The sequence below is a fragment of the Myodes glareolus genome, chromosome 6, assembly GCF_982192425.1.
Source record: "Myodes glareolus chromosome 6, mMyoGla1.1, whole genome shotgun sequence".
Classification (NCBI taxonomy): Eukaryota; Metazoa; Chordata; class Mammalia; order Rodentia; family Cricetidae; genus Myodes; species Myodes glareolus.
The window spans coordinates 112,769,167-112,906,718 of NC_142031.1; the positions used below are offsets into that span (position 1 = coordinate 112,769,167).

Genomic DNA, 137,552 nt, shown 5'->3' on the forward strand with positions numbered 1-137,552 from the left:
CATATATTCCACAGCATAAATGAATGTAACACAAACTAATATTCTACAACAGCCATTATTTTTGGAGATGATTCTAGACTCTCTTTATTCCTATAGCCTCCGATTACTATGTTCCTCACTAGGAACAGAACCCAGGGCATTGTGCATGGTGGACAAGCACTCTATCACTGACCTGATCTTCAGTTCTTGTAAAATGTGCTTTATGAGACAGGGTTTCACTCACTAAGTTGCCCAGGCTGGCCTTGAACTCACTCTATCCTCAGAGATGGCCCTGGGCTTGTGGTCCTCCTGCCTTAATCTCCCAGATAGCTGGGGTTTTAGGCCTGATTTTGTTGTTGGTATTGTGGTTTGTTCTTTTATTTTTCAATTTAATTTTTCAGACGTTTTGTGTGTATATTTAATTTTATGTATGTGAATGCATGTGTGCCTATGTGCAAGGGCCTGCAGGAGACAGAAGAGGATGTTGGATCCCCTGGAACTGGAGTTAAAGGTGATTGTGCAGCATTTGATGTGGGTGCTGGGAACTGAACCCGGGTCCTCTGTAAGAGTAGCAAGCGCTCTTAACCACTGAGCCATTTATAACCTCCATGTTTTGTCTCATTTTAAAAAGAGAAGTTTTAATTTCTTAGTGAAATTGAGAGGAAGATGCAGCGATATCTCCCTTGCTGTCACAGCCTTCCCTGTTGTCTGTCTGTCCACCAGAGTGGTGTGTGCGCTATCACTTGGCCTGTACAGCAGGGTTAGCCGATGTCTGCAGTTGACATTCCATTCACTCTTGATGTTGCACATCTCCGGGCTTGGACAATACATAATGACACAGATCCACTAATAGAACATCACACAAAATACTTTTCTGCCCTAAAGGTCCTCTCAGCTCAGCTCACGTATGCCATCTCTCCAATCCCTGGAAACTACTGACAATTCTACTGTGTCTATAATTTCAGTTTTTTCAGAACGTTCATCAGAAAATATTTCGACCCCTAAGTTTTGCTTAGTAATACATTCCTAAGCATCTCAAAGATACGTTAATGGTTGCTTCCTGCTACTCCTTGTGTTTGGATGACGTTCCACTGTTTGGACGAACCCAGCTTGCTTCATCTACTGACTGAAGGGCACCTTAGCTGCTCTCAAGTCTTGTCAGTTATCCATAAATCTGATACAAACCTGCACATGTGGGGTTTTATGAGAGCATCATTTTTGATTCTTTTGTATAAATGTCAAGTAATGCAGTTTCTGGACCACATGGAAATAATGTATTTAATTTGGTAAGATGCTGGCAGCCTGTCTTCTGAAATGACTGCCCGCTCGGTAATTCTATCAGTAACCAATGAAGGTTCCCACTGCTCAGCATTTGATACAGTCAGTGTGTCAGATGCGCTATTCTTGGAACTGTGTGAATAGTGGTGTCTTGCTGGTTTATGCTTCCTTGAGGACATGTGATGGTGAGAGTCTTTCCATACAGAACAGTTGCCGTCTTTATAATCTTCCGGTGTGAGGCTGTGCAAGGCCTTTGTCCTGTTTTTATTGGGCTGTTTTTTAATATTGGGACTTAGGAATTATTTATACATGGTTCTGGCACAAACCCAGAAACATAAGTCAACGTTCTTCTGTGTTCTCTGGAACACAGAACCAAGAAATAAGCCCATGCAGTTCTAGTCATCTGATTTTCAACAGAGGAACTAAAGAGTCGCGCTGGAGGACAGACGGCCTCCTCAGCAAATGGTGCTGGGAAAACTGTATATCACATGCACAGGGCTGAGACAAAACTTAGTTAAAAACGGATGAGTGGAGCCGAATGGTGGTGGCGCACGCCTTTAATCCCAGCACTCAGGAGGCAGAGGCAGGCGGATCTCTGTGAGTTTGAGGCCAGCCTGGTCTACAAAGTGAGTTCCAGGATAGTCAGGACTGTTTCACAAAGAAACTCTGTCTCAGAAAATAAAAATAGTAAGGATAGAAATAAAATAATAATAAAAAAGGATGAGAAACTTTTGTGTAAGATCTGAAAGTTTAACATTAGTAGAAGGAACATAAGGAAAATAGTTGAAGATCTAGGCCTCTGCTTATTCACCATCACCCTGGTGTGAACCAAAACATGGATTTGAAGCCTGACGCAGCACCTTATTTTGATTGGTTTTCGTGTCCACTTGCCTGGAATTGGAGCAATCCCGGTAAGGAGCTGCACCTGAAGAACTGTCCTGATTGCCTTGCTGATGGTGGACTGCAGCTTCTGGTGGCAGCCCAGATGGAAAGGGTGTGGCAGAAGGAAGACCACCCCCCATTTCCCCCACCAACACCCCCCACCTCCCCGTTTTGCTCCCCAGGCCCCACTCAGAGAGTTCCTGAAGGTCCTGGCACCGGATAGGGACCACTGAGATACCCTGCCTTGTGCACTGAGTAACTACCAGCTGTTGAACCCCACCCCCAAGTTAGAGATAGCTATTGTGAGATGCTCCAACTGTGGAGGAACCCAGCCTCAAGAACCTAGAAACCGCCAGGTTCTCAGCTTTGAAGTCAAGGTCACTGTTAGTATTTAGGTGTCTGTGCTGGCCTGCCCTTGTGGTCCTGACAGGATACGTCCTCAGCTGCAGCCACTAAGAGCACCTCCTGTGTGCATTTGCTACCTTGCCTTTTAAAAGGTAGATCTTGCCCCCCATCTCTCTCTTTCTCTGTCTGCTCCTCTCTCTTTCTCTTCCATGACTCTTGTCCCCAGAAACTGGTTCCTGCTCCTTCTCTATCCCTTCTCTCTCCTCTTCCAATAAACCTCCTATATGAGCCCTGTTGCATGATGTGATTCTCTTCTCGCTGTTTTTTTTTTTTTGTTTTTTTTTTAATAAATTGCACTATTGGTTCCCTGACCAGGACAGGCTCTGTTGGCACTTCCTCTTGCCCACAGGCAGTTTGAGGCACTCCAGGACCCTGGAACCAGGTACACATATGACAACTTTGCTTTTCCAGATCACTGGGTCCCTTCATCCAACACTGGCACAATTGGGGAGCCCCTCCCCATTCCCCACCTCTGGATATTTCCCACCAGTGAGAATTTGTCTCTTGGGCGTGGTTTCTCACCTTTTGATCTCCTTAAGCCCCAGTACCAGGAAACCAGGAAACCAAAACCACAGCTCTCTCAGGCTCAGAGCCCTCAGCCTCTACTCTTTGCCTGATGACTCACTAGGTGGCCTGTAGCTTTCTCCTTTCCCTGGGTCTTCCGACTTTGTCCTTCAGTCCCTGCCCCTTGAGTGACGACTCTTCTGGGGTAGTTTGTGCCTTTCTCGCTTGAACCTTACTTGATAAAAGCCATTGGATCTTGTTCTGCTTCACTCGTGGAGAATAAGCCTAGCAAAAATCTACTTCCCAGCACCTCTATATCCTGATATTTTATGGGACCTTTGCAACATTCTGCCAGCGATCCCAATAGATGGAAGGAGGTATCACCCTTTCACCCTCCTGCCCCAATAAACCTCTTAGGCTAAGTCTGCTGCTGTGACATGTTTGCTCAGTGACACAGCTCACAGAAAGGTAATCACACTGGGACCCTACCCACCTGCTCCACCCTCAACAGATCCGCTCTCTTCCACCTGCAACCAATCTGCTTGCTCATCCACTGGTGGCTTCGCCTTCCATTCAATATTGGCAACTGGGTCTCTGGTGGAGGCTACTCTGACCATTCCCCTGAGTGTGAGGCTTCATTTCTCAAGCACAGCCCCTCCTCGCCTTCTGGCTTTTCTCAAAGTCCTGGTACCAGACACCTGTGTCTCTCTCAGGCTCAGAGCCCTTGACTCCTGTTCTGTATTTGATGAATCAATAAGCTGCCTGTGCTGTCTCGAATTCAATCCTCTCTGAATTCCTGGGATGCTAGGAACTGCAGAGCTCGGGTCTTCTCTGCCTCACTCATGGGAACTGTGTCACCATGCATACCTCCTCGCTCCCATTGGGATGTTCTTTGGAGACCCACTGGCCATTCCTAATTAGCTAGTGTTGCAGCAGCACCCCAGAGGTCCTAACTCTACAGTGACTGCCCTCAGTAGCCACCCACCTGTGCTTCCTGGTAGCCAGGACAGGAGGAGAGTGTCTCTGTGGTGCTGTGGTGATGGGAAAGGATCAGATGCTTTAAGCCCTAGGGGACTGGCTTGGATCCAGCTCAAACAGCATTTTGCTAGGTCCAAGCGGCACCTGATGGTTCCACAGAGCCAGGACAGTGAAGTGAAACAGCCAGTTGCTCCAGGACATGGTCATCACCCCCCAGTTTTCTCAGGTCCCCCAAAGCTAGTGATGCCCCCAGGTCAACAGGAAGCAGAGTCTCAGGAACACAGCATCCTCGTTCCCACCTCTCCTGCTACCCCTTTCTAACTCCTCACCTTTCTATGATGAGTAAGAGGGAGGGTTGTTAGTATTCAGGCCCCTGGACTGGCCTGCCCTTGGGGTGCTGGCAGGGTATGTCCTCAGCTGCGGCCACAAGAGCGCCTCCTGTGCACATTCACTACGTTCCCTTTCAACAGGTGGGCCTAATCCACCTCCTATCTCCCTCCCTCCCTCCCACTATTCTTGTCCCCCAGGACCTGTCTCTGCCCCTTCTCTGCCCCCTTCTCTGCCCCTTCTCTCTCCTCTTCCACTAAATCTCTTATGTGAGCCCCTTTGCATGGTGTGACTCTCTTCTCGCTGTTTTTAAATAAATCACACCAGTCATCCTCAATACATAGTGAACTCAAGACTAGCCTGAGACTGTGTCTCAAAAAACAGAAACCAATCCAAAACATTTTTTAAAACAGATTTTGAAATTCTTGGCATTATAGCAGACACGCAGACAGAAGGCTTAACCTCGACAAAGCAGAAGCACCCGTAAGTTAGAGGACAATATTTCTGCTTCTTTAAAGGCAAACGGTCTCTTCATTGACTCCGCCCATAGAACTTCCTGCCTGGCGGCTGGGAATGCAGCGGTTTTGCTTCACAGTTAAGCACAAGCACAGGCTCAAACAGGCCCTCACAGAAACCTTGAACCCTCACCAATTCCCGAAGAAGGTGAGTCTGGTTGGACAGGGTGAGGGAAGTGTGAGAGGCAGTGGGGGATGGGGCATCTGTTAGGGTGCACGTTTTGTGTCTGCAGCTTCACAGGGAGGGCGCTGCTGGTGGGAGTGGTGGGGGCTCAGGGGTACAAGGAGCCCAGTTAACAAGCTGCCGCCTTCATCAGCCCGTAGGTAGCTGTGGCGCAGGACACAGAGTGTAGCCGACACTCTTCTCAGAAAGTTCTGCCCTCAAGGCAGGCTCTTCAGAGCCCCGAGACAGCTCAGATCATTTGTCTAAGTCACTTCTTTCCTCAGAAAGTATGATGACTTTTAGACCCCCGTCATCCTGGGCAGAGGAGAGTTAGAATCCAGGGTGCTGACTCCTCCCACTGGACAACAGATCCTGGGGTGATGTGGAGTAGGACCATGAAAGCCACATTAGCTGCTCTGAAGGCACAGCGCAGGACGAACCTGCAGTTGCCTGCGGCCCAGGCTTCCTGTCTGCCGTGTTCCTTCCTTACTGCATTTCTGTAGCCTCACCGCCTCAGTTTCAAGGCGGTGACAGCCCTAATGATTCTCTCATTATTTAGGGTTGTTCTAACTGTCCTGTTGTTATTGTTGTTTGTTTGTTTTGCTTTTGTTTTTGTGTATGTTGTGTTTCTTTTGTATTAACATATGATAAGTGAACATATTTCTGGTGTCATTGTGATATTTAAAGACACACATTAAGCTGTGCACTGGTCACGTCAGGGGAGTGAGCCCTTCGGCTCTCCTACTGTTTCTTTATGTTTGCAGTCTTAGAATGCTCCTCCTAGTTCCTCATAAAATATGTAGTAAGTTGTTGGACATTGTGGTCATCCCGGTCCATGCTCCTGGCTGGGCTCAGCAGAGATTTGGGTGCACTCTCTCAGACCTGGCATTGGGGATGGCGTGTCTGCTGGTAGCAGGAGTAGAAAAGTCTTTTCTGTGTTGTCAGAAACAGTTTACTCTGGATGGCATCCAGATCATCAGGGTTTTAAGAGGATTCTGGGGAGGATTGTTGCTACTGAGATGGCTCAGCACGTAAAGGCTCTTCCTGCACAAGCCCGGCAACCGCTGTTCAGTGCCCAGAACCCACGGAAAGGTGGAAAGAGAGAGCCAACCCCACAAAGTCATCCTCCGACCTCTACAGGAACACTGGGATTTCCCTGCAGAATCCCACGGAGGGACATTCTTCTATGGAGGAACCGTTTGATTTCTCTATTCCTTCCCTTGTAGGGTTTCATCTTTCTGTCTCTATAGGGATGCATGAAGACAACAGAACATTGCGAAATTTTAGGAAAGGAAAAAAAAAAAAGAAAGGATTGGGGCTGTTCCAATTTATCTAATAGGCCTTTTTGCTCTCTTTCCCTGTCTTCAGAATCTGCTTGCCTCAACATGGCCGCCCACAGAAACACTGAGGTGAGGATCATTCTGGTAGGAAAAACTGGGAGCGGAAAGAGCGCCACAGCGAACACCATCCTTGGGAGACGTGAATTCGAGTCTAAGGCTTCTGCCCATGCTGTTACCAAGACCTGCCAGAAGGCATCCAGGGAATGGAAGGGAAAAAACCTTGTTGTGGTTGACACCCCTGGGCTCTTTGACACCAAGGAGACCATGAAAACCACATGTACAGAAATCAGCAAGTGTGTCCTCTACTCCTGCCCTGGGCCTCACGCCATCATCCTGGTTCTGCAGCTGGGCCGCTTCACGGAGGAAGAGCAGAATACGGTTTCCCTGATCAAGAGTCTTTTTGGGGAGGCGGCCATGAAGTACATGATAGTCTTGTTTACTCGCAAAGATGACCTTGAGGACAAGAGCCTGGATGACTTTTTAGGCGAGTCAAATGACAAGCTAAATAATGTCATCGCACAGTGTGGGAAACGCTACCTGGCCTTTAATAACAAAGCGAGAGAGGCAGAGCGAGGAGAGCAAGTAGAACAGCTGGTAGGGCTGATAGAGCAAATGGTGGACAGGAACGGGGGCTCTTACTTCTCTGAAAAGATCTACGGGGACATAGACAGAAGGCTGAGACACTGTCTAAGGGAACTGGAGGAAACTTACGCTCGGGAACTCAATGATGAAATCGAAAGAATAGAAAGGGAATGTGCTCATAAATCAGAAAAAGAAAAGAAGGCACGTATTGATTCTGCAAAGAGAAATTATGATGAGAAAATGAAAAATCTAAAGGAAAAGGCTGAAGAGAACACATTTGAGTATATCTTCAAGAAGATATGTGGACTGCTCTCAAAATTTTGGGACAAGTTGAGATGGTGATGTAAATGTCATTCTTTTATATTAATGACATTTGTTCTTTGACAATTTCATACATACATGCATATAATGTGTTTGAATTGAATTCATGTCTTTTTGTTTTGGTATGTTTTTTGCTTTGTGATCCACTGAGTTTAACTAGTTTCGTGTGGGTGACAACAGGGTTCAAACAATCTATCAGAGCCTGGTGGGCTGATGAGGAGGACACAGTGGAAGACAAGGACTCTTTCTCCTCCAGAATCCCTCAGCAGTTACCAGCTCAGCAGGGTGGGCAGGTTCTTAGGAGCTCCTCCCCTGCCCAGGTCCATATCTGCTGTGAGCTCCTGAGGGCAGTGTCTGCTTCCTGAACAAACACGCACACGCGCACACGTGCACACGCTCACACGCTCAAGATTAAGTCACTAGGAAAGCTGTCTGGAAGCTCTGCAGAGGCCTCAGAGTTTTGCTACAGGTGGCAGAGCAGGCACAGATGGCTGCGGAATGAACCCTTAAGTGCTGGGATGTCCTAGGCTTCTGTGAGATGTTCTCATCTTTTGAAAACCTTCTCACCATCTTCCTGGGAGATGAAGTGCAGTTCTCTGGATTAGGGGGAAGGAGGAGACGATAGGTCCCACTGTTTCCACACACCCCAACTTCATCCTCTAGTAGCCTGGTTCTTTATAGCTGGCGTTTCTGAACTTTAGCTGAGTTTTGTGCTTCAGTCTGTCGCCACCACCTCTAGGCTTTCTGGGCTTGTGCGGGATGTCCGTGCTCTGCCCAGTGAACTCACACCTTCCCCTCTTCCGGGTATTTGTCAAGTATCTCATCACTGCTAGCGCTCTTACTTTTATACCCTTGATAGCCCTGCGATCCCTTTAGTAAGCGTGTTAGATGTGAGGCTGCCCGTGATGTATACAACACTGCCATGGTCTAGGTGCTAGACCACAGTGTTATGGTGTGATTGACTTTCCGTAAGCCAACCTATCTTGACTTTGAAATCTCTGATGCGTTGTTAAATGGAAATAGAACAGAGCAGAACAAAATGCACAACAGACTTTCATGTAGTTACACAGACCCACTCGAGGCCATTCTGTATTCTCAGGGGTATTTTAAATAACTATGGGTTCAACATAACTAATAATAAAAATTATTTTGATTTTTTTGTTTTTATTAATGAATTCTGTTTCTCTGGTTCCCCTCCCTCTTCTTCCCTACAAATTTTCCCCCTCACATTTACGACACTTTGTTTTGCTTTATGTCTCACAGAATTGAACTTGGACTGTTCATGTGACATGAAGTTGAGACAATACATTAGAGGCTGGAGCATTCAGCAGTGGGTACAAAAGCTGGAGACTGTGCTCCCCCACCCTCACCAGTTTCAGAATCTGTTAGGGGAGTCATGGCATCAATGGGATGTCCCAGCTGTGAACTTCATGTAGATTATTTTAAAATTTTTATATGGATGGGTGTTTGTCTGTATGTATGTGTGCAAACGGAACCCACAGAGACTGGAAGAGGGGACAGATCCCCTGGAAATGGAGTTACAGATGGTTCTAAGTCATCACATGAGTGCTGGGAATCCAGCCCGGGTCCTCAGGTGGAGCAGTGAGTGCTCCTTCCTACCTACTGTCCAACTCTTCAGGGAAATTTTGATAATGTTTATAATGAATTTGCTAGGTGTTTTATTAGTAGTTTAGACTTTTAAAACTCCTATCACAATGATTCTAAAAGGCAGAGTCACTGTGCACACAACACAGCCACTCAAGACTGAGCTGTGAGTGGCCATAGCTAGGTTCCTTCTTCGGGTGGAAGGCAGAGGAAAGCTCTGTCGTGGTCAATGCCGGTCCAAAGTGACATCCAGGGAGATCCCTGAGCACAGTTTAGTGTGCTGAGGTCTCTCCGCGATGTTTCTCCCTCTCTCAACCTCTCCTCACTGCCTGTTTTCGGTACCATCTCATGTTACTGTCAGGACTCATGGTCCCTCCATCTTCACCTTTCTCCCCCGTGAAATGGCCACAACTCAAGTGATGAGTAAGATGACAGGTGAAGGCGATGGGACAGGAAATGTCTGTGGCTGATGCAGGCAGGAAGCGCTGCAAGGGCACAGATACATTTAACACCAACTCAGAGGGTTCTGGGAAATGGGCTGACATCAGCTGTAGAGTTCACAGATTCTCGAGAATTGCAATGAAAAATCACCCTCTGGTCTCTTTGCCACAAATCTAATGAGGTGGACTGGAGATCTGTGTAGGTAGGAGAAGGGAGTCCACAGATTGGAGAAAATGCCAGTTTCCTATGGGAACTTTTTGGCTCCCAACATCCTGGTTACTGAAGGCTGTGCATTCACAGGCCCTTCAGTGCATAGTGCAGGACATGGAAAGGCGAGAGGGGGGGGGTTTAGAAGGCCTGCGGTGAAGAAGGGACTTGGTCAGGACCTATCTCAGCACCACCTGCTTGCTTGGTGATTCTGTGCCCAGTTACCAGATTTCACAGATGAACTTGGGGAATCAAAGTCACCAAATAAATAGGTTTTCTTGGAGGTGGAAAATTTTGATAATCTGACCCACTACTCCCCGTCCCCAGCGCTCCTGGTTTTTGTCTTAGGATCCTATTAACGAATCAATCCCATATCAGTTATGTTTTAAGGGGTTATTTATTTGGCGGGGGGTAAAACTTACATACACCATAAACCGTCAGGAAGGGAGCCTAGTCGCTGGAGCAGGAGCCGGGAGCAGGAGCCAGGAGCAAGCACCGGAACCAAGAGCCGGAACCAAGAGGGCCTATTTCGGATATGCTTTTCTTTTTAAAAGAGAAATATACCATGCCCCAGTGGGCTGGTATTTCAGCAGCTATTGGCTGACGGAGCGGAAGTCGCTCCCCGCTGCATTGTGGGCTCGTATTTCAGCGACTATTGGTTGAGGCAGCGGAAGTTACTCCCATAACATCTCCCCCTTTTGTTTAAGTAAGAGAGTTTTAAGCCTATTACGAAATTATATACAGCAAGTATAAATCTACATAATTATATATAATAAATATAAATATCCTATTTTAACTAGCTTAAGTCTTGTATAAGAAATAACTTGGCCATGTCATGAAAAGAAAGTAACTATGTTTATATAATCTTTAATCCCATCAAAGATCTGAGAAGGGAAATAATGTTATCTGAGTAATTAGGAAGTGTAATCAAATTTTTAGAACATGTAACAAATCACATAGACAACTGGCTACCTGGGCAAACATCCAAAATCATGTTTGTAGCGTTGAAGCAACCAACTTTGGCCTAACGTAACTGACATATCATTTTTAAAGGCAAGGAACTTTTTAAAACTATCTTATCCTGTCTTGGCAGGATATGACAGTCCTGTTTTATCCATTTATGGATACTCTGTAACTCTGTCAGTAGTTGAGGTATGGGCATTTCTTTACCCAAAGGCCAGTTCTGCCAAGAAGAAAGGTTCCAGGTGGAGTGTCTTTGGTGCTCAACATTCTCTCGGGAATAGATCATTGTTGCCAGGAGCGATTGTGTCTCCCTACCATAGAATTCTGAGTTAGATTAAAGGCCATTTTCTACAGCTCTTTGAAGAGGTTGAAGATTATCTATCTATATTGAATATAATGTCTATGTATCTAAAGAACCTGATTAGTCTAATTATAAATGACAAATTTAGATGACTATTGATCTATATTATTTTCAATATCTATCTAACTTAAAGACTGAAATAGTAAACAACTGTGTAATAAATGGGGACAATATGACCTCCAAGTATAAACAATGTGCAAGTATATATTGCAATTGGTAAATATATATATCAATACATAAACAATATATAAGTATCTTAATCAGAGGTAGAAGTGTACAATGCAATATGGTAAAATATACATATATCAATACAATATATATATGTCAATACATAAAAATGTTTTAAACAGAGGTAGAAGCATGTATGCCTAAAATAGTCAACATAATTTAAGTTTGTATTAATATATAAGAATCAATACCAATATATTTGTCTAAAAACAATAACTCATAAGTACAAAGCTATTATCCCATGTATCCTGGGAGGCCGAGCTGGGGGTGGGGGGGTGGGGCAGTTCTTAAACCAAACGCTGGGCGCCAATTATTAACGAATCAATCCCATATCAGTTATGTTTTAAGGGGTTATTTATTTGGCGGGGGGTAAAACTTACATACACCATAAACCGTCAGAAAGGGAGCCTAGTCGCTGGAGCAGGAGCCGGGAGCAGGAGCCAGGAGCAAGCACCGGAACCAAGAGCCGAAACCAAGAGGGCCTATTTCGGATATGCTTTTCTTTTTAAAAGAAAAATATACCATGCCCCAATGGGCTGGTATTTCAACAGCTATTGGCTGACAGAGCGAAAGTCGCTCCCCGCTACATTGTGGGCTCGTATTTCAGCGACTATTGGTTAAGACAACAAAAGTTACTCCCATAACAGGATCCAAAATCTAAGTTCTCCCTGCTGATCTCGGTCTGAGTAACTACCCAGGGCTGGCAGTCCCTTGGGTAAAAAACATGCAGCTGTCAAGCACATAACAATAGTGTGGAGACGCCAGGCTCTTCTGCTATACATGTGGGAAGGCTGCACAGAATTTGAAAGGAGACTAGTCCAAGTTGAAGAGGTTTGCATGGACCCTGAATCACCCACCAAGCAAGGGCTGTCCTGAATAAGAAGGGATAAAAGCGAAGTCACACAAGAATCAGCCATGAAGTAGGCAGAATATAGAGAAAGGGAGAGAAAGAACAGATTAGACAGAGAGAGGCTGGTAGCAAGATGATCAGTTTTATCGTTACAGAACTTTATAAATTCATGTAATGTGTTTTGATCAATTCCACCGCATTCCCCCCTCTAATTCCTTCTCTAGCCCTCTCCTTTCCCTCCCAGCGTCATGTCCCCTCTCCTCGCAGTGAAATGTCCTTGTCCTATCTAGCAAGTTCTTCATGTCCCCTCTCCCTGCAGTGAAATGGCCTTGTCCTATCGAGCAAGTACTGTTTCCTGCAGATGCCCGCTGCCTCCAATCTTTCCAATCTCTTTTCTGATGCTCCCTGGGCCTGGAGGGGAGAAGGTATGATATAGGGATCCCGTTGAAATCTAGTCACATAGTGAATTATCTGAAGCATAAAATATCTAAACACCCCAAATAAAAGTAGATTCTACTATATACTAGTGACAAGGAGCCCCTCATCCCCGCTAATTTTTAAATAAGCACACAGGAGAGTCAGTGTCACTGCCAACCAAGCCATTGAAATAGTTTATTTCTCATTTGATTTTTCCTATCTCGAGTGTCCAGTAGCTACCAGTGGCCCATGGGTGCCTTGTTAGATGGCACAGAACGCCGGACTGTGGAGCTCTGCAGTGCCACTGGGTAGATGGGTGGGTCCCTGTGTGCTCCCCTCTCCACACTTTCTCCCCCACGCTTTCTCTGCGGCTCTCTCTTCTGGGTTCAGCACTGCTGTAAAATCAGAGAAGGCCACAGGACCTTTCCAGGTAAGAATCGGGGTGCAGTGCGGGAGTGTTGAACTTAGTGAGGAGGGGGCTGCTCTGTTGGCTGTGTCTAGTAAAACCCCCAGCAGACCTGCTCTTGGAAATTGTACTTATTGGTCCCTGTTTCCTGCCTGCTAATTCTAGGCTGTAATTCGTACTGAAGGCTGAATCTACAAATTTATGTATATTTCAGAATCCATTGCTGCAAGGGTACTTTCTTTATGGAGAAAGTGTTCCTTCACTGGTCAAAAAAATATTTTTAACTTGACTCTTCCAGGAAGAGAATGAATGAATCAGCTTGGTGGGAGCAGGAGAAGAAAAGGTAGGGGTGAGGGATCCCTAACAGGCACAGCTTGGCGTGTGTCCTCCTATAAGCTGGCATACAGGTCAGGGTCCTCACTGGCTCTTATCTTTTTCCTTCAAGCTGCTTCCTTGGGGAACCATTCTTTCCTGGGTTTATGGAAGACTTGAGCTCCCTCCAGGGAGGTCTAAGTTGCATCCATTGGGACCACAGTTCCGAAGCCAGTAGAGGATATTTGCTCATAGCCCGAGGGAGGAGAACTTAGTCAATGAAACCAGCACCTACCCAAGCACAGGTCCTGGTTTTATATGAACTGGGTCTAAAGATTCCTCCTCCCCTCCCCCAGAAAGTCTTGAGAAATTTTCCATTGCTGCCTCTCCTTGTTAATCACCAGTACCAGCTCTATTAAGAGCTGAGTGGTTTCCCTTTCTAGTTTATGAGAAGCTGTCTTCTATCCACCTAACCTTCAGACATAAAGAAATGAGCCAGAAGTCCAGTTACACCAAAGCGTTGAAGTGGTTATTTATAGGGTACTAGAATTTGGAATGGTTTGAGCTTCTTTTCTGCTTATTTCCTGTTTCCACAGGAAATGAAAGATGTTAATACTCCATCCAAACAGGACAACATAGTTATGAGGGAGATTGGGGTCTAGACAATGTATCTCTTTGATGCTGAGTGACTGTGGTCCTAATAAAGCAGTTGACACTGTGTTGCGACTGTTCTGCTGTAGTAAATGCGGGGCATGAGACACAATTGCCAGGCTTCAGGAGTGCAGCAGGAGTCTTCTTGCTAGGGCATCTGAGCACCGCCTGTTACCCTGAAGACAAGTGGCAGTAGATTTGATCCGTGTCAAGGTAGAGACAAAGAGACAAATGAGATTTATGAAAAAAGCGTCAATAGGATTTGGAATGGGCTGATGCACGGCAGGAAGCAAAGGCTGTAATGGAGCCCATAGCCCGGCAAGAGCCATTGGCTGTATGGTGACGTCATTCACCAAGGAGTCATTCCAGAGGTGGGGGGTAGGCCAGGGCTTCTATCCTGGCCAACCTTTATAAAAGATGCCCTTGAAAGAGCAAAAGCCACAATGAGAAGCAGAAGCAGCAGTTTGGAACGCTACAGCGCTCAACCGCTTGAGAGAGGACCCGGGCCAGGACAAGCGCAAGGAGGTGCTGCAGGTATTTAAGTTCGTGTAAGAAAAAGAAAAGCCTGAAAACGGAGTGTTGAGGTGAGGTCTGGGGAGTGGAGCAGGAGAAATGAAGGTCTGGAGTTTATGGCTGAAAGTTCAATGCTGGCTACAGGAGGTTGGGTTCCAAGTGTTCTTCAGAAAATGCCACGGCTCTTTCTTTATCTGCAGAGAGTCAAGCGACAATGGCAGCCCAGTACGATGGTGTGGGATTCACAACCGGAAAGCCCAGGACCAGCTACAGTGAGAGGAGGTGGAGTGCTGCGGGGGTGCGGGGAAGTGGGGGTGCAGGGATGTGCGGGTGTGAGAGTGCGGGGGCTGTGGGAGTGTGGGGGCCATGGGGTGGAGGGCGTGGAGAAGGGGGGAGGCAGGCATGGAGGGGTGCAGTCTCTCCTGTCCTGACCGGCAGTTCCCACGTGAGCAGGATAAAGCCATGCCAGCCGCTGCCCTCGTGTTTCTCGGCTCTCCCACTTCTCTGGACTCTCCTCGCGCTCTTGCTCTGTTCACGTGTGTGTGTGTGTGTGTGTGTGTGTGTGTGTGTGTGTGTGTGTGTGTGTATACACATCACCCCTACTTGACTCTCAGCTGTAAGGAGAACAAGTCATTTTTAAATATAAATCAGAAAAGAAGACATTCTTCCCAGCAGATGCCCCAAAGGCATCCTCTGTGTTCTGTGCAGGATTCCATTGGTGGGAGTAGTTGTTGGAAGCAGCTCACAGTTCTCTTCTGAAACTTTTATTTTCTCTTCTGGGGGCTTAGAAGCCACAAAGGGTCAGAATGAAGAGCTCAAAAGAATACTGAAAATAAGCAGTGAAGAAAAGAGATCAAGGGAAGTACCCGTATCTCTTTGTCAAGTCCTTCACGATGGCCTTTTTACCCAGAGGTTGTTTGTAGACCCTGGGAGGGCAGAGATGGCAGCCAGGGGGAAAGCCTGCAAGCAGAGAAGCCAGAGAGCAGGCTCTGGGTGGCAGGACTGCGTGTTTAACTGTTGGGGACTGCGTCTAACACTTGGATTATTTCCTTGATGTTCTAGAGCTTGGAGACCAAGACCAGAAAAATTCCCAACTGAGAATTGTCTTACTGGGAAAAACGGGAGCAGGAAAGAGTGCAACAGGGAACAGCATCCTCGGGGAGAAGGTGTTTTATTCTGGCATTTGTGCCAAATCCATTACCAAGGTCTGTGAGAAAAGGGTGAGCACCTGGGGTGGGAGAAAGCTTGTTGTCGTGGATACGCCTGGTGTTTTGACACTGAGGTAACAAATGCTGACACGCAGAAAGAGACAGAAAGAGATGGCTCACTGTGTTGCCCTGACCGCCCCAGGGCCTCATGCTCTGCTCCTGGTGGTCCCATTGGGACGTTACACCGTGGAAGATCATAAGGCTACACAGAAGATTCTAAGTATGTTTGGAAAGACGGCTTTAAGTTTCATGATTTTCTTGCTCACTGGGAAGGATGACTTGGAAGACACCGATATCCATGAGTACTTAAAGTCAGCTCCTGAAGACATTCAAAAGCTGATCTGTAAGTTCGAGGATTGCTACTGTTTGTTCAACAACAAAGCATCAGGAACTGAACAGGAGGACCAAAGGACACAGCTGTTGACCTTGGTCCAGTGCATGGTGATGGAAAATGGAGGAAGCTGCTTTACCAACAAGATGTACGGAAGTGCTGAGAAAGGGATTCAGAAACAAACCCGGGAGAAGCAAGAGCATTACAGAGAGGAGCTGGAAAGAGAGCGAGCGCGGCTAAGAGGTGAGTATGGAGAGCAGATTAGAGACCTGAAAGGTCAGCTGGAGAGGGGGAGGAGAAAGGCACAGATGGAGAGGGAGTTCTCCAGAACAGAGGCTTACTACACAGAGAGACAGCAAAATGCTAGGAGGGAAGTGGAGAACCAAAACGGGATACTTGATATGATCTTAAAACTATGGGAGGTTGCTTACTTTATCATCGGTCAGTTCATGCAAGATTACTAAGACCTGGTCTGTAAGTCTAGACCTCATCTGCTTTCTGCGTTTCTTCCTGATAACTGTGCCCACCCCTCACTGTCCAAATGCTCTAGTTTCCGTCCTCCAGAACTAAGGAGTAAAAGGCACCTTTGGCAGTTGGCGGATGCTCAATTGACTTAGCAAAAAAGCTGACCAATCCTCTAGTACAACTCAAAAGCATAATTATTAATGCTTGCCACCCTTGTGTTCTTCCTCAGAGAAAGTCACCCAGGAGCCCCTAGACAACGACTGTAAGATGTTCCCATTCATCCTCCTCTGGATTCTCAACAACAATCTTCACCTGCAGCTTCTATACACTGCTGCTCAGTTTCTTGACAACAGTCTTCTATGTTTTATTAGAAGTTCAATTCTTTGCATGAGGTAATGTTTAGGCAGAAATGTATAACTGTACAGTTCTCAGTGAGTGTCAGTTTGTTTAGTTACAAACTCATGAATGGCCTCAAATTGTTCCCTATCCATCCTTTGAGAGCAAAGCAAATCTTAAAAGTCAACTAATTCAAGATGAGCACAAATTAGCAATTTAATAGACAACACTGCAGTGTTCCATGTGCTCAGGTGTGCCTCTAGAAGCTCTCTGTCAACCTTCTAACCAGTTTGATGAAGTCAGTTCTCTCCTTGAGAATTGATCTGATTGCTCCAACCCCACCCTGTACCCTAATACATCCAGCATATATTGCTTCTGCCCAGCCCAGCTAATTTGCTTATTATTTTTATAATAAACTTTTCTATTGCCTCATCCTTGTTCAGAATTGGAGACTGTTTTGTCCTGGAGAACAATGCTGTTGTAATAGTAGTGATGAATTTTGTTTTATTGGCAGAAGTTTTAGGTACCTTTTCAACCATACTTACTCTATCCCTATGGCACCTCCTTGTTTCCTATTTTGTTTTCTTATGCATGTGGGTACATATGCATATATGTGTATGAGTGTGTATGTGTGCATGCATGTTTGTGCATGTGCAGGTACATGTGCATATGTGGAGGGTAGAAGATGATCTCAGGTCTCATCCTCAGTGATGCCATCCACCTCCCTGGAAACGGTACTTCTCACTGGCCTGGAGCTCGCTGGTTAGGCTGTCCTGGCTGTCCTGTGCCCCCTGAGGATGCTGTCACTGCCACCTCCCTAGCAAGTACAGGCCACCACATGCAACTTTTCACACAAGTTCTGGGAGTCAAACTCAGGTTCCCAAGCTTGTGAGACAAGTGCTGTCCTGGCTCAGTCACTCTCCTGGTCCCGTCCTCTTTTTGGCTCTGAAATCTTTGAGCCACGTTCTCAATTCCTCACTGGTCAAACACCACGACCCTTTTCCACCTTTATTGTGTTATGTACCTCAGATTTCTGAAGCCTGTGAGCCTTTTCTGGTACATAAGTGTCCCTCAAATATAGAGGTAGCAAAAATTATTTCCTTAGCTGGGCGGTGGTGGCGCACATCTGTAGTCCCAGCACTCAGAAGGCAGAGGCAAGCAGATCTCTGTGAGTTCGAAGCCAGTCGAGTTATCCTCACTTATTAGTTTCTTGGGAATCCACAGTGGTTGTCCTAACATTTCCAAGTGGTCACCCGTGACAGCTCACAGCTCACTTTGTTCTTTCTGAAAAGTTTTTGCGCCCCAATCAACATCTCTGCCAACACAGTAATTCAAGTCAGACCAAATCAAACTGAGTTAGAAAAAGCCCAACTTTAATGGATACCAATGCTCCTGGGTGGCCTTCCAGCTCCCCAGAAAGGAAACAGGAAAGGAAGACTGGAAAACGACGTGTTTGTCTGGACTGAGGCACCTCCCAGGGGAGGGGGCTTAGGATGGAACTTCCAACCCAACATTCCAGACTCTTTGGATAAATGGATGCCAGGGGCTGGGGTGAAGCCTTAACCTAAACACTTTCATATCTTAAAATTGGTTTCTCTAAGCTGCTTCCAGCAGCAGGTGACCATTTCGGAAGGTCAGTAGTCAAAATGCAGAGAACAACTCGCCGTGGTGTGCCCAGTGCTAACTGATACACACCCACCCACAACTCCTGCGTCCAGGGCTCAGGGAGCATCACGTAAGAGGGGTGGAAAGGGTGTAGAGGACCAGGCAGTTTGCTGTCATAAGCAACATAGCCAAAAGCAACTCGGGTGAGAAAAGGGTTTATTTCATCTTAAAGTGTATAATCCATCACGAAGGGAGCCAGAACAGGGACTCGAGACTGAAAACTGGAGACAGCCTGATGCAGAGGCCATGGGGGATTGCTGCTTACTTTCTTGTTGTCCATGCTTGCTTAGCTTAACATTCTAAATATAACCCGGGGTCACTTGTCCAAGAATGGCTGTAGCAGGCTTTCTTTTGGGCCACCAAGCCGCTCCTAAATCATGGCATGAAGACTTACTATTTGTTAAGAATGCTCAGCCTTATCCTATGCTTGTCCCACTAACTCTTGTATCTTAATTTAACCTGCTTCTCTTCATCTATGGGATGAAGCCTCTGGGATTTTTACCTTTCTCTCATTCTGTATGCCCTACTCTGTGTCTGGCTGGCCCTGAGTGCATCACTCTCTTTCTTCCTTGTTATCTTCTCTCTCAAGCCTAGATTCTTTCTCCTATTTATTCTCTCTGCCCCTAAGGCTGATGTATCATCCCATTGCCTAGCTATTGGCTCTTCATCTTTTTATTAGACCAATCAGGTGCTGTAGGCAGACAAGGTAAAACAAATGCCACGTATCTTTACATACTCAAAAAATGCAGCATAAATAAATGTAACGCATTTTTGTCTATTTAAAGTAATATCCACATTATAAACAAATGTAAAATACCCTTACATAGTTAAAGTATTATTCCACAACAGGCGGCAACTCCCACAGTGGGCTGAACCCTCCTATATCAGTCATTAATCAAGAAAATGCCCCATAGAACTACAGGCCAGTCTGATGGAGAATTTTTTCAGATGAGGTTCCCTCTTCTGAGATGATTCTAGCATATGTAAACTGACAAAGAAATGAAGCATATGCTCCTTAATTTATTTATCATGCGTGGGTGCGTAGTTAATATCACCATCACCATGAGTGGCAGATATTAGTAGTGGTGTAAGGCTCATGCCTCTCCTTTGGGGGATGCCTCCAGAGCTCCCAGCTAAGCAAGAGTCTGGGCTGTAGTAATACCAACTACTCTGATATTTACCCTGTTAGCACAGGGCTGATCTGCATTTTAGAATGCTCATTTTCTTTTAACCTAAAGAGTACAAGGTGATAGAATTTGTTTCTCCACGTTTCTTTTTCCATGTATTGGTTATGTGAAGTAATATGTGAAGTAAATGCTTTCTGACATTTTCTTTTTTATTATTCATTATTTATTTATTTATTATTAAAAATTTCCACCTCCTCCCCTCCCCCCACTTCCCTCCCCTCCCCTCTCCCCACTCCTCCTCCCCCTAATTCTCCCAGACAAAGAGCATTCAGGGTTCCCTACCCTATGGGAAGTCCAAAGTCCTCCCCATTCCCCTCAGGTCCAGGAAGGTGAGCATCCAAACAGAGAAGGCTCCCACAAAGCCCGTCCATGCAGTAGAATCAAAGCCCAGCGCCACCTGGTGAGGGATGGAGATGGAGACAGAGACCCACATTGGAGCACTGGACTGAGCTCCCGAGGTCCTGATGAGGAGCAGAAGGAGGGAGAACATGAGCAGGGCGGTCAGGACCGTGGGGGTGCATCCACCCACTGTGATGGTGGGGTTGATCTAATGGGAGATCACCAAGGCCAGTTGGAGTGGGACTGATGGAGCATGTGATCGAGCCGGATTCTCTGAATGTGACTGACGGTGGAGGCTGACTTTCTGACATTTTCTACACATGCCTTGATCACATTCACACCTACATGCTGCCTTCTCTTCTCTTTGCCCACCTTCTACTCCTCTTCCTTTCCCCAAACATACCCGTTTCTGCTTCATTTTTCTTAAAACATTTTAGCTTCAATATTTGGGAGCAAACTTCCAATATTTGCTTTTCTGAATCTGCTTTCTTTCCCTTGATGTGATAACCTATAATTCCATCCATATTTATGCAAGTGACATAATTTCCCTTTTCTTTTATATAATTCAGTCAAACCTATTTTGTTACATATTGTGGTAGTTGAGCGAGAAATGTCCCTCATAGGCTCAGGTATTTGAACACTTGGTTCCCAGTCGGCGGTGCTGTTTGGAGAGATTATGGGCGTGCATCCTTACTGGAGGAAGGACATCACTGGGGACAGATTTGAGTGTTGTGGGATAATCTTTTTTGCACACTGTGAAGATGTCTTTGTCAAGGTGCCTTCTGATTGGTTTAATAAAAAGCCAAATGGTCAATAGCTAGGCAGGAAGAGGTTAGGCAGAACTTCCAGGAGAGAGAAAAGAAAAGAAGACGAATTTAGGTGCAGGAGAAATGCCGGAGAACACAGGAAACAGGAGGTTCAAGATGGAAGAGAGGTAAAAAGCCACAAGCCAAAACAAAGATAAATATAGAACGGGTTAATTTAAGTTATAAGCGTTAATGGGACAAGGCCAAGGTATAGGCTGAGCTTTCATAATTAATCATAAGTCTCCGCGTCACTTTTTGTGAGCTGGCGACCCAAAGAAAAATCTGACTCCATTTGAGAGTTTCTAGCCTTACCCAGCATGCACGCTCTGGGCTTCATGCTTATGGCTGGAGTGGTCTCTTAGCTTCCTGCTCTGGCTGGCCGCGTTCATGCTTCTTCCCTCACCGTTCTGGACATTCCATCTAGAATCGTAAACCAAAATTAACTCTTTCTTCCATAAGTTACTTTGGCCATTGTATTTTATTACAGCAACAAAGTAAACAATGCACTTATCTTCTTTGTAAAAAATAATATTTATTTTAGGATATGTCCAGCAATGCCTCTGACCTCTTGGCATGCGGCCCGGACAGTTGGAACTCAACCGAACACTTCTAGTCCCAGCCTGCCATAGGGCTCCAGAAGAAGCGCTGCACCCACAGGGCAGTCGGGCACTATAAAGATCTCTTTGTGATGAGGGTGCCCAGCATCATGGAGAACTGAGCGGGACAGTGAGACCCACGTGCAGGTCTGGGGATGTTTGCTTTGGGCTCCAAGGAGAAAACACAGGTACACCCAGCACTTTGTAGCACTAATGCTTTCTGAGGACACCATTAGAGTAAGCCAAGATATGGTGTGTGTGTGTGTGTGTGGAGAGAGAGAGAGAGAGAGAGAGAGAGAGAGAGAGAGAGAGAGAGAGAGGATGGTTCATGTCCTGTGGAACCAAGGCATAACTGAAGAGGTGAGAGAGGAAGGGAGTGGGCAGAGGTGAGGGGCTTGATTGCTACCCAGTGCCAAGCTGATATCTGGGTCTGGGCTGTTGCTGGGACCCATATCTGGTTTCCTGGCTTGACACAGCTGTGGTCTCTGTTGATATCTCTGGCCCCTTATACCACCAAAAGCTGAGAGGACAGGACTGTACAGACCTGGCCCCGTACCCACTGACTGCAGCACTAGGGAGAAATGACCACACCACTCACTGGCTCAAGCCACTCAGGAGAGAGGGTCCTGCACTACCTGGCCAGCACAATAGAGCTGACCCTATGATCAGGGGCACAGCTGAGAGGGCCCTGAGGGCACGGTAGGGGAGAGCCGACACACCCCTCTTGTATCCCATGTGGTGGCTAGGCGAGGAAAAGATGCCCTCCTCCCCTCGCCCTCACCAGCTGCAGCGCTCAGGAGAACAGGCCCTGTGCCTCGCCTGGGTAGCACAGTAGAGCTGACCCTGTAGACAGCACAGTACAAGTGCCCTGAGCATGTGAGAGGGACATAGCTGGTACAGCCTCCCTCGTCTGTGGTGAGGTGGTGAGGACAAGGGAAAGATGCTGGTCACCAAAAGCACAATCCATTAACGGGAAAGGCAATAGTAAGAGACAGTGGAAGCCGAGGTGTAACATGAAGGAATTCTTTCATTGGCATTGTCCAAATGGATCGCGAGAGTAGCTGGCTGAGCAGAGTGATTTGGTTTTCAAAACTGCACAGTGACGAACACACTAGGGTTAGTACAGGGTGCATGGCTGCAGAAGAAACTCCCCCACCCCTTACAAGGGAGCTGATCCCTTCACCAGCTGCAACACCCCGGAGCGTGAACCCTGCGGCTCATCTGGACAGCACCGCAGAGCTGATCTTGTTACAAGTGAGCCAACCCTGAGAACGTGGGTGTGAGAGACCCAGGCCCACTTCTCATCTGCCATAGAGCAACATGGGCTGGGAGAGACGCCCCTTTTTCCCCACCCGCTAACACCTAAGGCAAATGGGGGAGCTGTCCCTGAGGTAAGAAGAGGGGAGAGCTGTCTCTAAGCCACAGCAGCTGCAAAGGTTGGAGGTCAGGCCCCTGCACCTCACTGGAGCAACACAACAGGGCCAACCCTGTTGGTTGAGGGGTGAGTGAGCCAGCCCCAAAGTAGTGAGCGTGGGAGCTCTGTCCCCATTTCTCATCTGTTCTGTGGTAGCATAGACAAGGGAAAGATGCCCTCCCCCTTCTGCCCATCAGCCCTTGAGGAAGGTGGAGGAGCTGGCCCCGGGTCCTAAGAGCCAGAGGGCTGTCCATACTCCTCAGCAGTTGGTGAGAGCAGCCCTGCACTTCTCCTGGGCTGACCCTGATGGTGTAGGTGGGGAGAGCCAACTCGGAGGGCGGAGGGCGGAGGGCTGAGGACGTGAAAGCAGGAGAACTGCCCCACCCCTTGTTCAGTGACGCAGGGGGAGCTGCTGGGGCAATGCTGGGGCAATGCTGGGGCAATGCTGGGGCAATGCTGGAGAGCTCACTCTGGTGGTGAGGCCAGGGAGAAACTGTCAGTGGACCAGCCCTGCAGCAGCCCAGGCCCAGAGCCAGAGTTATGACTTGGTGCCCCAACATCCACCCATCTATGATGCTGGAGCTTGAGAAGGGACCAGACCCTCAGACCCAAAGCTGCAGGATCTCCACAACACAGGGCAACAACAGAATATCCTAGAAGAGTCTCAGTGAGGGCCCAGCATCCATGGTGTAGCAGAAACCAGAGGCCTCGATCCAGCCCAATGACTCTTTGCAGCCTACACTTGCGAGTGGAAACATATGACCGAAGGGGTTTGCAGCGTGACTTACTGTGTCACACGGCAGCTTCCATGACGAGATTTTTAATTTTTCCTTTATTTCTTCTTTTCTCTTAATTTTTTTTGGGGGAGGGGTTGCAGTGGTAGAGAACAGATGCAAAGGGACGGGAAAGTGAATGAGATTAAGGTGCATGATGCAAAAGATGCATTGAATAAATAAAAAGAAAATAAAAGAAAATTATTCATTTTATTACTGTGTGTTAATTATTAAAAATAAGCTCATTGTGACATTTTCATATATTTATAGTATTATAATAATACTATAATATTTTTATAATATTTATAAAAATTATAATATTTTCATATTATAATATATGACATTTCATATATTTATGTTTTGTGATTTGACAACACACATCCCTTCTTAAAAGATTATTTATCCTGAGCTATGGTGGCACAGGCCTTTAATCCCAGCACACAGGGGGCAGAGGCAGACGGATTTCTGTGAGTTCGAGGCCAGCCTACAGAGTGAGTTTCAGGATAGCTAGGGCTGTTACACAGAGAAACCCTGTTTTGAAAAACCAAAGAAAGGTTATTCGTTTATTTGAGTGAGTGTGTGTGTGTGTGTGTGTGTGTGTGTGTGTGTGTGTGTGTGTGTGTGTATAACTCCCTGAAGAAGACAGAAAGCATTGACTCCCCTGGAGATGGAATTACAGGCAGTTGTAATGCACCTGACATGGATGCTGGGAACTGAACTTTGGTCCTCTGGAATAGCAGCGAGCACCCCTAACCACTGAGGCATCTCTCTAGCCCCAGTCAGCTCCCCCTTTCCTCAGCTACTTCCTCTCCCCTCCTGCTAGTCTCCTTCCTTCTCCCAAATCATTTCTCTTTCCTTTCATGCCTTTTAAAAGAAATCTAGATTCTACCTATGAGAGAAAAACGGTGATATTTGTGTTTCTAAGTCTGGCTTATTTTACTTAATATAATAATTATTAACTCCATCCATTCCATTGTGATGTAGGAGGGTCATCTGTCTATGTGTTACTTTCATTGGTTAATAAAGAAACTGCCTTGGCTTTTGATAGGACAGCAGCTTAGGTAGGCAGAGTAGACAGAACAGGATGCTGGGAGAAAGAAGCAGAGTCAGACAGACGCCATGCTTCTCCTACCCAAGACAGGCGGTGGTTAGAATCTTCCCGGTAAGCCACCACTTTGTGGTGGTACACAGATTATTAGAATGGGTTAGTCAAGATGTGAGAAGTAGCCAAAAAGAGGCTAGAACTAATGGTCCAGTCAGTGTTTAAAAGAATACAGTTTCCATGTAATTATTTTGGGAAAAGGTAACCTGGCGGCGGGAAGCAGCCTGCCGCTCCCTTTTGCAACACTATTGCAAATAAAATTGCATTCTTTCCTCAATAGACACATGTGTATATCTCATATTTCCCTTATCCATTCATTTTTTTCACAAGTTCCTAGACTGAGCGGTGTAATAATAACTGTGGTCATGTATTTATCTGTACTTTATGCTTGCTTTGATCCTTTGGGCACATCCTCGATCTTAAGATGTTTTTCCCCCACAAGTATTTTGTATGTGTGTGAGTTAGTACATGTGCATGTGTGTAAGTGTGCATGTGGAAGCCAGCAAAGTCTCCTTCAGTCAATCTCTACCTTTTTAATGTTTTTATTACATTTATTTACGTGTGTGCGTGCACACAGTGCATGTGTGTGTGGAGGTCAGGGGACAGCTTGTGGGAGTTGGTTCCCTCCTTCCACCCTGTGAGCCCCAGGGGCCAACCTAAGTCCTCAGGCTGGGCAGAAATGCCCTTACCCTCAGAGTCTTCTCACAGACCCTCTCTGCTTTGTTTTGGTTGTTGAGACAGAGTCTTTCATTGAAATTTGGACCTTGCAGGTTTCTATACACTGATTGTGAGGGTGCCTCAGATCCTTCTGTTACCCCAACTCTTGACAACACAGAGTAAAATCCATGTGGCCTACAACCTCAGAAGTCTACGCAGTCAAATGCTCACTGAGGAAATGTCACACAGCAGTGCTTCAGTTATGGGGAGTTTGAAGAAATACTAAATGTAATTTTTTAAATTTTTGTTTGTTTTTTTTTTGAGACAGGTTTTCTCTGTATAGCCCTGGCTGTCCTGGAACTCACTCTGTAGACCAGGCTGGCCTCAAGGCCTCAGAGATCCTCCTACCCCCGCCACCTAAGTGCTGGGATTAAAGACGTGCGCCACCACACCTGACTCCTAAATACTTGCATCTTTATAATATAAAACAGTGAAGGACCCAAGCCCTTACCCAGACCTCTGCTTTGACAATTTGGTAGCCATGACAGGCTGCAGAAAAGACCCTCCAAGATGTAGGCCCCTGACCCAGCAGGATGTGCTGTGCCCCCAATCTTGCACTAAGTTACTGAAAAAAAAAAAACCACAAGAAATCACAAGATGTCCCCCATATGGAAAAGAAGCAAACAGAGGTGAGGCTAGCCGGCTCTGGACGTGCTTTACTGAGAAGGTTGGAATGCAGGAACCATAGCAAAGGATGCAGCCATTTTCCCCGCTGCTGTAATTAACCAATCAACCTAGGACAGGTACCCCGAGTCCAGAGTGTGCCGATCCTGAGACTGTGACTGTGCGACTTGCAGACCCTCAGCCCACACTTGTTCTCCTCCCAGTGAATGCCCTGCTCCACCCCTGCATGCGATGGATGAGAGACTCGGATTTGAACTTGTAATTAGGAAGACTCTCTGCCTTTACATCAGATCTGGTCTCCTGGTGGTTTTGGGGGTCCAGACTCTGGAGTCACTAAACAAGACCTTTGGCTGACTGAACACTATAAAATATAAAAGTAATTTTGGTTTGGTGCCAGGTGGGAAGTGTGGTGAGAATCGTGCCAGGTGGGAAGTGTGGTGATAATCGTGCCAGGGGAGAAGAGGCAACTCTGCCATGAGAAATTCTTAGTGTCTCCTTGCTCAGGAAGTTCAGCGCTGACTCTGCTCCTTTCTTGAGAAGTATCAGATGGAAAGCACTGAACCACATTTCCTGCTTATTTTCAAAAGCAGAGACCATTGTTCTCACTTTGGGGCCCTGGTGAGAAGAAAAGACCTACACATTCTTTCTCTTTCTATTTTGTAGACCCGAGTGAAGGTCTCTTCTGGGATCTTTCTTTACAGGTCTCATTATGCTGGTCTTTTATGGGGCACCTTCACATAGGTAAAGGGAATGAGATACGTAAGCACACCATGGCTGTGGGTCCCTGCTATGGACTCTCATTAATGACCGGAGAGTCACATGCTAGGCGGAGCAATAAAGTGAGCAAAAATGACACTCTTCCTTACTTGACCCAGTCCTTAGTGTGTGTCCATTTCTTACAGACTCCCCTAGGAAGCATAGGTGTCCATTTCTTACGGACTCCCCTAGGGAATGTAGGATGTCCTGCTATTTTCTAGGAATATCTGATGCAGGGGAAATGCCTTTTCTTTGGTCCAGCACAGGCTCTCAGTCTCAGGGGAGGCCCTCTAAAATGGCACAGAAATGCCACATCAGTCACACCTGGGGATGTGTTTACAGTGCATTATCAGATATAGGCCCGCGGTCAGTATGGGAGCAGCCCTCATCCCTTAAGGAAAAGACCCAAAGGCTAATGCAACAGAATAAATTAAACAAACATGCTTTTCAAATTTAGTCTTTCTGCATATTGTTCCAGGAAATAAAAAGTTCACAGAGACTTCAGGCCTTCTCGTCCCTTGAACTTTGGTCTGGAGCAAAGCACTCAACGGGGGATGTCTCTGCATGTATTTCCTTATTTCAAGAACCCCAGATGCCTTTGGTTTCTCTAGGTCTGGTTGAAATTTCTTTATCCAGGGTGTCCCTGTAGGAGTCTGGCCAGGTACAAGCTCTGTGTGGTTTGGAACCAGATGCCCACTCTGAGGGTTTATCTCGTGACCCATCTTTGGCCCCTATGTAGAATTAACAAGAGTGCAGTGGGTCCTTGTCATTTTCTGACCTGGGGAATGAGACCACAATGGCTCCGGAGTGAGGAGCAGAGCTGAGCCACGTGCCGGGCACCCACCACTAGTCTCTGTCCTTACCACCTTTGCTCCTTCCTTGTTCACAGACCCACACCATTGCTTAGAAAGGAGTGTCCACCTGAGCACTGCATTCCACAGGGTTTCCTGTGGCTAGAGGCAGCCATAAGACCAAGAAACATAAGCAGAAGTATTGTGGTTCGGGCACTTCCTTTGCCTTGGTAATAAAGGCCTTGTTCTCTTGCTTCTCCTTGGGACTCGGAGGCTGGAAGCTGCTCTCAAAGAATGTTGAGTAGGAAGAGAGGGAAGCAGGACTGAAGGTGCTGATCTGAGCTCCAGGCAGACTCAGGACCTCCCTTTGTCATGTCCAAACCGTCCCTTTGTTTGCCAAGCCACTGTAGCGAATTATCTCCTGCGGTGCCGCCGAACAACATCAATGTGCTGTGCTGGGCTGAAGGGGAGCAATCCCCATGTGCCACAGGGATTTTAGGGCAGTTGTAACAGATGTGGAGAAGTCAAACATGGCAGGGCACAGGATACTTTCTGAGCTGAGAAACTGACATGATTTACCTCAGCTGAGACCTCCATGTTGACTTTACAGAGCCTGGAGATAAGGGGCCTCACTGGAGAGGGGCAAAGTATGGTCTGAAGAAGAGTCCACCCGACTCTAGAACCTACACAGAGACCTGCAGAACAGCTGGCGAGGCCAGAGAAAGCCTGAGACCACCATATAGAGCTGCAGAGACTGCACACTGTGGAGAATGCGCACCAACACCACCATCTAGAGCTGCTCAACAGGTCAGATTGCATTGATTTAAACAGGGCCAGACATTACTAGCAATCTGCTGCCAAATGCAATGGGTGAGCACTACAAAAGAACCTTTCTTTCTTTCTTTCTTTCTTTCTTTCTTTCTTTCTTTCTTTTTTCTTCCTTCCTTCCTTCTTTCTTTCTCTTTTTCATTCTTTCTTTCTTTTTAGAAAAGAAAAATGTTCAGCTTTTTCCTGGTCTCCCAACCTAGCCTGTGTTTAATGCTGCCATTCAGGTTGCTGCCCATGAAATTACGTTCTTTCCAGGCACCCTCTGACTGACAGCTGCTCCTTTTAAGGTCCCTCAAAGCCTTATTTCTAGAGAGGCTATGATTGGCATAGTAGGACTTCAGACATAACTGTAGGGCATCTCTTTCTCCTCCACGTTTCGCAGGTGTGTCCTGCTGTAGTCATTTCCCGACAGAGCGCGTTCATGCCAGTGAGACTGTAGAGCACATTCCCTTTGCTAAGGAGTACCTTCCCTCCCTGCTCAGTAATAGAGTGCCTTACTATAGATGCACACTGCCTACAGATCCCTCGCATCCTTGGAATATTGTTACACAATGGCAGGCTTGTCTTTAATAAAAACCCTTGTTCCGGGCGGATGATTCAGTCTGGGGATATCAAGATGCCTGATCGGTTGTGCCTAGCTTTCAGTGGGGCAGCTACCTCAGGCAGGAGAGGATCAAGGAAGTAAAAGTATTGATCATAGCTGGCTGCTGGGAGCCAGGGTTGAGGAAACAGTCTCTTTTCTGTTTGGAGGAGTCAGAACAATAAAGCAAGGGCAAGCGCTTTGTCAGGTGCTTCCCAGCATCATTCCAAACAGGGTCATTGCTGCCTTTTGCTAAAGAAGTGATTTATGACGTTCTTGCCTGCGTTAGGGAGGTTATGACTTCCTCTTTCCGGGCAAACAGAGGAGACTGGACTCAGGCCTGCAGACAAGCATCTAGCAGGACCCGAGGTTGCATCTTCTGAGTCCTGACAGTCCACCCACACAGTCCCTACCACTCCACTCCCGAACCTTCTGAGTCCTGACAGTCCACCCACACAGTCCCTACCGCCTCACCCCCGAATCTTCTGAGTCCTGACAGTCCACCCACACAGTCCCTACCGCCTCACTCCCGAACCTTCTGAGTCCTGACAGTCCACCCACACAGTCCCTACCACCCCACTCCCGAACCTTCTGAGTCCTGACAGTCCACCCACACAGTCCCTACCACCCCACTCCCGAACCTTCTGAGTCCTGACAGTCCACCCACACAGTCCCTACCGCCTCACTCCAGAACGTTCTGTGAGGAGCTCGCGCCTCTGCTGCACAGCTGATGGGGGAGGCAGAGGGAATCGGCCCCTGGTGCCTCCTTCCTCTTGTTAGCTTCCCGTCAGCCGGCCATACTCCCTTTCCTGACTCTCACGGATGCTCAGAGGCATCTGAAGAACAGAAGCTGGTTAAACTGCTTCTTTGAGGAGGTCTGAATCAGTCAGGCGGTGGTGGCGCACACCTTTAATCCCAGCACTCAGGAGGCAGAGGTAGGCAGAGATCTGTGAGTTCTCCACAGTGAGTCTCAAAACATCCAGGACTACATAATGAGACCCTGTCTTGAAAAATGGAAATAAATAAATTAAAGAGGTCTGAGCCAGTGTCCTGCTTCCTTCTTCTGTTGGTTACACTTCATATGTAGGCGCATCTCTCCAGGAAGACATCCCTGTGTTGTTGAAGCGTTCTTGTGTAAACCAGGTTCCCGCCATGCTGCGGTCTAAGCCCTTAGCCTTCTTTTGCAGGTTCTTCTTTCAAAGACTCCCTTCCTTCCGCTTACCCTTCTGATTGATCTTTCTGCAGAGCTCAGTCACACAGGCAGACCCTCCCTTCAGCCGTCCACACACCTACCACGGTGAAGGAGGTTCATGGAAGTATGGAAATAGATTTTGCTCTCTCATATCCCCAAAGCTAGATCTAAAACTGGGATGGAACCCAAAGACAAAAGGGGAAGTAACAAGAGTGACCTGAGGGAAGATGGCCTTTTCTGCCCAAGTTCATGCAGATGGAGACACCCCCACATCCTGTAGCCTCAGGGTAAGATTCTCCTAGGCCAAGGTTGACATCTGCAGTTCTTAGCCCAACTCCACTCTTTCTGACCATAGGAAGTGCCCATGAGACCTGCTTGTTATGGTTCAAGAGGATCAAGTGCCAGTGTCATTTTTATTATTTATGTATTGATTTAGCCTTTCTCTAGGTACGTCTTCACATTCTTCCATGGCCCAGGATATATCTTGCCATGCATGTCAGAGCCTCTGTGGTTACCAATCATTTCAAAGTTCTTTTCCCAAGTCAGACAAAAATCACAAACAGGCGAGTGGTATCCACGGAACACGACTTTATTGGGAGCCTATGGTGAAGCCCAGGGAGACAGCACACAGGCAAGGTTTCTGGGTTGGCTCCCTCAGATGTCTGACTCCTTGGAGTCTCTGCCATGTCCTCTCTGCCTTCAGATCTGTTACAAGGTTTGCACTTGCACGGTGGTCTGCTTGCATACATTTGGTTCAACTGTTCTTAGCTCGCAAAAGATGGAAGAGGCCCTAGCTGACCCCCTCATCCCAGGAAGGACAGAAATGGTTAGAATTAGTCACTGTGCACAAGTGGTCATTGCAGCAAAGTCTCTTAAAAGCTTAGAAGTACATCCGTGCTTAGGACACGGTTATAGAGCACAGCCTGTGAAAACACCTCGCATGGTGGAAGAAAGCCTAACTGCTGGTCTGGGCCTCTCTAGTCTGTCTGGTTGTCATTTTCTACCCACTACACAGGGCAGGCCTCTTGTAACCATAATGTCTGTCCCCTTTCATGAATAAGGATGAAACTCAAGAAATATATAACCATCTGGTCCATGGCTGTCCCTGGGTTGATTCAACCCTGATGGCCTTGGCTAAGCAGCTGTGCAGCTTACATGAAAGAAAGAGTCAGACAATAGCAAAGAACTTTGGTTGTATCAGAGATTAGACACAGAACATAAAAATGTGATATCAGTGGGACAGAAAGTCCCCTGTCAGGGCGCTGTGCTATGGGCTAAGTGTAAGGAGGACCCATGTGTTCAGAAAGAAATGGCATAGCTGGACACAGAATGTAACTGGGTCCCCTGAACTGAGACCTCACCCCATTGCCACACCTGACAGTCTGACCTAAGGACTGGAAAGTTCTCTTTGGAGACAGAGGGAGCAGATAACAAGGGCTGGACACAGGGTGCAGCTGCTGATGGAATGTCACCGCCTTGTGGGGGTTTGAATGAGAATGTCCACCATAGGCTCGTAGATTTGAGAGCTTGGTCACCAGGGAGTGGCACTGTTTGAAAGGATTAGGAGGTGTGGCCTTGTTGGAGGAAGTATGTCACTGGGAGTGGGTTTTGAGGTTTCAAAAAGCCCATTCCAAACCCAGAGTCTCCCTCAAACTGCTGTCTGAGGATCTGGATGTAAACTCCCAGCTACTTCTCCAGCACGATGTCTGCCTGCCTGCTGCCATGCTCCCAGCCATGATGATAATGGACTAAGCCTCTGAAACTGTAAGCCAGTCCCAATTAAATACTTTCTTTTACAGGAGTTGCTGTCGTCACGGTGTCTCTTCACAGCAAGAGAAGACTAACTAAGACACTCCTGCTTATGGTCATCCTGCACTTGTCAGGATGCCCTCCCTTCAGGTACCTACAGGTCTCTCAGATGCCATCTGGATCTGGGACAGCCTTTCAGCCAGGACACCTCAAGGGATTCCTCCTCAGAGCCTTGATCTGTGGTTAAACTGCTTTGCTGGGACCATTTGGAAGTTTTGTGGTGGAACAGTGGCCCTTGTTTTCCGACAAGACCAATTCGATTTTCTCCTTCAGGTCCTCCAGCTGGACCTTCCGCTCATCCCCTTGTGCCCTGTTGTTGAAGCCACAAAGTTGCCTCTCACATGCAACATGCAGATCATCCAGGCTCTTATTGTTGTTCTCTTGAAGACCCAGCCAGGTCTTCCTTCCGAGTGAACACCAGAATGGTGTAAGACAGGATCCCTTCTCCAAAGATCTCCTGGAGGCGCCTGGCAGCTTGCTGGTCTTCTTCCGTGTACCGGCCCACCTGTATCACCAGGAGTACTGCATGGGGCCCTGGAGAGGCCAAGACTTCACAGATCTTCTCAGCTGCCACCTCAGGTGACAAAATGTCCGGGGTGTCGGTCACCTCCACCTCCTTTCCATCCCACTCTCCCTTTCTGGAAGGTCAAGGTCACTGTTCTGGCGCTGATTTTGGACTCAAATGCTGGCCTGCCAAGGATGCTGTTTCCTGTTGCACTTTTTCCCACTTCCTGTTTTCCCCACCAGAAGGAGCTGCAGTTTCTTTGGGGTGAGCTCTTTCTCCTTTGGACCTATAAGAATTTGACAAAGCAAACCATCAGAGGGAAATGAGACAGAACCTATCCTCTCTGCTTATCAGAGGCCATAGCCCTGCACATCTGAGAAACAGAATTCCAGGGTGAGGAGCTGCAAACACAAAGGCCAGCGTCTGACCCTGGGTCTTCCCTGGGCTCACATTCTCAGCCTGTGTCCTGGAAGGCAGAGGTGAACATTCTACAAAGAGGGACATCAGAGCCACCAGCTGAGAAGGGAGACTCATACGTCAACTAAACACTGGCTAATCCAGTGCTAAATTTTTAAATATGCCTGAGGCTGGGGAGTGGGAAGGAAATGACCTTATTCCAGTCCTGCAGGTCCTAGGACCCAAACCACATACAGTGACAAATGACAGTTTCCAAGTGGTCCCCGTGGAAGACACTGATGGGTCTCAGATCACAGAGCTCCAACCCTACCAAAAACTGTAGGTTCTGCCTTCAAACCTTCTGCATGTCTGCACCCTAGGCTGAACTGCAATCTTCTTGGCTCTCCTGAGCTTTCCAAAGGGAATAGAAAGAACTTGAGTGGATACACGGAAGTTTCGATTAAGCACGGACGTTGGATGTCCATTCCTGCCTGCCTAGCTAAGGCGCAGCTAGGGCCAAAGAGGAACTTTTTTCAGCAGCTGGAGCTCAAACGGAAAAGCTCAACGCGCTGTGAGATGCAAACAGGGCTTCTCAAGTAATGAGCAGCTTTGTTTCCCGTAAGAAGTGGAAAAGGGGGGGCTGGAGAGATGGCTCAGAGGTTAAGAGCATTGCCTGCTCTTCCAAAGGTCCTGAGTTCAATTCCCAGCAACCACATGGTGGCTCACAACCATCTGTAAGGAGATCTGGTGCCCTCTTCTGGTCTGCAGGCATACACACAGAAAGAATATTGTATACATAACAAATAAATAAATAATTAAATAAATAAATAAATTTAAAAAAAAAAAGTGGAAAAGGCTTCGCCTGTGTGGGTGACTTTCCCATGTGGTAGAATAACTGGGCTGTTTTTCCCTGATGGTCCTGGCCCTTCGAATTTATAACAAAAAAAAAAATCACTCATGTTGAAATGCAACAAGTCACAAATAATTTCCTCTGGAAAGAAAACATGGGTAGGTTCCTAGCATCCCCAAATGCCCTCTCCTTAGGTTAGGTGGCGAAAGTGAATCTCTGAGAAGACGGAGCCCTGTCCCTCCCAGTGGCCACTGGTGACCCTCTGCTTGCTTGCATGACACTGTCAACCCGTGTGACACATCAGACACAGCTAATCACACACAAGGACTACTGACTTCCAGAGCTGGGAGCAGTCTTATCATGTCCAGACCAGCACGTCCTCAGGGAGGAGCTTAGATGTGAAGACTCTTTTCCTTGGAACCAGCATTTGTCACCTCCTGAGCCCATCCACCTGGCAGGGGTCCCTTTCCTTAGCTTTCCCTGGTGTAAAGAGGAGCCCTCTTGCTCTATTTTGGCTACAGTGGGTAAATCTATGTAATGAGGTCCTTCAACTGCCCCTCCCAGCACTCAGTGTGTGGGCTCAGGTCCATCTGTACACCAGTGTTCCCATCCACGCCTCCCCAGTTCTCCTCTGCTAAGAAAGCAGTGTACCTTTTGTCAGCCCTTGTTCAGAGTCCAGGGGCAACTGCCTTGTGGGGTCCTTTTGGGGGCCATGTTCACACTCTTCTTCCATCTAAATATACAGAAATATACGTAAATAACATTTGTGTGTGTGTGTGTGTGTGTGTGTGTGCGCACGCGCGCTCGTAAACACTTGCATGCACAGGTGGTTATGTGCCTTGTGCACATGGAGAGGTTAGAGGACACCGCTCTCCTTCCCCGTGGGTTCCAGGAATCAAATTCAGGAGTTAAGTTCTCACAGTAAGCCCTGCTATCCATTGAACCATGTCTCCAGTCTATAAATTTTTAGTGATGTGTTTGAAGGGATGCTTGTCTTTTCCTCGTGAGAGGAAAGTTACTTCACACGTGTGGGGGTGTGGATGTTTGTTAAGGAGTGGGAAAGAGGAGTAGGGGGCACTTTCTGGGGGCTTTAGGAACCCTACCCCCCAAAGGTGTGTTCTCCACCCTGAGTTTAAGAGATTATTTGTCATAGAGAAATTGGTTCGGGCGGACAGTGTCCAGAGCTGTGTACTGAGGGCCCGGGGAGGGGAACGGGATCAGGAGGAGAAGAACGGTAAGGAAGAGGGAGAAAGAGGCAGCATGGTCTTGATTTTGTGTCTCAGACAATGTAAGACCTACATGGGCAGGGTCAGGAAGTTCTGGGGAGGGGGCAACTCTGGGTCTTTAGTCCAGAAAGAAACATCTAGGGTTTAGCACTGAGAATGGCATGGTTGAAAGCTCATGACTGTGATCAGTAGTTACAAGGAAGGTGGCAGTCATGGGGACCTTCACAGTGCAAGACAGAGCCCTGCTGTGAACTGGGCACCTCAGTGTGCAATGGAGACACCATCATTGGCCAGGTGCTCACAGTCCTGGTCCTCAGTATCCTTTCCGGGTGAATTTTAGGGCTGAATCTAAAGAGACCTGCTCCTGCAATGTCACAGTGTAGTCACAGTTACCGATCACCTTTAGTTCTCTTTGCACATTAGAACCGCAGCTTCCCAACCAGGAGCTGCCAACACCGCTCTGATGCGTCCTCGCTTCCTGGCCAGTACCATCTCTGCCTCAAGAGCCTGCAGTGCTGTTATTAGATTGATAGTTAGATTCCCGACAGGGTTGGGAAGAAAACTGCATGATCCATGCCTTTCTCAGGACCCTCATAGCCAGACTACACAATCGTTCTCTGGGGTGGGGAGCCCCAGTGAGGACCTGGACTACACAATCCAGATGAAGACTCTGGGGTGGGGATCCCCAGTGCGGACCTGGACTACACAATCGTCCTCTGGGATGTGGAGCCCCAGTGTGGACCTGGACTACACAATCCAGATGAAGACTCTGGGGTGGGGAGCCCCGGTGCGGACCTGGACTTGCTGTCACCGCACTGTTGGGTGCTCTGCTCTACTCAATCAGCAGATTGCCCTGTCTCCTCTGAATCCTGGGAAAAGCCAGTGGGAGCCACTGAAGACACAGCTTTGCGATGTTCAGCAAATGTCTGGCTTACTGTGGATGGGCTAACATGTGGATGCCTGTAGAAAGTCTGGCAGTTCCCAAGGAAGCAGGCCAGGTCGACAGCCGCATTCAGCTCTGATCAGCTCCTCCTGGCTTGAGCAGCGTTCCCACTGCCTTGGCTGCCTCTGTGTCCCCTGCTCTATGACCCGGAGGTCTACAAGCTACAGACCCTTCAATCTTTGCAGTCTTCACTGATCCTCATTGGTTCTTTGGAGAACAGGTGAGTGGACAGGAAACAGTTCCCAACAAATGAAACTGGAGAGTGCAGAGCCCAGCAATCACCCAGTTATGTACCCAGCCCTGTGCCCACGGACCTGTCTAAGGAAGGAGGCCGTGTCCTCCGAGTCTTCCCGGCCCTCCCCAGACAGTGCCACACACACGCAGGGTTCACTTCGAATTTTTGTCTCCATCCCAGAGGGGAGAGACATTATCACCCTGGTTACATTGCTCAGAAAGAGTGAAATTTAAAAAAGTGCCCCAGGGACCCTTGCCCACTCGGGGTGGCAGACATGGCTCAGAGGTAGAGCACTTGCAGGGAGTGCGCAAGACCCTGGCTTCAGGTCCCCAGCACCGAGAGAAAAGCAAGCATGAAGCATAAAGGCCATCACAGAGCACAAAGCTCTCCTGGCTCCCTGCTCCAGCTCTTTCTGTCATGTCTCTTACATGTATACAAATGTGTAGACACACACACACACAGGTTCGTAAACACACAGACATGTAACACATATGACATACATAGAAATACATGTATCATACAAAACAAACTCCGTGATTTTCTGTGGGCTTCCCCCTTATTTTTCTTTTACTGAAAGTAGATTTTTTTCATACAAAATATTTTGATTATGGTTTCCCCTCCCCCAACCCCCTGAGATCCTCCCCACCTCTTCTCTGATCAGAATCCACACCCTTTCGGTCTCCTCTTAGAAAACAAATAAAGAATAATAATAAAACAAAAAAGATAAACAAACCAGAATAGGACAAAACAAGTGAACAAACAAATGAAACAGAGCTAAAGAAAACAGGAGAAACAGATATAGATGTAGACACACACGGTAACACAGAAATCCCACAAAACCTCAAAACCAGAAGTTGTAAATGCTCCGACAAAACATTATGAGAAGAACCTCCAACCAAAGATGCTGAGTTCATTTCTTATGTACAGAAACATAAGCTTTATGCACATATATAATACAATCACTATACACAGCATGCACACACCACACAGGCATGTGAACACTACACAAACACAAATGTTTATAAACAGTGCATATCCTCAAGCAAGCACACACATACAAGACAACCATATACACAAATGACATATACACACATGTGAAAACATATAAAAATCCAAACAAGGCATATACCACATACACATGTAATCATACACACAGACAGTAGGACTTACATTGGGGCTGGCTGACAGGCAAGAATGGCTCTGTTTCCTGTCTCCTGTGGCAGTGCATGCCCATGAAATTTCTGGCTCTCCTGGTGGGGCCGAGATGCAGTATGTTTTGTAGATGGAACAGAACGGCCAGAAAAAGGTTTCCGCAGTATAGGAGCCAATGGACTCTGCTCCCCTGTGAAGCTGAACCATCGTTCAAGCCATGTTTCATCAGCTCGGTATGCTCTGAGCTCAAGAACGGCCCTTCAAAGAGCAACTCGCCATGAAAGGAGAAACAGGAAGTGATCAGAAACACAAGCTTCTCCTGCTTACAGGCTAGAAAAGGATTGTAAAGGAACATAGTGTTGTTTGCAGTGATTAATTTCATCCGGATCCAGGATAACAAAGTTTGGAGAATTAGGAAGCTATAGATCTCTAGAAAGCTAGTGTCAGGGACCAGAACCCCATCCACTTTTTGACGTGATCCACCATTGGAGCTTAGCTCACTTTCCAGAGTGACCTATAGTTTCAGAACTGGACAAGCATCCTCCGTCCCTCCCCCTCCCCCAGTCCTTCTTCTAAATATCTTTTCTTGGAACTGTTAAGTTTCAAACCTGGGACAAATGACTGAGGTTCCTATTTAACTATCAAAGTGGATCTGGCCTCCAGGTTCTCCCAGCATCCCTCAGTCCCACCCTATTACAGGGTATGGCTGGCACACCCCACCCTCTACCCTGAACTCTCCAGCCCAGGGGCTGCCCTCCCCAGAGGCTCTTCCCTATAGAATCCAGACGTTTCAGCTGCCCTTCCCCAGGGACTCTTCCCTATAGAATTCAGACGTTTTGGCTGCCCTTCTCCAGAGGATATTCCCAATAGAATCCAGATGTTTTGGCTGCCCTTCCCCAGAGGATATTCTCAATAGAATCCAGATGTTTTGGATGCCCTTTTCCTTTTGTTTCTTTGACCTCCTGGCTGCTGCACCTGATTAGCTCTCTCCCCCCTCCTTCCCCTCCCCCTCTCCTCACGTGACCCAGCTCAACCTGGTCATGTCCACTCTAGACTCTCCCAGATGTCCCTGTCCCTGACTCTGGCTGTGCTCTCCCACGTATCCATAATAAACTCTCTTCTCCACCTCACCCGGGAGCAGTCGTGTTCTTTCCTTTCCTCTTTATTTCTTTCTTAACTTCATCAGCGAGCTCCAAGCACTCATTCTTCCCAAGATCTCCACGTTAAGGGAGTCTTTTAAATTTATCAGGGAGGTCCCAAGTTTTTGATCACCACTGCATTATTATAAATAATATAATTATTATAAAAACATAAGTAATACAGCTTTTACAAGTTTGTTGAGACAGGCTCTCACTATGTGAAGTTTGCTAGCCTAGAACTCAGAGAGCTGCCTGCCTTTGTCTCCCAAATGCCGGAATTCACTGATTGAAAAGGAAAAAAATTGTTTTTGTTTTTTAGTTATGTGTGTGTGCATGTGTCTGTGGTGTGTGTTCTCACGTGCTCACATGTGCACACGAGTCTACACATATGAATACAGGTGCCTGTGGAGGCAGAGGTGCTGGATCTCCTGGAGCTGGAGTTACAAACTGGTGTGAGCTGCAAGGTTTGGGTGCTGGGAACCCATCAAGCAGTATATATTTTTTCTTTCTGTTTTTTGTTTTTGAGACGGGGTTTCTCTGTGCAGTCCTGGCTATCTTGGAACTCACTCTATAGACCAGGCTGGCCATGAATCAGAGACCCACCTGCCTATGCCTCCCGAGTCGAGGATTGAAGTTGTGCACCACACTGCCCAGCACAGCATACTCTCTTAGCTGCTGAGCCATCTCTCTAGCGCTCACTGAGTGCTGGGGGACAACTTTATTATAAAAGTAAAAGAAAAGAGAGCGGCATAAAACCAGGGAGTTACTGACCTTGTACTTGAGAAACTGAGGCAGCGACAGCTGCAGTCCTGGGGGCTTTCCGGTGCTTGTCAGTGTTCTGGCCATCATTCTTGAAGACAGGTGCTCACAAATGTAGGGGTGTATTTCTATCAACTGAAAATGGAGGTGCAAATAGACCGAAGCATTTCCCCCAAACCTGTTCTCAGTGTCTCAGTGCATAGAACATTTCCCTGAGCCTGAGCTTTGCGTGGTGTTAACTATTTTAAAGCTTTTATGCACAAAGGGTTTTTTTTTAATGTTTTTTTTTTGTGGCAAATGCATCTTCTATGACTTTGATATGTCTCTCTATTGCTCACCATCCCTAGGGTGGTGTCAGCTACTGTATGAGATAGATTAATGACAGACAAAATAAATCAGTTGAGGGGGCTGGAGCATGGCTCAGTAGTTAAGAGCATGAACTGTTCTTCCAGAGGACCCAGGTTCAATTCCCAGCACATACATGGCAGCTCACAACTGTGTGTAACTCTTGAATCTGACATCCTCACACAGACACACATGCAGGCAAGACACTAAAGCAAATAAAATAAAAGATAAATTATAAAAAGAAAAATGGTTAAAAAAGAAAATCAGCTGAACATTTGCTTTGCAACTGCATATAAATATCTTGTGTGTGTGTCTATGTATACACATACATGTACCTGTATGGCTTTGCAGAAACTGCATAGGTTCCAGGAACTGAACTTAGGTTTCCAGGCCTGGTGTTAAACTCCTTTACCTGCTGAGCCATCTCACAGGATGCAGTCACATGTTTATCTCCTGTGTATACTTGCGCGAGCCTTGGCACAGATATGGGGGTCGGATGGCAACAACGAGAGTTGGTTCTCTCCTTCTACCATGTGGGTTTTGGAGATTAAAATTAATTCATGATGTCAGGCTTGGCAGTAAGAGCCTTTACCTGTTGAGTCTCCTTACCACCTCCCACCCCCCTCCCCGTTGTGTGTTTTAATGGTACTAAAAAAGCCATTTCTTTCGGGATGTTATACTTGTCATCAATATCCCCGATGCAAATGGCAAGTTCAGCTGCATCTTTAGCATCACCGCCCTCACCCACCCCCAAAAGTGTAAAATTTAACATTCATGTCTCCACTCTTCAAACCCTTTCCATAGATTTTCCAGTTTCTTCAGTTAGGCTGGCTATAAGACAAGCTAATTTTAGAACTAATATAGAACAACGACTCTTTGGGCACACTGTGTCTTTCGTATTCTCCATACATGGCTTAGCAAACTCAGCATCCGCAGTTTCGATTTTCTAATAAGGATGCTGACGCATGACAAGCTTTACGGTAGATTCTGAGTTGTGACGTTCAGAGCAGTTGTGGTTGAGAGGAGGCATTTGACTTCCAGCTTCACTATTTTATAATCACAGCACAGCCCCTGACGCACAGGGGATCTGGCAGCGTGCATTTCTGCATACGATGCCGTTCAAACTGTGACACCTCATGCAAAGCCCCCGCAAAATCAGCAGCCCTCCTTTCCATATCCTCTACAGAAAGGCCAGCTGTCAGCTCACCTGTCGTCAGCCTTCCTTCATCTGGAAATTTGGGGGACTGAGGGAGGTTCTGTTTTCTTCTGAGATCTCCACAGACACCAGAACATGTGTATACCCCCACACACACACACAGGAAAAAATAAACGTGAAAAAAAATGAGAACAACACAAAACCTTCTAACTGCAGGAGAAGGTTCAGTGGGAGCTTGTAGGATCCTAGCGACCCGAGTTCAGGCCTTGGAATGCATGGACAGGGGAAGGACAGAGTCACCTGCACAAAGATCACCTCTGACTGTCGCGCGGGTGCTGTGTCAAATGCAGGTGTATGTCCTCTGCCTCAGACATAAGATAAGAAAATACATGTAAAAGAATGTGTTTAAATCAAGAATCGAGGCATACTGAGAAGGAAAAACGTGAAGGGATTCTATATTTCTTCTATGAAAATTAATTGACAGGAAGCTACAGAGCAAGATTTGGACCCTTGCACATCCCAGCTGTGGATGGAGCATTAAGTCACAGCCAATAACAAGTGCTGTGAGCAGTGAAAGCGGCAGGACCAAGGCGTGGATGCACCTTTAAATCTGAAATCAGAACACTCGCCCACCTTTACATAACATCAGATGCTATCCTTGGCATGGAAGGTTACAACAGTATGGCTAACTGCTATGTTCCATGTTTCTGTCACCATGAGCACATGGAATGTCTGGTGGTGCCAGTTTGACCCGCTCTGCTTAAAAGCTGCACACCGTTTATCTGAAGCCACACACACATATAGCCAGAGGGCATGCATGCAGTTATTTTGTTTGTCACAATGTTGTCCTTTACAAAGTTCATGTTTGAGAACCACACAACTGTGTTACTAAAAAGTCCCCTCCACACACAGATGTTTGGCTTTGGAGATGTCATACTCAGTGGGTAAGATCACTGGCTACTCTTGTGGAGGACCTGGGTTCAGTTCTCAGCACCCACATGGCAGCTCATGTCTGTACCTACAGTTCGAGAGGATCTGTGCCCCCTTCTGACCTCTGCAGGCACCAGGCATGCACAGACACACACAGGAAGACACACATGCACAGTAAATAAGTAAATAAATGATCCTCACACGTTGAGTTCACAGTTTTGTCTTGGGCCGCACTTACAGCTCGTGTGGGCTCTGTGTTAGACACCCCCGTGTCAGTCTCCTGGAGTTATAGTTGAATTTACTCAGCAAGTGCCTCGGCGTGGCCGGTTCCCAGGACGCCCATGCTGCTCCCGGTCTTCCCTTCCATCACCTGTGTAAATATTGCTGCTCTTCTCGCAATCAAAATGAGGCGTTTCCTTTCAGTTCTGACAGTTACTGCTTTCTGCAAGACTGCTTTAAGTTGCTCAGATCTACGGCAGATCAGACCAGAGACAAATTTGTTTTTGTAGCATAATTGTGCCCAAGCGGGCACACGCAGGATATAAATGCTGTATTCTAATGCCGTGCTCTTTCCAGCCTTCACTCTCCTGTCCTTGGTGGTTTCATTCTTTCTGGAGGGACTTTCCTTGAGCTTTGGTTTAGAGTGGACATTTGGGAACCCCAGGGACTGAAGTCAGGTGCTTTTATTCCAAAGTTTGTATTTTACCAGGAACTGAGGAACTAGTGCTACTGAGCAGAGAATGCTTTAGTCTCCCTATTGAATCTCTGGACTCAGTCACAACTAAGAGGAAATGTAGTCCCAGGGATTTAGCTGACACCCAGTGATCACCCAGGAAACCGACCTTCCCCTTTGAGATTACAGCTCACAGTTACCATCTCAACATAAAGTCTTTCTGTTTCTTACTCTCTTTTCCTCCTTCCCTTCTCTCTCTCTCTCTCTCTCTCTCTCTCTCTCTCCTCCATCCTGAGGATGTTCAAGCTGGCCTTGAACTTGCCATCTTCCTGCCCTAGCCTCTTGGGATCTGGGACTGCAGACATGAACCACCGTGCCCAGGGTTATACTGGTCTAACTACGGTGTGTTAACCTCCACTTCCTGAAAACTAAAGACTTCTTTGTTCAGTTCTCTTAAACACAGCTTGTCTGTGCAGAAGGCAGTTCAGTCTCTCTCTGTTGTCTTATGAACACAGCTGTGTTTCGGAGCCTAGATGCCTGTTTTCTAACTAACAGCTGGAAGGCAAAAGGAGCAGAAGTTGTCGACGAACAGTGATGGTGTTGAACATTCCATCCAGCTCTGGGGTTTTTGGAGAAAAAGTCACATTTGCAAATAAACGGCTCTTAAGAAGCATTGTGGTTTATCGGAAGAATGGTGACTGTCAGCACAGCCCCCCATTCAATTGCTGTACATCAGGCCGTCTTTAAGGACTTTATTTGGGTTAAGTCATTTCGCCCTCAGCCATCCGTTGTGGAGCAAACTGTTCTGTTCTCAGCCTAACAGGTGAAGACACAGGCGCAGAAGGCTGAGCTTTCTATTAACGACCTTGGGGTTGCTCTGACTGAGAACAAGGCAGAAATAACTAAAGGAGGAAGTAGTTATTTTTGTCCAAATGTAATGTTCGTACCCAGGGCAGACGGCCGTTCAGGTAACCACAGCCGGCCCCACTAACAGAGGCCTTGTCCAGGAATCTCCAGTTAACAGCCTTTCTCACCCGGGGAGGAGAGTCTGCATCAGAGGGGCTTTGATGGCCGCAGGTTCTGCCCTCCACCCCCTTCCCTGCCTGGGACTCAGTCAGATCATAGGGTCCTGACGTGAAATAGCCCCTCATGCTCAGAAAGCTCTAAGAGATTCCACTTCTGCCTCATGGCCCCTGAGTCCTCTCTTCAGTGTCCCTGCAGCCATGCTGTTGTCTGTTTGTCTGTCTGTCTATGTGTCGGTGTCTTAATGACTCTTCCAGTGAACTCTTTAGCACCCAACAACCTATCTCACCATCCATATTGGATTTGAAACCAAGACCTTTCAAGGTTGTTTCGTGGCTTCAGAGGGTTTGGGATGGGATTCTCAGACAGAGACACAGGATCTGGAGACTTCTCTGCTGGGAAGTGGCTTTATTTGTGCTGACTCTTTCTCAGCGGATTCGTGGTTGAAGGCCGAGCCCTGAGCGTAAGGCTACATTTTTAACCCTTTTCCTCATTATAAAGTAATATGCATTCTCACTGGGCATTTATAACAGAAGCTGATAAGATGGTGATGTGCTAGCATCGCCATGGTACTGCAGCACCCAGGCTAGTTCTCTTAGGTGAGTTTGCTTCTTTTTGTTTTAAAGTTTTCAAATGTTCTGTTAATTCACTAGTGTGGGATTTTTCCAGCTTCTTTATGTAGACGTTTAGTGCTATGAACTTTCCTCTTAACACTGCTTTCATTGTGTCCCATAAATTTGGGTATGTTGTGTGGTCATTTTCATTGAATTTTAGGAAGTCTTTAATTTCTCCCTTTATTTCTTCCTTGACCCATTGATGTTTCAGGCGAGCATTGTTTAATTTTCATGTGTTTTTGGGTTTTCTGGAATTAGTATTGCTGTTGACTTCTAGTTTTAAACCATGGTGATCTGATAAGATACATTGGGTTATTCCATTCTCTTTTTTTGTATTTGTTGAGGTTTGTTTTTGTTACCGAGTATGTGGTCAATTTTTGAGAAAGTTCCATGAGGTGCTGAGAAGAAGGTATATTCTTTTCTGTTTGGATGGAATATTCTATAGATGTCTGTTAAGTCCATTTGAATCATAAAATCTGTTGGTTCTCTTATTTCCCTGTTCATTTTTTGTCTGACTGATCTGTCCAGTGGTGAGAGGGGAGTGTTGAAGTCTCCCACTATTAGTATGTGGGGTTTAATGTATGATTTAAGCTTTAGAAGTGTTTCTTTTACATATGAGACTGACCTTGTATTTGGGGCATAGATGTTCAGTATCGAGATTTCCTCTTGATGAATTTTTCCTGTGACGAATATGAAATGATCTTCTTTGTCTCTTTTGACTGATTTTAGCTTGAAGTCTGTTTTGTTTATTATTAATATTTTGTAGATATTAGAAGAGCTGCACCAGCTTGTTTCTTAGGTCCATTTGATTGGTATATTTTTCCCAATCCTTTACTCTGAGATGATGTCTGTCTTTGAGGTTGAGTTGTGTTTCTTGTATGCAGAAGAAGGATGGATTCTGTTTTTGTATCCAGTCTGTTAGCCTGTGCCTTTTTATAGGTTAGTTGAGTCCATTTACATTAAGGGATATTAATGACCAGTGATTGCCATATCCTGGAAATTTTGTTTTCATTGTCGGTGATGTTAATTTGTGTGTTTTACTTTTATTCTTTGGGATTTGCTGCTATGAGACCATCAATTGTCTGTGTTTTTGCTGGAGTAGCCAACTTCCTTGGGTTGGAGTTTTCCTTCTAGTACTTTGTGTAGGGCTGGGTTTGTGGCTAGGTATTGGTGAAATCTAGTTTTGTCATGAAATATCTTGTTTTGTCCTTCTATGGTGATCGAAAGTTTTTCTGGGTATAGAAGTCTAGGCTGGCATCCATGGTCTCTTAATGTATGCATGACGCTTGACCACTACCTTCCAGTTTTCATTGTCTCCAATGAGAAGTCAGGTGTAATTCTGATAGGACTACCTTTATATGTTACTTGGTCTTTTTCCTTTGCAGCTCTTAATATTCTTTCATTACTCTGTATGTTTAGTGTTTTAATTATTATGTGGTGAGAGGACTTTTTTTTTATCCAGTCTACTTGGTGTTATGTAAGCTTCTTGTATCTTCATAGTCATATCTTTAAGTTGGGAAAGTTTTCTTCTATGATTTTGTTAAATATATTTTCTGTACTTTTGAGTTGAACTTCTCCTTCTTCTATACTTATTATTCTTATATTTGGCCTTTTCATGGTGTTCCATATTTTCTGGATATTTTGGGTTAAGCTTTTGTTAGATTTAATATTTTCTTTAATTGATGAGTCTATTTCCTCTATGTATCTTCAGTGCTTGAGATTCTCTCTTCCATCTCTTATATTCTGTTGTTCATGCTTGCATTTATGGTTCCTGATCATTTTTTCATGATTTCTGTTTCTATAATTCCCTTGGCTTGTGTTTTCTTTATTGTCTCTATTTTAGTTTTCAAGTCTTGAATAGTTTCTTTCATATGTTTGATTTCCTTTTCTTGGTTTTCTTTGAGGGATTTGATGATGTCTTCCAATTTTTGGTTTGTCTTTTCCTCCATTTTTTCAAGGGAATTTTTCATTTCCTCTTTAAGAGTTTCAAACATTCTCTTGAAGTTATTTTTTAGGTCATTTTCTTCTGCTTCATCTATAATTGGTTGTTCAGATCTTGCTGTTGTAGGGTCTTTAGGTTTTACTGGTATTGTGTTGCTCTTTGTGGTGTTGCATGTGTTCTTACCTTTTCTACTCATCTTTTCCTCTAATAGGCGTGATTGGGGCTGTCTGAGATTCTTTTGAATAATCTTATAGGTGCCAGTGAACCCAAAGCTCAGATGGTTGTTCCTCATGGTACAGTCAGTGTCACAGTTCTAGTTACCCTGTTGATTACTCTGTGTTCCTGAAGATAGCTCAGCATTCCTGTGCTTTGCTCTGCTCCCTTAGAGTTTGCTGTCTCAGGCCTACTTTGGTCTAGGTTACCGGCTTTGACCTGTTTCTGTAAATACTGGTCTGGAACCCCTCCTGCAGAATTCCCTGGTTTGGAGTTGGTCCTGCAAAGGTTTCTCTGGTCTACTGCCTTGGAGTTCTCAGGCTCAGGTTCACCTAGAACCTCAGAGGACCTGTCTCAGGCTTACTCCCTCAGAGGTCCCAGACTCACACTCAGATCCACAGAGCTCTCTAGTTCCTGCCTAATCCCTAGGAGGACCCAGGTTCACTCATGCCCAGACTGTCAGAGGTCTTGGCTCAGGCCTAGTTCCTGGGAGGTCGTAGACTCATGCCCAGACCCACAGGGGTCCTGGCTTAGGTCTACTCCCTTGAAAGTCCCAGATTCACATGGGGACCCTCAGCTGTCTCTGGCTCTGACTCACTTGCTCAGCTGTTACTCCTTTCTCCTGTACCTATTCTGGTGGAGATCACTCTTTTCTTTTTAACAGTTAGTTTTTCAATACTTGTATTCAACTGGGGTTTCACATAAACTACTGGGGTGTTCTATCACTGATTTATGTTCTTAGCCCCCTACCTCCTTTTGAGACAGACTTTCATTAAGCTTCTTGGGCTAGCCTTGAACTTGTAATACTCATGCTTAGTGTCCCATATTTTTAAGCATCAAATATAATTTCATGAGATCTCTCTTGAAGTAGCATGTGATCCAAGTAGACTGGAAAAAAAACAGAAAAAAAATTATTCTTCCAGCAATTTTATCCCCAAGACTAGAGCATTTTGTTGTTGATTGACAATCAGTGTGTCTTCATATGCTCTCTGTGCACATCAGGAGCACAAAATAGACACCATTTTGTATTTGAGCTGCCATAAAGATCCTGACCCTTAAGCCTTGTGCACTCATGGGCAAAAAGTCTCCTTTTCACAGACTCACAACTCACGTGGAAACATGTCCTGCCTAGTCTGCAGGTCTCAGAAGGAGGGCAGCTGACATGCAGCAGAGCGGCCCTGACCAGTCCTCCTGTTCTGCAGAGGCTAGCACAAACGTCACCTGCCTAGGTGACAGAACCCAGGTGTTAATCCAAGCAATGGATTGATGTTGCTGTGTATTAATTAGCTGAGGCTGATGTCGTTTTTTTCTTTTCAAAGAAAATAAAGTATCTTTATTTTTTGAATATTTTATACATGCACATGATGTGTTTTGATTGTACTTATCCCCACTCCTCCTAGATCCAACCTCTACCCCTTCCCAACTCCATGTCTTACCCTAGTTTTTTAAAAATAAAACTCATCAAGTCCACTTTATGCTGCTCATAAATTCCTGAGTGTGTGGCCTTCTACTGAACGGTTGACTCACTGGGCGTTCCATCCACACAAGTCAGACACCCTCCGTGGTGTGAGCAGGACTTGCCCAATCAGTTGAAGTCCTTAATAGAGCAGACCAAAACTTTCCCCAAAAGAAGTTTGGTTTCAAGATTAGCACAACAAACCTGTGGGAGATGAGCAAAGTACAATGACAGACATGAAATGTCAGAATGAAACCCATTTGTCTGTACACCAACTAAAATTATTAATTAGAAGAGAGAAAGAGGAAACAGAAAACTCCCCTCAGTTCCAACACTGCCTGGCTTGGACAGTGGATTTTGGATGGTGACCAGAAGTACCCTCCCTCCCCTGGCTTAGATCCAGGCTGCTGGCCTGGCTTCTGCATTTTGGCCATTTGAGTTCCTACAGTTGTGTGAAATGGCTCCATAAAAATCTATCTATCTATCTATCTATCTATCTATCTATCTATCTATCTATCTATCTCTATATCTATCTATGTATCTATGTATGTATGTATTTATCTATCATCTATCTCTCTCTCTATCATCTATCTCTCTATCATCTCTGTCTATCTATCTATCTATCTATCTATCTATCTATCTATCTATCTGTTTGTCTATCTATCATCTCCTTCTCTCTCAGCACAGATAAAGATAAACCGCACACACAGTTGTCCTTTGGTTCCTGTGGGGATTGCTGGGGCTATTCAAGGACGTTATACCAACTGGCCCTGAATTTGCATGTAACCTGCAAACAGTCCCCCTGTGCTTCAGATCATCTCCGGGTCACTCACAGTAACAGCACAGTGCACTGGTTGTGTCAATAGCTGCCACACTGTGCTGGCCAGAGAAGAACCACAAGAAACAATGACCGTGAATGCACACAACAGATCAAGCCTTGTAGGCCTGACCACATTTTATCTGCATTTGACTGAGTCCATGGCTGCTGAACCCATGGGCACACTGGATGTTTGGTATAGATCAGATACTAGATCTAGGTCCATAGAAAACGGGGAGTCAGGATATAGAATTATAGATACAGGTATATATGCTATTAATTCTCTTCTTATGCTCCACAGACCCACAGAAGCCTAGAGCTGCTGAGCTGGGCCCAGCTCACTCGATTAAAAACCCAACCAAACCAGACACCAGTGCAATAAACTCAGGATTTAGCCCCGGACTTTGGAAGTAGTTTATGATGGGATACTGTGTGGCCAACAGTACCAAACGCCATCAACACATTTTCTGTGGTTTGTACACGAATGTGTGGTTTTGGCCAGATACGCTCAGCATCAGACGATAATCAGATGGTCCAGTTCTCTACCTATTCTAGATATTAACCCCATCTGATTGTAGCTCAGTCTTATTTCCCATTCTGCCTCTTAACTCTTTTAATTGCTCCTCACACTTGTAGAGACCGCGTTTCATGTAATCCCCTGGCCGGGTCCTGGGGTTGTGTCTGTGCTGTGAGAGTCTTTCCGATGTTCTTTCCTACAAAACCATCTTGAAGCTCAGCTTTTCTCTATAGTGTCCAGGCTTTAGCTCTCTCACTGTCTTTGATCCATTTTCTAAGTTTTTTTTTTTTTTTTTTTTTTTTTTTTGAGACAAGGTTTCTCTGTAGCTTTGGAGCCTGTCCTGGAACTAGCTCTTGTAGACCAGGCTGACCTTGAACTCACAGAGCTCTGCCTGCCTCTGCCTCTCAAGTGCTGGGATTAAATGTGTGCACCACCACTGCCCAGCTCATTTTGTAATTTGTTATGGAGTGAGAGTCAAGCACCCCACGCCATTCTTCTGTGTGTGGATGTGCAGTTTGTCATTACTGTTTGCTGAAGTGGCTTTTTGCTAATTTGTGTTTTTGACACAAAATTTGAGGTGCCTGTAGCTGTGTAGTTTATTTCTAGGTCCTCTACTGTAACTCATAATCTACATGTCTGTTTTTGTGACAGTACCCGCACTGTCTTCATTGCTGTGGCTCTGTTCTATGGTTTGAAATCAGGTGCTGTGGTGTCTTCACCATTGCTCTTTTGACTTCATCATCTTTTCTGCTCCCATAGAAAGTTTTTTCCTTTCTCCCTAGTTCTGTGGTGAACGTCATTAAAATTTGTTGCTGTTTGGTTTTTCGAGACAGGGTTTCCCTGGGTAGTCCTGGCTGTCCTGGAACTCACTCTGTAGACCAAGCTGGCCTTGAACTCAGAGATTCACCTGTTCTGCCTCCGGAGTGCTGGGATTAAAGGTGAGGGACACCTCTGCCCAGGGTCCTTAGAATTTTGATGGGGATTGTATTTTTGTAGATTTCTTTCAACAGTGTTGCAGTTTTTACAGAGTTAACTCTGCCAACCTGTGCGCATGGGAGAGCTTTCCATTGTCAGCGAGCTCTCTAACAGCTGGAGGGACACTGACCCATTGAACACGTGGCTCCGGTAGGCCTTGTCCTTCCTTCTTCCCATTCCCTCTGCTTTGCTAAAAACCATTAGATCACATTCCTGAAGGCAGCCACCAGGTCTATTCCCTTATTTGGCCACTTCCTCTTCCCGAGGCTGACTACTAAGGTCCACTATCAAGTACTAAAGTCCGTCCAGCAACCAAAAGCCCACCTTGGCTCACCCAATTAACATGCCCAATCAAAATTAAACACCTCATTCTAACATGGGGGGGTCTCCCTTTACCTTTATAAATGGCCGTTTTCTATGTGCTGCGTAGTCTCCCTTCTGTCCAGAGGCAGTCCTTTGTCCCTCCAGAACAAATATCCCTACCTCTTCCCCACCCCTTCCCCTTCTCCCTTGTCCCCTCTCCTTTACCACCACATCCTAGTCCATTCTAACACAGACCCCTCTCCTTTTCTCCTCTTAAAAAATGACACCTGCAAGGTCATTTGCTGCTGTTTCCGGCCTGAGTCCGAGAGCAGTCACTGTAACTTTTCTTCCCTGCTTAATAAAGGATCTCTCTGGGAAAACAGGTGTTTGGTGCTATTTGTACCTAATCCAGGATCCTAGAGGAAGCCCCATCTGTGTGTACATGTGCCCTCACACACAGGGCTTGGGGGATCGCCTTCAATATCTTCACTGTCTTAAATGGGTTTTGGCAAGGTCTTTCACCTCTCTGTTCAAGGATCCAGTTTAACTTGGTTGTGTTTATTTCATTTTTGTTTGCTTGTTTGTTTCTGGATGTAGTGAACGGGACTGTTGGCTGACATCTTTCTTACAGGTTTGCGTACAATGCAGAAGACTGGCTGAGATCTCTATGTTGGTTCCGTGTCCTTGCTGGAATTATTTCAGTTTCTTAAGCATTCCATGACTTCTCTTCACTAATGATGGGAAAAACTGCTATCAAATTGCTTATCAAAGAAAGTACCTATTCCTAAAAAGATCTTGATAAACAGTTTATTTTATATTAAGCTGTGATCCCTTTATGCAGGTCAACAGAAGATAAACAATGAAATACACCAACTGCTTTGATTCAGCGATGGCAGGCTCACTCATGGACACACACACTACACATACACACACACACATACACACCACACATACACACACATGCACACCACGCACATATCACATACCACACACATATACACCACACACACACATCACACACATACACCACATATAAACACAACACACATACACACACTACACATACACACTGCACACACATATACCACACATACACACCACACACACACTACACATACACACACCACACACACAACACATACATACCACACACACACACCACACATACACACCACACACACACACACAGCACACATAAACACCACACACACTCCACATACACACACATCACACACACTCACACACACGGATATGATAACTAAATATCAGCACAATTCTTTAACTGAACAGCCCTTCATTGCTAGGTAAGAATGCTAAGGTAATTAAATGTTAGAACATCTACAAATAAGATTCATGGTGGCTAGTCAACCCAAAGAAATACAATCTGAGCATCTATTTAGATACTTCTAAGGCTTGGATTTGGTTTAAATGTCTCCCAGAGGTTTATTCATTGGAAGTTTTGGTCCTTGGAGTGAAGGTGTTAACAGCTAATGGTCCATTTAAGAGATAAAGCCGACCATGGATCCTGCAGCCACAGTAATGACCTGTCAGGCAATGTGTGCCTTCCGCTGTGAAAGCGGTATGACTGTTATCAGGGCTGCAAATGCTTTCTCCTTGGGTTTGAGGCCACTCCATATGAGAGAACCTACGCCAGGTAGTGTTTACCTGGCCAGGAACTGTGGCACACAAGGGCACAGGCCTTGGGGGAAGCTTTCTACTACGGTTTTCCTAAATGGTCCTGTTGCCAAGCTGTCTCTAAATACTCATGCTTGTATCCACCGCTTAGTGTTTATCTCAGCCCCAGTCAGAGAAGTTTCTATTTTCCATAACAACAGTTAATGCGTGCATTCATTGCTGGTCATCAAGAATGAGTAATAATGGAATTTATGGCCCTAAATGGAAGGACAATGCCATCTCTCCCAAGGCTCATGGAATGAGGTGGAAAGAATATAAGTACCAGAGAATGGGAAAAAAAAGACTTTTGGATATTGTATGGCCTTTGTACTCATGAATTCACAGCACAGAACAAGAACAAGGCTGTGCCCATCAACCCATCAACATTTCATCCCCACCTCTCTCTGAAGAACTAATGGCAGTAAGAGATGGCTAGAAAGGAGGGTACCGTTTTCTTCAGTGGTATAGCAATGATACGTTGTCAAAGCTCCTTAAAATAACCCAGGCTCATGCAAGCAACTCTAACCAAACTCTGTATCACACACAGCAAGAAGATGTGAAAGTAGAGGGGACTTGGAGAAAGTAGAAGGCTTCATTGAGAGAGGGAGCAGAATGAGAGGGCCATGAGGGGTAAGAACAGCTAAAAGCTGTGTGTAAACTGTTAATAAAAGAGGGAATAGACTGCCATGGAGGACTTTTAGTCATTGGGAGTGTGTCCCCAGAAAGTACTAAGGTAGCTTTGGGACCTGAGAATGTTCTCCCTAGAGCAAGTTCTTGTATAAGAGTGAGTTCTCCTTTTCCCCTTAGCATGGCTTCTGGGCTTGTCAGAGTTTTTAACCTCTGTGATGTAACAATTTCCTCTGAATTGAAACATTTCCATAAGGAAGGAGGAGAGATGCTCATAAGACTTAGGAAGTAAAACAAACAACTTACAAGACACAGGAAGATCCTGAAACTAACAAGACTTCTGGAGGTCCACTCAAGGTTGTGCTGGCCACAATACTCACTGGGAAGACCAAATTTTTCTGAAGGATCGATGAAAAATTTTTCAGAGAGCCTCAGGAATGCAACTTTCGTGAGTCAAGAAAGCCGCCGCATGATGGGATGGGCTTTTTCAGTGAGGCAGCTGCCTCTGAGTCATCTATGCTCCTGGAGGTCAGTCCTCGCCCATATAAGGAACCCTGATAAACTGACTGCTTCACTAAGAGCTGTGATTGGAATTCTTTCTGTGATCTGTCATTGGTGTCCTATCTGGGGTGAATAAAGCTTTTGTTCCTATCTATCCAGGAATAGCCGCACACACAGCCTATGGCTGCTCTACTTCTAGGTACACACCTACCAGAAATAAACAGGATAGCAAGCTAGTTGTTATGTAGAAATGTAGGTAACCCACAAACAGAATCAGCTTCTCAAAAGACTAAAATAATTACACTGCAAGAGGTAATCACTGACGTCACCCTGGACTGCCTCAAGTACCACAACCTGAGTAAAAGTTAAGCCTGGACCCTCCCCCAAACTGAGCCCTCAGCTCAGATGAGATGGTTAGATAGAACTTTCTGGAGCTCCTAGGATGAGTACACATCCCAACACGTGTAACAGATAGTTACATGGAGATACGTAGATGCCAATGGACTGATGATGGCTTCGAGGGCCAACACTTTAGGCCACTGAAGTAAACAGAAAACACCGGGCTGTGATTAGTGTCAAGAAGACCCAGAGAGTCAGTTCAGCCGGAGCTTGGGTGCAACTCTGGCCCTGTCTCAAACAGGCACTAAAGGAAGTGCCTTTCTATCTCCATGCTGATCAATCATTGATTAGGAGCTACCCGAGCGTGGAGGATGACCTTTCAGGAGGTTACTGCTCAGATCAAAGTGAACGTCAAGTGTGGCTAGGGCTGGCGGGCGCTCATCTGAGCCCTGTCAGTTGTTAGCAGTCCTCTCGGTTTGGACATCAGGGTCACACTTCTGCAAAGAGCAGCATGCAGTCCTACAGCAGATGATAAAGTGCGCTAGGCTGCATGTGGACCCCTGAACGGGGTCTTCAGAGCCAACGTCATCAAACATAATCACTGGTTGTGACTCGGTCTCACAGCAAGTACGAAAGAGTTTCACCTAGCCCTAACCTGAAGGTTCAACCACAGCACAGAGCTGTTTCCTCTGTTCTTCAGACTGAAACCTGTTGCCCTGGCCCCACCCCTCCAGCTTCTATGCTCAGGGCCTGCAGGACGGTAGCAGGAGTGGCCGTACAACTAGCTTCCTTGTGGGAACTCAACGGTCCTGCAGGAGAAGGTGAGCCGGGTGGGACGGAGGACACAGAGCATGTGGGACGGGGACTGGGTATGATGGCCATGGTGCAGCCCAGGCACTCAGGGCATGAGGTTGAGAGGTCCTGGAAGGATACTGAGACTGCCTAGTGTGCGGTCTATCATCTCATGACTAACAAGGAAGACTTGCTTGATAGGTGGTTTCTACCCATGTCATTAGATGTGGTTGCCTGAAAACCCATCACTTTTCCTTAAGATGTCACTGCTGCCTGAGGCAGATCTTCAGAACTAGGAGGCAGGTCACCAAGTGTGAATGTGCCCTAACTCCCTTCAATTGCCCACATCAAATCTCAGTGTACCAATGACTGTCAGAGGGACATCAAAGTGGGCAAGACTGAAATCCTGTTGCTGACTCCACGTCTGGATCCACCTTGTGCTTCTCAGGAAAGAGGCCATGACCCTGAAAGTATGGGGGCTGCAGTGGAGGATGTGAGCTCTAGAACAGGACAGGCTGTGCTGAAGGACCCTGTGCCTGTAGTTCTGACTGAGCCTGGGAGCTGCAGTGTTTGCCATCTGGGTCCTCTTTCATGATGCTGGGAATCCAACAAAGGGCCATGCACACACTGGGCCAATGCCGTGCCATTGAGCTATGGCTTCTGCCCTTTGCAAATTTTCTTCATACAAACAGCCTTATACAGCAAGTGCCTCAATCTTGAGTGGTGGTCACACTCAGCACTGCGTATGATCTTTACAGAACTTGCCCCAGGGAGTCCCAGAGCCAGTCTGATGGGTTGGTTGCACAGTCCGTTTACAAGTGGAGGGAACTGCATCTCAAAGGGTGTAGGGATTCTCCAGAGTGGCCCAGGCCCTGATCTATCTCTGTCGTCTTCTGGGCACTTTCTCTGTTCACTTCTGAGCTTCGGGTTCTCGGGGTCTTCCTAGAAACATTCTAGAAAGTTTTGAAATGAGCGTTTCTGTCTCCCAAGCTTGGCTTGTTAGTATGAAAAACAAACAACTGAGAGATGGGTGGCCCTCACCTGGCATCCCTAGGGTACACTTGTGCACAGCTCCTCTTCCTAGAGGGAGGACTGTTCTCGCCCCTCTTGTTCCTGGTAGCACATCTGGTGTGACGTCCACCAGCCTTTAGAATCATGACCTGAGGATGACCCAGGAAGCAATTGCTTAGTGCTTGGTTATGAGGGAGTTTGGTGGAGTCAGAGGGTCTTGGTCTTCAGTGCCTGCCCTAGACGGTGTGAGTAAGGGGACCTATGGCAGGTGTTGGGCATGTTGGAACAACAGTTTTCTTACCTATAGAACCAGGAAAGAAATCAATTCTCCATCCAGACTCCCATGAAGTGTGCACATGTGTGGAAGCAGTGCACAGTGAAGTGTACTTGGAAAATGCATACACACCCATAACTCTTTACTAGAGAGAATACTACACACACAGAGAGAGAAGGTGAGGTGCCCATTTCCCCACCTCCTGGTCCTGGACAGATGCTCTGTGACGTCCCATGGGACAGAGCACATCCTCTGTGTGCGTGTGAGTTAGTCCACCAGTCTCCTAGTCAGGGCAAATGGGATCATCCTTTGCTTTGCCTTTTACAGTCATCACTCCCACGAGCGAGCACACTTCTCTCTGTATTGTTCTCAGTGTGTCCTTGGGTACATCCTCAGATTTGATATTGTGGTACCCTGAGCAAATCCTTCAGTGATGGCCTTTCACAGAGCTGTGTGGCTTAGCTTCCCCATCTGCTGTCTGACAGTTTCTGCCCTCCCCACACGTTTACCGACAGAATATGCTGCTGTACGTCCAGACTTCCGCTAAATGTATGGATGAGAAATATATGCTGGACTTACCCCTTGTCTAGGGACCTTTCACTAAGTGGTGGAACTTAGATACCAAGATCAGATCTCTTGATGGGCTTGTTTTACTGCTCTGGCTTAGCAGGCAGAATCAGGAAAGACACCCAAGTATCCCGCCAGCCTCTCGCTTTCCCTATCTACACTCTTCGTATGTGCGTGTGTGTTTAGTTCTCTGAGAATTTCATATCTGAGTACTGTATTTATATAATTTCTAGTGCTCAGGGTTGACTTTAACTTTTGCACTTTTAATGATATATTATTCATTATATTTGTAATTTATTTAGGCATTTATTCAATGCTACTTTTTATATGCTGATCCATATGCCTGCAAGGAACAGAATGCTGGATACAGCCTAATATTTGATAGAGTATTTTATCTGCAGTTTTCCAGTGGATAGTGAAACTGTCTCTCTGTTTCTCATTCTCTCTATTTGAGTTGTATAATTCTTCAGATACTTAGAGAAAGTGAGGTGGAAACTTCTGGACTCTAGTAGAAAAGATTTTCCCCACTAAGTTGCTAGCTTGGGGATTCAGTGGATAAGATGGAGACAAAGAGAGAAGGATAAACATATGGGAAACTTGCATCAGCCCACATTTCCTACAATGTCCTACAATGTGAGCTCAGGCTGTGGGTTATGGTAATAACGTCCTCCTCTTGAGCCCAGGCACTCTACGGAAACCCGCTTTGCCATAATGTGCCATGTTTATGAATTCCACGGGAATCTTGCTAATATTCTATTAGGATTTAGCAACGATAATTGTATGTGATATTTACTTGCATTTTTCCTCAATCATTGTCAGCTTTGGCCTGTGAGTTTCCTTTGTCTCCTGGAAGGCATGTGGAAGCTCTTTCCTTCTCTGGGTTTTGGAGAGTAGAATAGCATTGGAATTCTCCAGTCACCTGAGACTCAAAATTACTAATAAAATTGTTCTGAGACACTATGGGAAGCTGAGCATTTTGATGAGGAGCTTAAGAAGTAATTTGCAATGTCTTTCATGGTTCCCTGAACTCTCTCACTGTCTGTATCCACTTGGTTCAAACCTGAAAGGGCATATTTCTGCATAGTTACACTTGTGATTCAAAAGCTAGACATTAGCGTCTCTGTTTTCTCCTTAGAGTGGGATGGTCATCTACAGTCCCGAGCTAGTTGACTCCTAACACTTTGTGCTGCTAAACCCCACAGTTATCTGCGATTGCCCCTGAGTATGAGAACCTTGGCAGAGGGGAAAGACCGAAAGGTTGGAAGGGTCAGAGTGGCTTCCAGTTTATCTACACCACTTTCTTCCCTTTGACATGTGCTCAAGACCCATGGAGTCCAGAACCTTCTGAGAAGATCATAGCTGAGCCCAGTGACAGCTCTCTGAGGATTGTTCTGGTAGGAAAGACAGGGAGTGGTAAAAGTGCCAAGCAAACACTATCCTGGGGCAAAGGAAATTTGATTCTAGAATCTCACCCCATGCTGTCACTAAGACTTGTCAGAAAGCATCCCGCAAGTGGAAGGAGAGAGAACTCCTGCTTGTTGACACCCCAGGGCTCTTTGACACCAAGGTCAAGCTGGAAACCACCTGCAATGAAATCAGCAAGTGTGTCCTCCAGTCCTGCCCTGGGCCTCACACCATCATCCTGGTACTGCAGCTGGGTCGCAACACGGAGCAAGAGCAAGAAACTGCTATTAGGATCAAGGCTACCTTTGGGGAGGCAGCCAGGAAGTACATGGTTGTCTTGTTCACCCGCAAGGACGAGCTGGAGGACCAGAGCCTAAAGGACTTCCTAGAAAGTTCAGACACAAACCTGAAAAGCATCATCAAGGAGTGTGGTGACCGCTGCCTGGCCATCAACAACAGAGCAGGGAAGGCTGAGCAGGAAACGCAGGTGCAGGAGCTGGTGGAGCTGGTCGAAGCCACGGTGCAGAGCAATGGCGGAGTCTACTTCTCTGAAGCCATCTACAAGGATGCCGAGCAAAGGCTGGAGAGCCAAGTAGAGCTCCTGAGGCGACTTTACACTGAGCAAGAACGGACTGAAATTAGAATAGTAGAGGAAGAGTATGCTCTCGGGAAACTTAGTGCTCAGGAAAAAGAGGAAATGGTACAGGCAATTAGGGAAAAATATGACCAAAAGATAAGACAAGAAGCAGAGAATAGCATACTCAGCCAGATTGTTGAAGGAATTAAGAAAATTCTTTTGAAAGTGTGGCATATTTTTCGTAAGTAGTGTATTTTTTTCATCCATTCTAAGCATTTCTTCATCTCCCTCCCTGCTGTCCCATTCCTACAGCCACCAGCAAACTTCAGAGGTAGCAGAACCAGGAATTCACTGAACCAGAGTGAAGACTCAGGGTCAGGCTCCCAGACCGGGTCACACACTCTGCACTTAGCTCCCTGTGCCTGCCCTGCCGTCCCCGCTCTGATGGACTGAAATGCCTCTGTAGCCGTGACCCGAAATACACACTGCTCCTTTAAGCTGCTTCTGTGAGATGTTAATCACACAAATAGAAAAGCCAAAATATAGTCCTTTATCAGTTTGTAATTCTTATGTTATTGTTAAAGGAGAATCTATGGTCTTAGGACAGTACAGACACATTTGTTCTGGATTTCAGAATTAAATTCTTAACCACTATGACCATCACACATTCATGTCTCCCCTGGGAATCATCTCCATGCTTTCTTTTGTAACTCTTCGGACTCCCTCATCCAGGGTTGGTTAATCTTAACTCCACAGAGCTTCTGTCCCCCACAGGAAATGAGTTACTGACACACAGAGCATAGTTTTGGGTTGGTACACAAGGATAGGGAGAGAGGAGAAAGCATCTCCCCACACTTGCTGTGAGAAACTGCCCTGAACCTCATGTCTGAGGGTCAGTGCTCTAATGAATACCACATCCCACTTGACGAGCGGGTGTTAGGTGCCCACGGCTCTGTGAATTCGGGTTTTTGGTCTTCCGGACGGGATGGCACTTTCAATATTTGCTCAGTTTCTGTGTCCTTTGTGAAGATCGATTAGAATATGAGAACAAGGCCATCAGTAATTTTTGATGAAACACAAGAATAGAATTGCACACTTTCCAAAGAAACAATTCTCTCCCAAGCGTTTTTATTTTAGAGTGTTCTATTTGAGCGCTGCATCTTAAGTAGGTGGTATTCAAGCCCAGGCTCTCAGTGTTAGGAGTGCAGATCCCATCTCTTTTCTTGGTGCTGTGTGTCCAGGAGTAACAGGCCCTGGGTCGTCTCAGCAGGACTCCAGCAATGCCCACCATTTAGGGACTTGAGTCCTTGAAGCCTAGGTCAGTTTCGTTTCATTTTACTCAGCTGCTTTGAGTTTTCTCGCAGTCCCTACGCGAGCTTTATTTTTGCTTTGTCTGTCATCGTTCATGGAAAATGTTTACTCAGGAACTTGAGGCCAGTGAGTGGCTGGGATTTTTCGCCCCCTGCTCACACAGAAAAGGACAGTTCTCTGCCATCCGTGAGGACTTTGTAGCCACCATCTTACGGTTTTCTTCACACGTCGAACCGGAAACAGTTACTTTTCACGTGTGGCCAACCACCTAACCATAGAGTTCATCTTACAACAAAGTTGAACTTAGGAAGGATAAGAAGTCAAAATAGAAGGGGGCTTCCACAGCATGTTTGGGGAGGAAGTGGTAGTTGTTGATGTGCTTCTGAATGGAAAAAAGAGCAGGCGGGAAGCCGCTGAGCATCCTCAGAGGTCTCAGCTAAGGCTCCTCTGCTCACTTGGACCACAATCACCTGTTTGCATGCACTGAGGAGGTGGGTGAAGAGGCCGAGAAGTGGAAGAGGGTCCCAGTAAGAGAATCAGAAACCAGTTTCTGTGAAGCACAGTGAGGGGAAGGGACATGACGAACCCTGAGGTGATTTTTTATTTTCCATAAGAAAAATGTCAGGACCTGTCTGACCGAACCCAGCTCCATGTCCTGCCATTCGCTGTAGATCTCGCTGCCCTTTGACTCCTTTGACGACCTGAGAGTGTCTTGCTGCCTCTTATCTTGGGGTATGCTCTGTTTCTTCCAAGAAACACATCTAATCCCTTTCCCTACTCACTTTTAATTTTTCAGCTTCACTGCAAACAATATTATCTCTTCTTAGAAGTGTTTTCACTGCCACCACCATCAGTAGAGCCCCTGTAACTCTCAGCCCACCCCAGAATTCTTCCTAATAACATTCACCATGGTGAAGTCTCTTCAATGCTATGCCTAGCTGAGAAAGTCAGAGGGGGAGGTTGTGATAAGAAAGTCTTACTTTCTGAAAAGATGGCAGCAGAATCCCTCCAGGGTGGAAGAACAGTCAGAAAAGTACTATGGTTGAGATATCTGGACATGAAATGAAATCTGTGCTTTCCTAAAACAGGTTCAGATGCAGCTAAGGTGATCAGAGAGAGAGGAACTGGGGACCGGAGAGATGGCTCAGCTGCTAAACACACTTGATGTTCTTGTGAAGGACCTGGGTTCAATTCCTAGCACCCACATGGCAGCTCACAACCATTTATAACTCGAGTTCTGGGGATCTGATGCCCTTTTCTGGCCTCCATGGGTGCTGTATGCATGTGGAGCACAGACATACAGGAAAAACACCAAACACATAACAATAATCAATTGAATTTTTAAAATGTAGAGAATTGCTCTATACTAGTAGATAAGATCACTTATTAATGTCATTGCCAAAAACTAAATGAACAACCAACAGAGTCTAGCAGAGTCTTAAAAAATTGAGATGTCTTATGGGGGCAAACAAGATTCAATATTTGAAAAGATTTCCATATAACTTAAAGTATTCCAGAGCCGTGAAGTAGTGCAGACTGACCACCTCCTCAGCTGCCAGACAGTAGTTAAAGAGGCTAAAACTCTGATAAACCGTTACCCTCCTACCTGTAGCAAAATTTTCCATCTCAACCACAGTCGCCATCTTGTTTATGAAGAAACATCGATGTCATGCCATGGACACCAGAAAGATGATACCGCTGTCACAGTCACTATTAACGTTCTTCTAGATACTCGTTATAATAAACTAGCAGTGGAAGAACCTAGAAGTTTGTTTTCTAAATTCAAGAGGACAAGACAAGCTGTCCACCATTTGAGCCAACAGTGAACCTCTACAAACCAACATCAAATAACCAACAGCGCAATTGAGACATTGTCAGAAAATGAAAAAGATGGATATCACTAGACATCGTTCTGAGCATATTGAAATGACTCACTACTTCCACGCTGAGCACTGTATGAAAATCACAATGAAAAATTTGACCTATTATATTGTTGAAGATAAAATGTGAGCAGAGATTTGAGAGACGCTCACATCAGCAGAGTGGTGAGATGCACTTTGTTATGTTTATATGGTCAGCAGTGCAGCGGTGCTTCTCACACTTGCCAGTGCCTGCATCGGTTGTTAACTGGTTCTCCCTGAAGAAGTCAACTGAGGCAACTGAGTCGCCTGTTCCTCTATTAAAAGTCACTCTGAAATCTGAGGACATACAATATTTTATTACAGTCATGGTTTTCTGTATCAGGAGTTCTGGCAAAGCCCAGAATATACAACTGAGTTCTGCTGGGGCTCAGCTAGAGTGGTCCAAATGACCACAGATAGTAGAGACAGTTAAATAAGGGGAGATGTTTGAGTCTGTGATTGTCACTGTTGTGCCCAGATCACAACCCTCAGAGAGAGACCACCAGAGAGGCCCAGACTGTAATAAGCAAGGTTTAATCAGCATAATACAAACATGTTTGGAACTCATCTCCATCCCTGTTGCAACAAGGTAGAGAGGAGTTGTATCTCCTCTGTGGGGTAAGCTTTTAAAGGCATAAATACAAAGAGAATGTTTGAAGATGCTTTGGCACAGGTACAAGGACTTTTGCTCCCTCACATTCTGTTAAGTCAGCTTTTTTTCTTGTTTTTAGAGAGGCCACTGTTCTTGAGTTAGGCCATCTTTATCAGCCTGTACCAGGTGGCTGGCTGGGCTGAGCTAAGTGACCTTGTGCTCAGAATATCCTGGGTGGGAGAGGGGAAGGCCACTATCTTCCTGGGAAAACATTCTGCTAGGAAATTTCTTCTTGCCCCTTTGAGAATAAGGGGTGAGGGTCCCATAGTCACCTGTTTCTATGTTCTCTGAGGTCTAGGTGGAGTTTCTGTCTCAGCCTCCAGTTCCCAAATAACGGACAGCTATTTCCCAGATAATTGATTCGGAGAGTTAATATAAATTACAAATGCTTGTCTGATAGCTCAAGCTTGTTACTAGCTAACTCTTACACTTAAATTAAATTAGATATTTCATATCTATGCTTTGTCATGTGACTTATGACTCGTTACCTCATTTTCTACACACCCTGCTTCCTCCATGGCTGGCTGATGTCTCCTCTGACTCCACCCTTCTTCCCATCATTCTCCTAGTTTGGTTGTCTCACCCAGAATTCCTACCTGGCTCTCAGCCAGTCAGTTCTTTATTAACAATGAGAGTAATACATACTCATGTGTACAGAAGGATTATTCCACAGCACTGAGGTGCACTTGTGGAGACACGAGTGACCTCTTTCACACCTTCCCAAGGTGGCAGCACTCCTCCCCTGGTGAGTTTGCTTCCCCAAGACCACCAGAGCATTGTAAAGTCTAAAGGCAGTGTTGGCCAGCTCTGTTCATTACCGGGCTAACAGGGAAGAAGGCAAATTCTGTGTGAGCCCTGAGTTCACAGACACACAGAGACTTCATTTTAGTAGCCCATTGCATCGTCATAGCAGCTCTGCCGTGTCACTCGCTGAAGTAGGGGCTCCGAATGTGCTCAGATGGGATTGTAAGAGGCACCACCTCGCATGTGCCTTTAAAGACTTGTCTGCAAACCCTGCAGACAGAAGCCCTGACCCATTCACAGCTCCCACCAAACCTGCTCCATTCCCACTACACTGTACTTCACACTAGAGGACCCCTTGTTCTGAATAGAACACTTCCAACATAAAGCTACATAGCAGACTGAGAAGACCTACATTGTAGTCTCAAGGAAGGAAGCCATCATTGCATTCCCGAGCCTTTGCAAAGCCCTAATAATTCCATCCAAACCTCTCTAAATTGGTCTCAAGCAACTCTAACGATATAGCAAGGGTTTCTATAAAGTAAAGTGTAAGACAATTAGATGCCAGCCTAACAGTTTACCACTTATCTCGATCGAATGAGCACTAATCTCGTAAGTTTGCCTGCAGAGGGTGATGGCTGAAATGCCTCCATCTTTCTACTACCCCTCTGCAAGCATCCAGAAAATAGAGTCAATATGAGAGTGGGTTCTTATGAAGAATGACATCATATTAACTCACAAATAAAGACTTTTAAAATGTGTTTGAGTGTTTTGTCTTCACGTATGTATGTGCACCACATACAAGCCTGGTGCCTATGGAGGTCAGAGGTCAGGGGAGGGAAGAGGTCAGAAGAGAGCAGAGGTCAGAAGAGGGCATTGGATCCCCTGGAACTGAGTTGTGAATAGTTAGTTTTGAATGGCCCAAGCCATCATGTGGGTGCTGGGAAATGAACCCACTCCTCTGGAAGAATAACAAGCGCTCTTAATTGATGAGCCATCTTTCCAGCCCCTAACTCACAAATAAAAAAGGACCACCGAATATGTGTTCATCCACTCCTGAGCACGCATTTAAAAGAGGTTTGGGGTGAGGAGGAGATGGCTGTCTGTGTAGCGTGAGAATGGCACACTGGAGCAGATATGGGACCGTCCCCGCCCAAGCTTCGTCCGTGAATGATCCAAGAAAGTGGCCACTGTCTTTACATCATGACCCTTATCCTCAAGAGAAGGACAGTGACTTACACCTGACATCACAGATGGAAAACTCACAAGGGACACAGCTTTGTGCTTCCTGTGCCGGCAGTGCCCGCCTCTCAGTGACATCACTGTGTTCTCACAATCACCTCTGGGGTGTCTGGCTCTGCACCTGCCTCTCCCGTGAAACTCTGACAGCCAGCAATGAGCTGTAGTAGAAAAACCGCTTTACTTCCCAACGTGCCAAGTCTCAGGATTCAAAGCAAATTGACATGAAGCAGACTCTTCGCAGGAGAAGCAGGGGGATGACTGTGTTTATTCTGCGTCCTCTTCCCGTCACAGGCAACAGAGCCGCCTTCTCTGGAGAGCACCGCCAGCCTGGCTGCTGTGGCGTTTGTTCTGAAAGAGTGGGTGTGGGGGAGAGCAACTTATAGCAATTGATCTTATTATGAGAGTCTGGATATTTTCAGGGTGTGTTCAGATTAAATACCCTCTGAACTCATAATCCTCACAAAGTATGCCAAGTCTAAACCTCCCCAAAGGACAGCAGGCTAATGAAGCTTACAGGAGAGCCCTGTAAAACTTGTCAGTAATGCGTCCCTCCACCACAGCTTGGGATTTTTAAAAATATTAAATTCATTTGTTCTTTTTGCTTTGCAATTTTTATCACATCTTTACCTGTGCCTCTTCCCTCCTACAGTATTCTGTATCGTTCTGCTAAAAAGTATGCCTTCACCAAGCCCGGAGGTCTGTAATGCAGGCCTGTGATACCGGTTAGCTGGAGAGGCTGAGGCAGGCAGATGGCAGGTTGAAGGCATGCCTCAGCTACGGAGAAAATTCAAGGCTGGGTTGGGCAACTCAGTGAGACATTGTCTTCAAATGAGAGGTAAAAAGAGGGCCAGAGATGCAGTTTAATGCTACAGCCCTTGCCTAGCATGCATGTGCTAGGCCCAGGGTTCAATCCCCAGCACTGAAAAATAAATATAACTGCTGCTCAAAGGGCAGCTACCGGCCACACGAATGCAATCGTTAATCATCGAAAATGTAGAGCACAGTCTCCCTGTCACTCCAGTCACACAGCCAAACATCAGGGCCTCACGAGCCCTGGGGACACGGCTGTCATCGCAGAATGCTCGATAAAGCAGAAATTCTTCACAAACAAGGGCTGTGCAAGAAACCACAAGACGGTTGTCAATAATATCTTAATATGTCTGTGGTCTGAATCATTTCCCAGAATTGCTCTACGCCACAAGAATAAAGTGAACTGTTGTGAATCAGTAGTTCACAGCAGGCCCTGCTGTCTCATTTCAGCTGCGGTCTGGTCCTTCTTCCTCACTTCTCTCTTGTATGTGTCGACTTCTATGGCCACATGGCCAGATGCTATAGGACACAGGGACAAGGCTCCTTCTAAGTGTGGTGTTACAAGGGCAAGAGTGGAGAGGATGGGGCAGGAAGAAGGTTCCTTGAGGAGGTTCCCACTCTCTCTAGTGAGGATGAACCTAGGGCCTTACACGTTAGGTAAGCATTATGTCACTGTGCTATATCCCCAAACCCCTTTTTAGTTTTTATTTTGAGGACTGCCTAGGCTGCCCTTAAACTCACGATACTTCCTGCCTTGATCTCCCTTGAGTTGGACATGTCTGTGCTTGTTGGGGACATCTTTAAAGCTATGCTGAGACATAAGCTCAAAGGGTGGAACAAGAGAAATATCAGCATGCCCAACCTATAGGAATGGCCCAGAGACTGGCTTTCCCTCCACCTGGTCAGCTGGCAGTCCCCAGTGTCTGGCTATTGCCCGTGCCCAGAGGTTGCATCTGCTGAAGAGAGATGCCTCTAGGTTAAGTGTTTTCTCCAGGGGAGGTTTACATTTAATAACCAGCTGATAGAATAAAATCGTTATAAAATCCAGTCCCCTCTTCTTCAGTCTCAAGATCTGTGCAAACTGTAGAGTGCCATGTGGAGTCACCACTTGTTGTGACTGTGTCTCAGTCTAACTTGTCTTTGCCCAATCCTGTTCTTTCCTTTCCTTCTCAGCCATAAATCTCAAGATGACTCCCTAGTGGCTCCTTTCACCACCGTTCTGTCTCCCACCTCAATAGTCCACAAGCCTTGGAACCCAGTCTTTACACGCATGCACACATGCACACGCACACATGCACAAGGATACATACATACACACACACACACATACACGTATAGGAACAGCATAGTTTGCAATACTAATAGATCAAAAGAAAAAATCATGCAATTATTCCAATCATCATTAAAAGAGATTCAAAAATAACTCACACCTCTGGATAAAAAGTGTTTACTTAGTGAAATAGGAACTAATGAAGTCTGCATGCACTGATTTAAAAATTAATCACTAATAACCAATATCAGCCTCAGTGATACTAGGTGTTCTATTTTTTTTAATTTTTCCTTTTTTGTTTACTTAAGAACTGGGCATAGAACCCAGGACCTTGGGTATTCTAGGTAAATACTCTATCAATGAGTTACACCCCTAGTCTTTGGTGTTTTGTCTTTTTTGAGATGACGGTCTTTTGTTTTGTTTTGTTTTGTTTTCTGAGACATGGTTTCTCTTTGTAGCCCTGGTTGACTTGGAACTTGCTTTGTAGACCAGGCTGGCCTCAAAATCACAGAGATCCACCTGCCTCTGCCTCCCAAGTGTTGGGAGTACAGCCATGCACTACCACACCTGGAGAGTCTGGAGTCTTCTTGAGTACTCTAAAATGCTCTTAAATTTGTCATCCTCCTGTCTCAACCTGGAAACTAATTTATAGTAAGAGAAATCCTTAAAGAGCAAAAGAAAACTGAAGATTAGCAGTAACCAAATCTAGGACAGAGTGAGACCTCGGAGCCCTAGATCTGCCTTCCCTTCTTCCCTGGCTATGGCAGCATGTTTGATGCTACTGACCCCGCTGGACACAGACACCTCTTGGTCACAATGCTTGATTCTATAGGGAAATGCCAAGACCACAACTGCATGGCAAATGTTTCTGTCTCTTTAAGCCGTCATCATCCGGCCTTTCTCTGGGTTTCCTGATCTCTGGGACCCAGGCCGCCCAGTGACTTCCTCTCTGCTCCGCCCTCAGCACCAGCACCGAGAGACCTCTTTACTCCTGGCTGAAGGGAAGGCAGGAGTTCTCTGGGGCTTCTCTGGGCCACTTTAAAGTCTGTCACCAAGAAAGGTGAGCCTGAGCCTGTGAGCGGGGTGGAGAGGGGGCTGGGCTGTGAGAGCAAAGTATCTGTTGCCTACACACCTGCATTTTACAAAGCACTACGCCGGAGCAGCATGCAGCGTGCAAACGCATGCGGCGCAGGAAAGAGTTGGCGTCCAGACGTCTGAGGGGTGGCCTGGGTTTCAACTTGAGCAAGTTCAGAGTAAGTCTTAGGAGTACACAAATTCTTGATGGGCAGATCTTGTCTCTTCCCAAACTTCGTTCATACGGTAAGAGAAACCTATTCTAGATCCTATTCCAGGAGCAAAGCATGGCTTAGAAGAGAGCATTCCTCAAACTGTACATTCAACAAACGCAGAAGATGCTTCTATGTCTCTATAAACCATGCTTTCAAGGCCAACCTTGATGTGCCAAGTCTGCGCCCCTCTGAAGTCTCTTATTCTCACACCTGTATGTGTGTGCGAGGTGGGGGGCGGGCTCTAACACACTTCAGAGGAATGGAACTTGGCCATCAAGCCCTGTCCGCACCTGTCATTTAAACCTTTGCTTCCTGATTAAAATTTGTCCCGCGCCAACTATAGGGACCTCACAGTTTTTTCATGTCTACAGTGAAGAGTTAGAGAAATAGCTCATTTTCAAATGCTGGGTGTGGATTAACCTCGTGAGGAACGATCCACTTGTTCTAGCAGAACCACTGAGGATGGGTCCAAGAGATGCGATGTGGAGGGGAACACCTAAATATTTCCGAGAAACACCAAGGCAAGAAACTAGATAACTCCTGAGCTCTCTTAAGCATGTAGAACTGTTCTTGCTTTATATTCCCAGGTAATAAAAGCCATTTGCCACCCAAGATTTCATTCAGTGTTTGTTTTTCTCTTAAAAAAAACATTGAAAATACTATTGGCTTCCACTCTGAGCTCTGGGGAGTCCTGGGGGCCTGCCCTGGCCTCCCCTGAGTCCATGCACATGCTTCCTCATCCCCCCCCAGGACAAGGTCTTCAAGCTCCTGCAGAAGTCTTGTTCGCTGCTCTCAGTCTTGTGGCAGCTTCTTCATTTCTACATCATTTGGGGGAACTTCCTGATTCCTGCACCCAGAACAGTGACACAGGACCACACAGTGAGTTCTACTAAAGGCTTTGGGGAGAGGGGAGAGGTGTTAACCCAACCTATTCCCAAAGCCCCTCTTTCAGGAGACAGGGTGTTGAGTTAACATCTTCCTTTTCTGTGTGTGTGGTACCCACAGGGGGGAGTGTGGGAGGAAACCCATCACCCATAGTGGAGACACAGAGATAGATTCTGAAATGACGGAGAAAGGCAGATAAGCACTCAGACAAGAATGTGGGAGCAGAGCTCTCACCAGAGAAAAGCCAGAGAGGGCTGGAGAGACTGAATCTGGGGTCTGTGCAGTCACAGACTGAGGCCTGTTCACTGGAAATGAGGCTAGAGCAACAGACTGGGGGGACACTGTGCTTTGTGCTTAGGGACTCCTGGGATCAGGCACACATGACCAGAGCGTGCTTGGTTGTATCAAATAACTATACAGTCAGAACATCTTTGGTGGAAGGGAAGTTGCTTAAAGAGAAGGGCTCAGAAACTCCTAGGACAACTTCGTGGAGCTGGTTCTCTCCGTCCTCTTTACTGGGCTCAGGAGAGCAAGCTCAGGTTGTCAAGCTAGCACTGCGACCATCTTTCTGGTCCCCCCGGAAACTATTCTTCAGAAATCCAGATGCTATCGATAATGAACAGCAGATTTTCCTGTGGTGACAAAGCCCCCCCCCCATGTCTCTGCTCACCTGGCCCCTAAAGCCCTGCTTTGCCATTGCAGTGTCCCCTGCTCTTTAGACTCAGCCTGCCATTGTGGTTGGTTTTGTCCGTTTGCAGGAATGAGCGCATGAATGAGGAAATCGTGACCGAGAGTCCTGAGAAGCATGGGAGGAAGGAAGATGGCAAGAGACGAGGAAAGCACCTATGGTAACAGCCCTTCTCTCAACAACATCCTGGCTGGTGTGGGCACTAAGGGTAGGAAGTGGGTGGAGCTTCCTCAGATCTGGAAGCCCCTGGGATGAAACAGCAGGACCATTTGACTGTGTCTCTGTCCCTGCCCTGCTGAGAGAAGATCACAGCTTTGACCCCTGTCCCTGGTTCCCACAGCATGAAGGAGGATCCTAAACCTACTCTGGTCTCCACAAAAATGACACAGAGGCTGGGAAACCCAGTACTAGAGTAAACCCCACTCACCAGGTCTCCAGTGTTAGAATAGAAGACTAACTGCGTATTTAGTATTTTGGGGGGGTCAGAGAGATGACTGTGGGTAAAGGCACAAGCAGTTAAGCCTGATGAATTGACTTCAACCCCTGAGTCCACGTGATGTAAGGATGGAACTGACCCCTAAAACTCAACCTTTAGCTTCCATAGGGCACAGTGATATGGCGCCCCCATAGATAAAATGTAATAATATATTATCTAAAATGGGGGACTTTCTTTTTTAGGAGCTAGCTTAAGACAAGAGAGGAGAAAGAGGGAAGCAGGTGAACTCTCCTCTCTAACAGCCCGGGGTGGGGGGAGGCCCACATTGTCTCCACTTCCGTAGGAGAGGTATACCCTAGCCTGAGTACTTCCTGTTCTTACACAAGCACTTGGTGGGCTGCCATCCAACCTGTGCCTGAGACTGAGGTGCTCCCCTGTGCTTGATGATCAGCATCTGTGCGGGGGGAACATTAGGGTCAAATCAGCATCAGGTCGGCCTGTGTGTGCAGGACCAGAGATCCTGGTAGACCCAGGAGTTATAATGAACACTTTCTGAAAGGCAGGGGAGCACCTACAGGAGCAGAGAATACAAAGGCAGAGAGGGAAGATGGGGAGGAGCCTGAGCTCTGAGAGCCCAGAGCAAATGGGAGCACCAGCTTCCAAGGGGAGCAGGCACCGCGGTTTGCCCCCTTTTGGGCTGAAGGTTAGAACACAGGCGAGTCCCAGGGAAAAAATCAGGCGTGTCTCTGATTCAGTGTTGCCCTATCTGGTCCTCAGGCTTGGAGGAGGACTCACAGGCCCCAAGGGGGCCCCCTCTGAGGCTCATCCTGGTAGGTAGGACCGGGACCGGCAAGAGTGCCACTGGTAACACCATCCTGGGCCGGACGTGCTTCATATCCAAGCTGGGGGCTGTGCCTGTTACCAGATCCTGCTCCTGGGCCAACAGGAAATGGGCCGGCTGGTATGTAGAGGTGGTGGACACTCCGGATGTCTTCAGCTCTGAGGTCCAACAGACCGACCCTTCGTGCTTGGAGACAGCCCAGTGCTTCCTACAGACGTCGCCCGGGCCGCACGCGCTGCTGCTGGTCACCCAGCTGGGTCGCTTCACCACTCAGGACAGCCAGGTGCTGGCTGGGGTGAAGCGGGTGTTCGGGGAGCAGGTGATGGCGCGGACTGTTGTGGTGTTCACTCGCAAGGAGGACCTGGCAGGAGAGTCTCTGCAGGATTATGTGCAATGCACAGACAATCGCGCGCTGCGGGAGCTGGTGGCTGAGTGCAGGGGCCGCGTGTGCGCCCTAAACAACCGAACCACTGGCCCCGAGCGCGAGGCACAGGCTGAGGAGCTGCTGGGCCTGGTCGCTAGCCTGGTGAGGGAGCACGGGGGCGCGTACTATTCCAATGAAGTGTATGATCTGGTGTGGACCCTGAGGGGCTCTAACCCCCAGGACCAAGTCACCAAGGTGGCAGAGATGGTGGCAAGACGCATGCAGAGGCCCCTGCGCACCAGGCTGCTAACTGGGTTGTGGGACTGGCAGAAATCTTACAGGAAGAGCTGGGGACGGGGCGTGGCTATTTTCCTGGGTGTGGCCTTCCTGATCTACCTGCTGGTCTACAGAAAGACGCCTAAGGCCATTGGGGACCAGCATAGCAGATAATGCTGGTCTTAGAAGATGTTTTAACTAGGAAGAAAATCTTTAAAAAAAGGAATACTTAGAGCCCTGCTCAGAGCTCGCAGTACTGCGGGAAACATGGTATCTATCAGCTTTGCAAAGGCTTCGGAGGTGATGAGTCTCAACTTTAACTATATAATTCAGAGGATTTTTTTTTAAAAAAATAAAATTGTTTGACTAAAGTTTTCCTTTAGACCTTTTCATCGTCCCTGTGGTTCATTCTTCCCTTAAAACGGCGAGAACTCCTGGTAGCTTGTAAATGGGGAGAAAATCACAGCACAAAGAGAACAAGCATTGTCTTTTCTTTTTAAAACTTATTCTTCGGTAATTTCATATAATAAATTTGGGTCATATTCTCTCACTTTCCCCAAGTCCTCCCAAGCCCCTCACCACCTACCTCCTCTCAGAATTTCATGGTTTTTTTGTTTGTTTGTTTGTTTTTTATGTCTTAACAGCAACACGAAGCTGGATTTGTTGGTCAGTACTCCTGAGCATGAGGCCTGCCCTGGGGTGTGGCTGATACACCCAGTGTCACTTTATTGAAGAGAATCGATTTTCCTTCCCCTAGAAGTTATAATTTGTGACTAGTTTCTTGGTTGGTGGGGCATTTATGTCTTGCTTGCACTTGCTCGGGTGTTGGGCGTGCCGCCACAGCCTCTGTGATCACGTGTGCACCTGCCCTGTTGTGTCTAGAAAGCTGTTTTCTTGAAGTCACCCCGCACCTGAGGCTCTTAGGGTCCCCCTGTCCTCCCTTCCACAGAGATCCCTGACGAGATAGCTGGCCAGGAGTTTCTTTCCTGTGCTCAAACCAAAGCCCAGGGTCTGGGAATTGGCTTCCCTAACTAACAGTCACAAGGACGGAAGAGCCACTGCCTGCTTTCTAGAGAACACAAACACGTGACTTCTTTGACCTTAATTTGTTTCTCTGTGAAAACAGATATCGAGTTTGGAAGCTATCAAATATTTTTTCATCTTTTTCTTTAAACAAAGAAATTACTTCAAGATGGGCTGCCACTCAGGAGGCAGAGGCAGGAGGATCGAGTATTCCTAGCTCAGGGTCCTGGGTTCAATTTCTAGTTGGGGGGGTGTTAATGTGTGAATTCTTGACAGGTTTCTGAGAGATTCTGGCTTTGTCTGAAGACTTACAACCTGCCAGGAGGCATCAGGGTGGTTGATTTCCTCCCCACCTCCCACCCTGCCCTAACAAACCAAACCGAACTCATTCCAGCGCTGTCTGCTAGGTTGAAACTGTGTGAAAATATAAAAACCAAGGAGTGAATAAAAATCAAAATGGATAAAACTCTAACAGGAACAGAACCATTCCTCAGAAGTCTTTCTCTTTTCTTTCCTTCTTTCCTTTCTCTTTTCTTTTTCTTTTCTTCTTTCTCTCTCTCTCTTTCTTAAAAAAAAAAAAGAAAGAAACAGAAGTCCTTAGACCCTTTGTCCTTCCTATCCCCCTTTGCTTTGAGATGTTTATCTTTTTAAATCTTTCTTCCCTCTCCACGTGAAGAGCAGAAGGAGCTGGTGGAATGCAAACATCAGCAAGGTCAGACCCTGCTCCGCAGGGACACCGGCTCTAACTTAGGTTGACGCCCTCTCCTCTCCTCGCAGACCTTCCTCTTGCCCTCAGGATGCAGGGAGCTCATTTCCCTCTGGATAAAGGCACAGCTGGTCACTACTGATTAGGAGAAAGGACAGTGACACTAATAAAGGTGCTACCACATCCTCTGGAGGAAGAGCTATGGCTTCTTATTAGACTGTCTCACTCGATGGCCTGGCTGCCTTCTAACTCAAGGCAATCCTCCTGCTTCAGCTCTCTGACAATGATAAGAAAAAACCACCGTGCTCAGCTTGAATTATGTCTTCTCTTGAAAATGGATGTGGAGGACTGCATCTATCTGGTTTTAAACTCTCCCCTCCGGCCCCCACCTCACTGCAGTCTCTTAGTGTGTCACCCCGTTAGCTCCCTTGAAATCCTAGTATCCATAATCTAAAGCCAAGCACACTTCCCTGCCACAGAAGCATCATGGGGGATTTCTGAGATGAGAATCACCTGCATAAGCCAGAGCTGGGTTTTATGCTCAAGGTTCAATACTTAACAGGTGCAGTCAGGTAAAAAATGCTCCACATAGCAGAGAAGAGGCAGTCAGCACCCAGTCTCATGTCTGGGCTCAGTTGCTCTTTGAGGGGGGGGCTGTCCAGGCCCTCTGGAACCAGTAGTGCTTTTCTGCCCCCGTTTAGGGGACCATCCTAAGACAAAGTGGTCATGTGGGGCCCAGGGTCTTGTGGGTGAGCAGATGCTCACCTTGGGTGCTAGGGGGAAGGGGGGGATCTGGGGCCCAGCACTTTCCAGTCATAAGAGGTCTTTCTGGAACCTGGGGGGCGGGGCTCTCCTCCACCGTCCAGCATCTGACTCCCAATGCTTTGTGTGCTCAGACCTTCCTGAAGAGGAAATGTGTAGGGCAGGGCGGCCTGTCAGCTTTCCACAGGAAGCGGCCATTTACCACGGCAGCTCTGTTGTGTTCTAGCGGATTTCAGATCAGCGTTCAAGGCTTCCCCCCCCCCTCCCCCGACTTAGGGGACAGCCTGCGGGGCAGTGGCGCGTGCCGCGTCACCGTCTTTTTTCTTCTTTTCCTGACTCTGGAGTTAAGGCTCTGCGTAATTCACAGAAAGGACTTCTGTGAGAGCATCATCCAGCAGGCACAGGTCCTCAGCCTGCCTGCAAGTGATCCACGCTGGTGACTGGAGGCTGAGCCCTGCTGGCCCGGGTAAGGAGGAACCCACCATGGCTCTGACAGCCCCTTGGGGGCTGGGAGGACCAACGGGGACCTGTTCTGCTCCTCTTTAGGGAACCCCCAGGCGAGCTCTGGTACTTTGGGTGCCCTAGACAGTGAAGTGAGCATCAGCCACAGCATATGGTGGGGCAGAGCTCTGAAATTTCTATGTCACCATCCCCAGACCCCTGGGGATGCTGGGACTTTCCGCCCATTGCCTGCGCCTTTCTGAAACCCTTGGTTTAACCAAGCTGAACCCATGTTCTTTCCTCTTCGCCAGATGGGAAACTAAAGTCCCAGCGCCCGCAGGTTTTCCCAAGATCCCCAGCAGGTGGCGAACTCTTCTCCATTTTTACCCCAGACTCCTCAAAGCCCACTGAGGTCAGTTAGGCTTCACCTCTAGGAGGTCAGCATGGGGCCTTAAGGCTCTACAGACCAGGGTGGAATCTCCGTGTTCCCTCCATCATGATGCAGTCCTCCCCTAGAAGACCAGTCAGTGAATTCTGTCTCCTGACCTTGTTCAGAAACCACCCTATTCTTCCCATTCTGCGTAGCCCATACATAACACAGCCTAAGACACTGGCAGGTCAACAGCCTTGAGGTCAAGACTCCTGTGAGTGCTTCTCTGGTTAGCTAAATCTTACGGGAGAGGGTGGGTTTTCCTGGACTCTTGGTCACTAACCTGCTCTGTGACCCCCGGACCTGGATATAAAGGCCCAGGGGAGAGGCAGATGGGTGGAGCAGGTATCAGTGAAGATGTTTTTATTTTTAGTTGTGTCAGAGAGTGCAGCACACACCGGTGCTATGGGACACTTGTAGGAGGACAACTTTCTGAAGCAACTTCTACCCTTCTACCCAGTGCAAACAGCATCTTTCCTGTTTCTGCTACACCATGGGCTTGCTGGCCTGACAGCTTCTGGCCAATTTCCCTGTCGTCACTGGCTGCCTCACTGTGTGTGGCATTGGGATTGCGGATGCAGGCAAGCATCTCCAGCTTTTCACTAGCGTTCTGGGTCTCAGAGTCAAGTCCTCAACCTTGTGCAGCCCTTGCTCTACCCCTTGTGTCATAGCTGCCAGCCTGGTTCTTACGCATCAGGAAGCAGAAAGACAGGAAACAGAAAGACCGTCTCTTATGCAGTGGATCCCCAGCTGTGTTCTCACTCCTGGGTAAAATAAAGCATCGGGATAAATCAGCTCGGCTGGTTTCAGACAAGAATGTTCACTTCGTGTGTTTGCTTCTGCCTTCTCCCTGAGTGACACCTGTCCCCTGGTCACCCCCTGCTGCTCACACACTGCCTGCCAATCTCCCGTGACCTCTGCACCCACGCTGCGGAAAATTAGCAGAATTTTCCTTTTGGAGCAGAGATCCGTGTCCATTCTCCATCGCCCCCCTGTTGTGCGCACTGCCGGCTGACAGCCACAGCATCCCTTCGTGCCCCTCACACGCCCCCTCCCCTCCCCTCCCTTTTCCTAGGCTGTTGTCAGTCTCTTCTCCTGTGTGACCATTTCAGTGTCTCCTTCTCATGCGCCCTGTCTCATCTCTGGGCATCTGGGCATTTGCTTATATCTGTCAACGAATTTGTCCTTTAGTGGGACATATGTCTCATACAGTCAGTCTGATTTTTTGGAAACCAATTCAGAACCTTCCCTTCTAATGTTGCTGAGTTTGGTTGTGACAGCCACATTGCACACATGCAAGTGACACTGAGAATCAAGCCAGGTTCTAACTGAAATCCTTCAAAACAAAACAGAATCACACCTTTGAGTGATTCTTGGCAGGAGGCAAATGGTATTTTTGTTTTGTGAAAACATGAACTTAGATATAGAAGTATGCTTCTTTCTCTGTGTTGGTATTGGAGAGACTTCCAGCTTGTGGCCAGAGCATGGGACAGCAGCATCATACACAGGGTTCCAGGACAGCAGGTGTATTGATTTATTAGGGATTATCTCCCTCAACTACCCAGTGGGTGAGTGCCACGGACCGGCTCAGGGGAGCCACTCAGACCGTGGGGAATCAGGGTGAAGGCACAGGAGAAATCAGGATACGGCGAGGAAATTGACAGACAGTCATTCTCAATGAGACATACTGCTGCGTCTTTATTCTCTTAGTGTGAGGTATTTATATTTTTACAGACAAAAAACTTGGTAAAGGCATACATCATCAGATTATAAAATAGAAAAGATCAGCACAAAACAGTTTTACAAAGAGAATCTTTGAAGATGCTTTGGCATGGGTACAAGGACTTTTGCTTCCTTACATTTGTAAAGTTACCCCTACTTTTTTCTTGTTATTAGAGAGACCATTGTTCTTGAGTTAGCCCACCTTTATCAGCTTGTACCAGGTGGCTGACTTGGGCTCAGCTAAGTGACCTTGTGTGTCTGGGTGAGAAAGAAGAAGAAGGCTACTATCTTCCTGGAAAAACTTTCTGAGACTCATTTTGTACCATTAATCTCAACTCCTTTCCCTTCCCGACTCTCAGGGTCAGATGTTGTAATTAGCCTAGGTTTTCTGGCCATAAGGAAGGTTGCATAGGCCTCCTGTTAAGTTGTACATAGATGCCTAATGCTGTTTTCCTGTAGAAGGCTTCTAAGGTTTTTCCTGCTAAGATTAACTCCTTTTATTCCACATCATCAAGGAATTGTCCTAATGATGATTCTGGCAATTCCCAGAACTGGCTACTTTTTTAAGGCTTTAATTAATAGTGGAGCAGAATTCAAAAATGTCCTCAGCAGTCTTGTTTATATCCACAACTGCCTGGAATAGTCTGATCCGTTAGCAATATGTAAGGATCACAAAGAACACACAGACAAGGGAAAAGACACACATTATGGCTCCAAGGACAGCGAAGTCGAGTCAGTACAAATGGCGACTCAGGTGGCATTACACCACAACTGATTGCCAAGGGACTGCCTGGAACACACAGCTCCGAGAAGCACGAATCCCAATCCTTCCGGCAATATTTGCCTGCCCAGTCAGCATTTCTGCTACACTGGCGTGACAGCCGTGGATGTAGCAGGTGAGAAGTCCAAGAGACGACACAGACAAAAAGAGCGATTTGGGGAGAGTTAGCTATAAGGCAAATGTGTGACTCCGGGCAGCTCATGTAACTTTAATAGAAATCCTGGTGGCCTGTCACTAACAGCACAGGGAACACAAGAAAAAGATGTGCATGCAAGAAGCCTGGATACGATGAGTGTCTGCAGGGAAGTCACAGCGGGGAAGCTCAGTTTCATTGCCATTGGCACTGTGTCCTTCACAGTCAAGTCTCGGACAATGAGTAGAAACGGTGCTCTATGACCGAAGAATTTTCCTAAGAACAGGGTATAGCTTACAGTGATAAGAACAGTATGAGCTAAGAGAAGTATGTTCTTCTCTGGGTGCAAGGAAAGGAGGGGGAGAAGAGCAGGGTAGGGAGAAGGGGGGATAAAGAGGTGGACAGGCAGAGCAGAACAGAGGAAAAGAAGGGGGTAGAGGAGGAGAGGGAGATGCCTTAAGATATTCTGGAAATATGGAAAGAATGGATGGGTTTTTATGAAGAGACCCAAGAAAAGCCTTTTTCTTTGCAAAATAAAATTGTGAACGACAAAATAGCAGAAGCACTATCGGTAGCACATAAGCCTTGCCATGTCCCAAATTCAGCGGACGACCAGTCCTAAGTCCTAAGAGTGACAGAAATGCAGAGACCATCTTGGAGTCCTATGGAGATTTGAGGTTTGCCTGGAAGACTAGATAGGCAAGAGCTGACTCGATCCACTCAAGAGTTAAACCTGGCCATATCCAGCCATCAGAAAATGTGTACCCCAGATGAACTAGCTGTTCAACAGAGGTGCCAAGGGGTAGCTATGGGGATTATCTTTGTTCTGAAAAGAAATGATTTCAGAACAGTTTGATGTCTATTAATAGAAAATGAATAAGATGTTGCAAAAAGGACATTCATGTCGAAGTTTAACATGCAAAAAACAGGACTGAAAATTGTCTAAGAATGTAAATACATATGCAAATACTTAAAATACTTAAATACTTAAAATACTTAAATACTTAAAAACATCATAAAACTGACTGCTGTGGAGGCCGGAATGAGAGAATGAGACAGGAGGTTAAAAGAAGAAAAACCCAAAATTCCTGAAGTACGTCTGTGATGTTTTGATTTTTCTCAGGTGGTGCAACTGCAGGAGAACAGCCAGGAGCAGCCAGCCATTTATACCCGTTCATTGCAAACGGTGGCTGTTTGCTTTTAGTCTATGTTTTTTAAAATTTATTCTTACTATGTATCTTTTTTATTCTATGTTTTTTCATGTGCATTTCTCCAAGTACAAATATGTTTTAAAACTACAATCTTTTAAAAACCAGCTGACTAATTTGATATGAGAGTTCGTGCAGGGATGTCACAGGCTAGCCCTTCCTGCTGCATGCTTCTCTTTCCATCACACCAAAGCCAGAGACACAATATTACACCACTCACACCAAAACCAGAAAGCATTTACAGCATGGTCATCCAGTCTCTGGCTGAATGTGCTAAAGTACAAAATCCATGATTATTTGGCAGAGCAGGACTTCAAAGCCAAGCAGGGAAGATGCGTGATTAAACCCCCAGTGAGAATTTTATCCTGTCTTGTATATTGACTCTTTTCATCATGGTACCACAGTCTCTTCCCACCGTCTCCAGGGGTGGGGAGACAGCCAGTCCTCCTGCTCTCCTTCCTCCCCGGTCAGTTCTTGGAGGAATTGCCATCCTCCCAGGGAAAGCCTGCTGTATTTGCCTCTTTGCCTCTGGAACATTTTCCCACGCTCGAAATGCCTGATACTTCAAACAGACCACTGTTATCCACAGTACAGCAATTATTTCCTCTGTCCTGGCAGGTTCATCTACTTTGGTCCAGGTATTTTTTTTTTTTTTTTGTCTAGTTCTTGCTCATACAGGAGTGCTCCACACATTCACACTTCCAGCCTGGTGGAGATCATCAGTTCTTCTGCAGGGAAGCATCTGCTTTCCCACGAGTGAGGAGGAGCAATAGCACACTGTGCTGCAATGCCCCTGCTCACCCCAGCCAGTTACTTACAGATGTTTGCAGTCAACATAGGTGCGAGAGTTAGCCAGGGAAATGGCCATGCGAGGACAGTTACCCTGAGCTACCTGAGTCAAAGCACCTCGCCAGCTCCCACGTGGACGTGACTTTAATTCTTTTCTGTTTTGGTTTCAGAAGAAAATGGAAGGCCTCCAGAAGAGCACACATGGAGCCATTGTTGAAGGTAAGAAATCACCAAGGTCCTAAAGGGACTGAGACTGGGAAACAGGTTCACACACTCAGTAAAGATCAAGAAGGAGAAGACAGCTGCTGTTTGTTCCCCGTGTCTCCAGATCTCTGTGTCCAAGCCACTGCTGTGTTCATGTACACATACACACACATACATACATACACACAGGCATACACATGCACAGAGACATACATGCACAGAGACTCACATGCTTACAAACACACACTCCACTGTGATGCTCTCCTCCACACGATGTGGTGAAACGTGATTCTGACACATGTTCAGGGTTAGAAGGGCCTGCAACTAAACAGCGACAGTTTCTCTTTCTTCCCTCATCTCCTCTCAGCAGAGAGAGAGAGAGAGAGAGAGAGAGGGAGGGAGGGAGGGAGGGAGGGAGGGAAGAGGGGAAGGAGGGAAGGAAGGGGGAGGGAGAAGGGAAGAAAGAAAGAATGGAAGGAAGGAAGGAAGGAAAGTTGCCCTAAAGTGATTATGTCTTATATAGAACACCCCCAAAACACTAAGGGATGTTAAAAGAGTAAAGGGAATCAGCTCGATTTTGTTTTCTGTGATACTGAGAATTGAGCCCCAAGCCTTACAATGCTGGATGGGCACTCTACCACTGAGCCACCCTCAACTTTCCCCCAGATGACAGATTTTTAGGAGTGTCAGGGCACTTAAAACTCATTTGGACTCACAGGACAGCCCCGGGTCCTCATCCCTTCAAGGCTGGAGATCTGAGCTCTTGGCATCATGGTGTCTCTCCACCACTCCTTTTGTTACAGGCCCTGGGCCACGCTGAGCAAATGGATGGCCTTTCTAGCATGTCTGCTTCTGATTCTAACCATCTTCTCTTCCACCCTTCTGCAGCCACCCACTTTGTATCATTTTCCTGATGTTAACTGTGTGCGTCCCTCACCTCAAATCCAAGTGCCCACTCTGCTTCCTGGGCTAATCCAGCTGTCTCTGAGTGTGGGCCACTGCAGCTATGCTTCCTGGGCTAATCCAGCTGTCTCTGAGTGTGGGCCACTGCAGCTCTCCCACCTGGAATAACCTCGGGGTGAGGGGGGGTGGGATATGCTGAGCACATTCACACAGTATGTCTGGAGCATTGTGGGTAAAAGAGGTGGTGTCATCCATGACTTCATCTCTGCCTCCTCCTTAGCTAACTCATACTTATTTCACAACCAGTTTTCTGGGGAGCTGCCCTGAGCATCCTCCAGGGGAGAGCACAGGGACCTTTTCTTCAGAAATGGCACATTTGCTGTGGTCCAGATGGAACAGAGCCTCTCCTTCCTGTGGCAGTCCCACCCCCTGCCCATGGCTCCCAGCAGAGACTTCATGAAAGCCAAGGACCACCTAAAATTACAGGCAAACAGTTGGGAGCATTTGAATGGCACCTATTTTTCTGGGAATGAGGACAATTGATTTCAGGAGGTATCCGCAAGGACCCAGGACATCAAAGCCCGAAGACTTGCTGAGTGAGACACAAATCTACTTTCATCCACAGGGAGCGGAGAAGCCTACTGTGGAGCAGAATCGGACTGCCTGAGGATCCTCCTGGTGGGTAAATCTGGCTGTGGGAAAAGCGCCACAGGGAACAGCATCCTCGGCCGAAAAGCATTTGAGTCTAGGCTTGGAGCCCAGTCAGTGACCAGGACCAGCCAGGCAGAGACGGGCACATGGAAGGGAAGGAGATTGCTAGTGGTAGACACGCCCCCCATCTTTGAGTCAAAGGCCCAGAACCAAGACATGGACAAGGACATTGGAGATTGTTACCTGCTGTGTGCCCCAGGACCCCACGTGCTGCTGCTGGTGGCCCAGCTGGGACGCTTCACAGCTCAGGACACTCTAGCCGTGAGGAGGGTGAAGGAGATCTTCGGGGTAGGAGTCATGAGGCACATGATCGTCCTCTTCACCCACAAGGAAGACCTGGCAGCTGAGACTTTGGATGAGTTTGTGACCCACACTGACAACCACAGCCTGCACAGCCTGGTCCACGAGTGTGGGAGGAGGTACTGTGCCTTTAATAACAGGGCCTCAGGGGAAGAGCAGCAGGGACAGCTGGCAGAGCTCATGGCCCTGGTGAGGGGGCTGGAGCAGGAGCGTGAGGGCTCTTTCCATAGCAATGACCTCTTCCTTCACGCCCATGTGCTCCTTAGCGATGGCTGCAGGGAGTACCAGGAAGCCTACAGGTGCTACCTGGCCAAGGTGAGGCAGGAGGTGGAGAGGCAGAAGTGGGAGCTGAAGGAGCAGGAGGGCAGCTGGGTGGCTAGGATGCTTTGCAGAGTCAGGACGTGCTTGTGCTCCCAAATCGTAGCAGCTGCCCTTCTTATTGGGTGCGGTTTGATTTTTATTGTCATTTTAATTAACTTGTATGTTAACCAGTGGAACTGAGCCTTTTCAGGTGATTTCTGCCATCAGCGCCCTCTCCCAAGGTTCACATTTCTGTCTGCACTGGGGCACCTCAGTTTCACTCTCATTTGACTTCCTTGAATCAAGTATGAAAGAAAAAAAACGTATTTTTTAAGTTGTGAGGGTGAATCAAGTAGTTCCATTGTGAGACGCATCCCTTGTCCAGCAAGCAGAAGCGACCACGAAATCGAGATTCCTTCCCAAATCACGCCTTTATTCGGACCCCTTGGTTGAGGAAAATTGGGGGAAGGGAAAAGAGAGGAGAGAGCAGGAAGAGAGAGAGCGAAAAACCCAAAGGCAGCGGCTTTTCTAGGGTGAGAGGCTCCAATGCTGATTGGTTGATGCCATTCTGCTAGGGCCTGAGGCCACAGGACCAAGGCTCTGAAATGCAAAACAAAGCCCCAAGCACTCTGGCCTGCATCAAAGGATTTGTATACCTCCAGGCTGTAGGACCGCTGGTACTATCTCGCCAAGGGACATCCTGGCGGCTCCTTACATTCCATCATAAAGGTCCGGGTGTTGGTATTCAGACATCTGCACTGGCCGGCCCTTAGGGTCCTGACAGGCTGCTCCTCAACTGCGCCCTCTGTGTAAATTCAAAGTTCTCGCGAGCTCCAGGGAGTCGCCTTGAACCCACTTCAAACAGCATTTTGCCAGGTACATGTGGTGCTTGACTGTTATACAGAGACTGGACAGTGAAGTGAAACAGACAGATACCCCAGGACATGGCCAACACCCCAGATATCCCAGGTTCCCCAAAGATGACCGACGCCCCCCAGGTCAGCAGGAAGCAGTCGCGAGAACACGGCATCCTCATCCCTGCTACCCCTTTCTAACGCCACCTTTTTATAACAAACAAGAAGGAGGAATGTTAGTATTCAGGTATCTGGACTGGCCTGCCCTTGGGGTCCTGACAGGATGCATCCTCAGCTGCAGCGACTAAGAGCACCCCCATGCTCATTGGCTAAGTTTCCTTATAAAAGGCAGGCCTTATCCACCTCCCGTCTCTTCCTCTTCCACCACTCTTGCCCCCAGAAACAGGTCTCTGTCCCGTTTTCTGCCCCTTCTCTATCCTCTTTTTTTCTGCCCCTTCTCTTTCCCCGTTTTTTCTGCCCCTTCTCTCTCCTCTGCCAATAAACCTCCCATGTGAGCCCTGTTGTATGGTGTGACTCTCTCTCCCGCCGTTTTCAAAACTATAACACTGGGGACTTGCAAAAAGGAGGGTGTTTGGACTGTGTAGCAATGGGTGTGTCTCACCTAGTGCCCCACTCCCTACAGATGGGATGTTAACACACAAAGCTGAGGACAGAATCTTATTTTAGTCATAAGTCCACCCTGATCTCATTATAGCTGTAAAAGTCAGGTCTCCGTCCTCTTTCCAGCCCCAGGAAAGGGTAAGGACAGCGTTCACAAAGCAGGGGGTTCTGAGGTATACAAGAGAGTGGAGTCAAGAGGCCTAGGCATGAATGGGGAATGGAGTGAAGAGGCTACAGGATCAGGGTGGATCTCACCCTAGGGAATGCAGGGTCATCAGTCAAGAAACACAGAAACCAGAAAGTCTAAGTTCAGTAGTACAAAGAGCCAGTGGGTGGGCATCTTGGGCTTGGAAGACTGGAGAGAACGGTATAGCTACTCAACACCACATGCAGCAAAAGCCACTGTGATCAAGAGGCTGTGTGTTCATAAAACTTGATGAGCACTGAAGTTTGAATTAAATGTAATTTCCATGTGTGAAACTAGAACATCATTCTCCTGAATTCTTCAGCCATTAGAAAAAAGGTGAAAATGAGTTGGAGAACTACTCAGGTCAGAGAACTACTCTGCTGGAGAAGCGGAGCTTGAATCCCAGCACCCACACCAGGCAGCTCACAAGTCGGTGATTCCAGCTCTGGGTGATCCAGCGCCCTCTTCTGGCCTCCACAGGCACTGTAGTCACACGTGCACACACAAACAAAAATAAAATTAATCTTTTTTAAAAATGTGAAAATCAGGTTGGGAAGATGGATGCAGGGTGGGCGGGCAAAGTGCTTGCCAAACAAGTGTCCACATAAAATCCAAGCTCAGCGGTGCACATCTGTAATTCCAGAACTGGGGGGAAAGGGAGACAGGTGGATCCGGGGCTCTCTGGCCAGTCAGTCTAATGGAAAAGACAGCACCACGGTCAGTAAGAGAAATGCCTTGGAATAAAGCTATCCAATAAAATGAAAACCATAAAACAGAGAAAGAAACTGAAGAAACCAGAAGATGGAAGGGTGAATCATATCCACGAGCTGGGAGAATGAATGTCGTGAAAATGTCAGTACTGCCAAAACTAACTCACAGGTTCAATACAGTCTTCATCAAAAGTTCAATGGTCTTCAAAGAAATAGAAAAAAATAACATTCTTATGGAAGGAAAGAGATTCCAGAGAGTTAAAGAATAATTCTGAGCAAAAGAACAGTGCTGGGGGTTTCAATAACCTGATTTGATATTATCCTACAGAAGCATAGTAACAACAATAATAAAAAACCCCACAAAACCCCAAACATGGTATTACCATAAAACCAGATACACAGATCAATGAAATAAAATAGAGGACCCAGACACAAATCTGTGGGGGGTTTTCTCCTTTATTTTTTGGAAGATCCTCCACTGAGCTCCCAAATAATTACATAGAGACTTATTTTTTCTTATGTATGCCAGCCTTAACTTGTCTTATTTCTAACCAGATTTTCTTTTTTCTTTTTAATTTTTTTATAATTTATTTTTATTTTATGTTTATTGATGTTTTGCCTACATGTATGTCTGTGTGAGGGTGTCAGATCTTTCAGTTACAGACTGTTGTGACCTGCCTTATAGGTGCTGGGAACTGAACCTGGGTCCTCTGGAAGGTCAGTTAGTGCTCTTTACTGCTGAGCCATCTCTCCAGCCCTAGCCAGCTTTTCTTAAATTATTCCATGTACCTTTTGCCTCTGGGTTTTTATCTTTCTCTATTCTATGTAACTTTCTTTGTTTCTTAGTCTATGTAACTTTCTTTGTTTCTTAGTCCGTGGCTTGCTGTGTAGCTGGGTGGCTGGCCCTGGGTATCTTCTCTCCTCCTTTTTTCTTGCTGCACTCTCTTCCCTTTTTCTCATTCTATTTATTCTCTCTGCCTGGCAGCCCCATCTGCCCCTCTCCTACCTAGCTACTGGCCATTTATCTCTTTATTAAACCAATCAGGTGTTTTAGATAGGTGAAGTAACATAGCATCAACTATGCGACATAAAACAAATGCGACATAAAAGAACATATTTTTGCATCATTAAACAAATGTTTCATAGAATAAACAAATGTAACACATCATCAATTAATATTCCATAACACAACGCAAACCCACAGGTGTGACCTTGTGACTTTTGACAAAGAAACAACAACAACAAAAGAAAAGATAACAAGGGATGCTGGGAAAGCTGGGTATCCTTGTGTAGAAAAATAAAGCTGTACCCCTTGCCTCTCAGTCTGTGAAAATCAGCTCAAACTCCGTCGTCTTGATGTAAGAGCTGAAACAGTTGGAAGAAAAAGCAAAGGAACTACTTCAAGATTCAGGCAAGGGGTTTCCACAAGGGCTCTGGTCACTCTGAAAATGATGCCAATGTTTAGAAGATGGGGTTTTATGAAATTCAAAAGCTTCTGTGTGGTATAATAAACAATCACTGAGTGAGTAGAGACAGTCTTCTGAGTGGGGCAAAACCTTCACAGCCATTCATTTGCCACAGGATTAAGATCCAGAAATACCAAGAACTCAAAAAAGAAAGAAATCAGATGAATACCTTGAAACAGCTAGAATTTGATAGAAAGAAATCCAACAGCACAGCCGATAAATGAGCTAAAGCTAACACACAGACTCTTCTCAAGATGGACTACAAATGACCAATTAGCATAAGAAAATGTCTGCATCACTAACCATTTGAGAAATGCAAATTTCTTGGGGGTTGGAAGGATGGCTCAGCAGCTGAGTGTATGTTTCAGAGGACCAGCATGGTTTCCCAGCACTCATTCTCAGCTGCCTGTAGCTCCAGGGCCATGGGACCTGACGCCCTCGGATACTGGTGGGGATGTAAACTTGTCCAGCTACCACGGAAATCAGCATGAAGCGTCTTCAAGACACTAAAAATAGATAGCGCATGTAATCCAGCTATAGCATATAGAATGAAAATACACCTGACTTCCCCAGTTTTGACTTCCCAAAGAAGAGTGTGTCCTCTTCTTTGGGAATGTGAATGATTGCTGTGTGTCACAGTGTGGTGGAAGCTGAAACATGAAATATACAATAGCGTATTCATCCAAGACTACAGGTCAACACACCACAGAGACAGCCACACATCAGTGTTTATGGCAGCACTGTTAACAACAGATCAACTATGGAACAACCTAAGTGGTCTAAAATTGGAGAATAGAAAAATAATTGTGATAATATATAAGCACAATGGAACCCTTTCACGTTTATTTTTGAGAATTTCTAGTATGACAACTATAGTTACGTCATTTCTAACCCCTCTAACTCCGTCCATGTCTTCCCTATTTCCTCTCAACCTCATGACCACTTATCCTGTATTATACCTATATACCCACATGTACACATAAATACTACCTGCTGAGTCCATGTATCATGGTTACTATGTGTATGTGTTTAGGGATGACCACATGGGATTGATAACCTATTGGGAAATTCATCCTTGGAGGAGACCGCCTCTCTCTTAGTACACTATGGTTACCTAAACAAGACCTGCACACAACACCTGTGGACATCACAATAGGATTTTATTTAGCTGTGAAAAACAATGACATTATGCTATTGGCAGAAAATAGATGCAACTGGAGTTAATTTCATTAATTAAATTAAGTCAGTTTTATATTGCATATCTTCTCTTTTGTAGATTCTAAATTTTTATGGAGATAAATAAAAATCATGTGTGTCTATCTGACATGGAAGAAGTGACATTTTCTAGGGGAGCAGAGGAACTAATGGGAGGAGAAAGATGGGGAATATGGGGATATGCTAAAAGTACATCATAGAGTTGTATTTATTTATTTTATTCTTTTCTCATACACTCCAACCACAGTTGCTCCCTCCCTCCCCTCCCTCTAGTCTTTCCCCCACCACCTTCCTTCTCCTCCAGATCCCCACACACCTCCCCTCAGAAAAGAAGAGGCCTCCCAAGGACATCAACCAAACATGGCATAGTAAGCTACAGTAAGACCAGGGTGCATACTATCATTTCAAGGCTGGACAAGGCAACCCAGTAGGAGGAAAATGGTCCCACGAGTAGGCAAAACAGTCAGAGACAGCCCCTACTCTCACTGTTAGGAATCCCACAAGAACACCAAGCTATGTAGCCATAACATATATGCAGAGGAAGTAGGTCTGACCCCTACAGGCTCCCTGATCTCTGTGAGCCCCCATGAATCCCAGTCAGTAGAGTCTATGGGCTGTGTTTCCTGACTTCTCTGGTTCTTCTGATCCTTCCTGCCCCTGCTCTGCAGGATTCCCCCAACTCTGCCTAATCCCAACCAGAATTCTAAATGGGGAACAGAAGAGGCTCAGGGCAGCAAAGTCTGGCAGACCAGGAGCATGGTTTTCTATAGGTGATGCTGATATCTGAGAATCCTGCAGAACCCTTTAGAAACTTCTTCAAAGTCCAAATTATCAAACATTAGAATATATGAGCATAAAAATAACTGTGAGGATTGCTATGCCCAATACAAAACTAGCGCAAGTCCCAGAGTGCAAAACCTTCCACGCTTTGCCTTGGAGGAGGAACTTGAGGACCCAGCTGTCCTCCTGCTCCTCCAGCTCCCTCTTCTGCCTCTCCACCTCCTGCCTCACCTTGGCCAGGTAGCACCTGTAGGCTTCCTGGTACTCACTGTAGCCACCATTAAGGAGCTCCTGGGCGTGAAGGAAGAGGTCATTGCTATGGAAAGAGCCCTCATGCTCCTACTCCAGCCCCCTCACCAGGACCATGAGCCCTGCCAGCTGTCCCTGCTGCTCTTCCCCTGAGGCCCTGTTATTAAAGGCACAGTACCTCCTCCCACACTCGTGGACCAGGCTGTGCAGGCTGTGGTTGTCAGTGTGGGTCACAAACTCATCCAAAGTCTCATCTGCCAGGTCTTCCTTGTGGGTGAAGAGGATGATCATGTGCCTCATGACTCCTGCCCCGAAGATCTCCTTCACCCTCCTCACGGCTATGGTGTCCTGAGCTGTGAAGCGTCCCAGCTGGGCCACCAGCAGCAGCACGTGGGGTCCTGGGGCACACAGCAGGTAACAATCTCCAATGTCCTTGTCCATGTCTTGGTTCTGGGCCTTTGACTCAAAGATGGGGGGCGTGTCTACCACTAGCAATCTCCTTCCCTTCCATGTGCCCGTCTCTGCCTGGCTGGTCCTGGTCACTGACTGGCCTCTGAGCCTGGACTCGAACTCTTGTCGGCTGAGGATGCTGTTCCCTGTGGCGCTTTTTCCACAGCCAGATAGACCCACCAGGAGGATCCTTAGTGGCTCTGACCCTGGGGTGCAACCACCTTCCTTTCTGCCTTTGGAGGTAAAGGGAAGCTCAGGCGTCAGAAATGATTCGTGAAGAAGAGGACAAAAAACCGATAGGAACTAGTGCAGACCAATCAGGATTCGTTGCTCTGTTTTAACCACTCACAGCCACCACACACCACACATGCATTTGTGAGATAAAGTGCTCCTGGCAGTCAGGGGCCAAGGCATTTCCCCTAGGGATTCATGCTCCTGGGGGTCAGAGGCCAGTGCATCTTCCCTAGGAATTCATGCTCCTGGCAGTCAGAGGCCAAGGCATTTCCCCTAGGGATTCATGCTCCTGGGGGTCAGAGGCCAGTGCATCTTCCCTAGGGATTCATGCTCCTGGGGGTCAGAGGCCAGGGTGTTTCCCCTAGGGATTCATCAGCCCAGTTCCTACCGTTCTTCCGGGACTTTCTTTCTGTCCAGGTCTGAAGTGGTAAGCCCCTGCACATAGCTCAGTCTAGTGCTGGCCATTCTGTTTGTCTGCCCCGTATTTTCATCTCCTCCCACCATCCCTGGTCTCTCTCTTACAGGATGGTGGTGTTTTATCTTGGGGAACTTGCCCTTGCCTTGGGAAGCGTGGCAGCTACTGCCTAAGACGTTCAGTTATCTGGTGGTCCATTCGCCTTGCTATAGGTGTCTGGAGGGAAGCTTGTCCCCATCTAGGCACGGAACCATGGTCCTTGACTGCTGAAAAAAGCCCCACCCCCGGCAGGATTCTTACCTGTGGGGAAGGTATCTTTTACACCTATCTGAAGCATCTCCATTTTTTTATTTCTAGAAGAGAAAATATACAAAGAGCGTTCATATTGGATTTGAATATGATATGCAACACCAAACACAATATCCTGTAGAAAGGGACCTCAGACCAAAGAAGGAACTGCTGGAGTCACATGCATGTCCTTAGGGGTAGCTCTAAATGACCCAAAGGAGAAAGACCCAAGAAGAGGGTACGTGTAATGTGATCACATGGCATCGTCACCATGACTTGTCTTCAGCCCAGCAGAATGAAAATGGGCTGTGTACCCACAATAACAGTTAATGACGCTGGCCAGTTATTTCCTATTGAGCACACAGATATCTGGGGTTCTTTGGGAACCTAGTACTAGAGGCTGCTCCCTGCCCCCAGCATCTCCAAGAGACAAATGTAATTCTTCCCTTGTTCCATGGCAACAGTCCTGGTCCTTCCCGCCCTGCCCGGACCTTAGCTGAGTTCAGACCGCAGGACTTTCTCTGTCCAAACTGGGAAAGCCCCAGGAAGTCCAAACTGGGAAAACCAGGACCAGCTGTTCACCCAGGAATAGGAGTCTGTTGTGGGGCCAGATTGGGGAGTAATGGTTTCACCCAGGAAACAGAAGGAAGGGCTAAGCCCTGCAGCTGCACAGCCAGTGCGCTGTGCTCCCAAGGTCATAGTGGCCCCTTGCTCCCAAGGTCATAGTGGCCCCTGTGCTCCCGGGGTCATAGTGGCCCCTGTGTTTCCAAGGTCATAATGGACCCTGTGCTGCTAGGGTCATAGTGGCCCTGCTTCCAGCTCAGTCCTGGACTGGAGACACCTTAAGGGTACCTCTCTTGCAGGGCCCTTCCTTTCCTTCTGTCCTGTTCCTCACAAACCTCTCTTGATCCTTGTCCTGCCCCACTCTCCCTACCTCCTATACCAGGCAGGGGATCCACAGAAAAACAACTTCCTAGCTTCCTCGCCGGAAGGAACCTGCACAGACCTTCCAAAGGCAATGCAGGACCCTGCTTGGTCAAAGCTTCTGGGTGTTTCCTTGAACCGGATTCCAGGAGCAGGCCTTGTATTAGTCAGGGTTCTCTAGAGAAACAGAATTTACCAAACATATACACATTAAACATATATTCTATCCCATATATTATGTATATATAGAATAAAAAGGGAATTTATTAGAATGGCTTACATGCTGGGCTCCAGTTAGTCCAACAATGGCTGTCTAACAATGGAAAGCCCAAGGAGTCACTAGTTCTTCAGTCCACGAGGCTGGGGTCTCAGCTGGTCTTCAGTACACACTGGAATCCAGCCGCAGGCTCCGATGCCAGCGAAGGGATGTACTCGCTAGGTGACAGTGAGGTCCAGCACGTGAAGAGAGAGCTTCCTTCTTCCTCGTCCTTTCTATAGGATGCCAGCAGAAGGGGTGACCCAGATTAAAGGTGGCCTTCCCACCTCAAAGATCCAGATCAGATCTAAATTAAAGAATTTAATTAAGAAAAAACATCCCTCACGGGTATGCCCAGAAATTTGAGTTTTATTAATTCCACATGTAGTCAAGCTGACAAACCAAGAATCGCCAAAATAGGCCTGAAAATGAACTTCTAATTACAGAATCTCAGGTCTTTGGTGAGTCAAAACATTTTTTAGAACAAGACACATTTGGGAATAGATGCATTTCCTAGGTGCCTTCGACATCTGAGACTGGTCAGACACCAACTGAGCAAGAAACATAAATTAATAAACAAATTTGGGATCCTTTCATTTTGATACTGAATGCCAGAACTCAGCATTCATCTCAGTGACTTCTTTGTCGTTCATGCTGAAGATGTTTTAGCTCCAGCAGAGACGTAGCAGTGATTCTGAGTCTGTCCCTGTGACCACGTCACGTGTCCCCATTTCTTGGGTCTTTTCCCTTTGGGTCAGCAACTCCCTGTCTCTTACCTCTCTGCCTGGCAGTCAGTCCCACAGAAACTAATCTAACCTGGACACACGGATGCCCAGAACACTCACAGGTCTCAGAAAAACTGCTAGTTGTGTATCTCAGGCGAGGGCTTTCACCTGGCCCCGAGCACCAGCTGCCGTCCTGCCCTTTATGGGGTTTTCAGAGATGGTCAGTCTATCTCAGCTTGATGGCGGCTGCTGGGCCAGCAATCTGATCACACAGAAATGCAGATGCTGCTATGAGGGCTGTTGTATGCAGATCACCTATAGCCGTGCTGGGAAGTGCAAGGCCCAGGTAGGAGGCTGGGGAGGCGAGTACCTTAAAAGGTAGGAGGGCGCATGTGCAGCCAGCTACAGAAAGGAGTGAAGGGGGTGGTGTTGATGTTTCTAAGCCAAGATCTGGGTACCCTGGAGGCCCTGAGCTGCTTTACAGTCCTGTGAGGAGACCAAGACTCTGGAGGATGGGCGAAACCAGGCCACACAACACTGCACGAAAGAGCAAGGGTGATACAACCACAGCTTCCTGGGCAGTGTGCCCCCAACTTAGGCTGATAGGATGGGGTTTCCCTCTGCGCTGTCTGTTGCCCCTAGGTGCTGACCAGCGGTCTCTCAGGCAGGACTACTCATGTAGTCCTTTGGCCAAGCAACAGGTGCCGTGTCATTCTCCCAAAGTGAAAGCCTTACACTGCTGCTGTCTTAGGATCCAGTCTGATCAGAAAGGGAAATGAAAGCAAGGGCAGGAGCATCAGGGTTTTTCCCACTTCTTAAACCTTCTTTAGACTTGAGAACGTCTCAAATGTTCAGAGTTTCCCTCTCTTGTGCTTTCCCTAGTTGGAACCCACACACTTCAAACAAAGTGACTGTCACCTTTTTTATTTCCAGGTTGCTCCCCCTTTGCATTCTGTCCCCTTCAGGGATCTTATTTTAAGCCACCTTGGGACAGCTCTGGGCCTCCCCACCCCACTGGAAGCCAGACATCAGCCCGCCCACCCACCTCACAGTCATCAGTCCTTCCGCACATTTTTAAAGAGTCAGTGGAAGGATTGGTGGGTGTGCATCAGGTATTTCCTGCCCCTGGTTGGACCTCAGAGCTGGCAAAACTGGAAGAGCTCCCAGTGCCCCTCCTAGGGCGCACTCCCTGGCATTGCCCAGGACTGGGAGAGACTGGCAGAGAGAGCAGGTTTAGGCCACGCTTGGAAACACTGTGAAAAGGTCTCAAACGTTGGCCTTGAGTGGATTATCTTAGTCTCATCTAACAAAAGGAATTATACTATTCTTTCCCATGTCCTTGACCACTGCGTCTTGAAGAGAAATGGTCCCTGATCAGAAAAACACGACAGGCTGTGAAGATAAACCACTGTGCAAGGGTCATAGAGGTCAATTCCAGAAACAACCTTTCCTGCTTGTAACTTCATTCTGGTTGCTTTGCTTGATCTGCTTTTTTTTTTAAGTGTATTACTTTATCCAAAATACAAACATCAAATGCTTCATGTGAACAGATCAACCTGAGTAGCACCCTGACATCCTTCTCCATCTTTGAAATGAAAGGCATTTTCCTCCTGTCCAGCACTGTGAACACTCACCAAGAGAAAGGAAAGCAATAGGAGAGAAATAGGATGAAAACTCCAGGGGATTGGTGAGCACTGGATTCATGAGCCCTTGTTTCAATAGACACTATAGAGAGATTGGGGAGGTGCCTCAGGCTCACACAGAAGGAGTGGAGTTTGTGTTCTCAGAGCCCACATAAGAGATGAGTGTGACTGTGTTCATTATAGCCCTGGCACTGGGGGGACGAGGTGGCATAGAGGCAGTCAGATCCCTGGGGCTCCTTTAGATCCCTCTAGCCAATCTAGGCCGTGGTGGGTGAACCCACTCGAGTGAGAGCCGGTGTCAAATGCAGGTGGAGGGCGATAGAAGACGAGGTGAGATGTCCCTGCTCTCCTGCAGTGAGAACCTAAGCTTCAGGGCAGTTCTCACCCATGGAAGGGCTCCTGCCCCGGACTGGATGGAGCAGATGTTCCTAAGGGAGTCTAGAATTCCTTCTGGACCATTGGTAGTGTGGGAATTTCAAATCACTCAGGAGGCCAGTGCTCTGTCTTTCAGCCCCAACACTAATTTCCAAGGTCACAGGAAGTACGGCTGCCCCAGCCTGGAGAGTGACTTCCCCTCAGCCAGCTCCTCCCTAGCCTCCAGACACTTAACACAGCCTGGCTGAACAGTCACGGAGAAATTACTTTAGGAAGTAAGCCCATTCCTCTCCTCCCTGGAAACACCTGGCAGGAAACAGAGTCTCTAAGAGTCCACTTCCCTGAGCCCCTACTCGTGTATTAGGCTTGTCATCTTGAGAAAGAAAGCTCACTGATGCTCCAGATAGGCTAGCAGTCCTCTGGGAGAATCCTTGGGGCACAAGATGCTGTGGCCTCCCCAACTTTCCCTAAAGTTAGGAAAGAGATCAAGTGCCTTGCCCTTCAGGTCGACACTAATTGTTACCTGGAGATCTAAGGGTAAGCCGGGGAGAAAAAAGCGTGCACACGTGTGCAAACACACACACACACACACATGTACACACACACACATGTACATACACACACAGGACCCCTGTTACCTGGTGGGTGCTGGAGGATCTTTTGATTCAAGGTCTACACGCGCTGTGAAGCACCTTCCTGTCCCAGGCAGTCTCTCACATTGGTTTTTAATCTCTTCAAGAAAATACAAGTACTATGAGAAGAAAAACAGCTCACAAAATCTGTCTGCCAGAAGGAGAAAAATGGCATCCCAGGGGCACAGGAAAGGGCGGTGTGCACAGGTTTCTCGGCAAAGCTGTGCTCAGAGGGCTACTAAAAAGGCTACTGGGTAAGAGTTTTTTTGTTTGTTTGTTTGTTTTAAATAAAAGCTAGTTCTCTTTCCTGCCCCACCCTCGTCGCCCACACCGCTGAGATGCTCTTGTGAAGGACTCATTCTCTACAAGACTAAGAGAGTAGAGAAGCCTAGAAGCCCGGCATCCCAAGCCTCCAGCTTCTCACCTGTGAGCCAGGCAGAGAGCATGCATCTCCCGTCCCCTGCACTCACGGCTGCCCTGCAGTGGAGACTAAAGTGTCTTTCCAGGGCCCACTGGACAAACCAGCAGGTATCATGCTTGAGCCAGACTATGGTACCCTGACTTCTGGGGAGAATGTGGGAGGACAGAGCTTAGATTTTCTCACCTGGGCAGATCTCGTCTCCACAGGACCCATGAAGCTAGTGAACTAAGCAATGGTCTGACTTAGGCAAAGCAGCGAGCGCTTAGGGAATCCCAGGTCCCCCCTGTCCCTTCCTGCCGCCCTGCTGGGCTCAGGATTGCTAGCATGAGCCAGATCTCCTCTCTGGAGAGCCATTCAGGACCCCCCACTTCCTGGTATGCTTGAGTTCAGATAATTGTTTTTATTTTCTGTGTATAAGTGTTTTGCCTACATGTATGTAAACGCCCTTTACGCATGCTTAGTGCTTGCAGAAGTCAGAGAGGCTGCTGGAACTGGAGCTATCAACAGTGATAAAGACTATCTGAACTACTGAGCCATCCCCTTCAGTGCCAAGTTCAGATGGTTTAAGAAAGTCTAAGCAGGAAGGTGGGATGTGAGTGACTCGGGCCCCCAGCTGAGTGTGGAGAGCAGGGTGTTACAGTGCAGAGACACACACACAAGAAGCATTTTGCAGAGAAAGCCAGGCTTGACTTCCACAATTCTTCTCGAATACAACTTTAACCTTTGAGATAATTGTAGGTATTATGTTGATTGAGGTGGAAGCTGTGACCCAATAGTAAGGCATTTCTCCTTTTAGCTGTTGATGTGTTTATCTAATTATTTTTATCAATAAAAACTTGGGAGTCAGCTATCAGGATAAGAACCTGAGTGATCAGGAGAGCGGCAGAGAGGCAGTCAGTGACCTTCTCTCTTTCTTTCTCCTTCCTCAGTCCTCTAAAATGTTTATGGCTGATATTAGTCAGCTAGTAGCTAGCTCTGCTCTTTGATTCAAAGTAAACTTTATTGGTGGTCTCAGGAATGTCAGAGTGTAATCAGAATATCCCACAATAAGCTCCAGAACGTTGTCTAGTCTCTTATTTATTGCCAATTAATAAAGATTATCTCTAAAATAGAAATAACGTATGTGGGTTTTCACGACCACGTTCCCACCCAAGGTCAGCTTTCAAAGCCTCTTTTGTGTGTGTCTTTATAAATATGTCATACATGAGAAGGGTATGCTACTGACAATTTCGGGGCCGCCCAGGCCTTACAGGGCCTGCTCAGAGAAGTTAGGTTCAGCAGCCTTAACACCTGCAGGCTAATCCTTGTGCATCAGAGCCACAGAGAGAAGCCTAAGACCTCGAGCCACACCTGTCTGCGCACTAGGGAAAAGGCAACCTGAAGGAAGCACAGCGACGCTGCCTTTGGTCCAGGCCTTTGCTGCTCTAACCGTGCTGCTGTGGCTGTTTCTTTGACAATGTGCCCTCACAGGTGTAGTACAAGATTTCTAGACAAATCCCGAGGGAACAGACGATCTGTCCCCTCCTGACACAGATACAGGGCTTGAGAGATGGTGCAGCAGCTAAGAGAGCTTGCTGCTCTTCCAGAGGACCTGAGGAGGACACAACCAGAAACTCTGGGACCTGCTTCTCTCTGTCTCTCTGTCTCTGTCTCTGTCTGTCTGTCTGTCTGTCTCTGTCTCTCTCTCTGTCTCTCTCTCACACACACACACACACAGAGAGAGAGAGGGGGGGAGAGAGAATTTCAAAAATTTTAAGTGATATAGTGAAGAAATTAAAAAATTAGAAACTTTCATTTAAGTTCAAACATGCTACTTAGTAACCGTTGTCAATGTCTTGCAAACACTGCACCCTGCTGGTTGCCTCTTAAATGTGCTATTTTGCTTTTGTCCCAGTCTGGAAATATTAAACAGTATTTTAAGGGTTTTGTCTGGTTTGTGTGCGTGTGTGCGTCTGCACACGTGTGTGCTCCTGAGTTAGCACAGGGAGGCCGGAAGAGGCTGACTGAAGGAGTCTTCTACCACTCTTCCACCCTGTGTCTTTTAGACAGACTCTCTACTGAATCATTGCTCTCTGCTAGACTGGCTGCCAGGAGCCCCAGGGTCTTCCCATCTCTGACACCCAGGGCTGGGAGCATAGGCTCACTCAGTCACACCCAGACTTTCTCTGGGTGCTTGGAACTCGAACTCAGGTTCCCATGCTTGCACAACAAGGGTTCTTGCCCTCATCTCTCCAGCCCCAACAATGTTTTCTTTGTGACTTGCTGTTCGAGGGAGTCCTTTCTCATCCCTTGTTTAAAAATATGTTGGACAAGAATCCAAACATGAATGCCTATGTCCATTTTGTTCACAATGTCCAAATGCAGAGGCAACACAGATATTTTTTAGTAGGTGGATGGATAATTGGACAAAGTGACACATCAGACAGCAGAAACCAAAAAGAGATGGGTCATCCAGACACACGGAGGCCCTTGGACAGTTCTGATGCTGTTGTGACCCAGAGTCCTCGGCTGTTGGCTGTGGCCTTGCACCATCATCTCCCTAGAGATTTCAGGCTTTCGCCTGGGTCTGGTGCTGCGTTCTTGGCCACAGTTACTCTGGTTTTCCGCTAGCTGTAACCTGCAGGCAGCTTCTGTGGGATCATCCCTCCTCTGATCATGCTAGCAAACCCACTGTTTTGATCATATTCTCTTGGTTCTATTGCCCTGGAGAGAAAATAATGCAGGGTTTGTGTGTGTGGCTGCCTGCACATGGTCTTCATGCATTTCCGAGCTCCGTCTACTGACTCCGGGAAGAGACGTCCTGCAATAGCGAACACAGCCCACGCTCAGGTCTTGGTACCTCAAGTCCACTCTGTAGAGAACTAAGAAAGTGGGTGATTCTAGCAATAGATGAGGGGAAACCAATACACAACGACTGTAGAATAGATTAATGTGCAGAAAGTAAGGAAAATAGATTGAAAAGAAGGGGATGTGTCCAAAGAACCTGTAAAGGGAGGCAAATCTTTGCCTCAGGCCTCCCTCCCACAGCTGGACCTGAATTGAAGTGACCTAAGACAGCTCAGCAGAGAATGATACAAATGTAATTAACACAAGTTTTACCTAGAGGGCGCCATCCTGAGGAGCTTAAAGAAGCAGTTAGCGTCAATCCACATACATTGGCTTTGATGGAAGTAGTGATCAGTGAAACTGTGATAAGGCAAATGTGGTATTTTGAATGTAATTGGCCCCCATGACCTCAGAGGGAGTGGCATCGTTAGGAGGTGTGGCTTTGTTGGAGTGGGTGTGGCCTTGTTAGAGGAAACACATCACTGTGGGGGTGGGTTTTGAGGTTTCCTATGCTCAGGAAACTGCCCTGTGTATCAGCTGACTTTCCTGTTGCTTGCAAGATGTAGCATTCTCAACTCCAGCGCCAGGTCTGCCTGCATGCTGCCACACTCCCTGTCATGATGATAATGGATTGAATCTCTAAACTGTAAGTGAGCCAAACCAATTGAATGTTTTCTTTATAAGAGTTGCTGTGGTCATGGTGTCTCTTCATGGCAATAGGAACCCTAAATAAGACAGCGAGCAAAGACATGTAGAGAAGTGAGCAGGAACGTAAGGGTTTGTACAGCTTTTCCTCGGCCTCATCTGCCATCACGACGAGAACATCATTGTCTTCTTGGTAAGGGGTAGGTGTGGTGGGGTGGGGACTTCCAAAAGGGAATTCCATTTTTGTCTTTTGAAAGCAACACGTGTCAGAGCGATCTTCTTGAACCTGCTGTTTGTTTCATGTCTTCAGCTTAAAATACTTCTCATGCCGAAGTAGCACATTTGGGGGTTGTATGTTCTGAAAGAGCCCCCAGGGGCAGAAGCTTTCTTTTCTGTAGGACTATACCAGATCTGTCACTCAGAGAAGAGTGGGTGAAATTGAAGTGGCATCGATTTCTAATCCCCAAGACTCTGGATCCCTCGCAGGATCCAAGGACCCAGTGTCTTGGGGATTACAAAATGCTAGCTTGCTCCTGACTTCTGCTCTGTTAGCTTTCTTATGCAGCCCAGGATAGTGCCCCCCACAGTGGCCTGGACTCCCCTACATCCTTATCCGTCTAGCAGATTGCCTCACAGACATGCCCGCAGGTCAATCTGACCAACTGAAGGTTGTTTTTCAGTTGAAGGTCCCTCTTCCCAGGACACTCTTGGTTGAATCAAGTTGATAATAAAACCTAACCAGGACATTTTAGAAACAGATTCACAGTAACTATTAAACTACTAAACTCACAATATTTCAAATTTCCCAAACATTTTAGACGGATTAGCTAAAGCAGAATTCTTCTCAAGTCAGGGCTGAATTTATAGTCATTTGCTAACAGTTTGGGTACACATCCAGATACTGAGAGGCAGACAGGCTCTGGCAGCTGGCTAGGGAATCCTTCTGCAAACCAAGCAGTTTCCATCATCTTGTTTTCAACAAAAGGAAGGCAGGTATATCCACTAATGACCATTAAAAATTAATGCTAGACCTTCATATCGTCTGGGGCGTTTATCTTAAAGGAGCACAAAGAACTGGCTGGCATCACCATAGAAAGATTTTTCCCATTCCTGCTGACTTATTTATGTGGAAAAGATTGTTCCAGGCCAGCATTGGCCAAACCAAGAGTAAAAAACAAGAATAGCATTAATGCCAAACATTGTCTCATTCTAGACCAGAAAACATCGTTCGTATATGTGTGTGTGTGTGCGTGTGTGTGCATTAAAGAAGGCTCCTTCAGTCATTGAGAGTTTCTGACAAATTATTTTACAAATGTTTTCATAAGTTTTGTCATTTTGATCAATTGAGTATTAACTAATGAGAAAATTTCACAGTTAAAGACATATGGTCACAGAAAATGTTTTAATGTTAATACATATTTTATTGTAGAATTGTGTAGTAAGGTAATCAGACTTTCAAATATAAAAACCAATCACAGACAAATAAAATTCTGTGGGGAACTAAATGGACAACCAAAGAGAAAAGGGGCGAGGGCTGTGGCAAGACCCTAAGCTCATTTTTCTTTACTGAGGGTCGGGGAGGGAGGAATAGGAAGGGGTAGAGGGAAAGAGAGAAAAATTTTATTATAAGAAGGCAAGATAGTGTAGTGTTAAAATAGCAGTCAGTTTTCAATTGCTATGCTTTTGCTTTATGTGGAAATACTTTTTACAAGAAGTGGTCATCGCGTTTTACAGCTGAGCAGTACTCCATTGTGTAAATGTACCATTTTCCTCATCCATTCTTCGGCTGAGGGGCATCTACATTGTTTCCAGGTAATTATTCCGAGAGGTAACCAGAGCCAGAAAGACAAACATGGTGTGTACTCACTCATAGGCAGTTATTAGGAGTAAAGCCCAGGATAATCAACCTAAAATCACAGACACAGAGAGGCTAGATAGCAAGGAAGGCCCAAAGAGGGATTCACGGATTTCCCTGGGAAGGGGAAATAGAAGAGATCTCCTGGGCTAACTGGGAGGGGTGTGGTTGGGGGATGGTGGGGTGGGAACTAGAGGAAGCAGGTTTGGTGGGCTGGGTGCAGGAGGCTGGGTGGAGACAGGATGGAGGGGAGAATAGCAAAAGAGACTTCTTGATGGGGGGGTCCATTTCAGGGTTAGGGAGTTTCCTAGGGAAACTCCCAGGAACCCACAAGGATGACCCCAACTAAGATTCCTAGTAATGGTGGAGAGGGTGCTTGAACTGGCCGTCTACTGCAAGCAGATTGATGACTTTTCCTATTGCCATCCAAAGTACTCTATCCAATGACGGATGGAGGCAGAGGCAGAGATTCACAGCCAAGCCCTGGGCTGAGGAGCTCCAGGGATCCTGTTGATGACAGAGAGGAAAGACTGTATCAGCGGGGGTTAAGGGCGTCACAAGGGAACCCACAGAAACAAATAACCTGCGCTCCTGGGAGCTCACAGACTCCACGGACAGCTAAGGAGGCTGCATGGAACTGACCTAGGCACATGTATGACCGTTGTGTAGCGTGTTCTACACTTGGTTCCACAGCTAGAAGTGAGATCAGGGCCTGTCCCTTACACTTGAACTAGTGCATGGGAACCTATTCAGCATACTGGGTTGCCTCTCCCAACCTTAATACAAAGGGAGGAGCTTAGTACATACTCATCTTGATATGCCATGCTTTGTTGACACCTATGGGGGGGGCCTACCCCTTTCTATACAGAAACAGAGGAGGAGTGAATGGGGCAGATAGAGGGGAAGGAACAGAAGAAGACAAAGGAGGGGAAACTGTGACCAGGATTAAAATAAATGAAAAAATTTATTGGATAAAAAATTCATTAGACTATGACTGTTGTTTTTTTACCGTGAAATATGATTCCACATGGAGCGACCAGTGTCCCTGCAACTTTTGGAATATCCTGTGGTAGAAGCAGAAATTTTTTTCTTTTTATTTATTCTTCTCTTGTACAATACATTCTGACTGCTCATTTGCATGCGGGTTCTCTTCCAATAGGAGGTGTCAGAAGATAAAATACAATGTAAATATACTGGACAGCGAGTGAACCTAGGAGACAGGTGACCCAGCCTAATAAAGAGGTTGCGGCTTCAAGTTACAAAAGACAATTTCATTAGTCAGAGACAGAAAAAAAATCTTTTAAAACACAAGAACTGTATATTTCACAGCTATAAAGGTGATTAAAGTACAAAAAGATTTAAAAAAGCATTTTAAGTATATTCATAGCATGGGAAAATAGTTGAATGTCATATCTGAATCAATTGTTCTCAGGTCACTGAAATAGGAAATTAAAAAAATTATAGGCCAATTTCTGGCTTTCTGGAGTCTGACTCACTCAGGTACCTGTACAAATCTGAAACAAAAGGCCGACCATGGTTCTGCTGCTCCAGTGAGAAGCTGACTGTGCTTGTGGTCCTCTCTCTGTGTTGCTTTCCTTCCAGATGCAGGCAGCATAGTAGCCATTGGTTTACTATGAGAAATGGGCTTGTGGAAATGTATGGGTGGAGGGGTTGTAGGAGAGGATAGAGTTTATGCCCTGATGTCAGCTGATTTAAAGGCTCGAGATGTCTCTTCCTGTCACCATAAAACCTGCATGTCTAACATGATGCTGCAATGTCTGTGTTTGTGTCTCCTTGGGAGAAGAGAGATCTAGGTGTAGAGACAAGAGTGTTGAAATACAATACCTACACAGGAAGTCTGATTCACTGCATGAATGTTACAATATTCAGTATATAACATGGTCAAAATCTCCCATTAAATAGTTCCTAAAATTTTACAATTATAATTTGTAAACTGAAAATAAAAACTCACCATTTGTACTATCCTTCTTGCTCTCTTATCTTTTTCCTTCTCTTTCCCGAAAATTCATGGGATTTTTTTCTCTTACTGATACATATTTTTAGAAAAATGCATAAATTTATGACACCATTTGGCTGTGCCCGTTCAGTGATGCTTGCATGTATAGATGTCAGGTCTGAGTACTAGATACTGGATAACCAGGTGGAGGACTCATCTCTAGGGACATCTAGTTCTCTATCAGCAATCCTCAGTTGCCTATAGCTCTCTCTGTCAGGTTGTATCCCCATGAGGTTTCCTCCACCCACAAAAGCATGTCCAATGGGACTGTCCATCTTTCTGCTTCATTTAGGCTCCCATATTTTGTGGTTTCCTGGGTGTAGATACCATGTGCTTTCTAGGAGACACCCTCAACCGTGTCTATGACAATATGGAACTCATCAAAAAAGCTACAACTTGTGCTTTCAAAGACCATGATGGGCAAGTCCAGAGATGCAACAGGTCAGCCTCCAGGGCCTCTAATGGAAGGAGCAGAGCACATTTTACTGTTCCTCTGACAGGAACTGTACCTGACTGTGCTGTGGCACCATGCAGAGGATGTCAGTGGGAGTCCATTCATCCTCACGTGGAGTCTCACTGGAGGACAATTTCCAGATGCTGGTGTCCTGTGATCCGCACTGAACCTCAGTTACTCCTCTGCCTCCCACACCTTCCTCAGCAACTTGAATCAGATTTTGGCACCAGATGGAGTTGGGAGCAGCCCCTCCAAATTAGAAATTTCATCCCAGTGATTTTTATTGCTAGGTGAAGGATCTGGCCTACTTGGCCCCTTTCACTAAATTTTTGGTTTTTAAAGCAATTCCTGCAAATGACAAAGACACAAACCATGGATGGATGTTCACTGATCTTCAGGAAAAGGGAAAGGCCAAATAGAAATTTCAAGGTGAACCATAATAGTACATATACATATTTATTCAAAACTATATACAAAATGTAGGAATGACATTCACAGTAAGACTGTTTACTACAAGGCCTTAGACCTATAAGGGATCTATAGTCATCAGGTTATAAATCTGGCTTCTTCTATGAGGGCTCCTTTGAAGAAACATAGGAAGATATGTCTAGTCTTTGAATAGCCACCAAATAGGAAGAACTTCAGGGTTTTCCATTACACATGTTTATTAAAGTTATATCTGTATTCCTGGATCATGTCATCTTAAACCAATGGATTATTTGATGTTTCTAATCAGGTCAGGCTGAGGGACAAAGTCAGCAATGAGAAGGTAGGAAAACTGATATATCAGGAAATGAAGATTGGGACCGCAGTCTGGAAGTTTGTGAGGCTGATGTCACATACCACAACACCAACTCTGGTAATTCTATTTTTCTCTGACTGTGTTGTTGGCCAACACAAACATGATCACTTGTCCTGGATCTCTTGTAGACAATGGGGTACAAGATGGCTTCTGGGTGCAGCCCACACACCCATCGTGTCAAAATTGTCCAGATTATGTCTCTGGGGTCTATCATACATGATGAAGGCCATGTTTTGTACTCCTGAGTCCTCTCCATGGTGAGAATATCTCTTGGATTTGAGGAAGAGACTACAAACTTGACACAGGTACCTTGGTGGAAAGTGAGCCACAGCCCACATTGCTAGCCATTTGAAGTCTGTCATCAACTCAGGAAGCCTTATTTCTGAATTTCATATGTTTGGTGAATAGAGTCTAGACTCAGATAAAAATCAATTAAAGTCATGGTAGGGCTATGTGCCTTGTAATCACTCTTGATATTGAGTTATGACCATATTTTTATCACTAAGGAAAGAGGGTCCTTCTCAAATTAGAGTCATGGTTTCTAGTCTTGGCTCTCTTACTGTCAGAAAATATTAGGTCTTGTAAAGAAAGGGAGTGGCCCATACACCATAAATTTGACATTGACTTGACTTACTGGTAATCAGGGAGGTTGCAGGCCAACATTGATGTCAGGTAATTGTCTTTGAACTTATCTTAATCTTCAGACAATGAACTCAAGGTGTTATAGTGTGAAGAAACAGTACATGTCAAAATCAAACCAAAGATCAAACTGTTCTTCTTGACATGGACACAGAGGATTTCCTGGGTGCAGCCCACTCACCCTCCATTCCAAGCTGTGTCCCTGTCGTTTGACATTCACGTGCGGTCCAGATAATTTCGAAGCCACGATGCTGCCTTGGCACATTTGTGAGAAGTTTGCCTGTTTGGGAAAATTACGAATATAACCCGCAAACTTCACAGAACGGAACCAGAAGGAGCTGTCAGACGATCTCCTTATTGATCAGAGTTCATGGTCTATGATCTGATGTCTCTCACTGGTGGAGATTCGAATCGTCCTGGTGAACATGGCATGGCCTGGGTCACAGATGAGGCTGCGGTGTGGTCAAAAAAGTTGGCATGAAGATGACGCCTGGCTTGAGACCAGGTCTCCTGGTTATTGGGGCGTCCATTTCCAACTCAGGCTGTTGCGTGAGTTACATTTGAGATCTGTTCATTCCTAAAGATCTCAGTTTAAGATCCCTTTTAGTTCAAGGTAAGGTTATGCATGCCTCAGGCAGTGGCAGGCACAGTATGACTCTCTTTTTTGTATGCTATGTCTGTATTGATATATCATTTCCGTGAGCCCATGGCACATTACGGCGGTGGTTCATACATGCTTACACGGGCTGAGGGTGTGGTCTGCATCGCATGAAGTCCATGGGTGTGATCCGCACACCTTTCGTTGAGCACATCAGCTTCCAGTATGCTCAGAAAGGGAGCAGTGTAGCCGAGGCCCAGATTCTGGATGGACGAGCTGGGATGTGTCCACATCGATGACTGAGCTGGTTGTAAAATCGCTGAAAATCAGGTCTAGGCCCAGTGTGCCTCGTGGGACACGGGCTAAACAAAGGGTAGATTCGCTTCAGTCTGGGCCTTGGCACTCTTCTTTATGTCCAGGGCTGACCGGGGAGAATGGATCTGGGCCAGTGTTCCTAGGACTCTGTTTGGTCTATGCCTAGGATGCTTTTTGGGTCCTAGACCTCTTCAGAGACAAGTGTAGATCCAGTCCAACTTTTCTTCTTTATTCAGACCAAGGTCTTCTTAAGCTTAGTGAATTTCCCAGTCCAAAAACCGTTTTATGGCTCTGGGTGTCCTCATGTTTTTGAACAGGTAATGGGTCACAAGTTTATTTATAAAGGCCAAGTTCTTCAGTTTGAAAGGCTCAATCCAACATCCTTTTTTCTTATGGGCTCAAGTTTCTTTATGGATAGAGGTGGGTCAGGCCCTCATCTATTCTTCTCAGGGCAAAAGCATCTTCAGTTTAAGGGAATTACACAGGCCCACATCTCTCATTCCTAGGGCCTAGGGCCTTCATGATAAGGATTAGCCCCAGGACATTACCTCTTCTTAATTGGGCCCAGTCCTCTTCAGGGTACAGTTTACGCCCAGGCCCGTATCTCTTCTTTTTTGAGCCTAGACATCTTCAGGGTAAGCATTAGGCCCAGGCCCACAACTCTAGTTCATTGGGCCCAGGCCTCTTCAAGGTAAGATTTTAGCCAAGACCTATATCCCTTCTTATTTGGGCCCAGGCCTCTTCAAGGTAAGATTTTAGCCAAGACCTATATCCCTTCTTATTTGGGCCCAGGCCTCTTGAGGAAAAAGGTAAGGCTCAGGACCCCAACTCTTCTTCTTTGGGCCCAGGCCTTTGCAGGTTAAGCATTAGGTCTAGGTACATTTCTCTTCTTCATTGGGCCCAGGATCTTAAGGAAATGTGTTAGACCCAGACCCACATGATTTCTTGCTTGGGCTCCGGCCTCTTCAGGGTAAAGATAAGGCCAATCCCAAATTTCTTCTTCACTGGGTCCAGGCCACTTCTGGGTAAAGATTAGGCCCAGGCCCACATCTCTTCTTCTTCGGGCCCAGCCCTCTTCAGGATAAAGATTAGGCCCAGATCCCCTTTTTCTTTCCTTGGGTCAAGGAAAGAAACTTCTCTTCAGGAAGGGGTTTGGTTCAGGCCCAAATCAATTCTTCATTGGGTCTGGGCCTCCTCAAGAAAAGGATTAGGCCCAGACCCCCATTATTTTTTCTTTGGGCCCAGGCCTCTTCAGAATAAGGATTAGGCCCAGGTCCACATCTCTTCTTCATTGGGCCCAGGACTCTTCAAGGAAAGGATTAGGCCCAGGCTTCTTTCAGGACAGTGTTTGGCCCAGGCCCATATCACTTCTTCTTTGGGCCCAGGCCTCTTTAGGGAAAGGGTTAGGCCCAGGTCCTCATCTCCTTTTCATTGGACCCAGGCCTCTCCAGTGTAGGGATTAGGCCCAGGTACACTTCTCTTTTTCCTTGGGCCCAGGCCACTTTCAGGACAGGGTCTGGCCCAGGTCCCCATCTTTTCTTCATTGGGCCTAGGCCTCTTTTTAAGGAAAGGATTGGGCCCAGGCCCACACTCTTTTTCATTGGGCCCAGGGCTCTTCAGTGTAGGAATTAGGCCCAGGCCCACATCTCTTCTTTATTGAGTCCAGGCCTCTTCAGGGTAAAGATTAGGCCCAGGCCCACATTTTTTCTTCATTGGGCCCAGGCCTCTTCAGGATAAGAATGAAGCCCAGGCCCACATCACTTGTTCATTGGGCCCAGGCCTCTTTCAGGACAGGGTTTGGCCCAGGCCCATAGCCCTTCTTCTTTGGGCCGAGGCCTCTTCAGGAAAAGGGTTAGACCCAGGCTCACATTTTTGCTTCTTTGGGTCCAGGCCTCTTCAGGGTAAGGATTCGGCCCAGGCCCACATCTCTTCTTTGGGCCCAGGCCTCTTCAGGGTAAGGATTAGGTCTAGGCCCACATTTCTTCTTCATTGGGCCCAGGCCTCTTCAAGATAAGAATTAGGCCCAGGCCCACATCTCTTCTTCATTGGGCCCAGGCCTCTTCAGGGAAAGGACTAGGCCCAGGCTCCCATCTCTTCTTCTTTGGGCCCAGGCCTCTTCAGGATAAGTAATAGGCCCAGGCCGACTTCTCTTCTTCATTGGGCCCAGGCCTCTTCAAGGAAAGGATTAGGCCCAGGCCCACATCACTTCTTCATTGAGCCCAGGCCTCTTTAAGGACAGGTTTTGGCCCAGGCCCATATCCCTTCTTTGGGCCCAGGCGTCTTCAAGGGAAAGGGTTAGGCCCAGGCCCCCATCTTTTCTTCATCGGACCAGGCCTATTCAAGGAAAGGATTAGGCCCAGGCCCATATCACTTCTTCGTTGGGCCCAGACCTCTTCAGGGAAAGGGTTGGGCCCAGGCCCACATCTCTTCTTCACTGGGCCCAGGCCTCTACTGTGTAGGGATTAGTCCCAGGCCCTCATCTTTCTTTATTGGGCCCAGGCCTCTTCAGGGAAAGGGTTAGTCCCAGGCCCACATCTCTTCTTCACTGGGCCCAGGCCTCTTAAGTTAAGGATTAGGCCCAGGCCCACATCTCTTCTTCTTTGGGCCCAGGCCTCTTCAAGGTAAGGTTTATGCCCAAGTCCCCATCTCTTCTTCATTATGCCCAGGCCTCTTCCGGGTAAGAATTATGCTCAGGCCCACATCTCTTCTTCATTGGGCCCAGGGCTCTTAATATATGGATTAGGCCCAGACTCACATCTCTTCTTCATTGAGCCCAGGATTCTTCAAGGAAAGAATTAGGCCCAGGTCCACATAATTCCTTCTTTGGGCCCAGGCCTCTCCAGGAGAAAGGTTAGGCCCAGCCCCCATCTCTTCTTTATTGGGCCCAGACCTCTTCAGTGTAAGGATTAGGCCCAGGCTCACATCTTTTCTTCATTTGCCCAGGACTCTTCAGGGAACAGGTTAGGCCTAGGCTCACATCTCTTCTTTGGGCCTAGGCCTTTTCAGAGTTAGGATAAGGCCCAGGCCCTTATTTCTTCTTTGTTTTGCTCAGACCTCTTCCAGGTAATCATTAGGCCCAGGCCCCCATCCCTTTTTCATTGGACCCACGCCTCTTAAGTGTGTGGATTAGGGCAGGCCACATGTCTTTCTTGGGCCCAGGCCTCTTTGATATGTTAGGCCCAGGCCTACATCACCTCTTCATTGGGTTAGGCCTTTGAGGGTTATTGTTAGGCCTGGACCCGTATCTCTTCTTCTTTAGGTACAAACCTCTTCATGGTAAGTGTTATTCCCAGGCCCACATCTCTTTTTCATTGGTCCTAGGCCTCTTTAGGGAAATGGTAAAGCCCAGGCCCACATCTCTTCTTCATTGGGCCCAGGCCTCTTCAAGGTAAGCGTTAGACCCAGACCTATATCACCTCTTTTTGGGCCCAGACCTATATTGGGTAAGATTTAAGACCAGGCCCACATCTCTCCTTTATTCAGGTCCATGTTTTTCATGGCAAGCAGTAGGTCCAAGCCCTCTCATCTTTTCATTCACCCAGTGTCTTTAGAGGGTAATTCTTTGGTCCAGCCCCATTTCTCTTCTTCTTTGAAAACTTTTTTATTGGCAAGTGAATGTTCTTTGCCTACTTATCTTCTCCATTCTGTCAAGGCCTTTTAAGGGAAAATAATGGGACTAGATCAGCATCTATTTGTAGGGACTGGGGCCATTTATTCTTACCTAATGTCTCAGGCTTACTTTTTTTTTTATTTTCCTGTGTGCCCCTGAAGAACATGGATAATCTTAGGGCCACCCCTCTTCTTCCTTGGGCCTGGGATTTTTCGGGTTCAGCAACTGACGTAGGAAAGTGATGTGCTGTAAAAGATGAACACTTTTACATTAGTGTTCATATCAGCTCAGCTTTTCTGAAAAAGAGAAAGAGAAACATCACAACAATAGACTTGTCGTCCTGAGAAAATATGGAATGGAATTCTAGAAAAAAAACTATAATGGTTAACTCAGCTTTTTGCTGTTTGCTGGTGGCATACTGAAGCTTCTTTTAGAAAGATTTTCCTGACTCAGCAGCAGCAGAAAGAAACCTGTGCCGTTTTAAAATGCCAGCTTTCCGACTCTTTCAGGCAGGAGGTCCAGCTACAGAGCATTTGAGTTGAGAGTGTGAGCAGAATGCCTTGACTAACTTGATGGCAACATGGACTCACTGTGTGCCTCGAAGTGGGGCAATGTAGGCAGGCCAGAGGCACAAGCAGCTCAGAGGTACAAGAGGCTCCTCTATTACTGGACTGGGTGGGGCCAGCATGCACTACTGTATTTGATCCAGCAATGGTTCAGCTTAAATTTTTAAGAATCATTTAGTGTTTTCAGAAGTACTTCTGGACAGTAAAGGATTACAGATACACACTAGAACAGATTCAGACATAAAAGACCTATAAATGGGTCATAGTGTTGCATAAATGTACATAGGCTTAGGAGAGAGAAAATATAGATAGTTGGAAAAGAAGTAAATTGTTTTAAGAAGAAGTCTTTAAAGAGACAGAGTATAGACAGTCATAGATTAAAAACAGTAAAGAAAAATAAGTCATGTAAAAATGGAAAATTCGCAGAGTCTGGATTATGTATATTATTGTTTTCTTTGAAGTTTTTGACTATGAAGGAGCCAAGTACAGAGAGGCATTTCATTCTATGGGCTGCTAAGCTAAACCAGTATGTATATTATAAAAGTATCTTGACTTTTAGAATTTGGGTCTCAGTATATGGTGTTTTGGAAAAGAGGTTTTTCTTTTGTTTCCACAGAGATGAGAACCTGTGAAATACTTCCAGACAAACATAATTTGATAGACCGTGGCCCCTGAAAGGTCACTGTGAACACCCTCAAAAAATTACTTTACCTAACTGCTGACTGAGATGAACCTATCACACAGGATACACCATGAAAGACGTGATTAACAGTGCTCCCAAACAGCAGGAAGAGGTATGGACAGAACTATGCCCATATTTCCAAATATTGTTTATAATTGTTTGTTTACATTTAAGGGGGTATATACTATAGAGATGAATAATTTACATTGGAATGGATCTTGGTTTATGGACATAAATTTAAGGTCAATCTTGTTATATGTATATTTCTACTATTGATTAAGGTGTTGTGATTGTGTAGTTCATTTTAAAAATGTAATGTGAAATTAAGAAATGTATGTTAATAGATAATCATCTATAATAATCAAGGTTTTAGTCATGTTAGTTAGATTTTCTCAATGTATAGAGATATATTTCACTTAAATATTCTTCAAATCTTTCAGAGACCTTCAGAATGTGGCATTTAAAATGTTTAGGAACTTAAGACAAACAAGCGAGTTCTCCCTCCTACAGTTTTCTGGTATCTCCTTGACTTGTGTTCAGGAAAACATGTAGAAACACAGACATCTATTCCCCACCATGCCGATGATACAAATTATACATTATACAAATAGAAAGACGAACTCTGTAGTGAGGAGAGACAGAAAACTGTGGCACACACCTGTTTTTTGGCCTGGTACCTTCAGGAAGGCCCTAAAGCTCCTTTTCTGAGCATATCTTGGGGACAAGGTCACATCCAGTCCTCCTCCTCCTCTAGAGGACTTCACAACTAGCAGGAGCAAGTTCAATGGGCATGAGTCATACTCAACCCCAATGTACAGTACATAATTTTTGGTCTATCATTTCTGATTCTTAGGCAGTTACGAAATTTGTACAGACATGTGAATTGGAGTGTGTCATCTGCTAGATCCTGGACACCAATCTGACTGTTAAATTTGTCCTGTAACCTGTCCCTTCACCACCATTGAACACAGCTTGAAGTAGCTTCCAAACATGGCCCTTACACTATAGTCGATGACTTCTGAGAATGACCGTCCCTGCAGAACAGAATAACAACAGAGCTTCTTCCTGTTGATGTTTGGAACCAGGAGTCCTGAGACAGGTACTGGCCGCCTCAGCTGATCTCACAATGTTTTCAAAAATACAGGTGTAGATTAGTAGAAGTAATGAACATACATAGAACACTCACACATGAACATGTATGTAAAGATTTACCCACAGATAACAGAGTAACACAAGTTTCTTAAATAAAAGGACAAGTGTAAAATGTCAATATTGAGAGTGTGACATCACTGACTATGGCCCAGTAGTGAAGGGCCTAGGTCCTGAATAAAAATGGTTGTTTTCAGGCAGCTCATGTCTGGAGACATCAAGAGAAGGTCCCAGTGAAGCACTTCCTGTCTTCCTTGTGCTGCATGCGCCCCTGAGGGATTGCCACAAGTGGTAGATGTAAGTTATTGATCCTAAACCTTCTGTTGCTTCTACCTAGTCTTAGACTAGGTCATCTCTAGACCTTTTCTTTCTGCTGTGTATAGGTTCTTGTCCTGGATATTTTGTGTGGCATGTCACTCTGCAGACAGGCTTGGATTCACTGCTTTTTGGCTCCTTATCAGGATTTCTGTTTTTAGATCGGGATACCTCAAGAACTGCATTGAGCCCCTGTCACCATCATTCAGGTATGACCTGAATTCAGGTCATACCTGAATACCTGCTTGTAATACCTTTAAAGCACACACATCTATAAATACACCCATGTGTGTGTGAATGTGCATGTGTGTAAGTACATTTAGACATATATAAACATACACACATATGCATATATATATATATCCAGATTATTCATGGTATAATATATCATTTTATATAAATGTAGATAATGGGAAGAATTTGGAGTAAAGAAGATGGCTTTAGTTCTGTTTTATATTCTGTCTCTAACATTAGTCATATTGGGCACAATCACTAGATATTAAAAATGGGAAGAAGCAATTTTGAAGCATTTCCTGCCTGCCCTGGACACTTTGGGCTACCATAGCTGACAGGTGACCGGGACTTAGGGCACAACAGCAGGCTTCATCGTGCCCCAGTCTGGGTTACACTTTGGGTGTTGTCATCCCTTGACCTCATCCTCTGGTGAGTTGTGGGTGTCATCTCCTTGCATCCTTGTTTGGCAAGGTCCTCGGCATACATCACAATAGATAAATTATTTCCACTGCTATGGCATAGGTCCTATTAAAAGGCACCTTGGCCAGGCAGTGGTAGCATATGCCTTTAATTCCTGCACTCAGGAGTAAGATACAGGCAGATCTCTGAGTTCAAGGCCAGCCTGGTCTACAAGAGCTAGTTCCAGGACAGACACCAAAGCTACACAGAGAACCCATATTTCAAAAACAAAAAAGGGCACCTCAAAGTCCACATTGTGCCTCATACACTTTATCATCCCCCACTTCCCAGTCTAACACACTGACACTTAATTAGGCTTTATCCCATATATCCTGCACGCATGTCTCTCTCCACATAGCTCAAACCTCACTACATACCTGCAATTCCTTCTGAAATGCACTCCACTGTGTACACAGGGTTCCCTCCCAACAACACCACAGCCTTTTCCTTGGCAATGAGCTGTTCTATGAGGTAACAGAGGCCTGACCACACCTCTGTCCACCTTCTTCCTCTCTGAGTGTAGCATGAGGAACAACCGTGTTTTCCCACATTGTGCTAAGCACACTGTCCCAGCAAAGTAGAAGGCTGCCCATGTGGTGAGCTCCTCATCTTATTAACAAAGCATAAATATAAAATCACCCAGACACATGTAACAATGTGTATATTTCAGGGATGACATGGGACAGCATTCAGTGTCCTCTATAAGTTATTTCATACCTATGATATAAACCTGCAGACATGAGCACACATAAAGGTGCAAACATGTACAGAAGTAGAGAATTAGAGGGTAGAGCGCTGCCATGATGTTCCCTATGATAGTGACAGTAATGTTTGTTTGAATATTGTGTCAGCTATGAGGACAAATGAAAACATTGATACAACAGAAGTCCTCAGTGAAGTCATCAGTGTCATGGATGCTTTTCCTCCCTTTCCTGAACAAGCTCTGAGTGATGGTTTAATGTGGGCAGCAAACAGCAATGTTCGTCCTTCCTTACCTAGACTGCAAGCTGGAGTCCTGCTCCATTGACCCCCGTGCAGCTTCCTTCCAAGGCCCCTCTCTCTGGTCAGAGGAGGGTTTCTCTTCCTGTGGTCTTTGGGGGCTAGGCCCACTGCTATGAGATTTCTCATCCCTGCTCCCTCTTGTCCTGCTTAGAGTGAACTGTCCTCAGGCAGGACATTTCCAGTCCCTCACTCTGTTTAGTCTCCATATTTAAGATCCCAGTGGTGCCTCAGGCTGAGTGAGTCACTCATGTCCTGAATTCAGGTGGTGTCCCTCCCAGAAAACAGCCCAAACTTACCCAGACACTTGGGTCTGCTTTGAATCCCTCCCTTCCTTGGTGGACTCTGTGTTGTCCGCAGGCAAAGAACACTGCTGTTGCTAAGGCAGGGGTTTACTTGTGACATCACAGACACCTCACCTCACTTCATTCTGGGAATCACAAAGGGCATCATGGCCTCAGTGACTTCCTAGCTTTTCCTTGTTCTCTCCCAAGCTGTGTTAGGCATCCCTGGAATAACTTAGATTTGTGGTAGTAACTTGAAGTGTTTCAGAGACTCCTCCATGGGAATCACCTACATACATCTTGTGTCAGCCCCCAGTCTTCTCTGAGGAGGAACACAGTTGACAAGGCTGCATCCTCATCTCAAATGTCTGAACTCACCCTCTCCGTCATCATCTCAGGTTCTCCACAGGCATCCCGGTTTACTGCTGGCACTGTCCTGCAAGGTGCCATCTTCTGCTCCTTGTCCATGGCCACAAAATTCACTATACCTTCTTCACTGCCTTAGCTCTGTGCACAAGTAATGTTTTAGCTTGTGGTAGATTGTGGGTTATTAGCTGAGTGTTTGCCTGCAAGACCAGCTGTCCTTAGTTTCAGAGGGAATAGCATGAAAATATTCAGATAAATAACGAATAAACAGAAAGCATGCATGACTCACAATAGACTGCATTGCAGGGTGACCACGCTTGAGATGCAGAGAATCCTGGGAGCACATGCTTGTCCTCACCCCATCCTCAGTGGATATTCCCCTGAATAACCGTGGTTCTTAGTGTTCTGTCCAGTTATGTTTCAAGCCACCGGGCTCATGCACTTGCAGGTTATGCAGTGTTGGGTGCCGGTTTTCTTAGCCCTTCTCTGTCACAGGATTCTTTGTCTCATCTTGTTTCCCCTGGGCAGTAACTGCAGTCTGTCAATCACCCCAGGTTTTCAGCATTTGTCATGAAGGGGCTATGGATATAAAGCATGACCGACACCCATTACTGGAGATTGCTGGGCACTCATGGTCATGGGGCCACTGTGCATTCTGTGTAGTGTTTCAGAATGTTGGAAAAGTCAGTCGGTAAATGTGAAAATCTGTAAACCTTTAGATCAATAATCCTGGCAATGTCCAGATGTGGCATGAGGATGTTTAATGGAGACACAATGTGTGTGTTTGCATTCAAGTAGCCTCTCATGTAACAACACTCATGAGAACAAGGACCCTGTGGGTGTCACCTGTAGACTGTGTACAGTCGGATTGCCTGAAGGAGAGACAGGCTTGCACAGCAGGTAAACGAGTAGCCATTGTGACCTGAGTCTGGTCATGTGCTCTCTCCGGCACAGGCTCATTGTGGCTGTAACAGGCCATCCAAGATGGAGCACAGAGATACCAATGCCATTCATTATTGTGAAAAGTTGTCCCCTCTTCTTAAAGTATCACCCTCTTTTGAGCAGTAGAAAAACAAATTCTGACAAAACCTGATTAAAATCCTGGAACCAGAATTTAAAGTGAAACTAATTTTCCAGTCTTGTGCAGTAGCATCTTAAGGTAAGTCACATGTAAGGTAAGTCATGTGTTAATTCCCTGTTGAATCTCACATGTCCACATAGTTTGGGTTAAATGACCCAATAAGTTTGTTTCTCAATGAGCTGAACACTTGTGTCTCTTTTCAATCAGTCTGATCTCTCCCAGCATCTGCAGTGTCACGTCTCTGACAGTAGAGATAGTGTGAGCCTAGCTGCCCCGTGTTCCCAGTGGGGTGCAGATCCCTCACTGTTCTTTCCCATGTCATAGAGACCCCAAGTTTATCCAGCACATGAGCATTAAAGCTGCCACCTTAATTAGCATGACTATCACTTTGCGGAACAAGAATACGAGGGACATTACTAGACAGAACGATAGAAGCTATAATTTATTGTTACTCCCATGTAGACCATGTTCCGTAGTTGCTGAAAGCCAGCACTGTGTCGGATTTTGTACCTAGAGTTTGAGATGACTGAGGAGTTTCCCACGGTGTGACTGTTCCATGTCTTTGCTCTTCCCCAGTGGACAGGCACCTGGTGGTTCCCATTCCTTGGCTATTGTGAATGGCCCTGCTGAGAGCATTTGAGCAAACCTCTGACACACTGAGTGTGTCCTCTGGATCTCTACCCAACAGTGCTAATGCTGGATCTCATGGTGGCTATGTCTTTGTTTCCTCAAGAGCTGCCATGTTGTTTTCCAAAATATTTGTATATTCACGCGTATAACTTCTGTTCCCATTTATCTTCTGTTCCTATTCATCATTGAAAATTATTTCAGCTATAAAAATTCCTGTACATCTGACGGTGAGCCCTAGGTTGGAGAGCTCCCTTCTCAATGTGCAAGTATTACTCTTATGCTAAATGGTCAGGGTATCAAATTTCCACCAAATTGTTATGTTTACTCCCATGAATTACTGCCATCTCCAACCTCATCAGGATTTTGTCCGGTGTAGTTTGGGTAACACAGAAATGTACAATGTTTCACGATGCTGAGAGTAAATGCCAGTGGAGTGCTCAGCCACATTTAGGACATCTGCATCACTCCCTTCCCCGTGAGCAGGCACCACTATGAAAGAAGAGCAGAGAGATTGAAGAGCCAGAGGTCAGAGAGGACCAGAGAGGAACAGCATCTCCTGGACAACCCTAGACTGCTGCACCCATGAAATCTCAGAATCTGTGGCGGCCTCCATAAGACTGTAAGGAAGGGACATTGATTTACATGATCATGAAAAGTAACAGGATGTTTTCCTGCAGAGACCCTGGGATCATGAGAATATTGTATATTGGCAAAGACCAGGGAAAAGAGAGGCAGAGATCTATGTAGCTGAATAGTGAACATGCCAACAAATCTGGCACCTAAACTTTCCAAGATCAACAGAGACAATTCCAGAGTTGCAACACATTGGCCTCTAGTTCCTCTAATTGAGGGAGCATTTTACTGATTTTTCATTTGTTTTTTTTTGTTGTTTTTTTACATAAAGGAACATTTTACTATTGCTTTCACATGAATGTTTACCTGTGTTTAGGCTCCATGCATGGGATATCATTGGTCCATTCACCTTCATGTGGAGTCTTCTGGAAAACATTTTCCAGATGCTTGTGTCCTGTGACCCACACTGAACATTCTGTTCCTCCCCTGCCTTCATCAGCAACTCTAGAAATTGTTGCTAATTTGATCTTGGCTCTGGAAGGACAGCAGCCTTTCCTATTTAGAATTTTTTATCTCTGTGATTTCATGACTAGGTGGGGGCTCCTGGCTACTTGGCCCTTTTCTTTAGTTTTCCTTGGGAGACTCCAAATAAAGACTAAGATATAAACCATGGAGGTGCACTGATCTTTAGGATGAGCTTATAGATATGTGCTGTAGTCATGGAGACAGCAGGTGAGAAGATGTGCTAACTACACACATTTGCGTTTGTGAACAACGATCAGTCAAAAATAGAGGGAAAGGGCCAAAATAAGGATTTCTGGATAGACCATGGTAGCAGATTATGATAGTTTAAGTGTGACTGGCTCCCATAATCTCATAGGAAATGGTACTATTAGGAGGTGTGTCTTTGTTGGAATAGGGACAGCCTTGTTGGAGAGTCACTGTGGAGGCAGGCTTTGAGGTTTCCTATGTTCAGTATACCACCCAGTGTCTCAGTCAACTTCCTATTGCCTGAAAGATGTAGGGCTCTCAGCTATTCCTCCAGCACCATGTCTGCCTGCATGCCACCATTGTCTCCACTATGACGATAATGAATGGTACCTCTGAAACTGTAAGCAAGCCACCCAAATTAAATGTTTTCATTTATAAGAGTTGCCATTATCATGGTGTCTCTTCACAGCAATAAAAACCCCAACCAAGACACAGACAAATCTTTTATTTATTGAAAAGTATATGTACAATGCTAGGGCATGAAATACATGATAAAGAATAATGTATGACTATAAGACTTCAGGACTGCATTATGTACACAAGATAAAGGCAGAGATCTAAAGAAGTCATGGCTTAATTCTGGCTTCTTTTAGGTAGGCTCTGGTGAAACTTTAAAGAAATATAAACAATTATGTCTAGACAGTTGCCAACCAGAGGAGGGATTTCAGGGTTTTCCATTAAACATCTGCATTAAAATTATGTCTGTATTCCTGAGTTATCACTTTCTTGATATTTCTAATCAGGTCAAGTTGAGGGCCAAGGTCAATGGAGTGGCTAGGGAATCCGTGATGTCAGGATGTGAGGGTTTGAACCACAGTCTTGAAGTTCGTAAGGGTGGCATCACATTTCGTAGCACTAATGCTGGTCATCTGTTTCCTCTGAGGTCGTGGTGTTGCTAACACACATGAGATTATCTTGTCCTGGATCTCTTGCAGACCAGATAACAGCAGGACACGTAATGGCTCTTGGGCACAGCCTACACACGCATCATGCCAATGTCTTTCCAGATTGTTTCTCTGGTCCCAGATATCATGAAGGCCATGTTTTGTGGTTCTGGGTTCTATGACTTGAGCATATCTCCTGGGTTTGATGAAGAGAAGGTGAGGCCCACAATCCTTAAGGTTAAATTTGGCTCAGGTTTCTTGGTGGTAAATCAGCCCCCAGTTCACACTAATTTCGTTGGCTGTCATTCATCAGCTTCGGAATCCTTATTTATGTATCTAAGGTTTTTGATGAACAGAATTGGGGAAAAATTAGTGACCCCCAATAAGGCCATGTGCCATCTAATAATTCTTGATATTAAGGCATGGCCAAGCTATTTGGTCATCAAGGAGGGTAGATCTTGTCCCATTTAAGGTCATGGTGTGTTTTCCTTGCTTCTTTGCTGCAAGCATATAACTGGGTCATATGAAGAGAGGGTGTGGCCCATATACCCTTGAACTTGAGCTGGACCTAGGGTATTAGGCATTCAGAGAGCTGGCAGGACCCATTGATGTCACTCTAAGGCCTTTGACTTTATGTCATTCCTCAGACAACCACCTCATCATGTAAAGTAATCCTGCAGTAATAGGTGTGACCTAGGTCATACTTGAGGTCAACTTTTTTCCTTGATCTCTGGAAGTCCTCATATAAGAAGACCTGGGCACAGAGGATTTCCTGGGTGTAGCCCACACATCCTTGATCCCAAACTGCACTCTTGTAATTTGATGCTCATGTGTGGCCCAGATTACTTGAAAGCAATGATGTCTTAACACACCTGATGTGAGAATAGCGCCTGTGTTGGAAGAATAGCAGGTGCATCCCACAAACCATGGTGGTACCACAAGAAGATTCTAGATTAGCATTGATGAGAGTTCATCACCTATTATGTAATGTCAATCATCAGTGCAAGAATAGTTATGGGTGAGTCCAAATTTCTAAGTGAACATTGTATGGATTGGGTCACAAATGAGGCTATGGTTGTCCAACGAAATAAGTTGATGTGAGGTAATGCCTGGCCTCAGACCAGGTCAGTGTCGTGGGTATGTTCATTTCCTCTGGTCATTAAGGTGATGTTTGGTGTCTTTAAGGCCTGGCTCCTTTGTGGTGAGATTACGTCCTGGGTAGGCTAGAAGGAGGATGTGACCCACACACCCTGTAAGATAATAACATTCCTGACTACTTAGAGATTCAAAGAGCTGCTGGGTTTCCTTTGTGTACTGTTCATAGTCTTGAACCCATGTTAATAATCATGTTATCATCAAGTTCCCCTTCTTGGAGGGAACAATGTGTCCATATTTTAGTTAATGAGAACAAGGTAAGCTCTGGGTTTGTCCAAGATTCTTGTTGAGCAATCTATGGCTAGAATTACATGAGAGAAATGCTTGCTATTAAAAGAAAAATTACATCAAATAAGGTGCAGAGTGCAGTATGACACCCTTTTTGGTAAGATATGTCGGCGTTTTAGGTTATTTAGGTGAACCCTTGGTACATTATGGCAATGGTGTCATCCTTGCTCACATGTTGAGGATGTTGTCTGGATTGAATGAAGCATGTGTGTGAATGAAGCATCCATGTCTCTGGTACTCAGGATGTCAGCTTATATTGGGCAGTATAGGAAGTATTGTGGGTTAGTCCAAGATTGTCAATGAATAAGCTGGGATGTGTCTGCACTAATGCCTTGGTTGGCTGTAAAATAAGAATTGAAATTAAGGCCTTGATCAGAGTGCCTCAGGGTGCAAACAGTAGCCACATGTTTTTTTCGCAAAGTTTGCCCAGGCAAACTTATTTGTTTGGGTTCAGGCTTCTTTGGGAGAGGATTAATTTGAGCTAATATCACATTCGATTTTGTGCCCGGACTTCCTCAGTGTTAGGGTTTGGCCCAGGCCTTTTCCATTTGAGGGTTTGGCCCAGGCCCACATCTCTTCTTGTTTTCGGCCCAAGATTCCTCAGGTTCAAGAACTGGTCCGGGGCTGTATCTCTGTTTACTGTGGGCCTTGTCTTCTTCAGCTTCTGGGATGGCCTGAGATTTTCTTGGTTGGACCAGGCCTCTTTTATTTGAGAGACTGGCCCAAGCCAACATATCTTCTATTTTTGGGCCCAGGTATCTTGAGCGTGAGGAATTCACCTAGGCCCACATCTCCTTTTGCTGTGGACCAATGTTTTTTTCAGGGTCAGGTTTGGCCTGAGCACATGTCTTTTCTTGGTTTAGCCCAGGCCTTTTTCACTGGCGAGATTACCTAGGCTCCTATATCTTCTCCCTTTGGGTCCAGTTTAAGGGTCAGGGATTGGACAAGGCTGTATCTCTTCTTGCTTTGGACCTTAGCTTCAAGGTCAAGATTGGCCTGGGCACACTCTTTTTTTTCCTTTGGTTTTTATTTAAAAAAATAAGACTCTTACTTTTGAGGGGTGGGCCCAGTCACACATATCTTCTCTTTTGAAGGGGGGCAGTTTCTTCAAGGTCAGTGATTAGCTCAGGCAACATCTCTTCTTGCTTTGGTCCCAAGCTTTTTCAAGGTCAGGATTGGTCCAGGCACACTCATTTTCTTGTTTTGGCCTGGGCTTCTTCATTTGAGGGACTGGTTCAGGCCCCATACTTCTGCTTTTTGTTCTAGGATTATTTAGTGCCAGGTGTACAGCCAGGCCCAGTCTTTCTATGATTTGGGCCTGGGTTTGTCTGATTCAAGGATTATCCCAGGCCCATTTATCTTTTGGCTTTGGGCCTGGGCTTCTTCAGGGTCAAGGTTGGCCCAGAAACATTCATTTTCTTGGTTTGTCCCAGGCCTGTTTCATTAGGAGGATTTGCTAAGGCCTTCTTAGCCTCATATTTTGGGCCCTGGCTTCTTCAGGATCAGGATTGGCCCTTGGTACACTCATTTTCCTGGTTTGGCCCGGCCTCTTTCATTTGAGGGTTTAGTCCAGGCCCACATCTCTTCTCTTTGAGCCCAGGCTTCATTAGGGTCAGGGATTCACAAAGGCCCAAGTCTCTTCTTGCTTTCGGTCTGGGTTTGTCTGGTTCAAGAATTGGCCAAGGCCCAAATCTCTTCTTGATCTGGGACTGAGTTTCTCCATGATCAGAATTGGCCCAGGTACATTTATTTTCTTGGTTTGGCCCAGGCCTCTTTTATTTGATTGACCCAGGCCCACATTTCCTCTCTAATTGGGCCCTGGCTTCTTTAGGGTCAGAGATTTGCTCAGGTCCACATCTCTTCTCATTTTGAGTCCAGGTGTCTTCAGCGGCAGGGCACCTGTTTCTCTTTAAGGTTGAGGTAGTGGATCATTTTGAGTCCATGTTTGTCAAAAGCTTTGACTTAAACCTTGGTTTACTGTCAGCATTTCTGGGGAAAAAAAGGCAGGTGGACATTGATAGAGGAAAATACTTGGTGTCCTTCTCTGGCATCTCAAAGGTACTCAGAACATCATTGACCTGTCCTCAGGGAAACAGACACAGTTCACATGAAACAATTATACATTATACAAACAGAAAGATGAAATACATAGGAGAAAAAGCTGGTTGGAAAGTCCTTCCTGATGCATAGCTGACTGTGTTTGTGGTGGAGAGCACCCATGAGCTCATGTGGAAAGCTTGCTGCTTCTAAGTTGTGAGACCCACAATAGGGTCCCACCAAGGCCCCATGATGCATTTCCATCCTTCTGTGGTCATATCTCATGATGGAATACCAGAGGTAGTTAAGAGAAATAACAGAGCCTAGTCCTCCATGTGTCTAGAGGATGCCTTGCTAAGGCATTGGGTTCTGTGAATGGCTTTACGGGGTCTCTTTCCTGTGTGGGGATGGTGTCCTCTCTCTGTATGTCACACATGGCCATGCTCTGTGAGGGTGACTCTGGTCATTGCTATTGCAATCCTTCAAAAGATCACATCTGTCTTGTCTGTCAAAAAACCCTCAGACACTGAAATGTACCTTCTGTACCCCTTTCAAAAGAGCCCCCTGCCAAGTACATAACCTTCACTTCAGGAATTTTCTTCACTTCAGGAATTTTCTTCAGTCACTTCCCTAAAATGGAAACTTTTACTTATGAAAGCTGTGTTAAATCTCCTCCTGGGTTAAAATCCTAGCCCACTATAATGAACTCTGATACCATCAGAACTAGGTTACACCAATGACCATGACAATGACCCTCATGTGAGGTCACAGAGGCCAGGTCTCACTCTCTTTGGGAAATCTCAAATGTTGTCTATGCACACAGATGTCTTTTAGACTGGTACTCAGGGGAAGGCCCTGAAGGTGTCCCTTAGATCATTTCTTGGGAACAAACTCACACCCAGTTTTCCTTCTCCTTTAGGGAACTTCACTCCTGTGAAGAGCAAGGTCAGTGGGGATGGGTCACACTCAGTCCTACTGTGCAAAGTTCACATCATGGTCTAACATTTTTGCTGCTCGGTTTAGCAGCAAGTTTCTCTTATCATGAGATTTTAAGTGTGCCATCTGTGGAATTTTGGGTACTAAACTGATTGAAAATTTTAGCCTTCAACCTGTCCCCTCACCACCATTGAACACAGCTTGGAGTAGGATTGCCTAGAAAACAGTATGCCATGAAATTTCCCTTCCTGGCCCTGTCATGGTAGTCGATGACTTCTGAGAATGTCACGCACTGGAGAACAGCCTAACGGTTGAGCTCCATCCCGTCGCAGTTTGGAACCTAGAGTCAGCTGCTGTCACCTTTTCTGACAAATGCAGGTGGAGGTTAGCAGAAGAAAACTGATGTAATCCTCTCACACATATACATGCACATACAGATTCAACCACAACCATATTAACACAGCTTTCATAAGTAAAAGTGTAAGTTTGAAAATTAGGTGGAGAGAGAATGTGGCTAAGCTGGGAAGGGCCAAATATTGTTTATAAATGTTTGTTTAAATTTAAAGGGGGATATGCTATAGAGATTTGCATTGGTATAGATCTTGGACTATTGATACAAATTTAAGGTCAATTTTGTTTTATGTATATTTCTGCTCTTGGTTAAGGCACTGTGTTTGTGCAGCTCATTTAAAAATTATATTTTATATTTAATAAATTATATATATTTTTATATATTATATAATTATATATAATATATTATAAATATATAAATAAATTTATATATTTAACAAAATTCTATTTTATATTTTATAAATTATATTTTATATTTAAAAAATATACATTAAAAATATAATATATAATTAAAAATATAGGTTAATAGATAATTGTCTATAATGTCAAGCTTGTAGTCATGTTAGTTAGGTTTTCTAGATATATAAAGATATATTTAAGTTAGTTAGGTATTCTTCAAATCTTTCAGAGACCTTCAGAATATGGCATTTAAAATGTTTTAAAAACTTAGATTTTTTTCATGACAATGATACACATCTGCTCCTGGAAGCACCAATCTACTTCAAGAGGATGATGGGCACTGAAGAGGCTCCTCATGGAGTTTTTTAGCCATTTGGGTAAGAAACTGCTCTTGCCTGGACTGCTTAACTGAACTTGCAGGACCCACAGAAAAATGACTGCTGAACTTGTCTAAAGGTGAGACAATTCTTCAGGGTTCCTGTGATATGAAAGAGACTGCTAGACATTCTGTAGGACACAGAAGAACGTGCCTGACAAAATGCCAATATAGGTGGAACTGTCTTTGAAATTTCCTGTTTCATAGAAAAGTCTGCCAGATACTATGGGCCTGTAGGCTGAAGATGGATGCTCCAACGTTACAGAACAACTTTGGGTCTATGGGATAAGAGATTATGAACCCTCACAGAAGGAGGTGACTGAGAATAATGGGGCAGAGACCAGGGAGGGTTTTTCTTCATGTCAAGCTTGTACATCACTTTTTTTTAAAAAAGGAGCACAAGTATTAAAATTACAACTATTAGATTGATTGAAAGTTGTTTATGATCATAATTTCTTATTTCCAGAAGAAGGAAATTCAGATGAAGAAGTATAGGACAGAGTTCAAAAGGATGTTGAAAAGGCATATAGACAAGGAGAATGGTACTGTTGATTTGGGGTCACTGAGGCTATAGAATAATGCTCTTGTTCACTGTAAAGATATGTCACTTGTTTTAGTTTAATAAAATGCTGATTGTCCAGTATCCAGGCAGGAAGTATAGGTGGGGCAACCAGACTAGGAGAATTCTGGTGAGAGGAAAGGCAGACACACAGTCACCAGCCAGAAGCAGAGGAAGCAAGATGAGAATGCCTTACTGAGAAAAGGTACCAAGCCACGTGCCTAAATATAGAATAATTATGGGTTAATTTAAGTTGTAAGATCTAGTTAATAATAAGACTGAGCTAATAGGCCAAATTAATATAAGCCTCTGTGTGTTTCTTTGGGACTGAACGACTGGTACCGGGCAGGACAGAACCTTTGTCTCTACATAGTGAGCTTTAATTCAGACTGTTAACCAAGTGCTTAAGGATGATAAGGAGAATGCAAATAATAAGGGAGAGATGGAAATTCATTTTCCTTGACTGAACATAAACTGGATGACCAAGCTTTAAAATTAGTGGAAAAAAGGAGATTTTTCCCAGCAATGCAAAATCAAATGTAAAAACAAGGCCACTCATCCATGACCACGCTGGTGACAATTTCCTCAACTCCTTTACTGGAGCCTCTTTTACATACATATCCTCCATTGCCTGAAAATGACCCTGAAGCATGGGGTGAGGGATTTTGTAATCAATCTAATCTTGAATTCTCTCCACTTCCTGATGAGGATTAAGAGAGCCTACGGAAAAGCCCACTTACAGCCTAGGCAAGCTTGGGCCCATCAGGGAAAAGGAATTTGGTTCTCAAGTTCTCCCTGGCCTCATGAGCTGGACTTAATGTTTCCAGTGCACTCACCAATCTATTTAAACTTTAGAAGAAGAAGAGATGGCATTGGACGGTTCTATCAGATTATCTTGAGAGGCAAGAAAAGAATCATAGCTATTTGAATCCAGACTAAAAGAAGTGTTGTGTATTCTGTGGATCATCATTGCCTTTAAACTCCCTTATTTTCCCCACTACATTGTCTCCTACAAATATTACAGCACAAGAGGATAAACTTTGGGATGGGTTTATTTATACCATAAGGGTCATAAAATACTAGCTGTTTATCCTACTCTTCTTGCTCAGTTAATAAATCAGGGAGAACTGGATGTCAACAATAATATGGATTTGATCCTTGAAGTATTGTGCTACCTTTAACTAACAGTTTTTAAGTGTGTTACAGAGCTGTATGGATTTCCAAATTCCATTTGCATGTTACTATGGAAGATAGGAAACCATTATCCAGCTGGAAAACTATGGGATTTTCTCTGAATTTGTGATTACAAAAAAAAAAATGCCTAACACCCTCCCATTCCACAGGCAGCTCCTTATTTTATTGGTGATTCATCTAATGGTATAGGAGGGACTCATGGTCCAGATATTCATCAATCTCTTAATACTCCTTTTCCTCACCCTAAAGAGTGTAACTGGCTGCTTTGATTCATGTATTGCAGTTAGTTCACAAACCCTTAAATATGAGGTTCTGCTTATCTTGTAGGATTAGTTCCAGCAATAGAAGCTGCTCTAATTTTGTCTTCACATCCTGTTGTGCTCCTATTACTACAGGATGTAGATGGAGACTGTGTATTGGTTTCCCTGCCACCAAGATATGAATAATTACACAGAAACCACATTAATTACAACACTGTTTGGCCAATAGCTTAGGCATATTCCTAGTTAGCTCTTAAATCTAAATTAACCCATTTCTATTCATCTATGTATCACCATAAGACTGTGGCCTACTGGTAAAGTTCCGGCATCTTTCTCCTTTGGCAGCTACAAGGCATCTCTCTGACTCCACCACCTTTCTCCTTGCCTTTAGTTTAATTTTCCTGCCTAGCTCTATTCTTCCCTGCCATTGGCCGAAATAGCTTCTTTATTAACCAATGGTAATAAAACATATTCACAGCATACAGAGAGGAATTCCACATTAACAGGAACAGCAACAACTGGTGAAAACCTGCACACAGCTTACGCTAGTACTCACGCACACTCTAACCTCCCTGGTTTTATTGCAGAAGGAAATAAGCAAGCCAGTGCATTAACTTGCCCTATTTTCACTTCTCCAGAACAGGAACACCAACACCTGCACACCAGTGCTAACAGACTTCATATGCAACACCACAGCCTGCTTAGACGAGAGAGACAATCAGAGAAAGAGGGTCCTATCTGTGCTTCTTTATATTGTCACAGTCATGTACTGGAGTTAATCCCAGATGTAAGATACTAATAATTATGGAAAGTGGATGTCATTCACTTTGCTGTTATACCTTGGATGTCATACCTGCACATCTGCATAGATACAGGTATTTCTTATAACCCTCAAGGTCGGGGTATAATTAAAAGGGCACAAAGAATATCAAGAAAATAATTATTTTAAAATTTAAAAGGGGGAACACTAAGGAATATTTTGCACTTTTCTTATTTACTCTAAATTTTTAAAATTTGCCTCAAGGTGATACCTGTTCAAGAGCTCAAGAACGTTCCTCTGAAGAACATTCTGAAAGGCCTTTAAACAGGCCTGTGTGGTAAACATCTGGAGACTTGGAAGCCCGGCTGGCTGAGGGGATGGGGAGGGGATATACATCTGTCAGTGCAGATGGATCTACTGAGGCATTATGGGTTCCTCTCTGGCTCCTGCAGCCCCAGGCCAACAAGAAGGAGGCAGAGGACAACAAGATAGTGAAAGTCACCAGAAAAATAGCAACCTTCCAGCTCTAGCACAAAAGGAGATATTATTAACCCTATCATGAGAAGGGCCAAGTTAAGACCCTGTGCACCAAGGGAGAAGACATTCTATAATACACAGAGTCTTACATCACCAGAGAATTCTCTGGTGATGCTAGCATCTGCCTTTGGTGCTTCTGAACATGTCTTATGGTCCTTGTCTTCCTTTATATCAGCTCATAGGTTAGATGGATTCAGCTTCTGTTAGCTTTACTAATGACTCTGTGTTTATGCCTCGACTTCGGAAATGCAAAAGACTCATTCATCCATCTGAAGAAGGGACTGTGTTTTTGCATAGGACATTATAACATTTGCATTCTGATTAGAAGGCAGATATGGGCTTACATTTACCAGACACCAGAATTACCAATCAGATGGGTCTGATTTCAAGCTATTCTCTGGATTTCTCTGGTCAATATGATAATGAAAACCACATCCAACAGTATTTGATGTAGTTTAGATTCTATTTATATTACTCTTTTGTATAAAAATTATAAATATGTCCCTAGTCTTTGGTCCAGATGAAAATGTTGACATGAAAAAGGAAAAATTCAACATGGTGAACATATGTTAATTGATCAGGGTCCTCATGGAAGATGTGTTTCTAACTGCTCCTCAGATAATATTCAGTGGTCTAATTATAATGATCAGCTCCATGGCATATTTATACTTAACACTATTTTCCACTCTGAACCACGGGGTTGTTCAACTTGGCAACTTGAGACCCAGTTCTCCCTAAGCCTAGGATTTGATTTAAAAACTAACTGTAATTTCAACAATGACATACTTGGAAAATCTGCCAGGATTAAATTCTGTACAGACATGGGCTGGCAATTTCACTTGCACCTGTCCCAATAACTATGCATCGACTTTAATAACTCCTTTCACATTGCTTCTTGTGTAAAGTTACCCTATGATTTCCCTAGAGATAGCCTTAACATTAATCTTACTCTGAATAGTGTTGATTATTTTGATTGTAAATTGCATATGTGCATCAATAATACTATTCCTTTCAATAAGTCCCTACATTCTATTACTCTATTAAACAGTTACCTGTAACTCTGACCAGACCCTGGGAAGACAGGCCTATTGCTGGTATCATATCTAATACAAGTCCTAGGTTACTAAAAAGGACAAAATGTTTTATTGAATGACTTTGTTACCATCATAGGAATAATTGCCATTGCAACAACTGCGGACAGCTTCATAGCATTTACCTGATCTGGACCTAAGAACTAAATTGACCTAGACAGCTCAGCAGAGGAAAAGGATGCAAATGTAGTTAATACAAGTTTGATCAGAGCACGCCTTCCTGAGAAACTGAAGACTTAAGGAAGCAGCTAGCATTAATACACATAAACTGGCTTGGATGGAAAGTAGTGATCTGTGAAGTTGTGATAAGACAAGCAGACACAATTAGGTAGAGAAGTGAACAGGAACATAAGGGTTTGCACAGCTTTTCCTCGGTCTCATCTGACAAGAATGCTATTTTCTTCTTGGTAAAGGGTAGATGGGGTGGGAATCTTTCATTTTTGTCTTTTGGAAGCAACAAGTATCAGAGCGATCTTCTTGCGCCTCCTGATTGTTTCATGTCTTAAAGTATTTCTTATGCCAAAGTAGCATATTTGGGGTTGTATTTTCTGAAAGAGCCCCCAAGGGCAGAAACTTTGGTTTTTATAGGATTATCCCAGGTCTGACACTCACAAAAGGGTTAGTAAAATTGAGGTGACATCATTTTGTAATCCCCTATGTTGGGGACTGCAGACCCCCAGACCCTGAATTTTCTATGACCCTTTGCCTGCTGGAGTAAACAGCTTGTTTTTCTGTCTTGCAGTTGCTCTGGGCATGAGGTCCTCATGAGTTCCTGATGGCAGGGGAGTGGTCTCTGGGGGGCTTGCAGCTGAAAAATCCCGAGAGCTAAGGCGTGGTCATTAGTCAAGGAGAGCCCTATATAAGCTGCCCTGGAACACAATAAAATTGGCATTCTTGTTTCAAGGATGATCCGTGTCTCTTCCTCTGTGTGTGTGAGTTTCAATCTCCAGCCCCTTGCCCAATTTGCGAACTGTGGCATGGTAGACAGGCGGTATTGTACTCCCAAGACACTGAAGGACCCAGACGGTGATTCTTAATGATGTCTAGACATCATTAAAAGAGAGAAACAGCCTTATACCCCTGGAAGAAAGGGTCTCCAGTACTCATATAAGCCAGCTGTAGTGCTGTGAGCCCTGAATGTTTGCACTTATGACGTATATGATGTTCAGTTTTCATTGTCCATTCGGCTGTGTTTAGAATCGCCTAGAGAGCATGCCTCTAGCTGTGTCAATGAGGGTGTTTCTAGAGAATTCAAGCAAGGAGTAGGCTCCGTCTTGAACATGAGCACCACCATTCCACAAGCCACAATTACAAACTGAATAAAAAGATGAGAAAATGGGGAAGTCAGCTGAATTCCAGTTTTCTGATTGCAGATGCAACGGGACAAGCCACGGTATGTTAGTGTTCCTATGCCTTTCCCTACACGGAGTGCATGCCCCCTCCCCATGCAAACCCTTCCTTCCTTCTTCCCTTCCTTCCTTCCTTCCTTTCTTAAGCAGTTCTATGTTGGATGTTTCATTACATGTATGAACAAACTGAGTAACACAAGATGTTTGCTGAGTTTTTAATTGATGATGATTAAAGGCCAAATTTCCCACTTTGAGGGTATTATGTGGAGAAGTTATTACAGTATCTAAAACTGCCCTTTAAATTATCAAAAATAATTGGGGTTTAGCTGATCCATGACAACTGCTGACATTTTGTGATGTATGAATCAAATCCAGTGGACTATCTTTTCTTCTCCTAGGTATGGACACCTTTCCACTTACAAAGTTTTCTGTACTAGCTTACTTTCTGTTACGTGGTGAACACCAAGAACAAAAGTAGCTTGTCAGAGAAAGAGTTTATCTGGCTTCCTCTTCCAGAAAACAGTCTATCACTGAGGTAACCCAAAGAACTGCAGCAGTGGCTCTGGAGTACATTGATCACTAGCTTGCTCTCTGGCTTCTCTCTGTTAGCTTTCTTATACAGGTCAGGCTTGCCTGCTTAGGGATATTGCCCCCAAAATGGACTGGTCCCCCTATGTCCTTAGAAATCTGGAAGACTGACCCTCAGACATGCCCATGGGTCAATCTGATTAAGGCCCTCTTCAGTTGAGGGTCCCTCTTCCCAGGACACTCTTGGTTAAATCAAGTTGATAATAAAACCTAACCAGGACATTTTCTAAATAGGTTCACAGTAACTATTAAGCTATTAAAACTCACAACATTTCAAGTTTTTCAAACATTTTAGATGGATTAGCTTAAGCAGAATGCTTCTCAAGTCAGGGCTGAATTTATGGCCACTTGATAACCGTTTGGGTACACATCCAGATACTGAGAGGCAGACAGGCTCCGGTGGCTGGCTAGGGAATCCTTCTGCAAGCCAAGCAGTTTCCACCATCCTTTTTTCAACAAAAGAAAGGCAGGTATATCCACTAATGGACCATTAAAAATTAATGCTAGACCTTCATACCATCTGGGGTGTTTATCTTAAAGGAGCACAAAGAACTGGCTGGCATCACCATAGAAAGATTGTTCCCATTCCTGCTGACTTATTTATGTGGAAAAGATTTCTCCATGCCAGCAGTGGCCAAACCAAGAGGAAAAAACAGGAATAGCATTAATGCCAAATATTGTCTCATTCTAGAATAGTATGACATCATATATATGTGAAGTTGCCTTCAGCCATTGATAGGTGTATTTCCCAAACTTGAAAGTTTCTGATGAACTATTTTACAAATAAATGTTCTCATATGTTTTTGTCAATTAGTCAATTGACCAATTTTGGTCAATGGGGCACTAACTAATACTATGAGGAAATCTCGCAGTTAAAGACTTTTGATCACTGAAACTGTTTTCAATGTTAATATATTTAACATTTATGAAAAAATAGATTTAAAATTTATTTTACTAAAGGAACAAAAGCTGTAAAGAATGGTTCTTTGGAGAAACCCCTATCAGTCCACATGAGAGCATTTTTAGAAGACTCGGGGCAGTTGAACACTGGGAAACAACCAAAATATTCACCAACAACAGTCCAAGCTGGTAGGACGCCTGTCCAGAGCAGTGATGTGCAGCCATAAACATGAATGAGCTGCACCGATATGGATAAATTCCACGTATACCAAGTAAGCCAAGGAAGAGCCATTCTCCTCCCCAAAAGAGCAGAAGCCCATCTCACTTTCCCAGGGTTAATCATGTAAACAGTTTAAACTTTTTATGGCGCAGAGTAACTGCTATGGCACCAACACCAGTGACTACAAAAGATGGGCAGTGATTCCACTCTGGTGAGCAGGGGTGGGGTGGCTACCAGAAGAAAACTGAGGCAACCCAAGAGGAGCTTGGACAGGGCACAGTCAATAAATGAGTTATAAAAATGCAGCCCTGTTGAAAAACATGAAACAAAATCATTTCAAACCAGAGACATCCCACACTCCTGCATAGAAGCACTCTCTATGATACCAACATTCATTCTTTCAGAACTGATGCCTTACATAGACTTCCAATTGCAATCTAGTGGTGTAGGAGGGTCTTCTTTCTATGTGTTGCTTTCATTGGTTAAATAAAGAGACGGCCTTGGCCTTTTGATAGGACAGCAGCTTAAATAGGCAGAGTATACAGAACAGAATGCTGGGAGAAAGAAGGCAGGCAGAGAGCTGCCCACCATGAAGCCGCCAGGTCAGACATGCTGAATCTTTCCCAGTAAGCCACAAGCAACACACAGATTATTAGAAATGGGTTGAATCAAGATGTGAGAGTTAGCCAATAAGAGGCTGGCTAGAAATAATGGGCAAGGCAGTGTTTAAATGAATACAGTTTCTGTGTAATTATTTCAGGGGTTAAGCTAGCCGGGTGGCGGGACACACCCACCGCTCCTTAAAACAACAATCTGGAGTTTCTGTGGGGGGAACTGGATACTCTGGGTTCGTGGATATTTCTGTTTTCGGGGCTGGGGAGAATCATGCACAGGTCCTTGCCCATGTTAGTTGCATCTTCTGCAACTGAACTGTGTCCCCAGGAACTGATAACACCTTTAAAAAAAAGTTATCTTTACTTTATTCAGTATTAAATCCATTCCAGAGAAAAGAATTATACACTTTTAAGTAATAAAGAGAAGCAGAAGATATTCCAGATGGGGGAACCCTACATAATTCAAAATAATTGCTGATTAAAGTTGAAGTGACTATTAGACACGAACGGGAAGCTTCACTAATGACAAAGCTCCTTAGGAATGTATTTAACCGAAAAGGGCCCTTTTGATCCTTAGTTTTAGTAATATTATTCCTAAAAGGGCCAGAAAGAAATGCAATGCCAAATTGTTTAGGAAAAAAAAAGGACTTGATATGAAATTCTAAACCACGCTAGGTGGGAGGGACAGGAGGCTTGGCCTTGCAGGCCAAGGAAGATTTGTATGTCAGCCTCAGGCAATGGCAGGAATTGCTTTATAGTTAACACAGCTTTCACAGCTGAAAACAGCTTCAGAAGCGGTGAGGCGGTGAGGCTTGTGCTGGCTAGTTTTATGTCAACTTGAAATAAACTAGAGCCATCAGAGAGAAGGGAGTCTCAGTTGAGAAAATGCCTCTATAATTTGGGCTGTAAGCAAGCTTTAATGTTCTTAATTAGTGATTGACGGGGAAGGGCCCAGCCCATTGTGGGTGGAGACATCCCTAGGCTGGTAGTCCTGGGTTCTATAAGACAGCAGACTGAGCAAGCCAATAAGCATCACCTTCCATGGCCTCTGCATCAGCTTCTGCTTCCAGGTTCCTGCCCTCACTGCTTTTGACGATGAAGAGTTAGATGAAATGTAAGTGAAACCAACCCTTTCCTCCTGTGTTTGATCACAGCAATAGTGGCCCTAACTAAGATGGGGCTGGAGAGACTGCTCAGTGGTTAGGACAAACATGCTTTTGCAGAGGACCCAAGTTTGGTTCCTAGAACCCACATCGGGTCTCTCACAGTGTCTTTTGACTCCAGCTCCTTGGAAATTCTACACCCTCTCCTGGACTCTATGGGCACTGTAGACATGCAGCGTTATGCACATACACAGAAATAAAGAAAACATTTTTGTTGTTGTTTTTTCCAAGTCAGGATTTCTCTGTATAACAGCCCTAGCTGTCCTGGAATAGTTCCGTATACCCGGCTGGCCTCAAACTCACAGAGATCCACCTGTGTCTTCCTCCCGAGAGCTGGGATTGAGAGTATGTACCGCCATTGCCACCACTAAAACCAGTTGTTGTTTTTTTAAATGATAAGCAGTAGCCCAGAGAGATGACTCTGCTTCAGAGCAATGCCCACTCTTCCCTGAGGGCCTGGGTTCAATCCCCAGCACCTCTACAATGACTCACGATCATAACTCTAATTCCAGAAGGCCTGACGCCCTCTTCTGGCATGTGAGGGCACTGCATGCACATGCAGGAATAATATACACAGGTAGTGATTGGTCTTTCTTATATTTGATGATAGAACTGCCCACTCTCTGCTAAGAAACTAAGACTTGTTCCTTTTTTTTCTCAATTTTATAGCTGTGTTTTATAATTCCTAATGATACGTGTCATTGATGGAGTTTTGTTTTGTTTTTATTGTGGATTGCACTACTCCCTTGATTTTAGAACTGCTTCTTTGCCATTTACGCTAAAACTTGAACAGGAGATCTCAGCGAGAAACTTCACTTCATCTTGGTGTCTGCAAGTCCTGTCCTTGTCACTGTTTTGGCTTTGTACCTGGTCACCACCACCTGGAAGCCGACAGCTCAAATTCTCACCTGACTCTCCATCACTGTTTACCAGAGAATCGGGATCCAAGTCTTTCAGATGTCTTCAGTTAGACTGAGCAGAATCCTCCTCCGTCTGGGAAGGGCTCCTGGATGGGCCGGACAGACTTCCTGTTCCCGCAGTGAATCTACGAAGTGTTGGCCCCTGTGCTGTCAGATGGAAACCCCATGTGTGTTGGTTCACTGTGGTGGTCTCCCTTTGCTTCGGTGCTGCCTGCATGGACTTCCTGAACCTTTCCAGCCTTTCTCCTGGGGCCTCTAGTTCAGTCTCCAGCTTCTGGGTCTCCTCCTTCATGACCGGAGGTTATAAGTAGTAGACTGATTGTTAGAGCTACATTTCCCGTCCCCACCCCTGCCCCTGCCCCCACCCTCGTCTCCACCCCCCAAGGCAGTTAGACACACTTGCACATCTCTGTCCCTGTCCTGGTGCATTTCCCACAAATATGACTGGAGTGACTGTCAAATACAAGTTCCCAGCGCTTGTTTTTAGAAGGCACGCCATCTGCCAAGCGGACATTTTCAACCACCGGCAGGTCAGCCCACAGGATCCACCGATGCGCTCCACAGCGGACCGCCATCGTCTCCACAGCAGTTCTTCCAGGAGCCCCGGGAATGAAAGTGGAAATCTAAACGTAACATGTCGGTGTTCGTACAGCGGGTCCCAAGAACTTCTGGGACACAATCCAAAGGTGGGGACAGAGTGGTTATTGAATCAGTGGTGTGACCCATATTTAAAGCAGATAAAGATGAAGTTGGTGGCTACCTCACACTGTGTGACACTCCCAGAATCTGTCATCCAAAACATGGAAGGCTGGGGAAGGAGGGCCATAAACTGCCAGGCTAGGTGACAGAGAAAGGCCCTGTCTCAAAAGACAAAAACAAACAACAAGCAAAAAGCCCTCAGTCCCATAGGAGGGGTTTAAGTTCAGATCTATATAAAGGAAATTAGGTAATGAAACTATTAAGACAAAATATAGAAAACTATCTAGAATCCAAGAATTGGGCACACTGTCTTCACCAAGACATGAAGCCATACTTTTTTTTGAAAAAAAGAATGCACAGTTTTCATATGCCAAAGACATAAAGTTGAAAACAAAAAAATGAATTTTTAAAAAAATAAAATTTAAAATATAAAAATATCCCACAACTTAAAAAACATCCAAAGACAATAAATGGCCAGTCTCAGCTTCTAAAGCATCGAATGGTAACTTGGAAGTTTTTGAAGGTCATGCCATCTCCTGCTGGCCCAAATGAGTAGGGAGGGGTAAGAAAAAGAAGGGCCCTTTAATGCGGGCTCCGCTGAGAACTGCATCCCTTGGCAGGCTTGGACAGAGCTCTCTGATCAAATTCACCCTGGGTTTAAATATTTATACCCTTCCGTGCAGAGGCAGCCATATTGCGTCGAGTCCCAGACAGAGCCTTTGCTGATATTTTTAAAGTAAAGAGATTTCTGTGTTTTTTCTACAGTGATAAGGATGTACTGTGCTTTTTCTTTGCACTTTTGCTTTGAGTTTCTATACTTTTAGCCCTTCACACTAGCCTGGGCAGCCGTGGCTGATTGTGGGTGGATGGGAATATTGTGTTCCTAAAGAAATAAAATAACCAAAGCAGGTGTAGCGACAGAGTCAAACTGGTGTTGCTTAGAGATAATAGGTTAGATTAAAGAGAATTCTTCCTCCAACTTGAACTTTTTCTTTAATGACTTAAGCTACCTTTTTAAACTACAGAATGGTCAAAACATACAAATAAGTACACAGCAAAAAATCCTCACTAACCAGCTTCATCTTCCCGGCCTATTCTCTCCCGAAACAATTACTATTGCTAGCTTAGGTGGTTCCTTTTCAAACTGGCCTATGCATGTAGGAACCAGTAAATGCATATGGTGTTTATATGTTTATATGTGGGAATTCGCATAGATTACAAAAAAACATACAAACTGATGGACTGCAATATGGTTTTATAACACAAATTCATTCACAAAGGATCGGCTAATGTGGGGAACAGTGGAATTCAGAAATCACATGGCCGGGGCGGGGGGGGCACGCTTTATTTTCTCCTGTAAGATTTTATCAGGAGACTCCACAAACGGAAGCGCGCTCTTCCATTCTTACCAGTAGGTGGCGCTTGTACTACATGTGTCTCTCTCGCTGTGCTGTCTTGGAAAGACGCCACCAAGGTTGCGCATTTGGATCCAAGATTTAACAGACTGCATTCTTCCTTATAATAAGCACTTTCCACCAAATTTATTTTATTTCAAAAAGTAAAGCCAGGGTCTCATGTATCCTAGGTTGGTTGTGAATTTTGTAGCTGAGGGTAGCCTAGAACTTCCGGTCCTTCTGCTTCCATCTTCCACGTGCTGGGATTGCAGGCCTGCACCACCGCACTGTGTGTGGTGATTGGGGACAGCACCTGTGTGCTGAGCAAGCACTCGGCTGGCTGAGATACCTACATCCCCAGTCCTGAGATTTTATTTTCCTGTATCTTTCCTGTTTATAAGGGATTAATTTATCACTTTCATTATGGTGCAGTGTCTGTTTGCTTGTTTGTTTGCTTGCTTTTGCTTTGAGCGCTACATTCAGTGGCATGGTTTCTCAGCAAGGCATGCTGATCTCGACCTGCTGACAGTGGCAATTTAAAGTGACATTTGCAGGGCTATAAAGGTCTTCAGCTGCATATACCTTTATCAACAATTACCTCTGCTCCCGCCCCCACAGTTTTTAAACAAATAACACGCTACACACATAGTTCTGCGTTTAACTTTCATTTATGAACCATGTAAGTACAGAAACGCTTTTCTCTCTTGACAACTGCAAAGTGCAAAGTAGGGAGATGAGAATGGAGTCGGATTTCAGACGTGTTGTTCTAGAACTGCCATTCAAGTAGACTTCTGCAGCCTCAAGCAATTGTTTCCACTGGGATTTTTGTCTAAGGTGTAGAGTCCCCAGAAGTGTGGACAACATGAATAAGACAGGTAGGTAGGTGTTCCGATGCTAATGAAGAAGTGCTGGAAGCCGAGCAAGGTGGCAGGAGCCAAGCTCAGTGCAGAATTTGAAGAGGTTGGGGTAGGGTGTGCCAACCTCCCAAATCCAAGTCTACAAAAGATGGTGGAAAAGATTTTAAATTTACGCTGTGGTAGCAGGTGAGCTAGCCTGAGAAAGTCAACATCAACTAACCTACTGTTCTCACAGAGTGGTGCTCGCCAGACCACCCAGGTCCTTCCCCAGAATAAAAAAGACGGTACAGGTGGAGCGGTCAGAAGGTTTCCTCAGAGAAGGTGGTGTTCAGTTACCGCTGATGACATGCTTTGGAGTCATGGTGGTAGCAGTCGTTGCTGGCAGCCTGCTAATGACTGCATTGGTAGGAAAGTCGAGGATTACTGCAAAGCGGAGTCTCCGGTGGCCAGACATCAAATGCCAGATGACAGGGCACTCTGTTGTTTATGCTTCATTGCTTCTTCAGGGCATGGATTTCCACCACTGGGTATTGAGTTTATAGAAGGTTTATGTGAAAACGTGAATCTTATCCTTCAAGTGCCAAAGCAGATGCTGGAGGGATGCCCGCAATTTAAAAACCAGATAATGAGACAAATCCATGGACACAAAAGGAACGTATATGGATTTCCAGAAACAGGTGATGAAGGAATAAGGTGTAGACGACAGAGGCCCATGCCCCTTGCCGTGTGTGTTTGGCGCTAATACTATTATGGAAGTTGCTAGCAATGTAGTTAGGGAGGGAGGCAGTGCCTTGGGGTGTGGCTGGGGCTGAAAGCAGTGAACACTGTGAGCTTCCAATTCTAAGTAATATGTTGGTATGAACACACATGTAGGACTTGAAAGACTGATCGTGTACACTGTGAGGACCAAAGAAGCAGGAAACGGTCAGAAGCAAGGGCCACTTACTAAGAATATTGTGGCACAGAGAAATTTGAAAGTGCAGCACAGAGAATTAGAGAGAAAATGTCCTGAGTTTGAGGAAGAGAAAGCAAACTTGCAAGTTCAACAATGTATTCCTAGAACAGATCTCTTGAAGAACCGGTACAACGAATATGAAGAGCGGCTAGATGTTTTTATTTATTTATTTACTACTTATTTGTTTGAGACAGTCTGTTTGTGTAGTCCTGGCTGGCCTGGAACTTGCTCTGTGGACCAGGCTGGACTTGAACTCACAGAGGTCATCTTGCCACTACCGCCATGTGCTGGGATTAAAGGCGTAGATCACCATACCTGGCTACAAGATCTTTTAAACTCTATTGACTAAGTATTGGGTGCCAATATCCCAGCTTGGACATCAATCTTTCTTTGACCTATTCAACCAACTTACACCAGTTTTAACCATAATGGTGGTTTTAACAGAGTAAAAAAAATATTTTTATTGTTACTGTTTTTGATGGAGATTAAAGTGACTTGAGCTGTTTAGGATGCTGTGTACTTAGAAATTAACAGTCGTAAGCACCCATTCATAGTCTCATTTCCTTATTTAATTAGAAAGATGTCTTCAGTTTACTGTAAGAAAACAACTTCCTGTTGCACAAGCGTCAGCTGGATTGTTTACAGACTATTCCAAAGTAAAGGGACTCTGGAAAGTTCCACTGAGGATAAACTGCCAGAAAATGATGCACACTGTGCTTCCCTGAGATTATAAGCAAAGCTTCTGCCCGGTGCCGCTTTACAGTGATGTGTGAGCTGACACACTGATGCGTGTGACCTGACATGTGATACGTGTGACCTGACACGGTGATGTGTGACCCGACACGGTGATGTGTGTGATCTGACACGGTGATGTGTGACCTGACACGGTGATGTATGTGACCTGACACACTGATGTGTGTGACCTGACACGGTGATGTGTGTGACCTGACACGGTGATGTATGTGACCTGACACACTGATGTGTGTGACCTGACACGGTGATGTGTGTGACCTGACACGGTGATGTGTGTGACCTGACACGGTGATGTGTGACCTGACACGGTGATGTGTGTGACCTGACACACTGATGTGTGTGACCTGACACGGTGATGTGTGACCTGACACGGTGATGTGTGACCTGACACGGTGATGTGTGTGACCTGACATGGTGATGTGTGACCTGACACGGTCACGTGTGACCTGACACGGTCATGTGTGACCTGACATGGTGATGCGTGTGACCTGCCTGATACAGTGGGCCGTTTGTTTGACAATTCATCCCATTGTCCAAAAGTACACATGAGAAGGAAAACCTACATGCTTATGATGCGTGTGTAGCTTTTTATGATAGTCTTTGTTTTGGGTTCTTTAAATACATATATATATTCACATATTCTTATTTAGTGTCCTTTTAGTTGGAATCTTATTACTGCTTCATTTTTGTAATAACACTTAATTTTGACATTTTCCATATCCTGCTCCTGCTAAAATGGAATATAGTATCTTCCATTTGGTAGAGCCAACAAGAGAACTGGTCTTTAATTCCCTCTTTGTGCTCTATGGTATGTATCGGGGGAACGCCTTTCTAGGCAAACTGAGAAGTCAACTTGTCTCTGCGGATACTCAGCCTCTTTGCTTTACTGGAAATGGGAGTCAAGGCCTCTTGAAAAGAAAAAAAGGAACATTCTACATCTAGTTTCCCATGTATCACATAGTTATATTTTTTGTATTGTAAAAGAACTCACATAACAATGCTGTAATGTAATAGATATGCATTTATATGCATATAAATAGGCATTCTATAAGTGCATTTGCAGAGTCTGGCTCATGCACAGCTTCCTAAGGAACACAACCTTGACCAACAAGAGTTGTCTGCATATATCTGAATTCTTTATTGCTTGCCTGTCCTCAGGCACATGGTATCTCTTCACAGCCCAGTTGGAGTACATTT

At 45.7% G+C, this 137,552-nt stretch overlaps 7 protein-coding genes and 1 long non-coding RNA gene across 14 annotated transcripts; 6 read left to right on the forward strand and 2 right to left on the reverse strand.

Annotated features, from left to right (window-relative positions):
• The first annotated feature begins 4,904 nt into the window (after positions 1–4,904).
• Positions 4,905–8,441, forward strand: LOC148121951 (GTPase IMAP family member 9-like). Its single transcript, XM_087907499.1, has 2 exons — positions 4,905–5,016; positions 6,400–8,441. The coding sequence occupies exon 2, from the start codon at positions 6,417–6,419 to the stop codon at positions 7,293–7,295; it is 879 nt and encodes a 292-aa protein (XP_087763625.1). The 5' UTR covers positions 4,905–5,016; positions 6,400–6,416; the 3' UTR covers positions 7,296–8,441.
• Positions 8,442–11,665: 3,224 nt separating this feature from the next.
• Positions 11,666–31,855, forward strand: LOC125404408 (GTPase IMAP family member 4-like). Its single transcript, XM_087907500.1, is given in 7 exon segments — positions 11,666–14,249; positions 14,429–14,500; positions 15,291–16,010; positions 16,462–16,624; positions 21,118–21,349; positions 27,949–28,145; positions 31,738–31,855. Coding segments are annotated over 5 exon segments (1,107 nt in total). The 5' UTR covers positions 11,666–14,158; the 3' UTR covers positions 21,179–21,349; positions 27,949–28,145; positions 31,738–31,855.
• LOC125404404 (GTPase IMAP family member 6) lies at positions 30,510–37,490 on the reverse strand. Its single transcript, XM_048440288.3, is given in 6 exon segments — positions 30,510–32,135; positions 32,137–32,379; positions 32,381–32,472; positions 32,474–32,538; positions 34,150–34,231; positions 37,073–37,490. Coding segments are annotated over 6 exon segments (876 nt in total). The 5' UTR covers positions 37,262–37,490; the 3' UTR covers positions 30,510–31,930.
• Positions 37,491–51,434: 13,944 nt separating this feature from the next.
• Positions 51,435–63,142, forward strand: LOC125404286 (GTPase IMAP family member 7-like). Its single transcript, XM_087907573.1, is given in 5 exon segments — positions 51,435–51,495; positions 53,792–53,940; positions 54,208–54,342; positions 56,904–57,123; positions 57,126–63,142. Coding segments are annotated over 5 exon segments (1,371 nt in total). The 3' UTR covers positions 57,932–63,142.
• LOC146894412 (GTPase IMAP family member 1-like) lies at positions 53,752–70,770 on the forward strand. Of its 4 annotated transcripts, none has more exons than XM_087907505.1 (4): positions 53,752–53,878; positions 67,649–67,777; positions 68,542–68,631; positions 69,685–70,770. In XM_087907505.1, exons 3-4 carry the CDS (start codon positions 68,589–68,591, stop codon positions 70,560–70,562), a joined length of 921 nt encoding a protein of 306 aa, XP_087763631.1. In that variant the 5' UTR covers positions 53,752–53,878; positions 67,649–67,777; positions 68,542–68,588; the 3' UTR covers positions 70,563–70,770. The 4 variants fall into 4 exon arrangements, with proteins under 4 accessions (XP_087763631.1, XP_087763629.1, XP_087763632.1 ...); XM_087907503.1 differs by lacking the exon at positions 53,752–53,878 and adding an exon at positions 66,518–66,669; XM_087907504.1 differs by lacking the exon at positions 53,752–53,878 and adding an exon at positions 66,682–66,862.
• A 2,231-nt stretch (positions 70,771–73,001) lies between these two features.
• LOC146894410 (GTPase IMAP family member 5) lies at positions 73,002–82,170 on the forward strand. 2 transcript variants are annotated; one of them, XM_087907502.1, is made up of 3 exons: positions 73,002–73,345; positions 78,557–78,602; positions 80,116–82,170. In XM_087907502.1, exons 2-3 carry the CDS (start codon positions 78,560–78,562, stop codon positions 81,000–81,002), a joined length of 930 nt encoding a protein of 309 aa, XP_087763628.1. In that variant the 5' UTR covers positions 73,002–73,345; positions 78,557–78,559; the 3' UTR covers positions 81,003–82,170. The 2 variants fall into 2 exon arrangements, with proteins under 2 accessions (XP_087763628.1, XP_087763627.1); XM_087907501.1 differs by having other exon boundaries at positions 73,003–73,345; positions 78,554–78,602.
• Positions 82,171–84,269: 2,099 nt separating this feature from the next.
• Positions 84,270–93,115, reverse strand: LOC146894409 (GTPase IMAP family member 3-like). Of its 3 annotated transcripts, none has more exons than XM_087907508.1 (5): positions 92,832–93,115; positions 89,475–89,686; positions 89,205–89,371; positions 87,062–88,335; positions 84,270–85,145 (listed from the first exon to the last, which is right to left on the reverse strand). In XM_087907508.1, exons 4-5 carry the CDS (start codon positions 87,322–87,324, stop codon positions 85,004–85,006), a joined length of 405 nt encoding a protein of 134 aa, XP_087763634.1. In that variant the 5' UTR covers positions 87,325–88,335; positions 89,205–89,371; positions 89,475–89,686; positions 92,832–93,115; the 3' UTR covers positions 84,270–85,003. The 3 variants fall into 3 exon arrangements, with proteins under 3 accessions (XP_087763634.1, XP_087763635.1, XP_087763633.1); XM_087907509.1 differs by having other exon boundaries at positions 89,277–89,371; positions 89,475–89,757; XM_087907507.1 differs by having other exon boundaries at positions 89,475–89,757.
• A 28,162-nt stretch (positions 93,116–121,277) lies between these two features.
• Positions 121,278–126,849, forward strand: LOC146894408 (uncharacterized). The gene is made up of 2 exons (XR_015002475.2): positions 121,278–124,430; positions 124,580–126,849. It is a non-coding gene; the product is annotated as an uncharacterized LOC146894408 (long non-coding RNA).
• The last annotated feature ends 10,703 nt before the right edge of the window (positions 126,850–137,552 follow it).

What these genes read in the sequence shown, in the direction of transcription:
- LOC148121951 (XM_087907499.1), top strand. Translation starts at nt 6,417, where the DNA reads ATGGCCGCCCACAGAAACACTGAGGTGAGGATCATTCTGGTAGGAAAA.
- LOC146894412 (XM_087907505.1), top strand. Translation starts at nt 68,589, where the DNA reads ATGGGAGGAAGGAAGATGGCAAGAGACGAGGAAAGCACCTATG. An exon ending in AGACGAGGAAAGCACCTATG is followed by an intron (nt 68,632 to 69,684) that starts GTAACAGCCCTT and finishes TCTGGTCCTCAG; the next exon opens with GCTTGGAGGAGGACTCACAG.
- LOC146894410 (XM_087907502.1), top strand. Translation starts at nt 78,560, where the DNA reads ATGGAAGGCCTCCAGAAGAGCACACATGGAGCCATTGTTGAAG. An exon ending in ACATGGAGCCATTGTTGAAG is followed by an intron (nt 78,603 to 80,115) that starts GTAAGAAATCAC and finishes TTTCATCCACAG; the next exon opens with GGAGCGGAGAAGCCTACTGT.
- LOC146894409 (XM_087907508.1), bottom strand. Translation starts at nt 87,324, where the DNA reads ATGGACAAGGACATTGGAGATTGTTACCTGCTGTGTGCCCCAGGACCC. An exon ending in GTCCACGAGTGTGGGAGGAG is followed by an intron (nt 85,146 to 87,061) that starts GTACTGTGCCTT and finishes ATCTATTTTTAG; the next exon opens with TGTCTTGAAGACGCTTCATG.